This window comes from Perognathus longimembris, chromosome 7 (genome assembly GCF_023159225.1).
Source record: "Perognathus longimembris pacificus isolate PPM17 chromosome 7, ASM2315922v1, whole genome shotgun sequence".
NCBI classification, from domain to species: domain Eukaryota; kingdom Metazoa; phylum Chordata; class Mammalia; order Rodentia; family Heteromyidae; genus Perognathus; species Perognathus longimembris.
This window is the reverse complement of record NC_063167.1, coordinates 61787074-61931252: the sequence shown is the minus strand read 5'-3', so window position 1 is coordinate 61931252 and position 144179 is coordinate 61787074. Positions and strand designations below refer to the sequence as shown.

The 144179-nt window shown below is 40.6% G+C and overlaps 1 protein-coding gene across 3 annotated transcripts; it reads left to right on the top strand.

Moving 5' to 3' along the window:
* The first annotated feature begins 72954 nt into the window (after positions 1–72954).
* On the top strand, positions 72955–134412 carry LOC125355347 (SSX family member 2 interacting protein). Of its 3 annotated transcripts, none has more exons than XM_048351673.1 (13): positions 72955–73086; positions 105344–105475; positions 106284–106453; positions 107022–107234; positions 111753–111863; positions 113022–113157; positions 115229–115482; positions 120622–120772; positions 122518–122654; positions 123502–123672; positions 126862–126976; positions 128263–128431; positions 131955–134412. In XM_048351673.1, the coding sequence occupies exons 2-13, from the start codon at positions 105433–105435 to the stop codon at positions 132127–132129; spliced, it is 1845 nt and encodes a 614-aa protein (XP_048207630.1). In that variant the 5' UTR covers positions 72955–73086; positions 105344–105432; the 3' UTR covers positions 132130–134412. The 3 variants fall into 3 exon arrangements, with proteins under 3 accessions (XP_048207630.1, XP_048207629.1, XP_048207631.1); XM_048351672.1 differs by having other exon boundaries at positions 123499–123672; XM_048351674.1 differs by lacking the exon at positions 72955–73086 and having other exon boundaries at positions 105348–105511; positions 123499–123672.
* Positions 134413–144179: the final 9767 nt, after the last annotated feature.

The following is a 144179-nucleotide window of genomic DNA, read 5'->3' as shown; positions in this document are numbered from 1 at the left end:
TTCCTTCCTTCCTTCCTTCCTTTCTTTTTCATTCCTTCTTTTTTGGTAGTTATGGGGCTTGAACTCAGGCCAGGATGCTGTCCTTGAGCCTCTTTGTGCTCAAGGATAATGTTCTACCACTTGAGCCACAGTGCCACTTCCATCCATGAGACTCTTATCTCTAATTACTCACCAAAAATCCAGATGTGGAGCTGTGGCTCAAGTAGTAGAGCACCAACTTTCAGAGGAAAAACTAAGGCACAGACCCTGAGTTCAAGCCCCAGTACCAACACACACACACACACACACACACACACACACACACACACACACACACAAATAAAGCCTGAACTAGAATGGTGGTTTAAGTGGTAGAGAACCAACCATGAGCAGAAAAGAAAGAGAGGGAAAAAAACTCAACAAACAAATACATAGATAAATAAACCTTAGGTAAAAATAGGCTGAACACACACAATCATTATGCATAGAAGACAGACCTCAGACATCAGGTCCTTCAGAACAAGGGATAGTGCTTAAGCTAATTGACCAGGAGCTTTGTAGTATACTGTGAGTAATTTGCATCGAACCTCTCTTGAATCAACATCCATTCCCAAATTGAGCAATCTCTCCTTCAAATGCGAGCATAACTGCAATCACTCAGAAATCAGATTATCTATATAGTAGGAGCCTCAATAGGAATTGGTTATTGGAAACAATATTTTTATGCCCTGGTAGTATAATAAAAACATTATCACTTTTCTTTGCAGTAAGCAATTTTCTTGAAACTCCTCTGTGCAAGTCCTCTCTTTCTTCTTGAAAGAAAGGCACTTTATATAAAAGCCTTACAGCATATTTAGACATTGTGTCAAAGCAATAGGAAGGTTGCTCATGCTGGGCTGAGAGAACACTGAATTGGATTCTTAGTCTGAATAGAAACCTCCCTGAGTAGACTATAAATCATCATTGCTTAGTGTTTTAAGGTTAGAAGTACCAAAGTCCCATAAAAGTCTGATTCTGCTTTTCATTTTCAGTGTCATACAGAACAAGAGGCTACCAGGCTTGATGCTAGGCATAAAAATACTCTGTGGTCTCTGTGATTAATTCACTTATCTGTCCCATCCATACTTACATCTATCCCATACATACACACGCCTCTAACACAGGGGTTCCATACTCCAAGCTCAGATCTCACTGACTTTTGCTATGAGGGTTCTTGTTCTAGAACCTGAAATAAGGATATAAACTTCTCAGTAAACACATCTGACTGTATGAGACTTCATCTCATTTCCCAACATGGGCATAAAATATCTAGTGATATAAAAAATGGGAAGGAACTAGGCACTTGTGGCTTACACCTGTAATCCTAGATATTCAAGAGACTTAAATCTGAGGACCTCAGTTCAAAGCCAGCCTAGGTAGACAAACCTGAGAGACTCTTATCTACACAGAGAGAGAGAGAGAGAGAGAGAGAGAGAGAGAGAGAGAGAGAGAGAGAGAGAAAGAGAGGTTCAAGTGGTAGAACACTAGCTGTGAGCACAAAAGCTCAGGTACAGCACCGAGGCCCTAGTTCAAGCCACAGGACTGGCACAAAAAAAAATTAAGTGAAAAAGTAAAGAGCAAGTAATATCAGATCTTTACTTTCCCCAGATATTAATCATAGTAATTACATGTTAGCACTTCTGAGATGATACCTTTATGTTAGGCTCTTGACGTACTATTTCAGTTAATCTTTACAATAACCCCCAAGATGAAGACAAGTATTTATTAGGATGTTTTAAGTTGTAAGAAATAAAAATCAGAAAGCTCAGTCATTTAATCTGCTCATTTAATAAAGAGCTGAAATCTTTCAGAGCAGTTTAGCAGCTAGGATATGGGCCAACATCTAGTACAATTTTGATGAGCTCTTCAAAGCCCATGGTGAAATAAAATTATTATTACCAAAGTGTTAATAGGGATCTTTAAGATGTGATTAGATCAACAGGACTCTGTTCTCACAAATGGATTAATTCCGTTCTGGCAGCAGTGGGTTCATTCTTGAGGTGTGGCTTGTCTGGCTCTGTTTTTCATGAATGCTCTTTGGCCATGTGAAATTTCCTGCCATTTATGATATGGAAGGAACACTTTGACCAGATATGACTCTGTGACTTTGAATTCCCTAGCGTCCACAAGTACAAATCTAATAAATCTTTCTTCTTGAGAGATAATTTAGCTTGTGACATTTTGTCATAACAGCAGAGAACAGACTGGGACAGCTACTCTACATTCTTGGCCTCATCTTCAGGGTGATATGGTTTGATCAGCTGGCCAAAACCACTTCCTCCCATGTCTGTATCCAAAACAAAAAGAGAATAAGTAGAAAAGAGGAGTCCCCTCTGTACCTATTATAAAGAAATCCATTCCCCCAGGTTCCCTGACAGATGTCCACATCTAGATTTCCAGCTCCATAGGCTGGAGCTGCATTGCATGGCCATGTCTAGATGTCACAGGAGAACAGGAGAGTAGGTGTCTGCTGTGTTTAAGGAAGATAGAACACAGCTATCGGCTGGCAACTGCTTGGTTCTGCTGCAGAACCATTGTTTTCACTCTTTTATAGACATAGCAGCAACTGGCAAAATGTTCAACTCCAGGGAAGTTTAATTGAGTCTCATCTTGAGTCCAGACTCCATCACTACCAGATCATTTTCTCATCTACTTTACAAGAGTATATCAATTTTAGCAAAGTACCTACTCGTCCATCACGCTTACAACAATGGGACCAACATTGTAAGCCTTTTGCTTAAGTCAGTCTCTTCAGTGCAGTGAGGAAACAGAAACTCGAATGGAAATAAGAACACTCCCAGGAAAGGAGCAATATCACAGAGCAGTAATCAAGGCAGGAGTATGAGGCAGGTGAAGCCACAAAATGGTAAGTTGCACACAGTAGCTGAGTGGATGCTGGTCTGTGCTTTTTTGCTCACAGCTAACACTTTGCCACTTGAACCATAGCTCCACTTTTGGCTTTTTATTGGTTAATTGGATATAAAAGTCTTCAGGCATTTTATCCTCCCCAGCCTCCTCAGTGGCTAGGATTACAGATGACTAGCTTTAAAATGAGCAAGACTCCAATTTCCAAAGAACTACTAAAAGCCAGAAGTGAAGCTGTGTATTAATTACTAGTGTTATCTTTGAGTGAAAAAGCTAACAGACACAAGAGCCTTAGACCCTGAATTCAAGCTCCAGTACTGGCATGTATGCACACGCATGTACATGCATGCATGTGTGCATGTGCACACACACAGAGACTCATTTTCGATTTTTGAGCCCCCCAAATAGTAGAGAATAAATGTGTGGTTTTTTTTGTTTTTTTGTTTTTGTTTTGCCAGTCCTGGGGCTTGGACTCGGGCCTGAGCACTGTCCCTGGCTTCTTTTTGCTCAAGGCTAGCACTCTGCCACTTGAGCCACAGCGCCACTTCTTGCCATTTTCTATATATGTGGTGCTGCGGAATTGAACCCAGGGCTGCATGTATATGAGGCAAGCACTCTTTGCCACTAGGCCATATCCCCAGCCCCTAAATGTGTGTTTTTTAATCCACTCAATGTGTGGTTCATTACAACAACAGTAAGGAAGGAATCCAGAGGGCTAGGGAAGAAAGAAGCAGGTGCACAGGTGAGGGCCCACAGAGGCAGGTGAGAGGTTGGGGTGGGGAGGCAGATGGAGCAGCCAGAATGAAAACACAGCCCAGCCTCCATGCACTCTCCTTACTTCCCATGAACTCTCCTCAGCTGACCATTGGACTTCCCTAGACACATAGGAGCCTCCTGCCTGGAGGACACACAGGGCTCAGGGCTTGATCTCAGGGGCCCAACCTATTCCCAGTGCCTCAGGGCCCTGCTCCTTTCTTCCTCACTGGAGTTTAAATGACCCAGCTCATGGGCCTGCTCTCTCCTGCTTCCCAGGGAAGCTTGCTTCATTACATCCATTATCACTTCTCCCATTTCTCCCCAGCAGGAGATTTTCAAAAAGCATTAGTTCAAATAGCTGCCTCCTCCCCTCCAGCAGAGCCTGGGCTGCACCCCTTTTGGTTCTGTTCCCAGTTGGCCCCTACATGCTTCTGGTTAGAGAAGGCTGTGTGCCCTTGGGCTTTACAAGAATTACATTCCTTTGCAGTGGCTGGTCCCTGATTGGAAAGATAATCACTTTCAGAGCCTATGGTTTTAAAAATATTTTAATACCCAGAATAAGTAAAACCTGATTTCATCCTCAACTCTGGAGGCTTCTGTGTTTTGTGTCACTTGTTTTTGATCACAGGGCACTGCAGAGTCCCCTGTTTTACATTAGAAAGCTCATTGGGAATTGTCTGTGAGATGGGGAAGCTGCCTTGAGCTTCAGACATATAGTTCTCTGCTGTGGGCACCAAGTCAAATAAGGAAGGGAAGAGGTGTATTTGGTCGTTTGCAAGAGCATTTGGCTCTCCAAAAAGCTGGGTGACAGCCAGACTGTGTGTCATTGTTAAGCATGCAGAACAACATTATTAAATTGAATGTAGAAGATGGCATTGGGCAGGATTAGCTAGGCTATAGGTGGGAGTTAAAGCTTGGAACATTGAAAATTAAGATTCTAAGTAACAATAGTTCAATATTCGTGGAAGATATTTAATATCACTTGGTTTGTGTTACTGACTGTTGTTTTGTATTCATACTGGGGTTTGAACTCAGGGCTTCATACTCTCACTTGGCTCAATACTGTGCTCTGCCTCTTGAGCCACACCTCCAGTTTCAGCTTCTTTGCTTTTTCTTTTCTTTTCTTTTTTTTTTTTTTTTGCTGGTTAATTGCAGGTAAGAGTCCCTCTGATTTGTTCACCTATGCTGGCTTTGAACCACAGTCCTCAGATCTCAGCTTCCTGAGTAGCTAGGGTTACAGGCCTGAGTGATCTCCACCTCCTGAGTTGTTAGTAACAGCCATGAACCACCAGCATCCCACTACATAGCTGGATTTTAAAAGCTCTTTTTATTTCTTCAACTAGATGGGCAAACAACGTTTTTCTAGCAATAGCTGGAAAGAAAATGGCTTGTTACAACCAAGAGCAGATTATAGCTACAAAAAATTATAAACAACCAGGATTTATTAAAGGCAACAAAACATACATGCCTTTGGGAAGTACATAGTGAATAAATACCAAAAAAATTGACATACATCGGGAGAAAGGGTTAAGGGAGATGGATAGAGGGGGTGAGATTGATCAGAATACATCCTGTACATGCATGAAAATGTCAAAATGAAATCCCCCCATTGTGTAGCTTATGTGTGATAACGAAAAATATATATAACGCTGGTTAAGAAAAGACATACATGCTGTAGTACCCACAATGGACATCATTAATCAATCACAATCCTTTCCTGCAAAACCAGATTGTCGCATAAAATTCCTTCTCTGCAGAGTGCTCCAGCTAGCTTCTATCTATGAAAAGGCTTTGTAAAAGATAAAATCCTGGCCTGCAAATGAGAGTCATCCATTAGCAAATTCACTTCCTATTCTGAAGATTCAGTGTCCTGGGGTACCTACTGTATCTGGAACTGTGTGCCAGGCACTGGGAGTAAAGGAAAATGATGGATGTTTCCTTGAGTTCAGTGAAACAGATTTATAAGACAAAGGAAATCTCAGAAAAAAAATATAATGAAGTTGGTCCTTAAAGAAGAGGAAATCAAGACCATTAGCAAAAGAGCATGAATGAGCCAAGGGGACAGAAGTGCTCTTCTGGCATATTCAAGGATATATAAGAATGGTCCTAGAAAAAATCAGGCCAAAATCATCTGTGAAAGGCCATACACTATGCTTCTTTATGAAAGAGAAAGTTATTCCTTTGTCTTTCCCTCTAACACTAGAGTGCCTTACCCTCAAACACTGGAGTACCTTACCCTCAGTTCATTTCTGGATTGGTAATCTTTTGATTGTTCTAGGTATCTAGGAGTTATGAAAAACTCCTTCTTGCCCCATTCTTCCCCAAAGTCTGAGGCCTTGAGTCCTCCAATGATCTACCTGGCTTAGCCTTGACTTACTAGATCACAAAGTCCTTAAGAGTAGGGACCAGGTCTCTGTCATCTCACTATCAACCCATGCCTGACACACAGGAAGTGGTCCACAGATGGATGTTGAACTAAATGAACCTACCTACTGTGTGCTCTGCATCAGCTGGGCTGACCTCAATAGGTCCCATGTAAGGAATTGTCCTGAGACTCCTTTCTCTGATTCCAATACAGAAAGGCTCCTGTCCTCCATCCAACTAAACCCTTCTCAGAATCTATCCTGAGTGACATCACAGACCCTCTGAACATAGATTCTGTGAACCCCTGGGGTTGAGGCCCATTGTGCACTCATTAACATGCCCCTGACTTAGAGAAAAGATCTGCCTTCTCTTTTGACCCAATGGCTCACGCATGAAATGTTCTGGCTAGAAGCAACTATAAATTTCTCAGTCTGTCATGTCTTTGTGGGGGGAAACTGAAACCCTTCATTACTTAGCTTGTGAGGGACAGGGTTAAGATTAATACTCTGTCTCCTGAATCTGAGTTGCCTTCACTGCCTACAAAATCTCCTGGCTGCCTCACCATTTAGTGACTGCATGGCATGTAAGCGTTCACCAAATAGCTGATTTAATAGAGGTGAGAACTCTATATAGATTACTGATTTTGAAAGTAACTTTTTCCAAATAAAATCCATCTTACAAGCCAAGCACTAGTGACTCATGCCTTTAATCCTAGCTACTCTGGAGACTGAGATCTGAGGATTGCAGTTTGAAGCCAGCCTGGGAAGGAAAGTCCATGAGACTTTTATCTTCAATTAAGCAGCAATAAGCCAGAAGGGTAGGTGTGGCTCCAGAGGCAGAGCACTCGCCCTGAGCAAAAAAAGCTCAAGCCCTGAGTTCAAGCCCCAGGACTGGCACACACACACGCACACACACACACACACACACACACACACGTTACCACAGTGGCAATGAACTTGAATATTAGGAATAGAGATATCTCAAAGGCATTTAACAATCTCATGGTGTATATATAAATCCTAGTTGGCATCTCCATATTGCCAAATGGAAACATTCAGGTTACAATTGCTCATCAATGTTAATAGATAGAACTACCCAAACACCAGAATATATAGCACTACAGAACACCTACCACACAGCATCCTGTACTTAAGCCTCATCTTGGTTGTCCTTGCTATTGTAATTTCCAGAGACTGCAGATAAGGCATGAAATATTCCTATTTGCCCCAGGAAGAAAAGCTGTGGGGAAGGACAACCATCATTCATTAAGTCACAGCTTAGAGAAGGACAATATCTCAAAGTTCCATACCACATTTATTCATCTCAAACCCAATAAACCTGGCATTACCTTCACGTAGACTTTGCTACATCTCTAGCACCTTACAGCCCAAATGACATTTAGACACTACTTGGGAAAAATTGTTGTGTATTCTGTCAGAGAGAATGGAATACCTGAGATAACTGAATTTACAGACAAAGGAATTTTAGAGGTCTCGATGTCTGGGCCTGTGGAAAGGCTAAAGATCATCATAGGGATGCATGGCAAATCAAAACTACTCACACAGGGAGCAAGAAGCAAAGAGTAAGTGGGCAGCAGCAAATCCCCTCTGGGGCCTTCCATCACATAATCCCAACAGCCCCAATCTGGGACTGCCACTTTAACACATGGGCCTTTGGGGAACATAATATGCAAACTCTAGCACTATCATATTTTGTGTTCATTTATTTATCTTTGCATTATGCATACTGTTTAGAAACATAAATCATTTGCATTAATGAGTTTCTTCCTACAAAATATGGTTGTTAATAGTTCCTAGTTAATCATGTGGCCAAAGCGACTACATGAGCTGATGCATGTAAAATACCCAGAATAATGCCTGCTGCGTTCACCCACTCTAGTTTCTTTCTAAACTACAAGTGCTATCCCAATGATGATTTATACTATGTTGGCTTATGTTTCCTCCTACCGGCATACTCTTTAGCCCCAAGACTCTTAAGACAAATGTTATATGTTTTACTTCTTCCTTTTTAAAATGAAGCTGATTTTTTTCTAATATTAAAATCAGAACACACAGACACATGCACAGCAAATAGAGACCAGCAGTAAATAATATTAAACACTGTTCATTTCTTGAATAGATTATTTTACTTTATACTTTGTTAAAATAATAGTCTTTTTATTTTAGGTCAGTTTTCAGTTGGCAGCAACATTGAGAGCAGAATGTGCAAAGTTCCTACACATCCTCCCATGCCTGTCCCCCCCAACTTCTCTATGAGTAACAATCCCTGCAGAGGGGTGCTCGTGTGACGATCAGTGAACTTGCTTTGCTTTGAGACAGCATCATCACCCCAAGTCCATGTTCTATATTAGGGCTCATTCAAGATGGTATCAATTGTATGGATAGATTGAGATTGTCTTTTGCATGCACACACACACACACACACACACAAATGTGTTCCCCAAATACATAAACTCCATCAGAGAATGTACCTAACCCAAGTAGCAGTCATTCCTTAACTACTCATTCGATCTCTTATCCAGCAGGAAAGACTGGGGACTTCCCAGCAGGGTTTTGCTGGTGTCCCCTCCCCCCGCCCCCGCCCCGCCCCAGGGTTCCAGGGTTTTTCACAGCTTGAAGTGAGTGACTTTCAGAAGCCTGTGGGATGGCTGTAAGAAAGCAGCTCAACTCTGCTGCTGGAGTGTTCGAACAGGCCTGCGCACCCCTTCACTTGCAAGCCTTTTCCTCAAAGACTGAAGATATTCTGACTCTGCTCCTGCTCTCCCTGCTCATCCTCCTAAACCTTACCTCACCTTTCCTCACCATTCCTTCCATGCCAGTACCCACAAGTGGCCAAAGAGCAGAGGGGTGCCATCAACTCCCATCAACTTTGCAAGAAGCCGTCTAGGTTTGGGGAAAACAAATTCTTGATTTTTAGAGTTAAACATGACTCTTTCAGCTCGTTCACTCATTCAATAGGAAAAAAGCAACAGGAGTATTATTTGCTGTGGGTAATTCATTAGACTTCATCTGTCTGGTGGCCAAGATCAGCCCTCATACCCAGCCTTGTTCAGGGAACAATCAGGGTCACACTAAGCCACCACAAGGACTGCCAGCAAGCTCTGCTCAGGCTGCTGGGAAGGAGTAGTGGGTGTGAATTATTTATGTTCCCCTTTCCAAACAAACCCATCAAAAGAACAAAGCCTCCCTTCCGCTGGCTGCGGTGGTGTTTGGGCATATGTGGGTCCCGGTTGTGAGCAGGGCCTGCCTGCAGCCATCTGCTGAGTGGCAGGATTTTTCACTCACAGCTGAGCTCTAATTATGGAATCGGCCAGGGAGGAAGGGAGGGGAGAGTGATCTGAGACAGGACATGTGATTTTGTGGGGGAGGAAGTGTGCATCCTGTCATTTGTGACACAAATGTGGTTCAAGTCCATTCTCTGGGAGAAACACAAGGGTGTGTGTGTGTGTGTGTGTGTGTGTGTGTGTAAAATAAAAGTGAGGACTGAAACGTGAATAGCCATGAAGCTACTTGTAGATTGCGGAGCACAATTATCTCTAATGGTATTTTGACAGTTCTAGCCTCTCTCACAGATACTTATGAAAACAGTCACTATGAAAGCATCCACAAGGAGTGAAAACTGTGTTTTCAGGAGTGATTTGGGTTACAACAAGGATGTTGAGAATAATGTGAGAGGAGCATTCTCCTCTTACTCAAACCTCCTGAAATGAAAGCTTTGGAGCATCTATGCAGGGATGTTAGTTTGTTCCTTTTCTGAGGCCAGCTTTACTTGGTGTCCTAGTAATTGCACATACTACAGAGTAGGAGACATGAGTAGACACAGAACTGAGCTAGAGAGAGAGAGAGAGAGAGAGATTCTTTCAGCAATTAAAATATATACAATGAGCCAGTTTCCAATGGCTCACCCTATAATCCTCACTAAGGAATCTCAGATCTGAGGATCAAGGCAGACAAATATAAGAGACTCTTATCTCTAGTTAACCAGGAAAAAAAAAAAAGTTGGAAGTGTAACTTTGGCTCAAGTGATAAAACACTAACTTTGAGTGAAAAAGCTAAGTACAGTGGCCAAGCCCTGGGTTCAAGCCCCAGTACCATCTAGCGTATGTGTGCATGGGCACATGCATGCGCACATACACACACACACACAACTTACAATGTGTGATGTTTAATGTCACATTGGGCAGGTTGTTGTCCCCTGAGTGTATAGCCCATATGTAAACAACAGTGGTGCCAGGAAATATGCAAACATAAATGATGTGCGTTTTAAAAATACTCTGGGAAAACACATTCTCATTTTTATATGTTTCTTTACTGAGTTTTGTTGTCCTCTCATTCAGTGTCTGTTATCTAAATTCTGGCATGTGAATGGTTGGGATTATACTCATGTTCAGGGCCACATTGTTGTATGTACTGATATACAGCCTGTGAGTGTGAATTATTATTGCAAACTGTATTTTACAAACTTTTCAGGCCTGATTATATTAATTTTCTATTGGGTATTCCAATATAATGAATCTTCTTTTTTCTCTTCTTTTCAAATATTTGTGCTTTAGACACCATTACTGGTGAAGACTTTCCTTTATATTCTCAGTCGTCTTGTAATAAAGACCCGAAGGGGTCACAAAACAAAACCAAATCTTGAAACATGCATTTGTCCTTGGAGATCATGGAATACTCTAAAGACTGTTGTTCTCTTGGCTCAAACTCCAAGCCATCAACTAAGACTAGGCCGTGGCTTCTCCTTTCTTTGTTTCTCCTTCTTCCAATGACTCAGAGACCACAGTCACCCTGCTGAAACTGCCCCTCCACTCCTGCTAGGCACAAAACCAGTGGTGTTTTTCTAGCTCGCAGCTTACCTGGAGACCAGAGGCTCTCAAAATTCTGCTAATTCCTCAGCAAAGGCAGAGCAAATGGAGATATTTCCCTAAGCTTAGATTTCTCCCTAGACTGAAGAAAAGTAGGGAAGAAGTTAGAGAAATATGAGCCCCTTTCTTGTCCTATAGGCATTTCTGTTTTAGGGTAAAAAAATGAGCTGATGCTCCCTGGCCCTTACATCTGTGATCAAGAGAAGGCAGCCACTGCCTCCACCACCTTACAAGCAGTATGTCTCCAAAAGCATCACCAAGCAGTACCTCCTCCAAGAACCATCTACTCTGGCCACTCTTGAAACCATTGTAATATGGACTCATTTTGTGTATGTGTGCTGGTGCTAAAGCTTGAACTCAGAGTCAGGTGCTCTCCCTTCACTTTTTTCACTCAAGGATGATACTCTACCATTGGGCCACGCCTCCAGTTCCACTTTGGCTGGCTAAATAGGACATCAGAGTCTCAGACTTTTCCGCTCAGGTTTGTCTTCAAACATTGTGCTGCAGATCTCAGTCTTCTGAGAAGCTAGGCTTAGAGGTAATAAGACACTATTGCCTAGTGGACTCATTTTGATTAAAGCCTTGAAGGAAAATGGTGTACCTGTTAGATCCTAGAACCTCAGAGTTGGAAAACACTGGTTTCATACTGTGGGGGTTGGCAGATTTCTTCTGCAAAGTTACATTTTGGAGGTTGAGGCAAAATAGAGCAACTGTTGTCACTGAAAGCCTTTTAAAAATATTGAAATTTACATTTTAAAGGGAAAGATCATTTTTACCTCTTGAGCTAGCTCTCCCTGGGCTGGCTTTGACCCACAAGCTGTCATTTGAAGTCCCTGTCATTCACATAGGTGGCCAGCCACACTTTGCTTAACTACCTCTCTGTCACAGGGAGCAGCATCACCTTCAGAATCGCCAAACTCACAGAAGGGCAGCTGCACCTGCAAGAAGCACTTCTTCATATTGGCCTGGAAGCTGCCTATTTCATCTTACTCTCAAAGAATTACTTAAGAGCTGATTAAATTTCTGGAAGTAGGCCAGGCACTGGTGGCTCACACTTGTAATGCTAGCTACTCAGGAGGCTAAGATCTGAAGATCATGGTTCAAAGCCAGCCCAGGCAGGAAAGTCCGTGAGACTTTTTTTTTTATTTTAAGTTTCTATTATCAAACTGAATTACAGAGAGTTTACAGTTTCATACATTAGGCATTGGATACATTTCTTGTACTGTTCCGTGAGACTCTTATCTCCAATTAACCACCTGAAAATCAGAAGTGGAGCTGTGGCTCAAAATGGTAGAACAAAAAAGCTCAGGGACAATGCCCAAGGCCTTGAGGTCAAGTTCCACAGCAAACAAACAAAAATAAAAATCTAAACTGATTTTTTTTTATAGAAATGGTTCTCTTATTAACTATTCTGTGGTCTAGTAGTAATGTTATATACATTTCATAGTGTGATAGAGTTATTATGAAAAAAATTATTGCATTGTGTTTGCAATTCAGGGAAACCCTCAGGAGCTAGCAGAGTTGAGGTTTTTTTGTGGGTTTTTTTTATGTGTTATTTTGTTTTCCAGTCCCAGGGCTTGAACTCAGGACCTGGACTCTGTCCCTGAGCCTCTCTGTGCTCAAGCTAGCACTCTACCACTTGAGCCACAAGGCCACTTCTGGCTTTTTCTGTTTATGTGGTAGTGAGGCATCGAACCCAGGGCTTCATGCTAGGCAAACACTCTACTGCTAAGCCCCATTCCCAGACCCAGCAGAGTTTTTGGAGCTTTTTGCCTCATTCTAAATGTCCAGCACTGCAATACTACATGAATTCTTGCTCTTTCCGCCCCACCCCCCCCCAGAATTTCTGCCTGATCCCTTATTACAAAGATGTCACCCATGGCCTTTCTCACTACCAATAGAACTGTTTCACCTTTCTTTTCTAATTAAATGCTTACAATTTTTCTTGGACTTTAAACCAGCTCTCCAGGAATGTACAGGGGCCAAAGACTTTGGTATTTGTGTTAAGTACTTGTGTTAGTAAATTATTTGAACCATATGATAACTCTCTACCTTTTTGTTTTCTCCTCGTGGCTAGGTTCTTGAATAAATGTGAAAATTTCCCAGACTCTTTCTTGCCATTTCTGAGCTTTACTGGTTTTGATTCCTTAAGGCTTGTGATTTTGTATGGAGTAGGGGCAGTACCAGAGTTTGAACTCAGGGCCTTGTGCTTGTTCACTCAGCTGGTGCTCAACCACTTGAACTGTGCTTCTAGTCCAGTTTTTTGCTGGTTATCTTGGAGATAGTGTCTCTTGGATTTTTTCTTCTTGGGTTGGTTTTGAACCTTAGATCCGAGTCCAGTGTTTCACATACTGTGGGAATTCAATAAATATTTCTGGAAAACAGAGAAAGACATGTTTGAAGGCAGTACTGGGTTGATTTGCTTCACATATCTTCATTTTTAGTGGAAGTATTTTTTATGTGTGTTTCTTTAATTAACACTAAGATTAGGACTATTAAATAATATGGTTTCGAAATGAAAAGCAATCAGCCCTGAGGGATATAAGTTGAGACAAAGATAGGCAATTTCCAGCCTGCTCATGCTATATATTCTAAACAACCTTGATGAGAACATCACCCTTGGGTCTGTGAGACCTATGTCGATGCACAGAAGCTACGTGGACCTGCTGCTTGACTCTGTTCGGAGTTCACAGTTGCGGTGGAGAAGTGGTCTCTGTTTGCAGTCCTGGATGCTGGGAGGGAATTGTGAGCTTTAACTAATTATACCTTGCATCACCCCCAGGAGGTAGGTAATGATTATAGTCATACTTGGCTGAAGTAACTCAGAATGTCTTAATAATCACTTAATAGAATCTTATCATGAGAAGCAAATTGCATTAAATGGGCAAATGAAGTTGACTGTGAGAAGTGGAGCTAGGAAATAAAATGCTATGGGGGGTTTTATATGGGGAAAATCCAATTAACATCCTTTTAAAAGAATTGGCCCCATGGCTTTTTCATATCCCTCACTGTGCCTATCACAGGGTTATGCCGGAAATAAATGCTTTCTCCACCAATAGAAAAAAAAATGGTAAGTAAAAGTGAAAGATGTCAAAAGACTAAGCTAGAAGCCAGTGAGCATTACAATTCCACTTAGAAGCAAATAGCAATGTGGTTTCATTGTGAAGCCACACTCCTTTCTCACTTTGCTCTCAAGCAATATGGGTGTAATAAATGCACAATGCCAACCTGATAAATTGTGCATCCATGACAGATGTATCCTCCTTTTCTGTAACTCCAGGAAACTAGTGTTAAAAAGAGCTAAGCCTGAGTGTGAGAGCAGAGAGACAAGAAACTTGGCGAAAAGAAACCTCGGGTGAGTGTTGGGTCCAAGGAGATGCACTAGAAAGACTGGGCTGAGGCTCAGTGGTAGAGTACAAGCAAGTGCAAGCCCCAGAGGTTTCTTATTGTTGTGGTTAGAGATGTGTGTGTGTGTGTGTGTGTGTGCGCGCACAGGTGTGCATCCACACAAGTATGGAGGCTGGAATTCAGGGCTTGCGTGCTTGCTGTCCCTTAGCTTTTTTCTTAGTCAAGGCTGGTGTTCTATCACTTGAACCACACCTGTATTGTCAACTTCTTGCTGATTAATCAGTGGTAAGAGTCTTTTTCCTGCTGGACTGTCTTTGAACTTTTTTCCTCCTTCCTCAGTATCTAGGATAAGGTACCCGCATTATTAACCCCAAGACCCAGAGTATGATCCCTGGCATAAGATAGGGAGAGAAAAATGGAAGGAGGGAGAGAGGGCAAGAGGAAGGATGGGAAAGGGAGAAAGACAGAGAGAAAGAGAGTGAGGGATGCACTGGAGACAAGGGAAACTGTATATCCTATCTAAAGCTACAGAAGCCAGCAGCTGCCACTGAGGACCTGTGACCCTGATTGGGGGCCCGGTAAATGGAGGGGTGGTACTACCTTTGGTAATATGACTCTGGGGAGCACATGTTAGAGCTGTGACTTAAGGAAAAGCAGAGGCAGCAGAAAAGCATAGACAAACACAGACTGTGTACCAGTACTGCATAGATCCGACATGCATTCAAGGAGCAAGGCTTGCTATCCAGGGAGAACCGTAGCCTGTGATGGTGGGGGGTGGAGGGGGAGGGGCTGGCATAGATTTCAGGACAAGCCAAAGCAGAATAGAGCAAGAAGCAGTGTGCCTACAACCAAAATCAATGTAATGACACAACTGCACTCTGTGGAGCTAGCACGAAGAGAAAATTGCATCATAAAGTGAAATTATACACCTTTCCCCATGGAAAGGTAAATAGAAGCTGAGAGAACTTTCATGCCTTTCACATCAGTTCTGTGCATGAGGTTTTTCTCTTACAAGGGCTGTGCATTCAGACAGATAACAATGTGTTTGTTATTTAAAACAAACAAAACAATAGAGCTGGGCACCAGGGGCTCATGCCTTTAATCTTAGTTTCTCAAGAGGCTGAGATCTTGAGGATCAATGTTAGAAGAACAGCCCAGGCAGAAAAAAAATAACTGTAAGACTCTTATCTCCAGTTAACCAGCAAAAAGCCAAAAATGGAGGTGTGGCTCCAACATTAGAGCACCAGTCTTGAGTGGAAAAAACCAAAGTGATAACTCCAGGCCCTGAATCCAAGCCCCCAGTACTGGCACAAAGATAAATTACAGACAGACAGACAGACAGACAGACAGACAGACAGACACACACACACACACACACACACGGTAGATTAAAAATAAAATAGGGGAGTTGGGTACAAAATGTGTACTATTAAGAAAATAGGCACAGAGCTATTCAGGAAGGAATAGCTACCCTTTTTATTTGAAGGACAAAGCAGCCTCTTTCATTGTTTAATAATGTTGAAGGAAGTGCTGAGATTGATTTTTCTCACAATGTAAAGAAACATTTCTCTCTTCCTCTTGGGTCGGCACTCCAGCCTTTCTGTAACCATCGTTTGCTGCATTTCCTTTACTTCATACTAATATTTGTTTCCATTTGTCTGCCCAAGCTGTGCTGTCCTGCCCCTGGCAACATCCCTAAATCATCTTAATTTTTCCCAGTCCTGAGACACAGGCAGGGCCCTGCCCTTTATGGCATAATAGTGTGTTCTGCACATAGCGGTGATGGACGGTGCTCAGGGGCATAATGCCACATCACTCACATGAGCACAGAGGGTTCTGTTTTCCTTTGGTCTTGTTTTCTTGTCATGAGGGATGACTAATGAGAGAAAAGAAGTGTGTGCAATGGGCCATCAGGCTCGCTTTTCTCCCACTAAGGACTAGCAAACTGGGCCAGAGACTGGGCTCATAGAAACACAGGAAATGGGAAGATGGGCAGGTTTTTCCAGCATTGCTTCCTGGATCTGCTAGGTACATCTTGCAGGTCCAAGCTAACTCTGTACAATGTTTAATACATTTCCAAACCTTGTCGGGGGCACCAGATGTGAATATGTTCTGTCTCGCAGCAGCTCAGATTCCTACTAGTTACCTAGAGGACTGTTAATAGCACATCATTTAACAAATCAAAAGGTGAAGCAAATTAAATACAGTAAATCAAATCAAAGCTAGAAAAAGGAGAAGCAAGCAGGCCTTTTCAAAACATGCTGATTTGAACATATAAGATTTCCAAATGGGTACCAAATAAAAAGAGGCAAGTTACCATAGCAACTCTAAAGTGTGTCTAGCAAGCCATCACATGCTTCCAAATGTCCTGTTCTGTAGGAGGGGTGTTGGAGGGAAAAACAAGAAAAATTTAAATTGAGGAAAAAAAATAAACAAGCAAGTTTAGTGCTTCTTTATTCAGGATCTACCACTGAAAGCCAAGAAGAGTTCTATAATGCTTGAGAATTTTTGGCAAGGAGCACATGCTTTGGATAATGACAACTGACCACAAGATGTCACTGTTGTTCCGCTGTTGTTCTGCCATGGTCTGGCTTCCAGTGAAAGACAGACTACTCTCCCAGCTGCCCTCACATTCATTTATTCAGGAAAATATTTGTATTGTTTACTGTGTGCCCCAGGCCATGTATGTCTCTGAGGTAGACTGATGAACAGTCAGTCTGTGTAGCTCGTAGTCCAGAAGGAGAGGTAAGCAGGCAAATGAAATAATTACACGTTGCTATTGGATGTAGGAAGGGAAAGGTCAGCCTCATGTTGAAGGAGGATGGTGGACGACTGTCTTTTTACAAGAAGCTCAGGAAAACCTCTGTGATGAAGTATTAGACTGAGGCCTGAAGGATAAGGAGTGATCTCCACCTACCCATGCAAGGAATGGAGAAATGTGTGCCAGAAACAAAATGGGACTGCAGAAAAGTGAGAGAAAGGCCTGGTCAGGGATGATACGGTAGGGACAAGATCATGCAGAAAACGTTTGATTGTGGTCAGATGTCACTCTAGAATGTATTCTGAGGCACAGGAAGCATGTGGAGAGATTAAACACTAGAGTGAGAGTATGCAACTTATAAATAGTTTATTCTTTATACTGTATTGCAGTTCCCATTCTATGGTAGAATTTGATTGCTTTCAATTTATGCAAACACTTTGAAAAGCACATTCAGTACTATAACAATTTGATATTTTCATATGGCTATCATCATAATACAAGCATAGGATATATTAAGCTTAATGTATCTTTGCTAGTGGGGCAGAATGTAGTAAGTTTAAGAGAAACAGACAAAACATGTAGTGAAGCATGATAGATAATGATGTAAGGGGAAGACGAGGGAGCTGCGCCTCCTCACAAGACTTCTCATGGTAACATGACTTTTAACCCTACTTGTGGCTAAGATTCAGAAGTAGGGACAATCTTACCCATCTTAGTAACCACAAAGAATAAAATAGAAATAAACTACACTCTGTTAAGTATTAAAGGGAAGGATAAAAAATAGGATGAAGGGAGGACTGGATGGATAGATGGATGATGGTTGAATGGATGGTTGCTGAATGGATGGATGGATGATGGCTAGATGGGTGGAAGATAGATGGATGGAGGATGGATGAATGGATGGATGGATGGGTGGAGGATGGATGAATGGATGAGCAGGCAGAGGGGTAAGTGAATGTTCTACAGACATTTAGTGACATTCAAAGATAAATAACTTTCAACTTTCAGGGATAAGATAAAAGATTTCTCTGACTTCCTTGTATACATGTTAAACACTGATGAAGTACTTACTATATGCAAGGCATTACATAGACACAGGAAGGCAAAAATGAGTAAGACCAAGTGAAGGAGGAAGAGTGAGCAAATGCAATCAAGCTATTCAGTACATACTATGTGGAAAATGAATTATGTAACTTGTGTGCAGCGACAGGAGGAGGAAACAGGAGGAAAGCAAAGAAAGGGTGACATAGTCCAAAAAAGGAATGTACTCATCACTTAACTTAAGAGATGGTAACCCCTCTGTATAACACCTTAATGATAACAGTCAAATTATATTTTTAAAAACAAGACCCATGACAGACCTCGTGCTACTTGGAGTTAGTGAAAGAACTAAGCTCAAGACATAATTAATCTTTAATGTTATGTCTTAATGTTATGTACGTCAAGTGAAATGTGGACAAAGTTCTGAAGGAGTTAAAGGAAGACTTTCAACTGTAAGGGTCAAGCAAAATTTTATGTAGGTGATGCTGTGTATTACCTCAGATAGGGAAGTTCCCTCCAGGAATGAGAGAATTCTATGAGCCTCCATTCAGAGCCAATTGTGGTAACATATTACTGTGTACACTGTGTTTCCAAAGGGGAAAGAAGGTACAGCTCTCTTCTATCCCTACTCCCCGCCTTGTGAGAATTTCCCCACTGTACATATTCACTTAGCCCTGCTTACTAGAACCAGATCCCTAGGCTTCCACTGGAGAATATGTGCTGGGTATGAAACTGACCATACCATTCCCAGACCTTCCAAGAAGTCTTGTGGCTTCCTGTTAGTCTTTAGTTTGGAGTGGTCCTAGGGCTTGAACTCAGAGTCTGGGCAATGTCTTAGAGCTTTTTTTTTTTTCTTCTCAAAGCTAGTGCTTTGAGCCACAGCTCTACTTCCAGCTTTTTTTGGTGGTTAATTGGAGATAAGAATCTTACAGATTTTCCTACCTGAGCTAACTTCAAACTGGGATCCCCAAATCTCAGCCTCCTGGTTGCTAGGATTACAGTCACGAGTCACCTGCACTTAGCTCCAGTCTTTATTTCTCTAGTGCAGTATTTTTCCAAATACAGATCATAGTCCATTAGTGAGCCAGATAATCAATATGGTGGATGTGACCAGCATTAAAAAAAAAAACAGAGTAGAATAGAATGGAAAGTAGTTAAAGTATATTGCATAGTAAGGGAAAGATTTCTACAGGTGAAGCATAATGAGGGAATAGAGGCAGCCCCACTATGCAATCCTTCCCCAACTCTCTAGGGGTCACACTTTCTTGCCAGAATATTGCCACCCACTTCCATGGAAGTTCAATTGAGAAGTTTCCAGTTTAAACTTAGATCTCCTCTCAATCGCTGGAACATGTAAATGTATGCCATAATTTGGTGGAATAAAGACTTGTTCTAAGTATAAACATATTCTTTTTGCAAACAGATGTCTTTTTTGGAATGGATGAAAATATTCCAAATTCTCTAATATATGTGTGTCCAACTCCTCCCATGGGCAACCAAAGAAGCTTTATGGCAATGCTGTGAGGTAAGTGCTTTACATGGTAGGAAAATACAAGTCAAAGCACCAGGAAATATTCGTGCCAGAAAATCAACCTCACAAAGCTATGGAGTCTTTTAAAAGAAGCTCCAGCTCATTTTGTTAGAATTGTTTGTAAACCCATGGCTAACGAATTTTAGTCAGATTCAATAAACTATTGTTTTCAGTTCATTAATGTCTTGTAGAAGACTGCATTGTTGGCAGAATTTAGGGGATACCTCAAATTTTCCCCTTCAAAAGCAGGCTGTAAAAGCATGAGAGCATTATTACATCTGACTAGAAACCTGTAAGCTTGTCAAGCCTGGATACTTTTGTTCAATTCATATTTCCAAGGCTCCACTGAGCTCAAACATGATGCATGCTGGGGATTCACTGTAGGATTTTCAAAGAACAGTTTGGGTTCAGATCTTTGGATGTATCTTTGTGCTAGTAGTTTATGCCTGGAATCCTAGTGACTCAAGAGGCTGAGATCTGAGGATTGAGGTTCAAAACCAGCTCAGGCAAACAAGTCTGAAACTCTTATCTCCAATTCACTACAAAACTGAAATGGAAAGGGGGAGGAGGAGGGAGGGGGTATGAGGGACAAGGTAACAAACAGTACAAGAAATGTATCCAATGCCTAACGTATGAAACTGTAACCTCTCTGTACATCAGTTTGATAATAAAAATTTGAAAAAAATAAAATAAAATAAGAAATGATAAAAACAAAAACTGAAATGGAAGTTTGACTTAAGTGGCAGAGTACCAGTCTTTTTTTTATTTTATTTTATTTTTTTTATTTTTTTATTTTTTGGCCAGTCCTGGGCCTTGGACTCAGGGCCTGAGCACTGTCCCTGGCTTCCTCCAGCTCAAGGCTAGCACTCTGCCACCTGAGCCACAGCACCCCTTCTGGCCGTTTTCCATATATGTGGTGCTGGGGAATCGAACCGAGAGATTCATGTGTAGGAGGCAAGCACTCTTGCCACTAGGCCATATTCCCAGCCCCTAGAGTACCAGTCTTAAGCAAAAGAAGCTAAGCAAGAGCTCAAGTCCCTGAGTTCAAGCCCCAATATTGGTGTACACACACACACACACACACACACACACACACACACACACACACACACACACACACACACACACACACACCAGGCTGGTTCTTAGCAAACTAACTGCACTGAGGATTGAGTTTTGGAAGATCCCTCTCATGCTTCTGTCACCTCCTCAGAAGTCCCAGGAGTTGAGTTGTCCTGGAGATGACCCACTTTTGAGTCACTGCCTTAAGTCTCCATCTAGACCAGTGCAGATGCCTGTCTATCTGTAGGTGTGTCCTAAGTCAGCTGGTCTCACAAGGCCACTTGATTCACTTGTTCTATACCATCTTGCATCCTCCAACAAACTGGCAAAGGGAGTGTGGGGAGTGAGGAAATCTGTGCTTCTGTCTTACACAAAGAAATGTTCACTTCTTATTTAACAAGTAGGATTGCCAGTAGAAATATTCTAAGAATAAACTTAGGATGATTAAGCAGAACTGACCTGCCTAACAAGTAGCTTTGATTATATCTGGGACCAACTTAAAAATTCCATTTTTGTCCTTTTTTTTTTTTTTTTACTAGTAGTGGGGCTTGGACTCAGTGCTTACACACATACTTGGCCTTTTCTGTTTAAAGCTAGTACTCTACCACTTGAGCTACAGTTCTACTTCAAGTTTTTTGCTGGTTAATTGGAGATCAGAGTGTCTTGCATTTGTTTGCCTGGGTTGGCTTCAACTCTGGGTCCTCAGACCTCAGTCTCCTGGATTGTTTAAGATTACAGGCCTGACACACAGGTACTTGACTTTCACTATTCTTAACATCAAAACAATTTTTTACACCATTTAACAAGGTGAATAGAAGTTGGATGGCTCAAAAATAATCAGATATGTGTGACATGTGAGATGAGTCGGGTGCAGATTTACATCCTATCTCTTCCTTGGAATCCAGCCTTTAAAATGTGCTATTGTGCCAGCTACTGATGGCTCATGCCTGCATCCCTAGCTACTCAGGAGCTGAGATCTGAGGATCGTGATCTGAAACCAGCTTGGCAGAGAAATCGTGAGACTCATCTCCAAACTACCAAAAATAAGGCTAGAAGTGGAGCTGTGGCTCAAATGGTAGAGCACCAGCCTTGAGCACAAAAGTTCAGTGATGCCAGGCCTCGAGTTAAAGCCCCAGTACTGGCACAAAAACAAACAAATTAAAAGATGTTCTTGTGAAGAACTGTAAGCTTTGTCTGGAGCCTGAGCCAGAGGTCCCTTCCCAGTATTCTACTGCTTAGGGTAGTGTTCATTGTGGGGTTGGGGGAAGCACATCAAGGTGGCAATTCTGGCCAAATCAGCTGCCTGTGGGGGCTCCAGATGGGGTGAGGGCCAGTGCTCACACTGATTTACATAAGACCCATTAGTACTTCAGGTTAAGTGAGTGGATGTCCAGGTTTCCATCTAGTAGGAAGCTGGAATTTTCTACTGAGAGTCTGGGGTGAGGGGAGTGGTTCTAGTCTAGACAGGTGAGCACCGACTGGCTATATGCTTAATTGTCAACCTATATGGTTCTTATTTAGATAGACAAATTCAAACTCATTGCCGGGTGATAACCATAACCTCAGTTGCATATCTGAATCATTTGGAGAACTTAAAAAAAAATACCTACCCCAGATCAATTCATAGGAGATCTTAGAGTAAGGCACAATTTAGTAGCTCTTCAGATGAGTCTAATTTGAAGCCAGCTTTGAGTCCCAGGCAAGTCCTTAAACCAAACAAGGCAGTTCTCTGGGGAATAAGGCTAGCCAACACTTGGCAGTCCCTGGCCCAGTTTCTCTCAGAGCCTGAGGCAGGTGGGGAACAGGGTTCCACTCAGTGGGATGGGCCTAAAAGCTTCCTGACAAAACCTTTGGATCCACTCTGGAAATCTCTTCTTTGTGCCTCGAGTCTGGATGGGGCCTTCTCTCATGTGGAGGAAACAGAGTGAACAAGGCACTCGTGAAAAGCCACTTTCCTGGAAGTCTAAACTCAGCGTTTTGGTTTTTTAGGTTCAGGACCCAGACCCAACTCAAACTCCGCACCTGCTGCTTTCGCTCATTGGCTGGTGCTCTGCCACCTGAGCCACACCTCCCACCCCTAAACTCAGCTTTAATGATGACAGCTGGTCACAGAATTCATTAATCAATTTCTTCTTTCGTCTTCTTTATCTGGAGGAAAGTGTAGAAACCGATTTTCTTAATGTAAGGAAGAGAAAAATAAATTTATATCCAAAGAAAGTAAGTGTAAGTGGTCAATATAAATGTCAGTTTCAAAGACTGTCCTTCAGAATCATTACCTCTGATAGTTAAAGCCCTGATATTCTAATATTAAGAATTCAAAGACTGCCTTGACGGGCTTTTAAGAAGTGAGTGCTTCTGTAACATGCTCCTTTCACTGTCTCCATTGTTATTAACCAACAAATATTTTCTGATCCTTAACTTTATAGCAGTTATTAACTTAGGATGCTAGTACAAAAGGAACCAGAAAAGATCTTAGTCCTAAGGAGAATGGAGAATATAGATGATTATTTAAAATATATGCAAAGCAAAATGATAACAGGCACTATCATCAATAAAGACTAGGTGCTATTCAAGTGGAAGGAATATTACTATCAGAATCAAAATTTTTTATCTGGGTTTTGAAGGGTGAATAGAAGTTCTCCAAGTGCCTCTTATAGGTGCTTCAGGAAGAGAAAGTGGTATATGCAAGAAGTGTGGATAAGTAGGTTGGAAGGTTAGGTTCATTCCTTTTTTTTTTTTTCAATTGATGCTATTGAAAATTGCCATTAACTTAGTGCTGTTAAAGAATACAAATTTAGGGCTGGGAATATGGCCTAGTGGCAAGAGTGCTTGCCTCCTACACATGAACCTCCCGGTTCGATTCCCCAGCACCACATAGATGGAAAACGGCCAAAAGGGGCGCTGTGGCTCAGGTGGCAGAGTGCTAGCCTTGAGCAAGAAGAAGCCAGGGAAGGTGCTCAGGCCCTGAGTCCAAGGCCCAGGACTGGCCAAAAAAAATAAAATAAAATAAAAAAGAATACAAATTTATCTTATAGCTCTGGAGGCTGGAAGTTTATCATGAGCTAAAATTAAGGGCTACATTTCTTTCTGGAGGCTCTAAAAGAGAATCTTTCCTGTGTTTGTTTTAAATTTTAGAAGGCTCCCCATTTGTTTGGCTCCCAGCCCCTTCAGCATATAGGTAACAAGGCTTGGGCAGGATGGGGACATAGAGCTCAGAGGTAGGGTACTTGCTATCCTGCTTGTGGTTCTGGGTTTGATCCCTAGAACTGCACACAAAACAAGCAAGAAACAAAACCTCAATCAGAATAGATCAAATCCTTATGCTATATCCCTGACTCTTCTTCTATTGTGATTTCTTCCTCTGACCACCACTGGGAAATGTGGCTGCTTTTGATGATTCATATGATTAAATTGGGCCCACCAAACCAATTTTTCCAAGGCTAATCCTTGTTCTCAAGGCTCACACGTGCTAGGTCTCTTCTGCCACACAAAGTCCTGTACTCACAACTCAGAAACAGACATCCGAGGAGCCGTTATCCTGTGTCTCACACTGCTTTGGTTTCAGCATGATTACTATGTGCCAGCTTATATGAGGGATAACTGATAACAAAAACCTTTATGTAGTCGGGCATCAGTGGCTCACGCCTATAATCCTAGTTATTCAGGATGCTGAGATCTGAAGATCCCAGTTCAAAGCTGGCCCAGGCAGGAAAGTCTGTAAGACTCTTATCTCCAATTAAGCACCAGAAAGCTGGAAGTGGTGCTATGGCTCCAAGTGGTAGAGCACTAGCCTTGAGTAAAAGAAGCTCAGAGTGGTCATCAAGCCTTGATTTCATGCCACAAGACCAAAAATCAATTTAGTAGTCTAGGCTGCGTGCATATAAACTTGATTATTAGTTAGGTCACCAATGCAGAGCAGCAAGCTGTCAGGCACTGGTAGCTCACACCTACAATCCTAGCTACTCAAGATGTTGAGATCTGAGGATCACAGTTTGAAGCCAACTAGAGCAGAAAAGTCAGTGAGACTCTAATTTCCAATAAACCAGCAAAAAATAAAAAAAGAGAAGGTATGGTTCAAGTGGCAGAGTACTAGCCTTGAGAAAAAATGCTAAGGTGTAATTCCCTGGCCCTGAGTTCAAGTCTCAGAACCAGCACAAAATAAAATAAAACAGGATAGCCAGAGAGGATCACAATAGCTCAACAGCTACGTACTAATCATATAAGATGAGGCTAAGCAAAATGAACTCCAAGATATGGAAACAAGAGTATTTTATTGTTGCTATTTTAATGTACTATATGAATTTCCTAAGGCTCATGCCCTGTTATTCCTATATATGATTTTGGTACACTGGGTATTGTACATATGTTTATCTGAATTAGGGAAGGGAACGGGAGCATCGGAATGGTGAGACAAAGAATAAAAGGGCGAACCAATGCAATAGCGATACTCATAAGACAATATGTTGGAAAGGAACTATACAACTAGCAGGCTGGGAGGGAGGGAAGGTGAGGGGCAAACGAGGGAGGGTGTAACAAGTATAACAAGAAATGTACTCACTACCTTATTATGTAACTGTAACCCCTCTATACATCATCTTAACAATAAAATTAAGTTTAAAAAAAAAAACAGTATAGCCAGGCTAATGGTAGAAAGACTAATGAGGACACTATTCAATCAATCTAGTCAAGAATGAGTGAAAGCATGGGGTAAGGCAGCAAACAGCCCTATGGATTGGGATAGGCAGATTTAGTGACACTTAACAAAAAAGCTTAGCAAAACTACTAGTGATTTATTAACAGGTATAAAGTGCATATGTTTTAGAACCAAACAAATCTGGATTCAAATCCTGTAGATGTGAGTTCTATTTCTGGTTCTGACTGCCAACCACTGCCAGGTAAACTGTGAGCGATGTCTCCAATCCTCAGGCCCTTTGATTGTTAAACAAGTGTAGTAATATAAGAATTTGCAGGTTTTTCTATAACATATGTTATGCAATGACAACAATAATAGCCAATGCCTACAATATAGTAGGCATTTAAAAAATGGTCGTCATTATTAATTATTATCTTGGTGGTGGTGGTGGGTGTTGTATGAACATAAAGGGAGGTGGTAGGAGATAGGACAGAAGAGAAAAAATGACGACAAATTTGGGGACTTGCATAACTGAATGGGGGAAGGCCATTCATCCAGATGCAGATATAAGAGGAAGAAGAGCAAACTGAGAAGGAAAGGGGCTTAGATTAGATTCTAAACAAATGTTTTGTTTCATTTTGTTTGTTTTTGTACCAGCACTAGGACTTGCACTCAGGCTCTGGGCATTGTTCTCTAGCTTTTTCACTCAAGGCTGGTACTCTACCACTTAAGCCACACCTCTATTTCTGGCTTTTTGCTCATTAGTTGGAGATAAGAGTCTCTCAGGTTCATCTTCCAGAGCAGGCTTTGAACCTTGATCCTCAGATTTCAGACTCCCGAATAGCCAGGATTACAGGCATGAGCCATCAGCACCCAGTCTGAATGAGTTCCAGATGAAGGTCTGCTCTCTGTGTGAAGTGCCCACTGAGCAGATTCAGAGTCAGGAAAAAAAAAAAGTAAAACATCTGGGCAAAACTTTAACAGCTTTTCCGTGAGTCTGAAGATTTTCAAAAGATGTCTTTGAGCCTAAGTTGAAAAACTGTAGGAATCCAGATAACTGTTAATTCATCAAACTTTTTCACTGCTTAACTCATTGTAATAATGCACAAGTAATTATAACATTCCTGTTTCAGTAATAACACCCTGACAACTGAAAGGCATGTTGAAAATTACAAGGACCTAAAGAGTACTCCTCGCTCTCTCTAAGCTCACTGGGTTATGAGTTTACCAGTTTCCTGGAAGCAGGGTCATGAAGAGGTTGATAGTCTGGCTATATTTCCTCTAAGTCTGTTGGCATAGCTCCAGTCCTGCCCCCTGCTCTGCCATGTCACACATTTTCAGGCTTGTTAACCAAAGCCTGTACCCTTTCTGGAGAAAGCTTTCCTGCTTTTATGTGCTGTCCTTGGGTTCTATTAATGGGATTTGCCTCATGCTAGTTACCTAAAACGTCTAGTCCTTTCCATCTGAAATTAGGTGTCATGCTCCTCCTCCTCCTCCTCCTCCTCCTCCTCCTCCTCCTCCTCCTCCTCCTCCTCCTCCTCCTCCTCCTCCTCCTCCTCCTCCTCCTCCCCCTCCTCCTCCTCCTCCCCCTCCTCCCCCTCCTCCCCCTCCTCCTTCTCCTCCTCCCCCTCCTCCTCCTCCTCCTCCCCCTCCTCCTCCTCCTCCCCCTCCCCCTCCTCCTCCTCCTCCCCCTCCCCCTCCTCTCCCTCCCCCTCCTCCCTACCCCTCCCCCCCTTCCTAGTATTAGAGTCTCATGAAGCTGGTGTCTGGAGCTGGTACTCAGGGCCTCATGCTCTTGTTTGGCTCTCTGCTCAAGGCTGGAGCTCTACTTCTTGAGCCACACTGCTACTTCTGGCTTTTTGGTAGTAACTACAGATGAGTCTGGCAGACTTTCCAGCTTGGTCTTCAAACCTCAAATCTCAAGCCTCCTGAGTGGCTAGGATGACAAGCATGAGCCATCAGCATCCTGTTTACTGTGCCCTCCTTGGGCTCTGCTAATGGGATCTTTCTCATGTGGGAGCCCAAAGTGCCCTGTCCCTTTCATCTGATGATTACTGAATTGAGAGGAGAGTCGGGATCCGGTTTCTAACCTATACCATATAACCTTGGGATGAGGCCATGATGCTTTTGGGTACCAAGATTTCTTTCAGAAATGTTGAGCAGTATAATTTGTCCTTCATATATAGTCCTTTCCTTTCATAGTCAAAGCTCATATAGTTCATGACTTAGTACCGACATCACCTCACAGCTAACTGATCCCTTTCCCAATCCCTCTGACTCTGTACCACAAAAGCCCAGATCTGGCCACTGGGATTCCTAGGGAATTAGTCCTCTCCTTTGCTTCATCCTAACTGGGATCCTGGAAGCTGACACTTAACCTCTTTGTACAGCAAGGTGGGTTCTTCTATCATTCTCATTTTATGTTAGATCTTTTGTTCAAAGAAATTCTGAACTGAAAACAGAATACAGCGCAAATGGCAAGGCAAGGTGTTCTGAGCTGTAGGAAGTTTGTCCTAGGATGCACATACTTGCCCCGGCTCAGCCAAGACCCCGAGGCAGCTCTGGGCATCCATAAAGAGAAAACTGTGAGCTATATCGCTGAGCACTCATGGTTTCTACTTCTTCTTATCAAATTGCTTTCAGTGGTTTTCTGTGGCCCACCAATAGGGTCTAAATTCATGGATCTCTCGGTTAAGGCTTCCCACAGTCTGAATCAAACTGACCTTCCTGGCTTGAAATTCTATTATATGACCACAGGAACACACAGGCCTAATGATGGTCCCTAAATCATATGGAGATTTTCCTGTCTTTGCACTCAGCTCTTCTTTCTGATTTATGCCCACTATTAGTTTTCTGCTGCTGTAACAAAGTCCTATGTGGGTCTCAAAGGGACAAAATATTGATGTTGATTGGCCTGCTTTCCCCTCTAGAGGCATCGTGGTTGAGACCATTTCCTTACCTTTTCTATCTTGGACAGTTAGTACTGTTCCACCCTTACCACATCTTCAAAGCCAGAACTGTTGCCTGTGCCTCCTTCTATGGTCCCACCTCCCCTCTCTGACTCTCAATTTCTATCTTCTTCTTTGGCTATAAGGATTCATGTGATTACATTGCCCTTATCCAGACAGTTGAGGGAAATCACTTCACCTCAAAATCCTTAGCAAGACACTGGTGGCTCACACCTGTAATCCTCATTACTCAAGAGGCTGCGATCTGAGGATATGGCCCAAAGCCAGTCTGGGAAAGAAATGTCTGGGAGACTCCCATCTCCAATTAATCAACAAAAAAATCTGGAAGTGGAGTTGTGACTCAAGTAGTAGAGTGCTATCCTTGAGAAAAAAAAAAAGCTCAGGGACAAAGCCCAGGCTCTGAATTCAAGCCCCAGGACAAGCACCCAAAACAAAACAAAAAGCTAAGGGACAGCATCCAGGCTTTGAGTTCAAGTCCCAGTACTGGCACAACAAGAACTTTTTTTTAACATTGCTCTATGGTGATTGCATATTAATCCCCCTAAACAATTAGAATTTAGAGTCTGGAGATTGCATTTTATTCAATAGCATATCACCTCATCTGGCATGCTATCTGCACACAGGTCCTTGGAAGGTATTCATAGACATAGAAAATAGAAAGCTTATAAAAGTCTATCATTTACAAATACAAATGTATACATTGTCCCCACACAAATTTTTTATTTCTCTAACTCACCAAGGAAGTTATCATCTCTTTAGATTCTGGTATATTCCAAGGTGGACTGGGTTTCCTGCTAACCTGTGAGAATTGGTGTTGCAGCCCCTCCTCAGGGGATAATGAAATGACATATTGGTGCCATGGAAGACGTGTGGTAAAGCCCCAAATAAGTACTAACATTTATGCAGAACAAGCTTTCAAACTGTGAGGCAACAGGAGTGACAGAAAGATGATTAATCTTCACCCTGTTGCTGAGTTAGAGGCACTGCTCTCTCTCTCTAGTGAATCACTTATCCAGAAGAGCCACAAAAGGTAGCAGTCTGCAACCCTCAAAGAAGCCCAAAGGAGACAACTGCATGTTAATTCTCAGTCTTGAAATTAATTACTGTTGGGGTTCTGGACACCCCCTTTCTCCCCCCCACGGGGAGAATGGTAACCACAAACTCTATGAAAGAGCACCCAGCCTGGCCCTCCGCCAGCGGAAGGCCAAAGGCGTGCTCACATGGGCAAGCGCTAAGTTGAGGACGGGTTGCTGAAGCTTCCCCTCCCCCCAGTTCCCCCCACATGTTACCGAGGGCGGAGGCGAAAAGGAAGGCATCAGGGACACGCTGCGGTGGTGGAATGCGTCTCAAAGACTTTAATATGGAAGGGCACTTATATAGAAGTAATGGCGGGAAAGAAAGGGGGCTGGCCAAAGGGTCAGTCATAGGCTAGGGGTCACGTTCATCAAGTGACATCACGAAACTTCCCTTTGTGGGCGGGACAACCCCATCATGGTGGCACGCACGTGTTCACCTCCCAAGGGGTGGAGGTCAAAAGGTGGGAGGGGCTTCTATTGTCCCAAGGCTGGTGGAAGGGCAGTCTTTCCCAGGCCATAATAATCCCCAACATCTCCCCCTTTTTGTTTTTTTTCAATAAGCAGGGGATGCTGTAAACACATGGCATGTGTGGGCATAAGGCAAATGCTGACATAAGATCTGTGGGGCCCCTTCCACAAAACTGGTGTGAGGGGTAGGTAAGGGTCCATCCATCTGGCTATGTCCAGAAGTCAGAATCCTCAGCTGGTTTCTGCCAAGTGCAGGAAGGTGCAGACAGCAGCCCTCTTTTGTTGGTGAGGTAGAAGCTGAAACTCTGGCATTCCCGGCAGTTCACAGTAGCTGATAACTCAAACATAAGTGATTAGTAAAACATTTTTTTATATAAACATTGAAGCCAAGGTGTTAAACCTTTGCATTTACCCTTTTAAACATTTCTATCATAAAACATTGGGGTTGAGTGTCAATACCCTCAGCTCCTATTTTCTTTCCAACGGGACTCCCCAAGTCTAGCAGCAGGGGGAGAGGAAAGGAAGAAGCATGGTGCAAAATTCCTTTGGTTTCTTTGTGTGACGCTGTAGGCAGTATTGCCACAGCAAAACATTGAGCCATGAGATGCTCAAGAAGGAATCTAGAAAGCAAACAAGGAAAGGAAGCTTGGTTGCTTCCTACCGTAGGCAGTCCTACTTTCCATATTTTCATGGGAGAGCAGAAGTCCAACATGGTCCTCCTTTTCCTGAAGAGAACAAGAAAACATTTCTCCAGAGTGGGTGCTCTGGGTTTAATTTTCCAATCTGGAAAAACACATATACTGTACTCCATCCCACACTGATTCGGGATGATTTAAAATTTAAATTTCTGGATAATTAACATAAGCATAACTAATCCTTAATTAATCCTAGGGAATCCTTAATTAATCCTGGGGAATACCTCCCCCTTTTGTTTTTTAAAATTATGACACCGGCGGCCACCAGGCAGGGAGTATGGATGGAGGTCTCGTCTTCTGTAGCTACTTCCTGCTGTCAAGGGGGCGACGTAAATCAAGGGCCCCTGGTCAGCCTGGCAGTCCGGTGTAGCTGGCAAAAAGTCCCCATCATTACCATGAGTATGGTCACTAGGGCCAGAGAGCGCTATGGTTTTCTCCAGCCCCCCCTGAGTCTTTGGGCATACCCAGAAGTTTCCAAGGCTGGTGCCTCCAGGGTTCAGGCCTGTGTTAGGGTGACGACTGTGAACGGCAAATTCCCCATTGGTGATCTCAGCAAGAGATGTTATTCTGTCAAAAGACACTTTTGAAAAGGTCAGGCAAAGTATCGACAAGTTCTCAGAGCTGGTTGGCATGAATGGCATAGAACACACCCTGGGCATAAGCCAGGAACAGTTCCCTTTTGGAGCATAAACCCAATTGTAAAGTGAACGAGTAAGGAGAAATGACTGAAAGAAGTGGTTAATGATAGAAAACTGGTTTGGCATAGCCAGTCAGAGGCAAAATAAATAAATATATATATACACCTATATACGACTGGCAAAAAAGAAGAAAATGGACAGGAATTATCTCTCTCGATTTCCCGGCTCTGATCCATTTTGAAAGGGTGAAACAAGGCAGCTCCCTTTAGGATAATATGGCACCATTCTCCTCTCACTCCACTCCACCTTTTCGTCTCCTGGACTGGCTAAGTCCCAGGAATTTTAACGTTTGTGGCTGGAATTGCATTTTCCCATCCGCGTTTGAACTCGGGGCCTGAGCACTGTCCATGAGCACTTTCGCTCAAGGCTAGTGCTCTACCACTTGAGTCACGGTGTTGCTTTAGCCTTTTGCTCGCTCTCTGTGGTTGAGCTCTCAATCTGGCTCTTTGCTGTTTAACTGGGAGGTGGGATTTTGGAGAAATTTTTTCCTTTTGCCCGGGCTGGCTTTGAACTATCCAGGGAGTCATAGTCCTACAAGCCCTTTTTATTCCCAATTGAGCAACAAGGAAAAAACACAACAGAGATAATCCATTTGTAACCCGTTGAGAACTGACCAAAAACTGCTTGTGAAGGTTTGGCTATAACACTTAGAGAACATGAGATTTACATGCCATCAACTTGAATCACGCCATTGAATCCCACTGGCAAGTGAGAGAGAACACAGATAAATGACAACCAAGGGCAAAGGGTTAAAGCATTGTGGAATCCTCAGTCTCGGAAGTGGCTGCGTCCCTCATCCCCATTTGGCAAGTTCCATGCCATGCGATGGGGAACTCGAGGCAAGGCTGTAGTGGCTTCTCTTGCTCACATCTTGCTCTGGGTTGCCTGCAAAATTTCTATATAGATTGGTTAGGGTGTTCAAAATTTTTCAGCACTTCTGGCTCTGGTATATCGATGCCCTTCTGGTTTAAGCAGGGTGAAAAGACTTTCTTAATCACAAAATTCAAAGACTTTCTTAATCCCAAAATTTTACCTGGCTAGCTGTGACCACTAACATAACTATGGTGATTTAACCTGGAGTAACTGTTAAGATGGAACTATTCACATCCTACTCAAGGCTCATAAATCATTCGAGCAGCTTCCAATGGGAGAGAGAGCAAAGAATCATTAGTAGTGAAACAAGGCAGTTTGGGAACAGAATGTGGTGGCAGCTTCCCGTGTCCAGGAGCTGCTGCCCATCCATGCGGCTAGAACATCTGTCCACCTGTATCCTATAAAGCAGTATATTAATCCTGGGTCAGGAAAGTTGAGGTTAATAGTCACATTTGTATGAAGCAATCTCAATTTCTTGATCTTGAGAGTTTATGAGAACACAGGAGAGAAAATGGGAAGGTAAAATCTTAATTTATGCCAAAGAGTTGTTAAGGCTACATGCACACTTAACTTTTAACACACTGAGTATAAAATAACATGCTGATTTTATACCATTGTGCTTTTACTACATGCTGCATATTTGAACCTTATGGAAACACACTGAATATAAAATAACATACTGGTGTACTTTTACCACATGTTGCATATTTGAACCTTATGGAAATTTTTATAGGCACCTTTATCTGCATCGACATTGGGATGGAAACCTATTGTTATGCTTTTAAATCTTACCAACATCCACACGCGTGCGCGCGCACACACACACACACACAAAAATACCTGAGCGCTCTTTAAAATTGCTTTGATTGGCCATTTAAATTTTCTGGAATTCCAGCGGCAAATGATATTAATTTGCCCATAATAGAACCACGTGGTTGAATAAAAAACAAAAGGGAAACCTGTTAATTACACACTCCCAACATGACAATTTTTAAATCACAGTGGACAAGCAAACCCTTTTATCCATCTAGAAAAACTCCAGTTGATTTTATATCTTTGAACTGGTAAACATGGAAGTTCAATCAAATTACCTATTGCTGTATCAAAACTCTTTGTTTTCCTTTCAATATTCCATTTTAGTTTATAACTTCAGACTTTCCTGGCTCCAACCCCGTCTGCAGCTGTGAGTCTGATACAGAGAAAATGTGTAGGCAAGCACAGCGGGGTGCTTGCCTCTCTCAGCTGCAGCGCAATCGGCCAGCCCAGGCGAGCCTGGCACGCCCCTCACCTGGGGGGAATGGGTGGGGCCCCACCTCCAATATGGCGTGCCCCATTGTGCTCCATGTGTGTGTTAAGTCAGAGAAATCAGGATTCAACCAACTCACCCGAATTTCTGAGCTTAACGACCATCGGCGGGCATAAAGCAGTTTGCCGGGCTGCAGCAGGTCCAGCCACTCCGGGGCTGCTGCCGCCGCCGCTGCCGCCCACGCACCCCAACTGGGACACCGTCCCATGGTCTAAACTGCACGCCACGCCTTTTTTTTTTTTTTTTAACTCTATCCGCAGCTCTGCCGCCGCCATGCCACAGCTTCCCACATGGTGGAACCGCGCTTCCGCCACGCCGTGCTCAGCCCGCCACACTCGGCTGCCCCAAATGCTACCGCAAAAGACGCCTGGTGCCGCCCGGGGCCACACGAGCCCCAGCCCACGCACCTCGCAAACCCGGGGTGGCGCGGAGCACAGTGTACTCACGCTCAGCCCGCACAAGCCAAACCGCTCCGGCGCTCGGCCACCCACTGCTTCTCAAGCGCCACTGCGGGTGCCGGGACCGCCGTCTGGCCCGGGGCGCGCAGAGCAGAACTAACCGACCCCAGCCCGGGGTCGCATTCCTCTTGCTCCGGCCCCACTGCTCCACTGACATGTTTCCGCAGGAAGCGCGCCCCGCTCCCTCCGCCGCCCGGCGCCAAATCGCCACGGCGGGGCAACTCTCTGGCGCCGCGTCCCGCGAGCCTGTCTTGTCTCCATGCTTCTGCCCCATCTGGATGGGCAGGACCCTCCTCTAAAATCCTACTTAGCAATCTGTGGGGATACTGTACCCCGAACTTCTCGGCCGTACAATTCGGCCCCACGTTGGGCGCCATTTATGTTGGGGTTCTGGACACCCCCTTTCTCCCCCCCACGGGGAGAATGGTAACCACAAACTCTATGAAAGAGCACTCAGCCTGGCCCTCCGCCAGCGGAAGGCCAAAGGCGTGCTCACATGGGCAAGCGCTAAGTTGAGGACGGGTTGCTGAAGCTTCCCCTCCCCCCAGTTCCCCCCACATGTTACCGAGGGCGGAGGCGAAAAGGAAGGCATCAGGGACACGCTGCGGTGGTGGAATGCGTCTCAAAGACTTTAATATGGAAGGGCACTTATATAGAAGTAATGGCGGGAAAGAAAGGGGGCTGGCCAAAGGGTCAGTCATAGGCTAGGGGTCACGTTCATCAAGTGACATCACGAAACTTCCCTTTGTGGGCGGGACAACCCCATCATGGTGGCACGCACGTGTTCACCTCCCAAGGGGTGGAGGTCAAAAGGTGGGAGGGGCTTCTATTGTCCCAAGGCTGGTGGAAGGGCAGTCTTTCCCAGGCCATAATAATCCCCAACAAATTACTATTAATTGCTATTACTATTAATTATTAGGTTTCATATTTTATTTAATATACAATTTTAAACACATGTGATCACTTCTCTTTGAGCCTATCAGTAAGGGCTTTGTGTGGACACTTGATAAAGTTCTGTACCTCCTATTGGAAGCTGTACAGTGGTGAGGAGAGCTCTGCTGCCTGTCCTTCCTCCCTTCCTCCCTCCCTCCCTCCCTCTTTGTTCTTTCTTTCATGCTGGTCTTAGGGCTTGAACTCACAGCCTTGTACCCTTACTTTTTTGCTCAAGACTAATACTCTGTCACTTGAGCCACAACTCTAATTCTGGCTTTTTGCTTGTTAATTGGAGATAGTAATCTCTTAGATTTGTCTTTTGGGACTGGCTTTGAATCTTGATCCTCAAAATGCAGACTTTTTAATAGCTAAGATTACAGGCATGAGCCACTGGTTCTAAGCTAAAGAGCTTTTACTTGTGTGAGAGTGCACCTAACTTATTCATGCTGAATGGCAAAGCATGGGTAAGTCTGTCTGTATTAGGGAAGAGGCCTTTGGGAGGTAGTTGTCAGCCTCTTCCAGACTTATTGTCCTAGAGTCTTAAATTCTCATAATCCTCCTCTGTCTAGGCCCTCAAAAGTTGCAACCGTAGCTGGGAATATGGCCTAGTGACAAGAGTGCTTGCCTCCTATACATGAAGCCCTGGGTTCAATTCCTTAGCACCACATATATAGAAAAGGCCAGAAGTGGCGCTGTGGCTCAAGTGGTAGAGTGCTAGCCTTGAGCAAAAAAAACAAAAACAAAAACAAAAAACACAACATCAAGGGACAGTGCTCAGGCCCTGAGTCCAAGCCCCAGGACTGTCAAAAAAAAAAAAAAAAAAAAGTTCCAACAGCAGGAGACCTGTCTGCCTCCATCTGCCCCAAGTCCTGGTGTGCTCAAGATAAACACTGTAGCAGGAGAACTCTGGTGGCCTCGTTCCTGGCCATAGCCTCTGGCTCTCAAGTGCTCCGCAGTAAAACAGCATCTGAAATTTTCCCTGGCCCCAGACTCTGTTGGGGTTCTGGACACCCCCTTTCTCCCCCCACGGGGAGAATGGTAACCACAAACTCTATGAAAGAGCACTCAGCCTGGCCCTCCGCCAGCGGAAGGCCAAAGGCGTGCTCACATGGGCAAACGCTAAGTTGAGGACGGGTTGCTGAAGCTTCCCCTCCCCCCAGTCCCCCCCACACGTTACCGAGGGCGGAGGCGAAAAGGAAGGCATCAGGGACACGCTGCGGTGGTGAAAAGCGTCTCAAAGACTTTAATATGGAAGGGCACTTATATAGAGGTAATGGCGGGAAAAAAAGGGGGCTGGCCAAAGGGTCAGTCATAGGCTAGGGGTCACGTTCATCAAGTGACATCACGAAACTTCCCTTTGTGGGCGGGACAACCCCATCATGGTGGCACGCACGTGTTCACCTCCCAAGGGGTGGAGGCCAGAAGGTGGGAGGGACTTCTATTGTCCCAAGGCTGGTGGAAGGGCAGTCTTTCCCAGGCCATAATGATCCCCAACAAGACTCCATCAATGATTTTAACCTCTACCTCTTCTCCATAGTGCTACAACTGCATTCTCTAGAATGTCCCAGTGCCCAACTACATCTGAGTTTATAAATCAAGTCTATCCACTGAGACAGTACTACTTCCTTAGAGGAAACATGGTGAGCCCCTGTGGCAAGTACGCATGGCTGTGAGCTTCATGTGTGTCATCATGTGAAGAGTGAGGATCCACTTTTGTTCCTGCTTAGTGTTGCATATGATGAATATACCACAGCTAATCTGTTCTTCAGATGATAGTAGATTTAGGTTGTTTAAATTTTAAGACTATTAGAAATAATGTTCTGAGAGATTTTGTACATGTCCCTTGACTTATAGTCAGCTGTCTGTGGTAAGTCTTCAATGGGAGTTGCCAGCTTGCTCACAATTAATTGTGTGTGCATGTGTGTGTATGTGTGTGTGTGTGTGTGTGTGTGTAGCTATTAAGCTTCGGAAGGTACACATATCATCAGAGGGTTTCTAAAGTGATTTCCTCACTGTTACACAGTCTCAAAATCTGAGAGCATCTGCACTCTCAACCAACAGTCAGAACTGACACACTTCCATGTTTTCCAGTCTGATATATGTGAGGTTTTTCACTATGATTTTAATTATTTACTTCTTAATGATCCAAATCCTTTTTATAGGTTGATTGGTCATTGGAATTTCCTCTTGTGTAAAGTAATATGGATCCATTTTTTTTTCATTTTGATAGAGAAGAAAAACAATAAATTTCTCCAAAATACTTTTAAGTCCCAGAGGAGAGAAGAATCTTCTGGCTTGAGAACAATCTCAAGGAAACACTGAGAGTGGCATTCAAGCTGTGTTTAGATGAACACTGGACTGTGCTTGGTGGAGAGTAGAAATCTCTAACTGGACACCCGTGGCTTGTGCCTATAATCCTAGCTACTCAGGAGGCTGAGTATCAAGGCTGAGTATCTGAGGATCATGGATCAAAGCCAGTATGCGCAGGACAGTCCATGAGACTCTTAACTCCAATTAACCACCAGAAAACCAGAAGTGGCACTATGGCCCTAAGTGGTAGAGTGCTAGCTCCTGAGTTCAAGCCCAACAACTGACAAAAAAAAATCTATAAAAATAAGTAAAAACTGTGTGTAAAATAAATTTTATTTTTCCCTCACAGAAGCAAATTCTATAAGTAGAGAATATAAGGTCAGTGCAAAGGATCCATGGGGACACCAAGAAAAAGCCTTGTGCCCAACAACACTCACTCTCATACCTATGCTCACAACCATCCCTGGTGAACGAAGGCAGCTACAGCCTTCAGAAGAAAAGTATGTCAGAGGAAGAATAAAGTAAAGCAAAAACTGTCTAAACTACACCCTTTAAAGAACTTTCCAGAGGGCTGGGGATATGGCCTAGTGGCAAGAGTGCTTGCCTCATATACATGAGGCCCTGGGTTCAATTCCCCAGAACCACATATACAGAAAATGGCCAGAAGCGGCGCTGTGGCTCAAGTGGAAGAGTGCTAGCCTGGAGCAAAAAGAAGCCAGGGACAGTGCTCAGGCCCTGAGTCCAAGCCCCAGGACTGGCAAAAAAAAAAAAAAAAGCTTTCCAGAGCCAGGCATAGGTGATTTACAACCTGTAGTCTTAACTAGCGAGAGACTGAGATCTGAGGCTTGTTGTTCAAAGACAACCTGGACAGATAAATTGAAGAGACTCTATTAATCAGCAAAAATACAGAAGTGGTGGTGTGACCCAGTGGTCGAGTGCCAGCCTTGAGGGAAAAACTCAGGCAAGAGCCTAAGCCCCTGTGTGCAAGCCCCAGTACTGACACACAAAAAAGAGCTTTCCAGAAACCCTGCTTTAGCAATACCACAGGAAGGAAAGGAGGAAGGGAGGAAGGAAGGAAGGAAGGAAGGAAGGAAGGAAGGAAGGAAGGAAGGAAGGAAGGAAGGAAGGAAGGAAGGAAGGAAGGAAGGAAGGAAGGAAGGAAGGAAGGAAAGAAAAGAGGAAGTAGCCAAAGCAAGGCAAAAACCCAGAAGGGCAAATGTTAAACCTGAAGTTTGAAGTTTGAAGTCTGGCATCTGGGGCATGTGATGGTGTGATGTGGCTTCCAATCGTGATCCTCAGATCTCAGCCTCCCGAGTAGCTAGGATTTACACGAGTGATTCATGCACACCCAGTTTGCTTCACTTTTTGGTACTATCAGTACCATTACCTAAGAATTATATACACTCTTGGACTTGAAAATTAAGCTATGGTACTTAGTGACAGAGTGGTCTCATGCGTGCAACTGAGTCACATTTCTCAATTACTTACAATACTGTATCAAGATTGTTACCAGTGTTTGGGGTGCTACTGATGTTCCTTGTTTTTTGGTACATGGTTGAAGATTAGAACACTGGTCCTGGTGCAGCAAAAGAACCATGAAGTATAGGAATATGGTAAATAATGTGGAATTACACCTCTAAGGTGAGGCAGGCAATTCAGGTAAAGATTGTCCACTCAGAAACTGTTGGGGCTTGAGGCTTTATCCAATAGGGTAGGGTTACTAAATGGTAGGGAGTTATGGCCCTCTCTCTACAGCCTTGCCCAAATGCTTGGACACAGCCCTTGAAGCTTCCCTGCTGTAGAAAGGTTGATGGCAATTGCCAATGCATTTGATCTTCTTTGCCCTTTACAGTTTACTCTTTTTTGTTGGTGGTGGTGGTAGTGGGACTTTAACTTGGGGCCTGGGCACTGTCTCTGAGCCTCTTTGTGCTCAAGGCTAGTGCTTTACCACTTGAACCACAGCACCACTTCTGGATTTTGAATGGCTAATTGAAGATAAGAGTCTCAGGGAGATGTTCCTGCCCTGGTTGGCTTTGAACTGCAGTTTTCAGATCTCAGCCTCCTAAGTAGCTAGGATTATAGGCATGAGCTCCTGGCCAGTTTACTTTTGATATGGGGAATGAGCTCCAGAGGATTTAAGGATTATTGTCATAATCATTGGCTTTTATGTCTATCATTGATCCAGCTGTGGTACATCTGGGTGTTTTAGAAAGGAGACTCACATCCAGGAATATTTCCTGGTTCTTACAAATGCCTACTTAGCTGCCTATATAACAAGATAAAGAACTACTTAGATGGAGAAAAGGGAAAAGGATAAAGAATAATTTTGAAATGTATTACGACTATATGTGAAAACAGCAAAAAGAACCTCAATGAAAGTTGTTGATCAAGAGCCGGAGTTTGGGGGGTGGGGGGCATGGGGAGGCGAGGTGTTGGAAAGAAAGAGAAGCAAGCTCTGCTAAGATGGTTAATACTAGGCCAGAAGGGATTGGGCCAAGAAAGAGGGTGAATGAGAATGAATATGGTTGAAGTAGGTTGTTTGCATATATGAGAATAGAACAATATGACCTGCTGATGTAGTTTTAGGAAGGCAGGAAGGAGGAAGAAGGATAGAGGATTTAAGATTGATAGAAAATTAAGATTGAGTAGGCCTGTCACAATAACTAAAAACTGCTCCTAAACACAAGCAAAAATCAAATGCTGGGGCAGAGAATGTGGCCTAGTGGCAAGAGTGTTTGCCTTGTATACATGAAACCCTAGGTTCAATTCCTCAGCACCACATATGTAGAAAAGGCCAGAAGTAGCGTTGTGGCTCAAGTTGGCAGAGTGCTAGCCTTGAGGGAAAAAAAAAAAATCAAATGCTAAAAATATAAAAAAATAAGGTTAGAAACAGGCAATTATTTTTCTTGAAAACTATTTTTCTGCATTCACATTCTTTCTTATGTAGGGCTGTATAGATATACCTTTTTCACAAAAGTATTGTTGGAGAAGTGTATTCAGTCTATTATTAGATCAGAGTAGCCTTTATACTATTAAGGCAGGTTAGCCATAGGGGAAAAAAAAAGCTGAAAGCAACTCCTTTCCCTACTCAGGCCTAAGGAGACACCCATGAATGAGTCCTGTCTCCTCCCTGCTATTTTCCACAGCCACTCCTCCTTGGGAGTAATTAGTGCTGGTTTTCACAGTTTCTATGGGACTTCTCCCTAGGGGAAGAAAAACTAAAGGCCTGTTTTAACCAAACTGAGGCACTTTTGCAGTGGATAGGTATGCATCATTATCTGACCTTTGCACAACAAACTTCTACTTCAGGCTTCATGAAAATGCTTTGTATCTCAGACGTATACTGAAAACCATAGCAACTTTGTACTTGCACAGATCTCATGTGAAATCTGTCAAGTAATGACCCCCTATTTCCCTAGATCAGGCCACTATGACTACTGTGAACTCCTGTATACTAAAACTCAACATTTTGGGCTGGGGATATAGCCTAGTGGCAAGAGTGCCTGCCTCGGATACACGAGGCCCTAGGTTCGATTCCCCAGCACCACATATACAGAAAACGGCCAGAAGCGGCGCTGTGGCTCAAGTGGCAGAGTGCTAGCCTTGAGCGGGAAGAAGCCAGGGACAGTGCTCAGGCCCTGAGTCCAAGGCCCAGGACTGGCCAAAAAAAAAAAAAAAACCAACATTTTGACCACATGTTGGTTCTTGAGTCACCTAGCTCAGCCTACACTTTCTCTTAATAGTTTACTTTTTCCTCACCATCAAACTCTTTGCTTGGACACTTTATGTATGTATATATGTATGTACATATGTATGTATGTATGTATGTATGTATGCACATCACCGGGCCTGAACTCAGCGCATGGACACTGTCTGAGCTTTTTCACTCTACCACTTTGAGCCACAACTCTACTTCCGATTTTTAGGTGAATTGAAGATTACAGTCTCACAGACTTTCCTGCCTGGGCTGGCTTCAAACCGCAATCCTTTATAGGCATGAGCCACCAGCGCCCGGCTCAACACTTTATTTTTGTGAGTGTTTTCATTTAATTCTTTGTTTGAGATGCCAAGAATCTGGGAGCTTCATCTCTTTGACCGCCCACTGCGGCAGCAATTAAACTGCTGAAAAAGTGTAGTTTTTCTTCTTTTAGTGTTTTGTCCTCAGTCTCCAGAAGTCATTTGAATACTTCCTTTGTTTCAATTTGGTATGGTAATAGCTTTGACCCCCTTAACTAGTCTATAGATAATAATAAAATTATGCCATTGAGGTAGGGGAGGAGGGACAAGTCCACCAACTTCTATAAGGAAATCTTTCTTTTTAGTCAATGACCTGATTCAACTGGCTATCAGCTCTATAATCATCACTAATTAAAATAAATGTCACAGAGTTTCAACTATATATATTGGTGGGAAAAATATGACATATAAGGGAAATTGTATCATTAATTAGTTTCATTGCTTCCAGTGAACTAGAAAATTCTGGAAATGTGTGAGACTGAAATAAGGTATACACACATGGACTGTTAGCTTACAATTCATACATTTTCTCTTGATCTTTAATGTGGGTTAAAAACAACATGTTCAAAAAGATGTTTGTTTTGAGTTTCTATTGGGTCCAAAGTACAAGATTGTCTGAGTGTGTGCTGGTGGTAGCCACATTTTCAGCAGTAGCAGCAGAATTTCTTTGTCTTTGTTGTCCACCGGATTTGTGTTAGAATGATACTTTTAAAATTCATTAGACCAGTAATAACACAGCAGCATTTAACCTGATACGCATGCACATACACAATGCTTTCTTCGTACTGGTTACCATATTCAGTGTGCATAGTCACCCACTAATAAAAGGCCTTTTCATTCTTTTCTCTGCTTATTCAACCAAAAGCCACTATTCATGGTTTTCTTTTATCACACATCTCCCAACTACACATTTTACTCATGCTTCCAGCCAGAGCATTTTGCAAACTCATACTAATAGATTGATGAAGCTTGATTGGGAAATGAAGGCCAGTGCATACTTAACAAGAATCACCCAGGGTGCTCACACCTGTAATTCTAGCTACTGAGGAGGCTGAGATCTGAGACTGTCACTTGGAAGCTGGCCCAGGGAAGAAAAGTCCATGAGATTTCTATCTCCAATGAACCACCAAAAGTGGGAAGTGGAGCTGTAGCTCAAATGGTAGAGTGCTATCTTTGAGGGGAAAAGCTCAGGGGACAGTGCTCAGGCCCTGAGTTCAAGCCCCAATAATGGCAAAAAGAAGGAGAAGGAGGAGGGAGAGAGAGTGGGAGGGGGAGAAAGAGGAAGGGGGAAGAGGAGGAAGGCGGTGGAGGAAGGAAGAGGAGGAGGAAGGAGTAGGAGGAAGGAAGAGGAGGAGGAGGAGAAGAAATCATAGGGCCCATGGCTAGTTATGTCGGTTCTCAGCACAAGCACCAGTCATTAAATCTTCACTGCATGTGTGAATGGGCTGATACTGGCTAAAGGCAAGTTCATTTTCTCCATCCATTAAAGAATATAAAGGAAGGAAAGTGTTTAAGGAAAACAGAATAAGTTAATTTGAACACAAAAGGAAAGCTGTGAAAGAAAGTAGTGGAAACTCTCCATCAAAGAAGAGGCCTAAAGTGTCTAATGGATTGTTCTTGGAGGAAAATTTTTTTATAGTATGGAGTTCCCCTCATATCTCCTTCTTGGGATTTGTGCTGATTGCATGATGGGCTGTACATACTGGCCTTTTTCATTATTTGAGCTGGTACCCAGGGAATTATGGAAAGAAAAATCATTTGAACAGGAAACCAAGGCACTATAGGAACAAGAAAGACACATTACCAACCCACGTGTTATGTCTGCCACTTTTATCTCTATCCCTGCTTATTTTATCCCTTTTTCTTCTTCAGCATGATTTGTAAAGGTACAGCACTAAAAGTGCAAAAAAAAATCACTGACTTCTACTTTATCTTGTAAAACTAAAAAAGTGAAAACAGGCAGTGCTTGAATTCCTCTCAAATTCCTCCTCTAATTAGCCTTTCTACCACATTCTCCCACCCCCAACATCTTTTATTCTATTGTTATCACCCTCCAACCTGCTAGGGTTGAGAAGCTGATTTTCAAGTTGATTTTGGTTTTTTTTTTTTTATTTTTTGTACTGTTTTGTTTCTGTGTGGGTCTTGGAGCTTGAACACAGGGCCTGGGTGATGTCCCTGAGCTTTTTGCTCAAGGCTAGTGCTTGACCACTTGAGTAACAGCTCCACTTCCAGCATTTTGGTAGTTAATTAGAGAAAAGAGTCTCATGAACTTTCCTGCCCAGCTGGCTTCCAACCTTGATCTTCAGATCTCAACCTCCTGAGTAGCTGGGTTCTGGGCATGAGCCACCATTGCCCAGTTGATTTTTGAGTTTAATCTTCTACTTTTCCAATTCTTGACCAAGAATAAAATCTGCAAATATTCTTCACTACTTAATTGGTATTTGGTGTTATTTTTGTTGTTGTTTAAGTATACATTAGTTATAGGGGGTGGTTCACTGAATGTTTATAATGTATTTCAATCAATCTCACCCTTCCCATTATACTTCCTTCCCAATTTCCTAAAATAATTTCAACAGGTTTCATTGTTCTATTTTCATATACACATGCTGATCTTCTTATTGATTCCATTACTTCTAGCAGGAAAAATGACTTCATTTGGGAGTGAAAACTGGTAACATATTGAGATCTCCTCTATTCTTTCCGGGCAGACTCAGGAACTGACAGACGTGACCCTCATTGTGAATGTTCTGAAACATAGGCAGCTACCTTAACTAAGGGATGGGAATTTGAGGAAAACTAAGTAACTTTGCTGTATGCTTTTTTTTTTTTTAAAAGTAAACATTGTTAGGATGAAAAGAAAAGTAATAATAATGTTCACAGACATATCCCCTGCCACCATCATTTTCTTTCATTTAGACAGCTCACTTTCTCTAAGCATTGCTTCAAAAAACCAATGGAGCAATTAATGGAAGAAAGCAAAGGCCACCTTGGTATTTGAATTTCAGAAGGGCACAAAATATGTGATGGTAAAAGATGAGTAAAAACGAGAGTTTCTTGAGTTGTAAGAGAAGACAGTGTTGAGGAGAAATCATGGAAATGTAGAAGTCGTTTCTGGTGTTCTTTTATTTGAAATCAGGGTCTGGGTGCTATCCTTGAGCTTCTTTGGTTCAAGGCTAGCATTCTACCACTTGAGCCACAGCCCCACTTGCAGTGTTTTGGTAGTTTAGTAGAGATAAGAGTCTCACAGAACTTTCCTGCCCTGGCAGACTTCAAACCGAAATTCTCAGATCTCAGGCTTCTGAGTAGTTAGGGTTACAGGTATGAGCCTAGCTTCTTGTAGGTTTTGAAGGAGGTCCTTCTACAGTTCTTTGGCCTTAGCTGGGACTGGGAAGCAATGAAGGTGATGGGGGTGCTAAACTTCACCCAAATTTCCAGGTTCAGTGGAAGCAAACACCAGTGTCTTGTCTTACATGTGGAAGCTCCAAGAGTGAAAAAAATCTCAAGACAAGCAAAGATCATGGGGAGAATCATAGATTTGCCATGGTAGTAGATGAAATCTATGACTCCCAAGGGCCTGAGATTATATTAGAGCCCCACCCAACCCAAAGACAGCAAAAGAGACTGTCATGTAATATGATGGATGTCTCTTCAGATGGAATGTGCAACAGAAGGCTTCTAATACACCCAACCCTGTCATACCTCTAATTCCAGCACTTAAGTTGAAGTATTACTGGTGTATGTAGTGTCCTAGATATTTCTTGGTTCATTCATATAATATTAAATGAAGATGTGTAGTCAGTGCAGCAAAAGAACCATGAAGAGTAGGAAGACAGTAAAAAGTAAGTGACTAGGAAAACAATTATACCTATAGGGGTGATGGAGGCAGTTCCATTAAGGAGCAGATACCTAAATAAGAACAGTAAACCTCACAGGGTGAAGCAAGTTGTAGCATGAGTCAACCATGTGGAAGTTGTTGAGACTTAAGGTTATAAGAAATCATTGTCCATAGGGAATATTTAGTACATGTTTAGGCTAGTCATAGCAGAAGATCACAATAGGCCAATAGCTATGACTTTATGAACACATAACATGATGCTAAGTGAAATGAACTCCATGTTATGGAAACAAGTGCTATATCATTGTTGTAATTATTTTCAACAAGCCATGTGAAACCATAGCTTTCTTTGGGTTCTTCTTATATCCTCTTCCTGTGGTTGTACCCACACTATCACTGTATCTCATCCGAGTACCCTGGATACTATATGTACATGTCTTAGAACTGGGGAAGGGAAAGGGAATATCAAAATCAAGAGACAAAGGATAAAAAGACAAATGACTCCCAAAGTAATACTTACAAAACCATTTAGTGTAAACCAACTGAACAACTCATGGGGGGAAAAGAGGAGGAGGGAGGAGGGAAATGAGAGAGGAGGTAACAAGTTGAACAAGAAATGTACTCACTGCCTTGCATACGAAACTGTTATTCCTCTGTACTTCACTTTGACAATAAAGGGGAAAAATTATGAAAAAAAAGAAAGAAATTATTGTCCTTTCTCAGTGGCTCTTCCTAAATGATAAGGCATCCCTGGGTGTGGGGGAGTTTATGCATTTTGGTTTCATCCTTTTTGCCATTCCCATTTAGTCCTATTTGCCTTTCCTGGTTGAACCTTGATAGGGGTAATAGGCCCTAGAGGTTTGGGGGCTGTTATCTTAATCACTGGCCCAGGGTGTAGCCCTCTTAGGTTTTACAATAGAATCCGGTAACTTCGGACATTTTCTCCTTGCTACTCACCCTTACCTAGCAGCCTAGGCTAACAGAAGTTTCTGCAATTTAGTTACTAAAGCTTTACAAGATCCCAGAACTGACAGATGTTTGTTCTTTTTTCCCTGCCTCATGAAAAGAATGGGATTGAAAAAATATTACATTCAGTTGTAGAAAAATAAAGCTTTGCAGGGGAGGGAACATGGCCCATGTACCCTGGCACTTGCCTAACAAGCACAAGGTCCTGAGTTCAAACCCCAGTATGGCCCAAATCAAAATAATGAATAAAGAAATATAGGTAGACTAGCAAAAGAACTACAGAGTTGTGACTCTTATTTTGTAGGCTAAGACTCATCTCCATTAACTCAAGAGAAATAACAACAGCTAACATTTTGGTTTTATATGGTTCTGGGACTAGAACGCAGGGTCTTGTAACATGCCGGGCAAGCATTCTACCACTGAGGTACACTCAGGCTCTGGTTAACTTTTCTTTCTTTCTTTCTTCCTTCCTTCCTTCCTTCCTTCCTTCCTTCCTTCCTTCCTTCCTTCCTTCCTTCCTTCCTTCCTTCCTTTCTTCCTTCCTTCCTTTCTTTCTTTCCTTTCTTTCTTTCTTCCTTCTTTCCTCCCTCCCTTCCTTCCTTTTCTGTGTCTCTCTTTCCCTTCTTTCTTTCCTGTCTTCTTTCCCTTTTTCCTTCCTTTGCCAGTACCATGGAACCACACCTTCAGTTTATTTACTTATTAATTAATTTATTTATTCTAGTACTAGATGTTAGAGTTGCTTGGCCACCAGTTCTAGCACCCACTTAGAAAATTCCACCACCCTCAGTGTTCTCCCTTCAGTCAGTACCTCAGTCTCATCAGCTTGGACAAGAGATATGTCCCTAACAATCTCCCCTTAGCAAACTTTATAATCATCATCAGCTTCTACTACCTGGCCTGGCTGAGAGATACATCCTTAACACTCCCTAGCAATCTGTCTCATACAAAAACTGCAAGATGTTTTTCCCATCTCAACAGTCATGTCAGTATTTTTCTACTGACCAGCCATAAAGCCCCCTCCTCGATCCCCCAACACACAGTCCCTCAGTCTGTATGTGGCAGTGAGATCTTCTGCTGGGGACCCTCTCTGAAGGTTTTCTCTCTTGAGTAAGACTTGTGCTGACACTGAGCCAGTTCATCATCTATCTCCCCAAGCCTTTTTCAGGGTTGCTTGCCTGACTTGCAAGTGTTGTACCAGATGAGCCATGCCTCCGAAGCCCTGGTTAACATTCCTTGGGTACAGTCAGACAGTGTGCCCAACATTGTTTTAAAGGCCTTATGTGCATTACCTCATTTAGGAAGGAGCTTCTTACTTGGAAGCTTCGACTTGACTTTTATAGTATCCTTTATAAAAATATTTTAATGTGCGATCATGTATTTCTAACAAAGTTCTTGTTTAATCATTCAAAATCTTGTAGGTAATAAAAACTTTAATTTGTGTAATTTTAAACATTTACCAAATTATATAAGGAATTCCTATAAACCTATCTCTCAGTGTTGATAATTATCAACCACTGACAATAATGTTTCATATTCTGAGCCAAATCCTAGATACTATATTATCTTATTTGTAAATATTCAGTATATATCTCAAAAATGTCTTAATTTTATCAACTAGGGATTAAATTTCCCTGATTGTCTCTTTGATTTTCTCCAAGCTTTATTGAGGTATAAGTGACAAATAAAATGGTATGTATTTAAGTTGTACAATGTAAGGGGTTGATATGTATGTGTTATGAAATGATTAATCAAGAATATCCAGCAACCTCACAAAACTAACTTTTTTGAAGAATTTCAGGAACTGGGACATAATTCAAGTGGTACAGTGCCAGCTTTGAAAGAAAAAGACAAATGAAAGCCCTAAATTCAAACCCCAGTATTGGTGCATGTGTCCACGTATTTGTGTGTGCAAACACACACACACACAGTATTTATCCAAAATTGATGGCTCATGGTTATAATGCTGGCTATTCATGGTTATAATGAGGCTGAGATCTGATGATCAAAATTTGAAGCCAGTCCAGTAAGCAAATCCAAGAGACTTATCTTCCAAGATTTGAAGTGGTAATAGAACCCTTGCCTTGAATGAAAAAGTTAAGTGAGAGACCATGAGGCTATTTTATTCTAAAGGCTTACCTTTCCTCTCTTATTTTTTTCCTGCATTTTATTTATTCAAAAACTCACATCATCTGTCCCATAGATTTTGTACATTCCTGTTATTACTGATCTTTACCACATTATTTAGAACGTTCCTCAGGCCCTTACTGATTCCTATAGTTACTGTTCACATTTAGCCCCCCCTTTTTTTTTTTTGTTTTGAGACAGGGTTTTGTTGTGTGGTTCAGTCTGGCTTGCATTCTCAATCTTCAGCCTCAGTCTCTTTTGTGATGGGTTTATAAGCATATACCATCAGGATTGACTAAGCTTCATTAAAAAAAATCTTTCTCCATCCTTTCAGCCATCCATACACTTACAATAAAATAGAATACTGCCTACAAATAAAACCAATATATAACAAAGTTTGGGTGGTAGGATGGAGCCATCTTTATTTTTAATGGCTCTCAAGGGTTTGACCTGTGAAATCTAAATCACACATGTTCTACTGAATGAGCATTCCCTCAATCCTTCCCACACTAGACTCTACCCAGGCACAGACATCTGGTTACAGATAACTTACCACTTGTCTCAAAAATATTTATTTAAACAAAGAAAAATATTAATGCCCATATGCATTAATTTGTCTTAGCTTTTGTGTCCAACTCCTGTGTTTCTAATTTCTATTTTATCAGAAAATAGGTGGTGTGCCCGGGGATCCATCATATGATAATCTGTTCCTATTCACTGTGGAATTCAGGGTATTCCTCTGAGAGTGACTCTCATCTGATGAGACATATCATATGGCTGGTTTATTTCCATTCAGGCCTTAGTAGAGAAGACAGACTAGCGGGCCATCCCCTGGAAGAAGGTAGACCTAACACTAGGCAGCATTTAATATACTCACAGCTGAGAACTCTATGAAAACAGAGTTGGGGAAGGAGGGTGTCACCTTGTCTTCAGCCCAGTACTTGCAGTGTAGTAGTCAGATAAGTCATCCCTAAACCTGGAAATAGCATTGTGTGTGTGTAAACACTGAATAGTACTATTTTATCTTTTTCCTTTGGGATAATAGTGAGATTGGCCTATATTCACTTATTTAAACTCAAAACCTATTTCTTTATTATTATTAATTTACTTTTATTCGCTTATGTTAGTTACACAGAAGGAGATTTCATTATTTAATTTTTTTTATTTTTTATTTTTATTTATTTATTTATTTATTTTTTTGCCAGTCCTGGGCTTGGACTCAGGGCCTGAGCACTGTCTCTGGCTTCTTTTTGCTCAAGGCTAGCTCTCTGCCACTTGAGCCACAGCGCCACTTCTGGCCATTTTCTATATATGTGGTGCTGGGGAATCAAACCCAGGGCTTCATGTATATGAGGCAAGCACTCTTGCCACTAGGCCATATTCCCAGCCCCCTTTTCCTTTCCTTTAAAAAAAAAAATTCATTTTTTGGGTTTTGTTTTTTTTTGGCACCAGTACTAAAGCAGGAACTCAGGGCCTTATGTTTGTTTTTCATTTGAGGCTGGTACTTTACCACTAGAGCCACAGCAGCAGTTCCAACTGTTTGCAGGTTAATTAGAGACAAGAGTATCAGAATCTTTTCTGCTTGGGATGATTTCAAATTATGATCCTCAGATCTTAACCTCTTGAGTAGCTAGAATTACAGACATAAACTATTGGCACCCAGATTAATTCTGTCATTTCTTTTTCTTTTTCTTTGCATCAGTCCTGGGGCTTGAACTCAGAGCCTGGGCACTGTCCCTGACCTTTTTTGCTCAAGACTAGTGCTTTACCATTTGAACCACAGCTCCATTTCTGTTCTTTTTGATGTCTAATTGGAGATCACAATTTTAATTGGAGATTACAAAGCCTGCCCAGGGTGGTTTTGAACAGCAATCCTCAGATCTCAGCCTCCTGAGTAACTAGGATTACAGGCATGAGACACTGGTGCCTGGAAACTTTGTCATTTCTAATTCTAATTTATTTCTACTTCTCTTTATAAGCTCTCCAATCTATATTAAGATATATATCTATATTTATATACATAGACACATACACATGTATCTGTGTATATATAAAGATACAGATATAGAGACGGATATGGATATAAATATAGATGGAGATGGAGATGGAGCTAGATATAAGTATAGATACACATATAGCTATAGATATGATATTTAGCTAAATATATCCTTCAATTGACTGTTAAAATATTTCTCAGTTACAGATTACATGTTGCTTCAAATTGATTCTATCTTTCTAATACAGAGTTATTTTTACTGCTTGATCCAGTATGTAATGAATGAATTTACAAGCAGAAAAACACTTGGAGAAATGAAAACTGAAATTCATATCACCAGAGGAAAAACATTTTGTGTTTGAATGTTTGAAGGGATATATTGGTGGACTCAGAAGTAGAATTTTCGAATCAACATTTCTAGATCCACTACCCAGACAGGTCATCAGAAGACTCTTGTTCAGACAGAACCCCTTTGGAAAGCATGGCATTTGCTGTACAGTTGAAAACAAGTCCTTCCTTGGGCCTTAAAGATTTGAGAGCAAGCTGGGTGCCAGTGGCTCACACCTCTAATCATAACTAGTCAGGAGGCTGAGATCTGAGGATAGACATTCAAAACTAGCATGGGTTGGAAATTCCTATTGCCAATTAACCACCAGCAAACCAGAAGTGGTGCTGTGGGTCAAAGTAGTAGAGGGCTAGCCCTGAGCAAACTCAGCTCAGAGACAGAGCCTAGGCCCTGAGTTCAAACCCCATGGCTGACAAAAATAAATAAATAAATAGATTTGAGAAGAATGAAAAAAGGCAACTTAAAAGATGAGTATAAATAATATGTAACTTGGCAGTTTACAAAATGCTGTACATGTCTCATGTTAACCTCATGACAACCTGTGGAATGTGATACTATGACCATTTTTAAGTGAAATAAATGAGATAATAGGAGATTATAAGACTTGCCCCAAATTGTATAGCCAGTAAGTACTGTAATAGGATTTGAAGCTAGGTCTTAGGGTGCCATCTGCTTGTCCTCCTCACCAGGCCCAACCTCAAGGACTACACATGCTGCAGGGCCAGCCTCCCCTCTCCTTTCCCATTGCACTCTGAACTGCCTCTTCTGGTTATTTAAAGGCAGAAAGTGCCTCTTTCTCCTTACAACTCTTGAACGAATTTCCTGATAACTACTGGTATCCTTGGGCAAGTTGGTTCTCCTTACTTGTCTTCATTTTCTAAAATATTTCACTATTACTCATCCTCCATCATTCACATTCACATTCTTAAGGGTTTTTTCCCTCTTACTTCTTTTCATTTCTCCTTTTTACTGGGATATGAACTCAGGGCCCAACACTACCTGCATGGCTTCCTTGCTCAGATACTACTCTTCCACACCTCCAGTCCATAGCTAGTCTTTCATGGGCACTATTTGGAATAAAGTGCCGCAACAATGACTCCTTTGTGTGCATTTTTGCTAGCTCAATGGAACCCTGTAATGCTAGCCTTATTTTATGGTAAGACTTGTAAACCACAGAGAAGCTAAGCAGCATTTCCCGAGTCTACCCTATCCCTATCCCCTCCCCCTCCTGAACCATAGCCATGACCTTCTCATTGATCTCCTTGCTCCCACTTTGGCATCTTGTTCTCCATTATCCATACAGCATTCAAAGTAACCTTATTAAAAATTTATATCACATCAAGTTGCTACCCTGATGGCTTCCCATCCCACTTAGCTGACTAATGCTTCAACTCCTCCCCCAGCCCCACCTCCAGCTTATCTCCTTCACACTCTGGCAGTCAGACATTAATTATCAACCCTGCCAAAAGCATCTGTGCTCTATTATCTGGTTACATTTTGTGGCAAAAGAGACTGTTTCTAGACTTGATTAAGTCTAGGGACTTATGGTGGGAATATTGTCCTGAATTATCTGGGTGGGCCCAGTTTGTCACAAGGTCCTTATTAGAACAATAAGGAAGATCACACACATTTGAAGATGGAGAATGGGGCCAAAGCAGGTAGCCTCTAGAAAGTAGAGAGGGAAAGGGAACAGATCCCTCCTATAGCTTCTGAAGGGAGTATGGCCTAGCTGATAACCTTGAGTTCAGCCCCAGTGAAATCCATTTTGGACTTGTGATCTACAGAATTGTGAGATAACTATGTGGTGTGTTAATATATGTAAATACATGCAAGGCCAAATACATATATACACAAAGCAACTAATTAAAATATGGTATATGCAGGGGTGGGATTCCATGCTGTAAACCCTTAGAATAACTAACAGTTTAAGAAAATGAGTATTAGGAAGCTGAAACATGTCATGTCATGTGGGAAGACAAATGTAGAGAGGTATGGCAGGTGAATGTGGTCATGGTCATAATACTCAATGTACATACATGAAAATGGAGCTAGGAAATGTGGAGAAGGATGGGGCTAGGGTAAACGGGGAAGGTGATGATGGAAGTAGTCACACTGACCAAGATGCATTTATACATAAATAGATATGTTAAACTGAAACTTCTGCACATCTATTTGAAAATAGTTGAAAACATCTCTGTGTTATGTTAAGCTATGAAGTTTGTCACTGCTGACCATTTATTACAGCATGGATAGGAAATAACACTCAGTACTCCTTCTGCCATGGCTCTTTAGCACTTTATTTGCTTCAAAAGAATGCAGACTTTCAGGCCCCTGCAGATATTTTATGCTCATTCACTTAATGTTGTTTGCATCCTTACTCATGAAGCAGCAACACACGATGGAACTCAGGAATTCTAGTCTCTAAGAAATTTTGAGGTGTTGCTGTATTTCACTGATGATGACCACAAAAGCAAGTATAACCCAAAATATAAAGGAAATATGAACAATCATTTGATTTTTGCCCATGTTAAGTTTACTATTTGTAATGTTATAAATACAAATGTTTAAATATCAAAGAATGCAATTTCCTATCAAATTTTTCCTTGAATTCTTTAGGCCACTATCACCTCATTTTTGTAAATGTAATGTCTTACTAAGTTGACCACACCCTTCCCGGCCCCACCATATGGGAGATAGGATAATTTACCTGAGGAGAAGCTAAGGGTCATTCTGTTTGCACAAGGAATAGATATTTCTAGTCTAGAATGGCTTAAAAATGACTTACAAAACATGTTACTGTGTTTTCAGATACCTGAGAGGACACTAATTAGAAGGGTCCAATGGCTTTGCAGAACAAGTATTTGAAAAGCCCTCTGTAAGAGGAAAAGGGTGGGGCTGGACTCTGTTGACTTACACCTGTGATTCCAGCATCTTGGGAAGCTGAGATCTGAGAATCACCATTCAAAGCCAGTCCAGGCAGAAAAGTCTGTGAGACTCTTCTCTCCAATTACCCAGTAAAAATCTGGAAATGGAGCTGTTGTTCAGGTGGTAGTGCACTAGCCTTGAGCAGAAAAAGCTCAGGGACACACTAGGTCCTGAGTTCAAGCTTCAGGACCCATACAAAAAAAAAAAAAAAGAGGAAAGGCCTTGGTACTTTCAGATGACTGCCTGACTCATGTAAAGTGCTTTCACCATTGTCTATTTTTATTATCTAAAAACATGGCAGAGATTCCACCCACACTCAGAGGAAGTGTACTATTCAGCTGTGATTCATTAGGGATTACTCTAGAGTTTGTGTCTACCAAATACTTCAAAATTTAAAGGTCAAAACAAGAATGCTGAGCAAGGGGAATCTGAGTAGAGTGGCCAATAAGGAAAAAAAGGAAACAAGATTGCTGGAATATTAGGAAATCAAGTGGAGAACTTATGTCAACTGTGGTATATGTTGTCCAGAAGTTGAATAAGATGAAAAATGTATCTGATTGACCATTTGGATTTAGAGTGTGATCTTAATCAAAGAAATTTCTTAGTGGAATGTAAACCTCAGAGTCTCAGTGTGAAATGAGTCTATATAATTATTTTAAGGAGATTTTCTGTAAAGAGAAGTGGGAAAATGAGGTGGCCCTTGAACAAAATAATAGAGTTAAGAAAGATATTTTTTAAATGATGAGATTGATTCAACAGTTGAGAGAAAATGTTGAGCATGCAAATTCTTTGACCTGGGGAATAAGGGAGTGTAAACTGAAACTGGGGATTATAGGTTTGGAACTACAATAACCAAGAGTGCAGTTATTATAAATGATAATGCCTGAGAATAACCACCAAGGACAGTTGCAGGAATAGAGATGCTGATGAATGTGGAGACCATAGTAGATCAGAGGAGCCATCTTCATTAAATACTATTATTCCTGATATTAAAGTCACTAAGATTAATGACATGAGAATAGAGAAAAGACAATAACTACAACATTGAAATCTCCAAGAAAGTGTGGAAGTGACAAGAAGAAAAAGACTATGGAAGCATAGATGTATGGAGGGAAGTTGATCTGGTTTGGATCTTACGTTTCTTCAAATATTTATTAGTAAAGGCTTGCTCTTCCCAGCATATGACATTGGGAGGTTGTGGGACCTTTAATCCTAGCGAGAGGTTTTTAAGTAATTTTAAGCAAGTCCTTAAGAAGATAGTAGGACCTCAGTCCCCTCTCCTTCACTTTCTAGCCATAATGTAAATGACTCTGCTTCACCACGTGGTTTTGAAATAAGCAAAAGACAACAGGGCCAACTGATCATAGAATGAAACGTCCAAAAATATAAGTTCAAATAAACATTTTCTTTCTGTAAGTTGATAGCTTCAGATATTTGTCATAATAACAGGAAGATGACTAACCTAGGGTACAGGATGATGACATGAGCCCCAAAGAAACAATGGAGGGAAATAAGGAAAGGACAATGATTTGGAAGGGTCAGTGAGATGCATGAATACCATTAACATCACCTGCTGCCCAGTGAATGTGAACACTAGAGAAAACTGGCCATTACTTATGAGGAGCAATATTTCAGTGGCCTCTGCAAAAATCAGATTTCTATTAGTGATAGAAACTGAGGGACCCATGGCAAGGAAGTGTGGTTATAGGAATTTTTTCTGATAATAGAGGGAGGTAAGAATGTGAGTTATGAACTGGGATACTTGGTCATCTTGTGGTCACTGAGATAAATAATTAAGACAGAGTGATCTGGTGGTTGCTTAAAGGGTCTGTGTATGTGGGAGGGGGAGGGATAATTCATTCGACTATTCTTGGAACTTGAGTCAGGCAATTCGAGGTAAGGAGAAAATGGGGATTAAATATATTGGGATCCAATCAAGTCTGTAATGCTTTTCATCCTTCTTCCTAATGACTTGAGTTGCCTGCCTTCAATCCATGCTTATTCTGTCTTGATTTAGTTCCACATCAGTTCTTCCCTGGATGGTTTCAATTGCCTCCCAACTGATCTCTCTCACTAATCTCCTCTCTGTCAAATCCATCCTCCACATTTCTGTAGAAGAATTCTTTGTAAAACAATAATCAAGCATCTCTAAAGTGTTGATAACTGCTCTGAATCTGAGTGATTTCCCAGTGTTTGAAGCTAAGATTGAATGTTCAATATGAGGCCGATAGTTGATAATACTGCATTGTATTCAGGACTTTTGCTAAATGAGTAGATTGCTGCTGCTCTTGCAAGAGAGAGAAAGAAAAAAGAAAAAGAGAACATTGAATGTTTGAGATGCTGGATATATTCATTTATTTAACTTTGGTGATCATTTACTATATATATATACATATATATACATATACATATATAGTTATATATCTTTTTTTCTTTTTCAGTAGTACTGAGGTTTAAGCTAAGGGACCTGTGCTTATTAAGAAAATATTCTGATGTTTTATCTATGTCCTTAGTCCTTCATACTTTAGTTATTTTTTAGATAGGGTCTCATACTTTTCCCTAGGCAGGCTTTGGAGTATGATCTTCTTACCTTAACTGCCCAGGTAGTTGGGATTACAAGAATCTCCCCCTACACCTGACTTGCTTTCTGACATAGGCTCCTACTAACATTTCTTTACTTGGATGTTGGCCTCACCAGCAATCCTCATCTCTGTTTTTCAAGTTACTGGAATTCCAATCATGCCTACCATGCACAGCCATGCATATATATCTTAAACACCATGTGATTTATCTTAAATGTACAAAATAAAATTTATTTTCAAAATATATATATTGAAAAACTAGTCACACAAACTGTTTTTTTAAAGAAAAACAAGCAATTTTATACAGTAAGTTAAACCACAGCCAAAGTAAGGATTTAAATCATGCTGAGAAATTCCTATTCAACTTTTGATATAGTTTTTCCCATCCCAATTAACAAGTTAACAAGAAAAGTAATCTTAGTTGCTTAGTACACTTGACCAAAACATGACTAGAATAACCTAACGACAAATGTGCTTGAGTAAAGACAAGCTTAGTTCTGAGGTTTGCTAATGTCCAGGACATTTGGAGCAGCAGCCAATGGCATTTCATGTTACGTAGGTGCTATGCTTTTCTATGTAAGATGTTGAGGTGCCAGACTTTGAAGTCAGGCCCCACCACGTGAACCCCATTTTAGAATTAAACCCTGAGCCAATCAGATTTGTACCTGTGTCCTAATCTTGCTTGCACACCTGATTGTTGTAACCTTGTTCTTTGCCTTTATAAGCCCTGTGTAATCACAGCTCGGGGCTTCCTCCTAACCTCCACTGTGTAGGTGGGTAGGACAAGGCCCGAGTTGGCAGCTCGTTAAATAAAACCTTGCCTTGCTTTTGCATTTCGGAGTGTCTGAATCTCGGTGGTCTTCTTGGGGGTGGTCTTGCGACTTGGCACAACATTTGGGGGCTCGTCCGGGATAGCCCTAGAGACCCCGAGATCCCAGACTCCGAAGGTAAGAAAACAGCACTGTTCATTTGTCTTGTCCTGTAATTTGTCTGTTTGTCTGTTTTGCTTTTGCTTATACTTGTAGGGGGCGAGTCAGTTTGGTTTTGGGCCGGAACTGACCAGGAGGGCCTCCTAAGCGAGAGTCAACCCGCCCACCTTGTACTTGGGTCTGCTCCTTCTGCTTATCTGGCAGGAGGTTGTGGACCAACTCGGGTCCACTCCTTCTTGCAGGAGGTTGTGGGCCAACTTGGGTCCATTCCTTCTGCACCCTTGTAGGAGGTTGTGGGCCAGCTTGGGAGATCTCCAACTCGTAGCTTTTCTTGTTCTCAGGCCTGTGTGTTTTCCTCCTTTTGTATTAATTGTTTTGTTTTTTGTAGCCTTTTGGACTGAACATCTGATCAGAGCTATGGATAACGTTCTATCTTGAGGACCTCCATCTAGCCCCCTAGACTTGATCCTAGCTCACTGGAGGGAGGTTAAGGAGATAGCTCATTTTTGTGTGTTTCTTTCTTGCACTGTGCCTGACTGACAAACAGATGATGGGGAACGTTCCTTCCACTCCCCTGGACTTGACTTTAGCTCACTGGAAAGATGTACAGGTGACAGCCCACAATCAGTCAATCAGTGAGAATGTCCGCAAAAAAGAACTCTGGGGGGACCCCCACCCAGCCTTCTTAAGCAGAAAATTGTTTGGTGAGCTAAAATGTTTTAAAAGTTTTTGTCTTAAAATGTATGGCCGATGCTTATTCAGCGCGCTTTAAGATCTTTTGAAAATGTATGTGTGTGTGCATGTGTGAGTGTGAACATGTTCAAGACTGCAGTATGATGCAAAACTAAGTTTAAATTCAAAGGTCTTCATGCCATGCAGTAACTGGGACTGAAGAAAAAAAAAAAGAGGCTCTTTTGAAACAAGCAGCCCGTAAGCAAAGGGCAGCACCTGGTTTCAGATTGCCTGTGAGCTTCAGTTTTTCCGATGCAGATAAAAGCTAAAGTGTTGTGTTAGTGTTAAAAAAGGCTTTGGAAATCAAGAATACATTTCTAGATAAGAAATTTGGAAGTAAAATTGTCCTAAATAATTATTGCAAAGTGAGAAAAGGAGAATTATGGCTACCAAAATGTTTAATTGCCATTCCAGCTTCTTTGTAGGTTTTTTGTAACAGTTTCCAGCAGGCCCACAGAGAAGCACAGGTGATTCCTACAAGTTTGTCAAGATCTAATACTGACCCTTAATAAGTTCCAGGTAAGAGCATGCTTAAAAACTACTTCTGTTTGGACCACCTTGTTGCTTATAATTGGAGTAAAGTGGCCCCTTATAAGACTCATTGATCTGAATCTGCGGTTCGAAGCCAGCCCGGGCAAAGAAAGGTCCCTGTGAGAGACTTGTCTCTAATCAGCCAGCAGAGTGCTGGGAACGGAGTGGTGTGGAGCTCAAAAGTGGTACGGTGCTAGTCTTGAGCTGGAGAGCTGAGGGACAGCACTCAGGCCCTGAGTCCAAGTCGAAAGTCACTCCTCCTGGGACAAAAGTGATGGAGCATCCAGAGGCAGTAAGCCACTGCTTGGATGGCAGAGATGGTGTCAGATCCTAGAGTCACTACTGTTGGCCTTTCAATAGTTAAAGCCGGGAAGTCCTAGAAGAATAGTTCATAAGCATGCCTTTCCAATGCCCATGTCTGTCTACTGGGCAGGAACTTGCCAGTCATCTATGATAGTGGTTAGTAAGGGGAAGTTTGTCAAATGAGAGGATAGATTAAAATCTCACCCCCCCCCCCCCGCATTTACTCAAAGCTCTGACTGGCAGTAAGAATTTTAAGCTCATACAGCTGTTTAGTAAAGAAAGCTTGTACACCTGAGATTGTGTCGTTATTGAGATCTGTTAAAGGCCTGCAAAGGTATATTGTTAAAAATTGCAAGACCTGTCAGCTTGCCAATGCCCCCAATCAACAGATTACTAAAGGAGCTCACCTCTGTGGGAATAGGCCAGGCGTGTATTGGGAAGTAGATTTCACAGAAATTACAAATATTTGCTAGTTTTTGTAGACACCTTTTCAGGATGGGTTGAAGCCTATCCAACAAAGCATGAGACTGCGAATGTAGTGGCTAAAAAGATCCTGGAAGAAATCCTACCCAGGTATGGCTTCCCATCCACCATTGGGTCAGACAATGGACAGGCTTTCGTCTCAAAAGTAAGTCAGGGAATAGCTGCAGCACTGGGGACGGATTGGAAATTGCATTGTGCTTATAAACCCCAGAGTGCAGGACAGGTAGAGAAAATGAATTTGACTCTAAAAGATATGATTCTGCTTCTGTCCCTACCCCCCATTTATTCAGACCAGGGGACTGAAATCCTAAGAACCACAGTGGAAGGAACCCTAGACGGCATCGCCACTTGGGTTCATTGCTTCCACGCCAGGCCAGCTGACCCCTTTGCCCTGAATGACAACTACCGTGGGGGAACATGGGAGGTCTCCAAGCACCCAACTCAGCCGCTCCGCCTTCGCCTCAAGAAAAGAAAGTTAGACTGAATATTGTTATAATTTTCTTTTTGTCTTCTTTCCTTACTACCCTGGCTAGTGTTAATCTTATTTTGGCAGCTCACTCCAAAGTGAGGTGAATCCTGCAGTCACTTGGTAAAGTAGACTAAGGTTATAGGTTCCTGGCTAGGTAAGGTCAACGCCCCTGAGTCAGCCTGAAGAAATTACAGAGGATGGATGATCTTCACCCATCAGCCCCCCTTTAAAACCGAGGGAACAGAGTTATTTTCGGATACTACTTTTGGCCCTACTGGCCCATGCCTTACCTCTATATCATCCCCTAGACATGCAAGCCATTGAAATGGACAGAATGGAGCCATGATTGGCTCCCAAGGTTCCAAAAAGAAAAAGGGGGAAATGAGGTGCCAGACTTTGAAGTCAGGCTCCACCACGTGAACCCCATTTTAGAATTAAACCCTGAGCCAATCAGATTTGTACCTGTGTCCTAATCTTGCTTGCACACCTGATTGTTGTAACCTTGTTCTTTGCCTTTATAAGCCCTGTGTAATCACAGCTCGGGGCTTCCTCCTAACCTCCGCTGTGTCGGTGGGTAGGACGAGGCCCGAGTTGGCAGCTCGTTAAATAAAACCTTGCCTTGCTTTTGCATTTCGGAGTGTCTGAATCTCGGTGGTCTTCTTGGGGGTGGTCTTGCGACTCGGCACAACAATGTTTATATTAATGGTGACCTTGATCAGATTTTAAGCAGCCTAGGTGCAGCTTCTGTAATCTTCAAACATTTTTTTTGCCAACTTATTCTCCTGAATAAACTTGGAAAGCCTTCTATCCTTTCCTTATTTTTTACATTGCCACTTGGAATTTCTCATCACAAGCTTGCAAAAGGGGTGATTTCTAGCATATTGCAAAAGCAGCCCATCTTTTAAATTACTCCCTAAGCATCTAAATCCCACAGTGATTGTAATTCAACATTTTGTTTTAAATATACAGGAACCTACTTTTTTTAATAATCAGAAATTTTACATTGTTCCCTTTTCCTCTGGAAATCATGTTTTCAGTTTATATCATACATGGAATGTTATTGTGTTACTTATTTTTATGCTTTGAAAGTTATTGATCACAAAATGGTAAAAAAAAAAAAAAGGTATCATTCCTTACAGTACCTATTTTAGCTACAAATTCATGTGATTGTATTTATCTGTGACCCTAAGGTTCTCTAGGTAGTGTTATGATCTGTGAGTCATGTGAGCTTTGTGGGATCTAGACCTAAGATAATGATGATAATGGAGGAGGAAGGAATGTTAAGAAAGAGTGTTATATAGCTGGAGGCTAGTGCCTCACACCTATAATCCTAACTACTCAGGAGACTGAGATCTGAGGATCACGATTCAATGGCAGCCTGGACAGAAAAAACTATGAGACCTTTATGTCCAATTAACTCAAAATAGGTGGGAAATAGAGATGTGACTCAAGTCATGTAGCCCCAGCTTTGAGTTAAAAAGTCAAACAAGAGGCCCTGAGTTCAAGTCCCAGTTAAGTAACAGCATCAAGTAAATAAATAAATGAGTGAATGAATGCATGAATGAATGAAGACAGGGAGACTTTGATCACACTACTTTCCATGCATGCATGTAAATATCTGTAGGAGGTTTTTAGACTCCCGGGCTCTCCTGTCCTGCAGAAGAGATGGGAAAACACACCCCACCCCGACGGGCCAAGAAGAGGAAAGGGCCGATCAACTGCCACCCCAGCCCCCCTTTTGTCGGAGGACACACAGACAGTCCCGGAGCCAGTCAACGGTGGCTCGTTCAAAGGCAGCAACGGAAGGGGAGGGGTAGATGCACTTACATAGGGGCTGGGATTTGATGCCTGAGCTGTCCATCAGGGTGGAGCTCCGAGGGAGCTCCCTAAGGGGCAGCCTACATCTATATAATGGCCCACAGGACCGCCTCTGGGTTCACCACCAGCGGCCATCTTGGCTCACACCCGGTCCAAGGTGGGAGGCGTGGCTGGCTAGAGCAGCCTTTCTGGTTCTGGACCCTTTCCGGTTCAGGATTGGAGAAGGCAGGCGGGGCTAACAGCCACGTGGCCCCAGGACTGGAGAAGAGGCAGGCCGGCTAGTACCACCTCTTAAAGCTGCAGGCTGGTGCTCCACAAATATCCTAATGTAATATCTTTGCAGAAGTAACTTGTGCTAGTACAAAATTTAAGAAATAAAAAAGGTTATTCATGCTCTAACCAGGTGACAATTTTGCTTCCTAGTTACCACAGCCCTTCTCTTTCTCAATGCTACTATATACCTTTAAACTTCTGGATTTGTAAGATTGGCTTTCTTTGAGGTGGGAAAATGGCAATTGTGAGAGGGGGTGGAAAAGAGACCATTCACAGTTCTCAGGCAGACCAGTTGTAGGAAGATAGGCAGAAAAGAAAGTCAAGAATGTGGAATTAATTCCCTTAACACTATCCATTCTGGGTACCACTCCAAGAACATTTCTGCTAATTAATCAACAGTGTTTAGAATAAAAATGACTAGAGAACAATAGAGATTAAAGCAGATTGGTAATGATGGGATAGTGAAGAGGAAAGGCCTGCAAATTACCATTTAGATAAATTATTAAACTTTTTGTGCTTAATTTGTTATCTGGAAATACAGGAAAGAGTGACACTTGCCTCACAAGGTTATTTTAAGGATGAAATGAATTGACATGTGAAATAGCCCAATGCTTGACATGTAGTGATCACTTAATAAATCATTCATGTTAATGCTAGAAAATGATTTAATATGATGTCCACATTAATGTGGCAGCCAAAATAAGTTAAAGTTTGATGCACATCTTTGTATACTAGGTAAACACAAGGAAAGCACATATGTCTGTAGCAAATACGTGGCACAGCCATGACTTCTGCCCAGAGTTGTTACTTTTAGGGCCCATACTATAATGCTGCAAATAAAACTAAATAGTGAGTTCTAAGACTATCTTTCCTTTATCAAAGAGTAACACATTAGGCAAAATTTATAATATGCTTATATCCAGGGTGGTGAGAACTATCCATGTATTCTTCCCCACTTTATTTTATAGTCACAGATATTTTAATGATTTCCATTTATGATGCTTCCTCTAATGCCCACCCCCCACATTTATTGCTAAATATATCATCCAGCTTTTAGCACTTAGAGGTTAAAGGGCTGGCCTTGCTTCTGTTACTAGGGTTGCAGATAGATCATGTTCAATAGTTCTACGTTTGTCAAATGAAAACTATAAGATTTTCCCCCAGATATTATTTTATTTTCCTAGTATTTCTAATTGTCCCCACCTCCATACACCACTCTAAATTTGTTTTTTTTTTTAAATTTGGTAGCATGTACAAGTTGAAAATCAAAATAAAGAGCTTGAAAATCTTCATCCGAATAATGCCGACTTCAGGAACAGCTGCTAAGATAAAATAAATCCAAGCGAGCCCAGCAACCAGATCAGGATTGCTTTTCTTCTTAAAGGGACAGGCAGATTTACACATGATATTCAGTTTAAAGCAGTTATTTAAAATCAGTGCTACATATTAGTTAATGTTAGAGTTTATTTTATTTTATTATGATGATGATGTAGTTGTACAAGGAAGTTTTAATTCCGTAAGTCGAGTTATGAGCACAATGAATTTTGATCAGTGTCACTCCTTTCATCATTCTCCCCCATTTACCCCTTCCCATCCTTACTCTTAAGTTATATAGTTCAGTTTTCACAGAATATACATTGACTATAACGACTGCATTTGCTCACCCTTCCTCCCTTCATTTGTGCTCCTCCCCTTCCCTCATTCTCTCCCAACATGGTTCTGCTTCCTGGTATTGATTTGTTGTCAAAATTTTTCAAACCAAATATTTTATGTGTATCTTTAACACAGTAGATATAGGATTATAGTTTATTCTAATTTGAGCAATTATTTTATTCCATAAAGGTTTACAAAGAAGGAAATAAAATATCTCAGAAGAAAGTGCTCAGGTTTCTTCTTCACTGACAATGTACAAAAAGATAACTTGCCTAATAAAATACAAATGATAAAACCAAAAATGAGATTTATAAATAACATCTAATTGAATTGCCAATTGCAGAATAAAAACGCAAACTGTTTGGCTGATCACAACAACTTAGCCTTCTGGTGTGTGATTCACACTACAAAAATTCTTTATTAAAATCATCTCATAAAAATATGAGTTTTAGCTGATGAAAGAAAAAACTCTTTGAAGTAAATCCAGTATATTAAAATAGGATCTTATAGAATGTACAATTTATTTTATAAAGATTCCATTCATCACACAAAAAGAATAGTTTTCTTTTTCTTTTCTTTCTTTTTTTTTCTTTTTTGCCAGTCCTGGGTCGTGAACTCAGGGCCTGGGCACTGTCCCTGAGCTGCTTTTGCTCAAGGTTAGCACCCTACCACTTGAGCCACAGTGCCACTTCTGGCTTTTTCTGTTTACTGAGAAATTGAATCCAGAGCTTCATGCATGCTAGATAAGCATTCTACCACTAAGCCACATTCCCAGCCCTATAGTTCTCTTTAAAAAATTTTTCAGTAATACTTTAAAAAACAGAATTTCATTTATAAATATATATCTAAATATTATTTTTTTCTGGAAAATACCTACTATATAAAACAAGAAAACATAATCATGAGACTGGAAATTTTCAGAAAAGCAATAAACCATTCTGTGAAAATTTGTATTTATCAATATGCTTTACTTTTCTGACCTAACAGTAGGAGAAGAAAATATTATGCAGAAGAGTTTCATATTTTATATTTATGTATATGAATATATATACTAATTTCTAATACAAATTATGAAGAGTCATGTTTTTAATTTGCTTTCATTATTATTACAAAGGTCATGGGTTATAGGTATAAGGTACATTTCTTCTTTAAAAAAATTATTGCTATTATAATAGTGATATACAGAGAGGTTACAGTTACATAAGTCAGATAAAGAATACATTTCTTTTTGGAAAATGTTACCCCTTCCATCACTGTCTTTCAGTTTTTCCCTCTAGTCCCCACCAACAAGTTGTATAGTTTATGTTCAACATAGTGTCTAGTGAGTACCACTTCTGCATTTGTTCACTCTTTGTCCTTCCATTTCTGTGTCCCACTCCTACCCTCCCAAAGACAGATAAACCAACAAGACAAAAATAAAAGAAAACAAAGACAGCAACAAAGAAAGAACCACTTGTTTCCATTTCCTGGAGTTTTTTTTTCATAACTATTAGTTTATATGATCAGATGCACATGGACATTGCCCCTTTATGTTTCTCTTCTCAGATAGCCTCCTTTGGTCTGAAAGAGTACTGTTCTGATGTGGACCCAGAGGCTTGTGTGTTGAAAGCATGGCTGCCAGATGGTAGTGCTAAGTGAAGCAGTGGAACCTTTGAGCTGTCTGGCCTACTTGGAGGAAGTTAAAATATTGGGGGGGGGGGGGTCCCTGTAGGGATTACTGTGACTCTGGCTCCTCCCTCCCTCTGCCTCTTGGCCACAAGGAGGTCGAGTGCTGATGTGTCACAGGCCCCGAAACAATGGGGCTAACTCACCACAGCTTGAAGTCTTCGAAACCATGAGTAGCATGATTTTTAAGTTGTCTTGGATGTTTTATCAGTGCAACAGAAAACACAAGCCCTATGTTTTTCTTCCTTATTCCATTCTATATTTCCTATATGTCCTATACTGCAGACCACATTGACTTTTTTGTTTGCATCATGGTTTTTACTTGTGACACTTGATCAAATTTTTATCAATAAGATGAATGTCACCTTAAGAGTTTCCTTATTAGAGTTTTTTATTTAGTGAACTGCCATGGTGCTTTTGGTTGTAAATAACAACAATCTAACTAATAGTGGCTAACAAAGCTTCATTAGTTTTCAAAACCAAATGCCAGAGATGGTAGTCTCAAGAAGTCCCAGGTTGGCTTGAGAGCTCACTAATATCAACACAGACCCAGGCGATCCAAGATTGTAGCCCAGGCAGTGTGACTCAAATCCCTATGGAATGCTTTCCTTCTTTGTAGTGCTTACATAGTCTTTATTCTGTCTCCCTCAGAGACTCAGGTTCTGTTGTTGACCTCTTCTTAGCTTGTATTTCTCGATGCTTCACATATAGTAATCATTTGATAAGTAGTCATTAAACCATTGAGGTCAATTTTAAATAGGAGGATGGAGACTAGGACAGAAAAAGAAAAGGTTGTTTAGTTGAAGAATTAAATGTTTGAATTACCCAAGTTAATGTTGGGTTATACTTTGTAGTTTTAAAACAGCTTCCAAAGTAACTGAAAAAAAACAACACTTTCATTTATTCAGTCTTCTACTTCCTAGAATGTATGTTGTTGGCTGAACAAAACTGTCATTTTATTTTTTTACAAAACTGTAATTTAAAATTTCCAAGTTTAAAGAAGTAGACTGAGGTAAATTTCTCTGTATGAGAAAAGTTTTGAGGCCTATGGAGTTGAGTGATAAGAAGAATGACATCGGCCAAAATGCATTGTTCTCATAACTGACTTATGGAACTGTAATCTCTTTATACAATGACTTAGAAGACCAAAGTAGAAAGCATTAGTAATGAAAATACTAGAAGAAAGGAATACTCAGGTATTTTCTGCTGGAATGTTTGTATGTGTTGCAGGGTAAGTGAGTGAGTAGGAAAAAGGGCAGTTTGCTTTTGCTTCTCTGGGATTTTTCACTTGGGTAGGCTGGAGAGAAGCATATTTGCCTTTGTAAAGCAACACACATTATTATTTTAACCACTACTAGTACTGTCTGAATTCAAACGGATTTAGCTTGAAAATGTGCCTTGATGCAGGGATTCATGCAGGTTGTCAGGGGACTGGGTCCCCCATTTAGTTCATAGTAGAGTTTGTGTTCTGGTCTGGAGGTGGGTAGGATCTGGTATAGCTTTTTTTTTTTCTTCAATTCTTAGAACTATTGTCTAGTTTGAGAGTAAAGATTAGATTTTCCCAAGGCTCTACTTCAGGTTTTCTTTCTATGGAGAACTCCTTTATCATTGAGGAAGACTAAAGTCTTTTGTGCTGTGTGAACTCTGTTCTGTATTTTTCTGCTGTGAATATATAAAGTGTTAAGTTGACTTTGCAAATAAAATGAGGTCATGGCTGTAAAAGTTCCCATCTCAGTAACTACCAAAGTTTTGTTTAGGATTGGAAGCATGGCTCAAGAATTAGTGTGCCTAGCAAGCAGGAAGCCCTGAGTTCAAACCCCAGTACCACCAAGAGAAAGAAATAATAAAAGATGGAAGGAAGGGGAAAAAAAGAAAATACAGTGAATCTACCCTACTATCCCTAGGTAAGACACAGAAATAATGAAAGCAGGACTACTGAAAGGTGACTCAGCATATATTCTCATCTGTTATAGCACACAGGCCCTAACAAGAAACTTCAGTAAATTCAGAAATCCTTGTTCCTTTTGAAATAATAAATACCAATGATAGGCACTAGGGAAGAAGGCCTTGGTGAGCTGGCCCATTATTATCCAGGCCTGATTATGCATGCTAGTAGAAACGGAATGGCTCAACTTGGTGCTTTTCAGGGTCTTTGAAACACTTGATTCTTTTTTTTTTTTAAACACTTGATTCTGAGAAAGACATATGAATAGAATTCTGTGTGGGTCAGAAGCTAATACAAGAGAAATAAAATATTTTAAAATCATACTCATATCAACCTATAAACATTTATATGTAGCGAAAATTTCTAAGGTATGAAGCAAAAAATTCCTTCCCTTCAAACTATGTCTCTAATTTCACAATAAGCAGTTTGCTAGCATCCTCCAGTGTAGGTTTTAAGAGTTGGGGGCCACAGAACTGAGCACAACCATTCGTTCCTGAGAGGACAGAGACCAACAAGGAAACAAATCAAACCAAGCCTTCACATGATGCAAGTATGACTTGAATGATGAAAAGGAATAGATTTTGAAACCGTAGGGAGAGCCTTCCAGAAATACTGCTATAGTTTGGATCTGGGCTTGGTCCCCAGTTCATGGTGCTATTGGGATGGGATGGAGCTGTTAGGGAGTAGGACTTAGGGGGAGGAAGTTAGGTCACTGTGGGTGTTTCTCAAAAGGAGATATTAGAAACTAGCCCCTTCCTGACTCTCTCTTTGCCTCCAAGCAACCACAAGGAACTTTGCTGTGTCTTGGTTTCCCATGATGACATTCTGCATTGCCACAGGTCCAAAAGCAATAGGCCAAACAACCATGGACTGAAACTTCTGAAATTGGAGTTAAAGCCAAGACAGAGACTAAAGGGCAAAAAACAAGGAAACAGAAAGGTAGTCTATGGCTGGTACTTTCTGTGTTGAATAATAGATCCCTCAGGGGATGGAGAATGGAGAGAGGAGGTTGAGATCACACCAAACATATCCTAAGTATATCATATCCTAAATATAATGAAAGGTCAACAAAAATTCTTAAAGTGTTTCTTTTTTCCTTTAACTACCCTCCTACACAGTGGGGTACTGAAGACTGAGCTGGAAGCTTCACATTTGCTAGCCATGTATTCTTTTTTTTGCCAGTCCTGGGGCGTGGACTCAGGGCCTGAGCACTGTCCCTGGCTTCTTTTTGCTCAAGGCTAGTACTCTGCCGCTTGAGCCGTTTTCTATATATGTGGTGCTGGGGAATCGAACCCAGGGCTTCATGTATACGAGGCAAACACTCTTGCCACTAGGCCATATTCAGCCCCTAGCCATGTACTCTTGCACTTCAGCCATGCCTTCAGCTCAAGGAAGATTCTTAGTTGGAGTGCAAGGGAACTAGCTTCCTTACCTACCTGTCTCCCTCCCTCCCTCCCTCCCTCCCTCCCTCCCTCCCTCCCTCCCTCCCTCCCTCCCTCCCTCCCTCCCTCCCTCTCTTCCTTCCTTCTTTCTTTCTCTCCTTCTTTTTCCCTCCCTCCCTCACTCCCTTGCTTGCTTGCTTTCCTTCTTTCACTAGTGAATTCCAGGACTGGATGCTGTCTGTGAGCTTTTTTACTCACGGCTGGTACTCTACCACTTAAGCCACAGCTTGCACTTCCAGATTTTTGGTGGTTAAAGATAAGAGTCTCATGGGCTGGCTTCCAACCGTGATTCTTGATCTCATCCTTCTGAGTAGCTAGGATTATAGGCATAAGCCACTGTTGTCTGGCTAGATTTCTTTAAAAAAATTAATTGTTATTATAAAGGTGGCCTATAGAGGGGTTACAGTCTAGACTTCATTTCTTAAATATGACTGATGTAGCAAGGCAAAAGTGGAATACTATATAAAGTTTGGAATAAATGTATTTCCAAACAAAATATGATGACATATACTACACACACACATAGTATATAGGCTACATATATATGCATTTTTAGAATTCCTCTTAGGTATTCACTGCCTTATTATGTAACTGTACCCCCTTTGCACAACACCTTGTCAAAAAAATTTAATTAAAAAAAAGAACTCCTCTTAGAAACTATGTCAATTTTCTGTCTTTCTTAAACAAGCAAACACATTTTTTTTTATTTACCTTTCCCTGTCCTCCCAATGCAATAGCTTAGTAGGGAAAACACAGGTTTGGTATTTTAACATTTGGCTCCAGGATGTAGTTATGAAACTTGGATCTGAATGACTTTTGGATTGCTTCAAATGTCAGACTTATTCTTAAAGAAAGCATTCATTTCTCCAATGCAATGCCTACAGATATGACACCATTTGAACAGCACATCGCCTGCGAATGTGCTTACCTTAAAATAAGAAACATTCAACACTTCAGTTACAAATTTATTTATTCACCAAATGATTATTGCTGGTCATAGGGCTTGAATATCAGAGCCCATACAGTCACTTTTATTGTTCACTCCTAGCTGGCACTCTACCACTTGAGCCACACCTTCATTTCCACCGAATGATTATTAAGGTCATTACAAAATTCCAGACACTTGTTTCAAGTACTGAGGTATATTAATGAACAAAGCAGACATAATCTTTTCCTGAAGAGCTCATATTCCAATGGAGGGAGACAAATAAGAAATCAAAATAATTAAATTATAAACTATGGTTGAAGATTATGTAGAACAAAGTAAGTGATATTTTGAGAACTGGTAGGGCTTTAATTTTTAAATTTTTTTTTATTGTAAAGGTTATATACACAGGGGTTACCATTACATAGATAGTAATGAGTATTTTCTTTTTGAACAGTGTCACCTTGTCCTTCATTTTCTCCCAGTTTTTTTTTCCTCCCACCCCTCTCTTACAAGTTGTACAGCTCATTTTCAACAATGTCTAGTGAGTATCACTACTGAATTAAGTCACCCTTTTCCCCACCATTTCTGTGCTTCGCGGTAGGAGGTTTTAATATTAAATAATGCTGTCTGGTTTGACATCACAAAGATGGTGACATGTGAGCAGACTAGAAAAGGGCAAGGTTAGTAATACAAATTATAAGAGGAAGAACATCTATTTATTTATTTGATTTATATTTATTTATTTATTTATTTATTTATTTATTTATTTATTGGCCAGTCCTGGGCCTTGAGCACTGTCCCTGGCTTCTTTTTGCTCAAGGCTAGCACTCTACCACTTGAGCCACAGCACCATTTCTGGCCTTTTCTATAATTGTGGTTCTGAGGAATCAAACCCAGGGCTTCCTGTATACGAGGCAAGCACTCTTGCCACTAGCCTATATCCCAGCCCCAGGAAGAACATTTAAACAGAAGGAATAGCTAGCAGATCCTGGGAAGGAAAGTACCCATTAACACTGAAGAACAATTAAGCATCTAGTACTTAGTTGAGTAGTTGATAGAGCTGTAGGACACAAAGTCAGAGAGGTAAGTAGGTGGAGAGTAGGTCATAAACTTTGTAACTATGGTAAGAATTTTGGCTTTAATCCTGAGCAAGAGCTAATGCAAAGGTGTGACATGAACAGACTTAGATTTTATAAGAATTTCCATTGTTCCTTTAGATGATAGAGAAACAGTTCTGATATTTGAAAAACTAGTGCAACGTTTTCTAGTCATACCTCCTTAATTTTACTGAAGGAAAAGCAACCAGAGCTAAAAACAAACAACAAAAACAAAGACACTTGGTCCTGCGTTTCTTTGTTCCTTTTCCTTACTTGTCAAAGCAAATCACTTTCTCAAGCCCAGCTCCTTTCAGTCCTGGGCTAAAAGTGTCCCTAAGACTTTTAGGCAGCCATCAAACTATTTATCTGGTCCTGTGCATCAACCAGGATCTTCTTAGCCACAGTAACTGAATACCTGACCTCCAAAAGGCTTAAGCAATAGGCCATCGTGGGTTTCACATGATGAGCAGTCCGGAGATAAGCAGAGCCAGTAAAGGTTAATTTAGCCACTCAGTGACATTTGGGTTCTGGGGTATCTTTTCTGTTTTTATTTTCCCTGCTTTTCTCTCCTGGCTTAGGGAAATATAACACAATGACTCCAAACATGTCTTGCTTACTGGAGGAGGGCCAAGGTAGGAAGTAAGGGAAAGTCTTCTCCCTATGGGAAGGCCAGATACAACCCTTCTTCCCTTGAAGCTCTCCCCTTACTACTCCCTATTATGCACTGACCAGAATTAGGTTACATATTCAGTCCAGCCCCTCAACTAGTCAGGGCAGAGAGGGACTGGGTGCCCAAGGTAGGTTTAGATAAGTGGTTCTCAAACTATGGTCTATGGAACTCTTGGGGAGGGGGTCTTCAAGATCCATTCAAAGGGAATCTACAAGCTCAAAACTACTGTTATTATAATACTAGGATGTTATTTGACTTGCTCACCCATTCTGAGTGAACAATGGGGTTTTCCAGAAATATCACCACAGAACAAATATATAAGTATGGAAATCTGAATGTCTTTTATTAAGCCAGACCCTTAAGGATGAATGAAAAAAAATAAGTAGTATCATTCTTTTTCCTTCTTTTTAATGCCATTCTTTTTATTAATGTTTTGGCAATCTTTTTATCATTAAATTTTACTTTTTAATCACTAATTTTTAAGTTGCATGAAGGTTTTTCAGTTTAACATGTGAGTTTATGAGTACATGGTATCTGGATCAGTATCACACCGCCCATCATTGTAATTTTTTATTATTAGTTTTAAAAGCCATATTTTAATGTTTTTAATTTCTAGTATAGTAAATAGCAACAAAACTGTTCTTTGGGGCCCTCAGTAATTGTTTGTGTGTGGAAAGTGGTCAAACAAGTCAGATTCATCCCCAGACTGCTGGGGACCAGGCCAAGCTTTCCAATGCTTGCCCAAACCAGAGCCAGATCTTATAATACGACCGACCGAGGCAAGGCTGCAAAAGGGTGTGTCAGACTTTGCTTATTAAACTGATTCATCTGCTACCTAATTACAGAATGAGTTCTCCCTTTTGTCAGTGAGAAGGTGAAATGGTCAAAATGTGGTCTTAAGCACTACCTATTTTTTTGACATGGGAAGAGGTGTGATATTGGGGGGGGGTAGGCATTAAAATTTCCAAACCCCTCTTGGAAGTAGGGGACATCATTACTTCACCTCTCCCAACAACAGTCTTATTTAGGGCATAAGGAAGTCACTGACTCTAATTGGTTTTTTGTTTTCTAGCTTCAGCCCTGTGCCCAAAGTGTCTTTACAAGGAAGGTAAAGACCCTAATTGGGTTGCTGGCTATCATTCATTCACCAGGGCTCACATCTCCTTCCTCTCTGCTTAGACTGAAGGCAAAGAGGATTTCTTTAGAATGAAGTTATCAACATGGCCTGCTCTCCTTGGCGGAAACAAACGATTACCTTGGGAGGGGCTGGGGAGTATTCCTTGTTCTTTCACAGTGTGTTTGCAAAATGCCCTCCTTAATGATGCCAAGCCTATTTTCTCCTTAGTCTACCCTTCTCCACCCTACAAAGCACATCTTTGTGTTTACCCAATTCATACGCTTGTGATTTCTCCAGTACGTTCCTTCTTGGGGGAATTTTAGGGTGACGAGACCTGTCCACATGCATCAAGTCCTTCTCTGCATGTTTTGCGGAATGGGGGTGTAGGTTGCCCTTGCTTCCACTTCTAGTTCACAAGTGCATTTCCCTATCTCTCTTTTGTCGGTCTTCTCCCAAGGTCTGTTTCTTTGCCCTCATTTTAGTTGGTAACTTTCTATCAGTTGGCTTGTTTTGCTCGCACGATTCCCAAGGCTTTAACCTCCTTTCCCTAGGGCCTGACCTAATTCTGGGTACCGGCTGTTGTTTGGCTCATTTCTCCACTTTAGAAAACGCACGTGGCTCTCTTCTGGAAGCTTCACTTCTGCTACTAGGCTGGATGTTGGGGTTCAGTGCAAATTCTGAAACCATGTTCTAAATCAGCCGGGAAGACCCCCCTCCCCCCACGGCGCGGGACCTGGAACGCGCATAGCGTGAGGAGGGAAGGAAGGGAAGGGCAGGGCCGGGGCGGGTGAATCCCGGGGCGTAACAGGTGCCAGGGGCGCAGCTGCGCCGCCCGGGCTCCAGGGATAAGGTTTTCTTTTTCTCCGGGTTTTTCGGAGGTAAGGAGGAGGATCCCGGTCCCCCACCTGACCAATACAGGCCGTGGTTGTTCGTCGCTTAGCAACGGGCGCAGCCAATTGGCTGTAACCGAGTCCGCGGCGCCGGCGCGCGGGGGCGGGGTGGGAACCTCGGAGCCGGCGGCGAGGGGCGGAGCGTAGCCCGGCCGGGGGCGGGGAGGGCGGGAGCCCGCCGCGGAGGAGGGGCGGCCGGGCGCGAGCCGCTGCGTACCGCCGCGCCGGTGCGGGGCCCGCGGGGCTAGAACGCCGCAAGCGGTGAGTCCCCGCCGCTCCCGCTCCCGGGGAACCGTAACGGTGAGTAGGTCGCCCGCTCCCTGGCGGGGATTGTGACGCGCTGGGGGCCCCCGCAGAGCCCCGAGCCGGCGGGACCGGGATAGGTCGCGGGCGGGCCAGGGTGGGAGCCGCGGGGGGGAGGGGGGCGGGCGGGCGTGGAGGTACGCTGCGGCACCTGGCTGTGCGCCCCGGTTCCGGACCAGAGGCTCGGCGTGGCGGCCGTTGGGGCCGTTGGAGAGGCGCTGGCGAGCGTTGGCTTCTGTCGCGCCTGGAAGGTAGGTGTCCGCCCGGGGACCCGCGCCTGCTGCGGGGCGCTGCCTCTGCGCTCCTCGGTTGCGTTCCAGCCCCGACTCTCTCCGGGGATGGAGGCGCGGTGGCGCCGGGCTGGGGCGGAGGAGCGACGCGGAGCCTTGCGGGAGCAGGGGAAGGCCAATTTGGGGCTGCAGAGGCTCCCGACGGGCGGCCGGGCCATGCGGGGTCGGCGATTTGTTAGTCCCCGCCGCAAAAATGAGTTACTGAGCACACAGGTCGGGCTCTGGTGAAAAGTCTGGGGGTAGCACTTACATCATCTTAGCAGACAGGTTTGGCCGAGGAATGTTTTGGCCTGGAAAATTTTTCAGTTAAGTGCAATAAAACGAATTGTGAGCGCCCTGCACCCCTGCCAACCCTGTACTATTCGCCCAGTTATGCATGTCATCTTTAGAATCGCCCAAATAATTTGCTCTCAGCACAGATACAGAAATCTTTATAGTAATAACCCAGTTTAGGTTCCGTAGCTGTGAATACTAAACTCTCACCAGCAATGCTGATCCAGTTGGTGACAGAACTGAAGAGATTTTCCTCTCTAGGCCCCTGGGATGTGTGGGTGGTTAGAAGACACTCCTAAAAAGGGTAGTGCCAGAAGCAAAAGGGTGAGAGCTTCTTGGACGTGGAAATTGATTTAGAGTCTGGGTTCAGTTTTGGCTGAAAATGTCGAGTATCATGAGCCCCCCCCCCCGGGGGGGGCGGTTCAGGAGAGACTGGACATGGAAGGATAATTTGACCCTAAAATAGAACGATGTGTATGACTCGCCTCATTTACATACCTAAGTAAAATTTGAAAAGAGAGAAAAAATGCCTTTAAAGTTTATATCAAAGCTGTCATGAAATGTAGCACTTAGACATAGATTAATGAACTCTGACCCAGCCCAGGAAACTTAAGTCATTGTATCTCTTATTCTTGAGCAATCAACCCGTAGGTCTAAAAAACTAAACAAGAAAAGCTAATATCTAATTCCATGCTTTGTTATGTTTACTGTCTGTGGAAGTTGCCCAAACAAAATGGTTGAGACAAGGATTAGGAACTGATGCAGTTAAAACCAGGGCTTTTTTGGTAACTAGCTGGGCCTCTTCAGCCAAGTCATTTTATACCCTTCCTTCCCCTCTCATTCCCCATCTGTACAATGAAGATAATAACGCCCTAGGATTAAGTGACATGGGTAAAGCAGCTTGAAGATAACTGCAAAGACTGGGCTATTCTAGGATGAAATGTGAAGATCTCGCATAACACATTGTGCCTTGTGACAAGACTTGTTAAGCTATTATGTTCTAAACAGTCTGAGGCCAATATGTGTAGAAATGTTAACTGTTCAGATTATCAAAAGCATAAATCCAGCACAAAGTCAGATTATATAGCTAGAGCGCTCCTAAAACCTGGCATATGCTTTCTTTGGCTAAAATGGCTCTGACAGGGGTCTCAGAAAAAGTAGACATTTGAGCTGGGCACCTGGTAGCTCAAGAGGCTGAGGATCCCAGTTTGGAGACTAGGCAGGAGAGTCTGCCAGACTCATTTCCAAGTGAAACTGTGTGGCTAGAGCAGTAGATTGCCAGCCTTGAGCAAGAGAGCTAAGGAGCAGTGCTCAGACTGAGTTCAACCCCAATACTGGAGCAGAAAAAAAAAGTACACATTTGAGTCCCCAACCCACCCACCCTGCAGTATGCAGGGAAAAGTTACTCAAATTTTGTGTGGTAAGAATTTATTTTACATACTTAAATTGGAGTGATAAACTGGGTATGCTAGCTCACATCTGTAATCCCAGCTACTCAGAAAGCTGGAGCAGGCAGGATACCTTGTGCTTAGAAGAGCAGCCTGGGCAACAGACTTTACCTACTCCTAAGTTGGAGAAGTTCCAGAGCTTTTAAATGATATTTTCTGTTTTATGATAGCTGTGAACATGCTTTATTGGTTTGGCCATTTGCTTATGACACAAAAGAGATTTTGAGCATGGGTCTGTTCGGTTTCTTTGGTAATGGAAGTACAAATTACCTTGAATTCATGAGTTGATGGGGTGGAATCCAATAGGTATACCATTCATTGCTAGTAATAGAAAACAACCTGCATTCGTACTGTTTGATGGTTAGGCCAATAGTTTGTATAGCAGTTTTACTGAACTATTTTTTTAAAATATTTTTCCTTTATTAAAGACTAAACTGTTCTTTGCCAGACTTAGAGATAAAAAGATGAGCGTTGCCTTGAATTTCTCTTTAGGAAATGTATTGTTCAATAACAGAAGTTTCAGCTGCTTTTTGACAGGATTTCACTGAGCAGCTGATACCTTCTGCAGCAGCCTGTGGTTAAAGAAATGCAGGTGGTGGTATGGTGTGGTGTGGTGGAGTTGAGCTTGGTGAGAGTTGTGTTAATAAGGTTCACGGACAACGCTGTGAACTTTAGCAGTTAGACTTGAATATATATAGTGCTGGTCCTCAGGCTTGAACTCAGGGCCTGGGTGCTGTCCTTGAGCTTCTTTTTGCTCAAGGCTAGCACTGTCACTTGAGCCACCAAGCCACTTCCGGCTTTTTCTGAGTAGTTTATTGGAGATAAGAGTCTCAGGGACTTTGTTGCCTGGCTGATCCTCAGATCTCAGCCTTCTTAGTAGCTACAGGTGTGAGCCCCCAGTATCCAGCAGACTAGAAAAATATTTTATTGAAGCTTTCACAAACTTTAGAAAAGGCAAAATAATCAGATCAGGGAATTGGGTATTCAGTAAGATACAGTTCCATTCAGTTACAATGCAGTGAAGAATCTCAATGTTATGAAAAGGCAGAAAAAAGTCAAGCACCAGCAGTATAGGATGGGGGTGGGGAGGGTTGGGGGTGTGCACGTACGTGTGTATGCCAGTACTTGGGTATGAGCTCTGGCTCTTGCTTGGCTTTTTCATTCTGGATGGTGCTGTAGCACTTGAACTACACTTCCACATTGTGGCGCTTTATTGCTTAGTTGGAAATGGAACTCTTGTGGACTTTACTGCCCAGGCTGGCTTTGGACTTTGATCCTCAGATCCAAGTCTTCTGAGCAGCTAGGATTATAGGCATGAGCTTCCTGCACCAAGCCAAAATTTTTTGCTTCCTTTTGTAACTCATCACCATGTTCTGTCAATCCAAATGAAATATTTTTCTTTCCTTCACTATCCTCATTGTCACTGGTTAATTTGCCAGTCCTTGTCCATTATTTTCCTCCTTTCCCTCCTTTGCTTCCCTCTCCCTTTCTCTTTCCCCATCTCTCCTCCTCTTTCTCTTCCTCCCTCCTCTCTTCCCCTCTCCCTGTTTTTGGGATTGAACTCAGGGCCCCAGCCTCCCTCTATAAAAGTGTTGGGTTTTTTTTGGTATTATAAAAGTAATTGCACTTTTTGTGAAAATCACGGAATGAAAAGCAAGTGTTTTCTCTTTTTATTTTGTGTGTGGGTACTGGAGTTTGAACTCAAGGCCCTTTACTCTTGGCTATTCCACTCAAGGCTGGCACTCTCACTTGTCACACTCCCACTTCTGGCTTTGTGCTGGGCAATTGGAGGTTAAAGCCTCTCAGATTTGTCTTCCCAGGCTAGCTTTCAACTAGGATCCTCAGATTTCGATCTCCAATGAAGCCAAGATACAGGCATGAACCACCAATGCTTGGCACAAAACAGTATTTTCAAAAGTTACCCTAAAGTTCCTAGCATACAGTGAGCCCTGGAATTTTTGTTGTTGTTGTGCTTGCTAAAATTGGGATTTATTTTGGAAACATTAAGTCTGTAGGTGATTGGCAGAATATTGTTCTAAAAGAATTCTAAGACTCAAGTGATAAAAGAGTGCCTGTCTAGCAATCATGAGACCCTGAGTTCAAACTTAAGAACCTAAAACAAAATTATAGGGCTGAATATGTTTTTTTTTTTTTTTTTTTTTTTGGCTAGTCCTGGGCCTTGGACTCAGGGCCTGAGCACTGTCCCTGGCTTCTTCCCGCTCAAGGCTAGCACTCTGCCTCTTGAGCCACAGCGCCGCTTCTGGCCGTTTTCTATATATGTGGTGCTGGGGAATCGAACCTAGGGCCTCATGTATCCGAGGCAGGCACTCTTGCCACTAGGCCATATCCCCAGCCCTGTTTTATTATTTTTATCAGATTAAATTAGTCTTACAGAGGGAGACTCCATTGTTATATTTCCACACGTTTATAATATAATCTGATCAATCTTAGACCCTCTATCACTTTCCCTTCCTCCTTTCCTCTTACTAAAACAATTCTTTTTTAAAAGTTTTGTTATTGTTACTATAAAGGTGATGTACAGAAGGGTTACAGTCATATAAGTCAGGTAATGAGTACATTTCATTTTGGACAGTGTCATTTTTCCCTTCTATACCTACTCACAGGTTGTACAGTTCATTTTCCACATAGTGTCTAGTGAGTACCACTGTTAAATTTGTTCACCCTTCGTCCTTCCATTTCTGTGCCCCTTACTCTTCCAAAGACAGATAAGCAAGACAGAAAAGAAAAACAGCAACAAAGAAAGAACCTCTTGTTTCCATTTCCTGGAGTTCTTTTTGATGAATATTATTTTGTATGGTCAGATGCACATAGTCATTGTGCCTTTGCTCAACACAACTCTTATTAATGAGTTTTCTTGTTGAGCTTTCATATTGCATGCAATTTATTTTGACTATATCCTATTTCAAAATGAAATTTTAAATTATTCACTTATTTTTCCCTCCTTACTCCCCTACCATCTCCTAACTGGTTCTTAGATTTATGTTTTGTGTTTATTGATATATGTAGTTATATAAATAAAATGTAAATAGTGTGTGTGTATGTCCGTGAATATTTGTCTTTTAGATCTAACCTCTACATATGAATGAAAACATGGACTATTTTGTATTTTGAGCTTATCTTGTCTCAGTATGGTATCATCCAATCTCATCCAGTTTTCTGAAAATGACACTTTATGTTTTTATGTTTGTTGAATATTCCATATTGTGTGTATACATTTTCCTTATCCATTCATCTGTTGTAGAGCACCTCAGTGAATTCTATCATTTGGCTATTGCAAACATTACTGCAATAAACATATAGTCAGATATCTTTCTTGCAAAGTGATTTCCATTCCTGATATACATCCACCAGAGGTATGGAAGGATCATTGGAGAAGTCTACTTTTAGTTTTTTGAGGAATTTTCAAACTGCTGTTCAGAATGTTTGCATTAGCTTACACTACCACCAACAGTGTTATGAGGCATCTTCAGAAGAGAATGTTAAAAGGCAAGTAATGGGATTCAGAGGTTTGTTTTTTTTTATGCTCAAGGCTAGTTGCTCTACAACTTGAGCCACATCTCCACTTCCATACCATGTTATTTTGTAATTAGGAGGTGGGCCCAGAGAATGCCTATCATTCACTCATGATATTTGTTAAGTGTTTAGGAAGCCAGTGTTTGTGAGCTTTTAGAATGCTCAACTTTTTAGGTTAATTAGCTGAGTTTTTATTTCTCCTGTTTCTCCTACATTGGTAGGTAGGTACCCAGGCTTTTCCCATAGTAAAATAGGGCTATCTTTACTTCCTAGAGCCATTGTAAGAATTAAATAACATATGGAGGTAGCCAAACCTGGCATGCAGTACATGCTCAGAATTAATTATTTTCTTGCCTACTAGGGCCGCATACTAAGTTAATGCATGGGTTCTGAACTCCCTTGGTGTCCCTGGGTATATGGCTTCAAGGAAACTACTATTGAAGAAGGATTAATGGAGTTCAATACTCTACTTAACATAATACTTACTTAAATTTACCTATACCATATGTAGCATAGATCTGAGCACCCATAACTCAAAACCTTGTGGAGTAATTGCATTATAGTGCCACAAAATTGCTATTGTACCCATAGATACTGCTCACTCCAAACTGCTCTTTGTCTTGAATACTTCAGATGCTTGGTTTATTTTTCTCATAACACTATCCAACTTCTCCAAAAACATGCTGCCTTTCAACAAATGTAAAATGTTCACTTTGTTGCATAAACTAAGCACATTAACTTTCACCTTGATTTTGAGCATCATTTGCTTTTGGGGAGGCAGAGTTTCAAAAACGAAGGCCATGTAAACAACATAATGACTTAAAAACAGACAATATTGTGGGACTGATAAACTGCATCAACTGTAATGCACTCATGGGAATTTATAATTTTTGTCTTGAAATTTTTCTGATTAAATTTCTTTCATACTCAAAACTTTATAATAAATTTGTGACTCATGGTTATATACATGAATCCTTTGCAAATCTATGGGAAGCCTTATAGGTCCACTAAATCTCTTAACCCCAAATACCTGTTTTTGTGTGTGTGTGTGTGTGTGTGTGTGTGTGTGTGTGTGTGTTATTCTAGTGTTTGAGCTCAGGGCTTCTCACTTGCTAGACAGATAGTATATCACTTGAGCCACTCAGCCTGTTTTGCCCTTGTTTATTTATATTTTAAATACATAGGCTTTATACCTGTGGCCAATCTTGTGCCAGGATCTTCTTACCTCTGCCTCCCACAAAACTGGCTCTGCCCTGTTTGTTTATGTTGTTGTTTTATCAAGTTATAATGAGGATTTATTTTAGTATGGCAAGGTCAGAGTAGATTCATACAGGAAAAGAAAAACATGTTTTGCTCCCTTGCAGGAAAAGGATGTTAAAGATTCAAAATGGGGTTCTTATCTGTAGTTTTTATACTTTTTGATGTGCACAAATGAATGTGGCTATGTCAGTCTAGTGACTCCTACTCCTTAGACAGTGGTTTTGGTTGGGTAAAAGGGCAGGGCCCACCCAAAACAGATGGAACCTTTAGGACTTTGGTTTTTTTTTTCCTTTTGGAAAATACTTTTTTTTTTTTTTTTGTATTTTTTCTGTCATTATTAAGTAGTTGTACAAGTGGGTTACAATTCTCTAAGTCAGGTCTTGAATACAATGCTTGGTCAATGTCAACTCTTTCAGGAGTTTTCCAGGTTTCCTTTCATTCTTTGCCTGATTATTTTTAAGATAGGGTCTCCCCTAACTCTTTTGCCTGGCCTAGTGGTCTGGAACCACAGTCCATCTCACCTCCTGTGATTATACGCCTGTGCCACACACTGGCTTTTTGGTACTTCTAAGGGGAAAGGCTTCATTGTCTTTGGATTCTGTGATCCCAGTTCACTGACCCAAGTTGTCAGTAAGGCCTAGGACTTTACTTCCTCAGCACCAAATAATGAAATGAATTGTTTGAAATATTTGAGGAACTATATATATTTTTAAAAAAGAACAACTAAAGGGTTGGCACAAAGAATTAGGCTAGTATATTCCTTGGCTCATGACATAGTCTTATAACTGGTCAATCAATATATCTTAATTTTTCTAATATAAGCATAGTATAATATAATAATATAGTCTTTTCCTAATAAAATAAGTCATTTCTACCTTCATTATTCCTTTGATGCCTTTTAAATAGTTTTATTGGACTTGTAAGTTTTCCAGACATATATAATTAAATATACATAATTAAATGACCAGCCTTCCTGAAGCTACTTTTGTCACTTGATAGCGATGAAATTTATCTATATTGTGTGTCACTTGTTTTCTGATGGCTGCATCGTAGTCCAATTTATGAATGGGCCACAGCTTATCCATTCTGCCATAGGCAAGTGTTGGGCTTGTGCTCCTTTGCTGTTGTGAGGGCTGCTGTGTAGGTACACACTCCTGGCATGGGAAAGCAAGTCCCTCCTGGGTTAGACTAGGATTGTACTTGTTTGATTGTCAGTTATGTAAATAGGATGTGTGACTGATTGACACACTATAGTTTTTCAAACATTTCCCACCTACCAAGGCTTAGTTAAACATTTCCCAAGACTTTTATTTTTTAAATTTTGGTGGTACGGGGGTTTAAGCAGGGCTTCACACTTGCTGGGCAGTATTCTATACTTGAACCACACCTACAGCTTGAGGCTGTTATTTTCAATCATCATTTAGCACTTTAGAACATTTTGACTTTATTCTTGGAATCTGTTTTGTAAGATTGTTAGGTAATGTTCTATAATTTAAAGTGCATAAATAGAATTGTAATTTATGGTGAACCATAATCTCCAGAAGGCAGTAGTGATTATAAAACTATGCATTCGAATGAAATGGAGGTTCTGTGAAAGCAGTTTAGATCCTTACCTGAGGCTTGGAATCTGTATAGCTGAGATAGAATTGGAGAATGTGCATTTTTAACAAATCTCCAGGTAATGTTGATGGTGCTGATCTTGGGACCACATATTGAGAACTATCACCAATGATGAAGTAGGGATTAAATATTGAAAAATAGCAGATTCATGAATTGTAGTTGGTTTATTTTCTTTAATTTTTTAAAAGTTAATTTTTAAAAATTGTTATAAAGGTAATGTTACAGAGGGGGTATAGATACATGAGTCAGGTAATGAATGGCTAGTTTTCTTTTTGGACAACGTCACTCCTTCCCTTTCTTCCATTTTTTCCCTCTTGTCCCCACCCACAAATTGTATAGTTCATTTACAACATAATGAGTTACCACTGCTGCATTTGTTCACCTTCTTTCTTAGAAAAAAAATTGTATTGCCTTCCATAAATTGTTTTTAACTTGTAATTACTTCAGCAAGAATTACTTTACTAATAAAATACCAATACATTGTAATTTAAAATTTTTTATTTGAACTTGTATGTGCATGCCAGTTTGGGGACTTGAACTCAAGGCCTATGCGCTGTCCCTGAACATTTTTGCTCAAGGCTAGCATTCTACCACTTCAGCCTTAGCTCTATTTCCAGCTGTTTCTCCCCCTTCGTTCCCCCGCCCCCACCCCCCAATATTTTGGTGATTAATTGGAGTTAGGAGTGTCTCATGGACTTTCCTGCCTAGGCTGGCTTTGAGCCACAATCTTCACATCTCAGCCTCTTGAGTAGCTAGGATTATAGGCTTGGGCAACCAGTACCCGCCTTATTTGAACTTTTTATTGAACTTTTAATGTAAGATATGTGTTAAAGTATTTTTTAAATAATTGTCTTATAAAATTAAAATTGCTACCGTTTGAGTGCACTGGAAGAACATAGAATTGTTATATTATCTTGAAATTAACCTACTCTTGAATCTGCCTCTGAATCACCTTGCTGCTTCTCTAGTCAGTATTAGATTGAGACCTGTTCTAAGTTGAAGCATAAAACAGCAGCTAAAACAGTAGGACTAGTCTTCTAAAATATCACAGCTGTGTCCCTTATACTAATGTATCCTTGAGGTTGGGCCTTTATTCAGCAGACCTGATTGGGTTCCTCTCACACGTCAGTGATGAGACTTCACACCAAGTAGGGAACAAGTGCATGGTGACAGTCCTGCTAGACAGGAACTCAGCTAGTGAGAAACATTCCCTTAAAATGATGTCTGCTCTATGATAGAGTCCATACAAAGTGTTCTGGAAGCACAAAGAGAAGGGGTGGCAGTTCTGAAACAGAGCTCAGTAATTTTTTAAAAATTACTAAATTTAATGTTTTGCCTACATTTATGCAGTTTCCATTTCCATTTAATTGGAAATATTTCTATCTGATTGTAACATTTCTGTCAGTGAGATGGATGGGAGGGAGTTGCCTGTCTGTCTGTTCCCTGGAACACAGCTGCACAGGGCAGCACTGAGAAAATGTAGCAGGGTGTCATGGTTAAGAGTGGTGAACGATCATGGGTTTGAATTTTGGCTTTGTCCTGTTCTAGTTATATAACTTTGGACAAAACCGTTTGAGCTTCAAATTTCCTTGTCTGTAATGAAGCAAAGTGTTTATTTGGATTACTGTGAGATAATTGAATAAGTAAATACATGCAAAATGAATAGAATTATTTCAAGTGATACATAATTAATCATTTTTATTATTGAAATTAGAATAGTATTTACCAAACATTGGATTGTGAAGACTATATATATTCTGTTATAAAAATGTATATTGGGGGCTGGGGATATGGCCTAGGGGCAAGAGTGCTTGCCTCATACACAGGAAGCCCTGGGTTCGATTCCCCAGCACCACATATATAGAAAATGGTCTGAAGTGGCGCTGTGGCTCAAGTGGCGGAGTGCTAGTAGCCTTGAGCAAAATGAAGCCAGGGACAGTGCTCAGGCCCTGAGTCCAAGCCCCAGGACTGACAAAAAAAAAACTGTATATTGATAGGTGAGCACTGGTGGCTTATACTTGTCCTAGCTATTCAGGGGACTGAAGTCTGAAGGTCTTGGTTTGAAGCCAGCCTGGACAGGAAAGTCTGTGAGATACTTTATTCCAATGAATTACCAAGGAGCTGGAAATGGAGCTGTGGCTCAACTTACAACAGTAGCTTTGAATGAAAAAGCTACGGGCCAGCACCCAGGCCTGGAATTCGAATCCCAGTACAGGCACAGAATTTTTTTTAAAGTTAGAAATAAATAGCCAGGCTCACTTTCATATTAGGTTCTATGAGAACTGTAAAAACTACAGATACATAGAACATGGGTAGCTCACATCTGCAATGCTAGGTACTCAGGAGGCTAAAGTCTGAGGATGGCAGTTTGAAGCCAACTCTGGGCAGGAAAGTCTGTGAGATCTTTATCTCCAATTAGCCACCAAAAAACTGGAAGGGGAGGCATGGCTCAAGTGATAGTGTACTACTTGCCTTGAGTAAAAGAAGCTCAGGAATAGTCCCTAGGACCTGACTTCAAGCCTTAGGACTAGCAGGCATGGGCATATGTGCACACACACTCACAAAATCATAGCTAGTAGAATGAAAATTCTACTGATTTTACAGACATGAAAACTAAATCCCAAGGAAACAGAGCCGAAATGTTGCGCAGTAAGTGATGGAAGCATTGCTGAGAACCATAGCTCCTGACACAGAATCTGGTCCTCTCCAATATATGTTAGCTTCCCACAAGTGACTGTTTTGGAAAAAACTAGACAGAACTGAAACCTACAGTAAACACATTTCCAATATGAAGTCATTGTATAATAAAATATCAGAAGATATACATAGATTATTCTGCCTACCTGACATAATTTAATGAGCTCTATCCTTGAAGCAGAAATTAACCTTAGTAACTAGTCTTACAGGTTTGATACTTATTTATGGGTTTTATTTTTTTGCAGAATGGTTATAAATAAAAACCCTATCAAGGTTGGGTTATTAATTGGCTCAGGGAAGAGTCCACCTTCACTGTGTCTGCCAGAACTCTGTGATTTTATTCTTCACAATAGTTGAGGAAAGTCTGGCTTCTGTATTTCTTATTCCTCTTGTCATGAAGGGCAAGGTGCTCACAGATAGTCCCATTTGTATGTTTTGACACAACAAGGCATTCATGTACACTGCATTATCTTGCTCATCGTAATTCATGTATTACTTATTCGTAAATATGGGGAATAGATGTAAGAAGTGAATGTGATTGGTGGAAAGCCTGCCATTTGTTTATTAAAGATTTTCATTGAGGAGCAGGAGGGCTACTCTGTGATTGAGCTATAACTAATTAGTCTTTCATACATATTTTGCCTAGCTCTGTGTGAGTTCCCTGCCTCTAAAGTAGTTATAGAACGCTATCTGTACCTAAAACATTTATACTTATATAAAGTGAAGGTCTTGCCTTCCATCCCTCCCTACACGCATCCATCCCCCAAAATGGTGATCATATTTTTCTCATTAATCCATAACTTTAGAAAAAAAATCTCTATGCTCTCTACCATTTTAGCCACATTTCCACTTCCAGTTTTTGGTGATTAATTAGATATATAGTCTTTTATGGACTTTCGCTGGTTTTGAGCTGTGATTTGGCTTCGAACCAAGGACCTCAGATCTCAGCTTCCTGAGTAGGATTATAGACATGAACCAGTGGTACCTAACATGTAGCTTCTTGCTCCCTTGATTATTCTAAGAAAAGAGTAATTTTCTGATGACAAATTTTGGCCAGAAGCTTCACTGAGGTTGTTTCCTGTAATCCAGTGGTATATACACATGAAATATTTCACCACATTTGGTCTTCACACCATTTATGTCCAGTCAGAAGATGTGATTGAAGTCTGTTCTTAAAAGGTGGTAGTGGGTGATGGCTTCCTGGGCCTCTCACTGTAGGAGAGATGGTTGAGTGGACTCCAATCTGAGGTGGGGCTGGGACTCCTGCCTCTGCTCTTTGTTAGCTCTGTGACCTTGGGCACATGACCTAACCTTGCTGCCTCAGTTTTTTTTTTTTTAATCTGTGCAAGAATTAGTAATGTGGTAACACAGTTGATGGTTTGACTACATACATATTTAGAAACATTGTAAAGAGGCACTACTAACTAACAATGTCTGGCACATGTTTCCACCAAATTAGTCTCAAGTGCACTATGCTTAATTTTTATTTATTATCTTATTAAATACCTACATCAGTTTTACAAGTAGGCATTTTCATCCCTATTCTATAGGTAAGGAAGCAATCTTAAAGCCATGGTGTTGAGAAGTGAGCTAGTCACATGCCACCTCCAGGACTCTTGAGACATTTATTGTTTGTATTTGGGCTCTTCAACTGTCTTTCTAATTGTCTGAAAATCAACAAGAAAGCAAATTAATAGGCTAATACCAAATAATTTAGATGTTAAAGTTGTAAAAATATTTTCTAAGAGTTTGAATTTAGTCTTTCTAAAGAGAATGGAGAACACAAACCACACAAGTTTTAAGTGGCACAAGCATTTATAATGGAATTAAAAGATAGTCTCCTTTGGAACAAAATTTTTAGAAGATAATATTAATTATATTTAGGTTTTTTTGTTGTTGTTTTGGCCACTCCTGGGGCTTGAACCCAGGGCCTGGGCACTGTCCCTGAGATTCTTTTGCTCAATGCTAGCATTCTATCACTTGAGCCACACAAGCACTCTACCACTAAGCCACATACCCGGCCCTATATTTAGTTTTTGAGGATTTATAGTGTGCTGATAACATTTCTTTTCTGGTAGCACTGGGGATTGTACTTGGAACTTTGTGCTGATAAATGAATTTGTGTATGTACATATTACGTACATACTTACGTGTGTATGTGTGCACGTGCGCACGTTGGTACTTTAATCTAGGGCCTTGCTGGTATTCTTGCTTAGTTTTTTTTTTTTTGCCCACAGCTGGTCTCTACCCACCAATTGAGCCATCCCTACCATTCCAGCTTTTTGCTGCTTAATTGTAGATAAAGAGTTTCACAAATAGATCAGCCTAGCTTTGTCTGCTGGAGCTGGCTTTGAACTGTGATTCTTAAATATCAGCCTCTTTGTAGCTAGAACTGTAGATGTGAACCACCAGCAATTGACTTTGATGAATGAATTCTTTCTATGACTGAATTTATAATATAGGACTAATGTTTAAAGACTTGGTTTTCATAATTTAATTTTGCCTTTTTTACAGTATTGGATTTAAACAATAATTGTATTTTCTTATCCCAACTATCTGGTAGCTTTAACTTTTCTGTGACTTGTGTTAAAAACTTTGAGTTTTAAATTAAATTCCGAGGAGAAAGATGGCGCCGAGACAATAGGGAGGCACCCCGACTCGCACCAACTGAATAGCGAGCTGGGAACTCCAACACCCAACACTCCACCAAGAACCCAGCAAAACCAGCATCCAGAAGCAGTGGAGAAACGCAGGAAAACAAAAAGGAGCAAAAAAGAAGAACCGAAAACCTACACGGAGCCGGAGATTAATCGGGGCACCCTCCCCCCACCAGCCGGCCCTGGCCCAAACAGGGTCAGGCTGGGAAAGGGAAACCCGGCGATCGGCAGACAGGTTGCCAGGAGCGCAGAATCCATATAGCGGGAGACCCCACGGACACAAAGCAGGGTGCGGACCAAGACACACCCAGCAGCGACGAGAAGTTCGGGTCCACACCGGATTCGGACAAGGGAACCCAGCGCGGCAGAAAGAGGGAACGGGGGAGCCACCACGACACTTCGCCAACCCCTGAAGGGCCAACGGCGGTGCGGGACACGCACACAAAGCAGCAAAAGTGAGTCCCCCATAATCCCTTCCCCCAACGGGAGACCCAAGCCCGACAAAAACGATATATCTCCCTCCCTCCCCCTCCCCACTCCCGTGGGAACAAAGATTCCCCAAATCAGGCGGGAAGCTCCCAGCAGGCACTGGGAAGCCAGTCTAGCAGGGGAAGGGCGGAACAGCCCCAAGCCCCCAAAGGTTCCTGAACTGGCAGAACCGGCCCCGTCCCCTTCCCAACAGGGGCCAGGGACGGCCGGCAGGGCAAGCCCCACCCGAGGCGCCTAGACCTTGCGGACTCTTACAACTAAAATCACAGGCGCTGGTGGGCAATACCAGCCCAGCAGGGTCACCTGAGCCTGATCTCGTTCCCCCTCCTCGAAGCGGAGGCGAGGTCTGAGGGTGCCAAGCCACACCCGGACAGTCGATCCCACTGGGCCCCACACATACTGCTTCCCCCCCCCAACGGACTCGCGGGAGGGCGCAAGCACAACCCAACAACCCAGGGCTCGCTCTGGGAGGCAGACCCCACTTAAGTGCCTGTTGTAGGGGACTCACAGTGCACAGGAGGGCGGGGCCCCGGCGAAAGCGCCCGCTCTGATAGGCGTGCCCTGCACTGGTGGGCGGGGCCACAGCGACAGCACCTGCTGACGCAGACACGCCTACACAGAAGGGAGGGAAGAACTACACAGACTTCCAGATGCGCAAATCACAAAGAAACATAACTCAGTTCATCAAAGGACAAGCCAACTCGCCAGCTCCAAAAAGCAGCACGACTGGAGAGGAGATGGAGAATAAAAAAGCAAATGAGGACATGTTAACAGGAATGATCGAAACCGTCAGAAATGAAATCAGAAAACAATTCCAGGAGTTTAGAGCGGAAATCTGGAAGGACACCCAGGAAGCCAAGAAAGAAATGGAAGCAAAACTGGATACAATGCAAGCCTCGTTTAAAGAAATGGAAGCAAAAATGGATACAATGCAAGCCGCCTTTAAAGAAAATCTCCACACCCTGAGAATTGAAATGCATGAAAAAATAGATTTAAAATACAACTCTTTAAAGGAAGAAATTTCCACGATCAGAGCTGATATGACAACCATGAATAGCTCTCTGACATCCATAAACTCCGCAATTGAAACCATAACACAAAGAGTGGACCATATGGAATCCAGAATCTCTCGCCTGGACGATGAAGCAGCTGACAACAACCAGAAAATGACCACACTCCAAGAAAAGGTGAAGCTTCAGGGAAGATTACTCCAGGAACTAATGGACAAAGACAAGAGATATAATCTGCGTATAATTGGAATAGAAGAAGGAGCCGAATATCAGAGCAGAGGGCTTAATCATGTTCTCAATAAAGTTATTGCAGAAAACTTCCCCAATCTCACAGGGGACCCCATCCAGGTAACCGAAGCCTATAGGACACCTGGCAGGCCAGACCCCAGGAAAACCACCCCAAGGCACATAATATTCAAGACTACAGACCTCAAGATTAAAGAGCAAATTCTGAATTCAGCCAAAGCGAAGAAGGAAACTTTTTTCAATGGGAAGAGGATTCGAATAACATCCGACTTATCCACACAAACTTACCAAGCTCGAAGTGAGTGGAAGAACACCATCCAAGTACTTCAGAATAACAATTTACAACCTCGGATCAAATATCCAGCGAAACTGGAGTTCACATTCGAAGGGAGAACCAGATCTTTCCACACCAAAGAGGAGCTAAAGGAGTATGTGAATAAAAAACCAGCCCTACAGCGAATATTAAGAGGGGAAGCCCACCCAACAGAGATCGTAAAAGACACACAGACAGATTCAGAAAGAAACTTCAATAGCCAAAGTCCAGCAGAAACACAAGCTCACTAAAGACAAGAAGAAAAAAAAAAAACAACAGGAAAAAACAGCCCAACAAGAAAATGGAAGGAGAAAAAACACCCTTATCCTTGATCTCTTTAAATATAAATGGCTTAAACTCCCCGATCAAGAGGAGCAGACTGGCAGAATGGATCCGCAAGCAAAAAGTTGACATCTGTTGTCTACAAGAGACCCACCTTACAGCAAGGGACAAAAACAGGCTTCGAATGAAAGGATGGAGCAAGATCTACCAAGCAAATGCACCCACCAAAACGGCAGGTGTAGCCATCCTGATCTCAGACAAGCTGGATTTCTCTTTAAAGTCCACTCAAAAAGACAAAGAAGGACACTACATATTGATACAAGGAAAAATCCAGAATCAAGACATCACGGTGATAAATGTATACTCACCGAACAAAAGAGGCCCGACATATGTCAAGCAAATTCTCACAGAATTACAGAGCAAGATAGATGCAAACACAATCATAGTGGGTGACTTTAATACTCCTCTCTCTCCAAGAGACAGATCCAACACCCAGAGGATTAGTAAGGGAGCTGAGGACCTAAATAACACCATTGCCCAAATGGATCTAACAGACCTATATAGAACCTTCCACCCTACAGAGACCCAATACACCTTCTTTTCAGCAGCCCATGGATCATATTCCAAAATAGACCACGTCATAGCCCACACAAAGAACCTCAGCAAATACAAAAGAATTGACATCATCCCATGTATTATATCTGATCACAGTGGATTAAAGGTAACCCTCAACAACAAAGGATACCACAGAGCCTATACACACTCTTGGAGGCTAAACCCCACGCTGCTATCCAACACTTGGGCCACAGATCAAATTAAAGATGAAATCAACGAATTCATAAGCCACAATGACAAAGAAAACACATCACAAAGAAACCTATGGGACACAGCTAAGGCAGTACTGAGGGGCAAGATCATTGCACTCAGTACCCACATTAAAAGAATGGAAGCAGAGCAGGTGAATACCCTCACGATGAAACTAAAACAACTGGAGAAACAAGAAATGACAGAATCTAAAACGACTAGGAGGGGAGAGATTACAAAGATTAAAGAAGAGATAAATCTGATTGAAAATAGAAAGACCATTCAACAAATAAATAAGACTAAAAGCTGGTTCTTTGAGAAAATAAACAAAATTGACAGACCCCTTGCAAGACTCACAAAAAAAAGAAGAGAAGAGACTCATATACGTAAAATCAGGGACTCCACAGGAAAAATTACAACAAATACACACGATATTCAAACAATCATAAGGAGCTATTTCCAAAACCTCTACTCAACAAAAAACAATAATTTTACAGAAATGGATCAATTCTTAGAGAAGTACAAACTGCCCAAACTGAACCAAGAAGAAATAAATCAACTAAATAAACCAATAACTTACGGTGAGATACAGGAGGTAATCAAGAACCTCCCTACTAAGAAAAGCCCAGGCCCAGATGGATTCACCAATGAATTCTACAAAACCTTTAGTGAGGAGCTAATTCCAATACTCCTCAAACTCTTCCGCGAAATAGAAACGGAGGGAAAAATCCCGAACTCATTCTACGAAGCTAATATCATACTCATCCCCAAACCAGGCAAAGATCCAACAAAAAAAGAGAACTACAGACCAATATCACTAATGAACACAGATGCAAAGCTCCTCAATAAAATATTAGCTAACAGGATCCAGAAAGTGATCAAGAATATCATACATCATGACCAAGTAGGCTTCATCCCTCAGTCACAAGGATGGTTCAACATCCGTAAATCAATCAATGTAATTCACCACATAAACAGAACTAAAATCAAGAATCACATTGTTATCTCAGTCGATGCCCAAAAAGCCTTTGACAAAATACAACATCCATACCTATTAAAAGCTTTGGAGAGAACAGGAATAGATGGAACATTCCTCAAAACAATAAAAGCCATATACAACAGACCAACTGCTAATATCATATTAAATGGAGAGAAACTTAAATCATTCCCCCTAAACACAGGAACAAGACAAGGATGCCCACTCTCCCCACTTCTGTTCAACATAGTACTGGAATCCCTAGCCATAGCAATAAGGCAAGAGGAGGACATCAAAGGGATCCACATCGGCAAGGAAGAAATCAAGTTATCCCTATTCGCAGACGACATGATCTTATATCTCAAGGACCCAAAAAACTCAGTACCCAAACTCCTACATCTAATAAACCAATTTGGCAAAGTAGCAGGATACAAAATCAATCCACAAAAGTCAGCAGCTTTTCTGTACACCAGCAATAGACAAACAGAAAAGGAAATTATGGAAACGATTCCATTTACAGTAGCCAAAAAAAGAATAAAGTACCTAGGGATCAACTTAACCAAGGACGTGACGGACCTATTCAATGAAAACTACAAAAATCTAATAAGGGAAATCAAAGAAGACACAAGGAGATGGAAAGACCTCCCATGCTCATGGGTAGGCAGAATCAATATAGTGAAAATGGCCATACTGCCCAAATTGTTATACAAATTCAATGCAATACCTATCAAAATCCCAGCCACATTCTTCACTGAAATAGAGAAACCAATCCATAAGTTCATATGGAACAGCAAAAAACCTAGAATAGCCAAAGCAATTCTAGGCAAAAAACATAGTGCAGGAGGTATCACCATACCAGACTTCAAGCTCTACTACAAGGCCATCATAACAAAAACAGCATGGTATTGGTATAAAAACAGATCGGAAGACCAGTGGATTAGAATTGAAGACCCAGAAATAAAACCGCACTCTTACAGCCAACTGATATTCGACAAAGGAGCTAAAGACATACAATGGAATAAACATAGCCTCTTCAACTACTGGTGCTGGGAGAACTGGGCAGCCATATGCAGAAAACTCAAAGTAGACCCAAGCCTATCACCATGCACCAAGATCAACTCAAAATGGATCAAGGACCTCAACATCAGACCTGAATCCTTGAAACTACTGAAGGACAGAGTAGGAAAGACACTAGAACTTATAGGCACAGGAAGGAACTTCCTGAATAGAGTCCCAGGCGCACAACAAATAGGGGAAAGACTCAACAAATGGGACTACTACAAATTAAAAAGTTTCTGCACAGCTAAGGTCATAGCCACCAAAATAGAAAGACAGCCAACGATATGGGAAAGGATATTTACCAGCACAGCAACAGACAAAGGCCTGATATCTGTCATCTACAGAGAACTCAAAAAACTAAGCCCCTCCAAGCCCAATAAACCTATTAGGAAATGGGCAAAAGAGCTAAAGAGAGACTTCACAAGAGAAGATATAAAAATGGCAAAGAAACACATGAGGAAATGCTCAACATCCCTGCTAGTAAAGGAAATGCAAATAAAAACAACCCTGAGATACCACCTCACCCCAGTTAGAATGGCCTATACTCTGAACTCAGGAAACAACAAATGCTGGAGGGGCTGTGGGGAAAGAGGAACCCTTCTCCATTGTTGGTGGGAGTGCAAATTAGTACAGCCACTTTGGAGAACAGTATGGAGGTTTCTCAAAAAGCTCAATATAGACCTACCCTATGACCCAGCCATACCACTCCTAGGCATCTATCCTAAACAGCAAAACCCAAGATATCAAAAGGACATTTGTACTTCCATGTTTATCGCAGCACAATTCACAATAGCCAAAATTTGGAAACAACCCAGATGCCCCTCCACAGATGAATGGATCCAAAAAATATGGTACTTATACACAATGGAATACTACATAGCGATTAGGAATGGTGAAATATTGTTATTTGCAGGGAAATGGTCAGAACTCGAACAAATAATGTTGAGTGAGACAAGCCTAGAACACAGAAAACAAAGGGGCATGATCTCCCTGATATATGACTGTTAACAAAGGGAGATGGAGAGACAGTAGAGACCAAGTCTGTGAACACTGTATATGTGCTTGATACATTGTATACTGCATATGGGTCTACCTGACCTAGACAAGGGATGGGAAAACAGGTTGTAAGATATCACAAGAAATGTACACAATGCCCTACTATGTAACTGCACCCTCTTTGCACAGCACCTTGTAAAAAAAAAAAAAATTTATGTTCAATTGATAATAAAAAAAAAAAAATAAATTAAAAAAAAAAAAAATTAAATTCCTCCAAAACAAATCCTCAAAGAACCAACTGCCCCCCAACAAATGGGCTAAAGACCTAAAAAGAGACTTCTCCGAAGAGGAAACAAGAATGGCCAAGAGACACATGAAGAAGTGTTCAACATCACTGGCCATAAAAGAAATGCAAAACAACACTGAGATTCCAGTGTTCCCAGTAAGAATGTCCATTATCAAGAAAAGTAATAACAACAGATGCTGGAGGGCATGTGGCCAAAAGGACACCCTACTACACGGTTGGTAGGAATGTAAACTGACTCAGCCACTCTGGAAAGCGGCATGGAGTTTCCTCAAAAGGCTAAACATAGACCTCCCCTATGACCCAGCAGTGCCACTTTTGGGCATTTACCTCAAAGATTACAAGCAAGAGCACATTAAAGCCACCAACACAACAATGTTCATCACAGCACAATTTGTGATTGCTAAAATATGGAACCAGCCCAGATGCCCCTCAGTAGATGAGTAGATCAAGAAAATGTGGTACATGTACACAATGGAATTCTATGCCTTTATCAGAAAGAATGACATTGCCCCATTTGTAAGGAAATGGAAGGACTTGGAAAAAAAAATCATACTAAGTGAAGTGAGCCAGACCCAAAGAAACAAAGACTCTATGGTTTCCCTCACTGAGAATAATTAGTACATGTCTAGGATAGTCCTAACAGAGGATTACAAAAGCTCAATAGCTGTGTCCATGCTAAACAAAATGAACTCCAAGATATGGAAACAAATGGTTTATCATTGTTATTTTCAATATACCATGTGAAATTATGCCCTTTTTCTTTTGTCTTTCCTTCCCGTGGTTTTACCCCTGATATCACTGTAACTGACTTTTTGTACTCTGGATATTATATATGTGTACTGGAACTAGAAAAGGGAAAGGGAATACCAAAATGGAGAGGCAAGGGATAAAAAGAGAAACCAATACAACAGCAATACTTACAAAACTGTATGTGTAAACCAACTGTACAACTCGTGGGAGGGGAGGGAAATGGGAAGGCGGGGGGAAATGAGGGAGGAGGTAACAAGTTGGATAAGAAATGTACTCACTGCCTTATGTATGAAACTGTAACCCCTCTGTACATCATTTTAACAATAAAGAAATGAAAAAACCAAAAAAAAAAAAAAAAAAAACTTTGAGTTTTAGGTAAAAACTTTTAGTTGTTTTAGTTTTTACTTACTTATAAAAAAAAATCTCAGGCAATATTTATATGCCCAGATGGCATACTGTTACAATGTTCCTGTATAATGAAAAGCTATTATTTTCTGACACCTTATTAAATTTTGTTCTACAATTCCAATCAGATAAGCATTGTTCCTTCTCAAGTTTGAATTCCAAGTGAACTTGAAAAGAACAATTAAAATAGTGTACTGTGGGCAGGGCTCTGGTAATGAAGATACTGTTTGTGCTGGGCTCCTGTTTGGTTTGCAGATATTAGGAGAAATTGGTGGATGACAGGAAAGGAGATATGGGAAGCAGTAATTTTTTTTTTTTTTTGTCAGTTATAGGAGTTGAACTCAGGGCTTCGGCACTGTTCCTGAGACTCTTTGTGCTCATGGCTAGCACTCTGCCACTTGAACCACAGCACCACTTCCAGGTTTTGAGTGGTTAATTGGAGATGAGTTTCACCTGGACTTTTCTGCCTGGGCTGGCTTTGAGCCACACTCCTCAGATCTTAGCCTTCTGAGTAGCTAGTATTACAGGCAGGAGCTACCAGCGCCCACCCAGAGTAATCTTTTTTTCCCAAAGGATTGGCTCACTTTGCCTATTGCTGTGTTCTTATACATATGTTTGCTTGCCAATGGGAACATTTTAATTTGTGATGAGTGAGTCTCTTGAGAGTCTGCTTATTCTGTTTGTCAAGGGTTGTGAGAAGGGAGTACAGCAAAGTAAATGTAGGGTACATATGTATGTAGCCAGAAAAGGTGAAGCAAACTAGTATGAATGTGGAAAGTTAAAAATTCATGGGCAGGAGTAGGTGGAGGAACACTTGGTAGAGGGATTGAGGGTGGGTGAGCTGTACTCTGAAAAGACATTTTGGGGAGACGAGAAAGCACAGCTGGAGACTCAGAGCTGAAGGGAGGGGCATTATGTGGACTCAATTTATTGTGTAGAGATTTGTTGAGGTCCTGCTGTGTTTTGGGAACTTGGCTACAAAGAAAAGTACTGTACAGTACCAGGAGCAAGAATAATGGAAGGCGAGGGATGTCATCTTAGAGGCCACCTACCTGAACCCCAACACACTACAACTTATTGATGTGTGTTAAGAATCTGGATCTTGTGCTGTGTTTGGTGGCTTATATCTGTAATCCTAGGATCATGGTTTGAGACCAGCCTGGGCAAAAAACTTAATGAAATTCTGTCTCAGGTAATAAGCCAGACATGATCAAGTGTGTCTATGAGCCTAGCTATTCCGGAGGCCATAGGTAGGTAGGATGATTGTAATTTGAGGCTAGACCAGGACAAAAAGGTAAGGCCTTACCTGAAAGAGAGAGAGAGAGAGAAAGAGAGAGAGAGAAAGAGATAGAGAGAGAGAATTCTTGGGGTACATAGCTCAAATGGTAGAATGCCTGCCAAGCAAGAGACCCTAAGTTCAGACCCAGTAGTGTACCCCTCCATAAACAATCAAAAACAACAAAGTACTTGAGTCATTAGAGTAGACAGAAGAACATGAGTTAGCTAAGGAACCTTTCTGATAGAAAAAAAATGGGTGTCATTAACTAGAACTGTCAGTGTTTTTCTGACAGTCTGGAAGCTTAGTTTCAATATTGGCATTAATATTTGCTCTAGGATAAAGTGTTTCTAAACAAAGAACCTGTTGTTTCTGGTAACGCAGAGGCAAATTTTCAAATGTGTCTCAATTTAAGTAATAGATAAGTTTCTTGTAAGAATCATGCTCTGAATGAATTTATTTAAAATGGGTTACAAGAATCAACTCTCTTAAAGAAACTGGATGGAGAATCTCTGATTTCTATTTTTAGTCGCTGTAGTTCAATGTGTGCATAATGTTGGCAGATTGCATGGTGGTAGAAGGAAAGGAGCATAGAATTTGGAAAACTGAGATGTGTCTTGCCTTCATAATGAGAAGTCTGACCTTGGGCAATTCTGTGTAATCCCACTGAGTTCAAGTTTTCTGGCTTTGCTAAAGAAGAATTTACATGAAATAAGATAGTTGACCTAAAGAATGATTGGATTATGAGACTTAGTAAGAAGACGTATTTTCTTTCAGAAAAGCAGTGAGCTCATATGTCAATAGCTTGATCAGTGTTCTATCCATATTCTAACTAGAAAATGCTACTGGATAATTCTTAAGTTTGTATCATCATTTTTCCCCCGAAAAGACTAGATTACTACCCTTGCTTCTTTTATATCTAAAATATGTGGCATTGGTACTTTGGAATACCTAGCAACATATAGGGAAGATAAAGTGGTTTGAAAGTACTACCTCAAAAGTGTTAAGTTTTTATTGGTTATTATAACAGTGCAGTTGGAAGGTTTTTTTTTTTTTTTTAAATCATGAAGACTTTATTAGAGAGAAGGAAGAAAACGGGAAGTGGTGCTGTGGTTCAAAGTGGTAGAGGACTAGACTTGAGCAAAACTGCTCAGGGACAGGGCCCAGGCCCTAAGTTCAAGTCTCACAACTGAAAAAAAAAAAAGAAGAAAGGAAAAAAATATATATATATGTATATTTTTTTTGGCCAGTCCTGGGCCTTGGATTCAGGGCCTAAGCACTGTCCCTGGCCTCTTCTTGCTCAAGGCTAGCACTCTGCCACTTGAGCCACAGCGCCCCCTTTGGCCGTTTTCCATATATGTGGTGCTGAGGAATCAAACTGAGAGCTTCATGTGTAGGAGGCAAGCACTCTTGCCGACTAGGCCATACTCCCAGCCCGAAAAAAATATTTTTAAACAGTGCTGGAGATTGAACTCCTAGCAGGCAAGCATTCTATAGCTTAGGTACATTGCCAGCCCCTGAGCATTTTTATTAATTTATGGGTTACACTCTAGGTTTATTTCTTTAATGTACTTAAAAAATTTCCCCCCAGGCTGGAAGAAGCCAGGGACAGTGCTCAGGCCCTGAGTCCAAGGCCCAGGACTGGCAAAAAAAAAAAAAAAAAATTCCCCCCCAAATCTTAGGTTAATGAAATGATTTTTTTTTTTTTTTTTTTGCCAGTCCTGTGGCTTGGACTCAGGGCCTGAGCACCGTCCCTGCCTTCTTTTTGCTTAAGGCTAGCACTCTACCACTTGAGCCACAGCGCCACTTCTGGCCATTTTCTATATATGTGGTGCTGGGGAATTGAACCCAGGTCTTCATGTATACAAGGCAAGCACTCTTGCCACTAGGCCATATTCCCAGCCCATGAAATGATTTTTGTAGAGGTGTATACATTTTCTTGTGTGTCAGTACAGGAGCTTCAACTACTGGCTTCATGTTCTCCCTTAAACTTTTTACTCGAGACAGGCACTCTCTGCCACTTGAGCCATGTCTGCTTTTGACTTTTTGCTGGTTAATTGGAGAGAAGAATCAGACTTTTATATTTATGGTGGCTTTGAACCACGATCTTCATATCTTAGCTTCTGAGTAGCTAGGATAACAGTCGTGAACCTCTGTGGCCAGCTTGACTTCTTTATTCTTTATGTTTTGATTATAAAATTCACCTGTGAGTCACAGAATCTACTCTGTGCATGTAGAGCATTTACAGAGCTTTAGTTTCGATGCCACTTGACCCCAAAATATGATTTATTGTATTGTTTTTCCTACTGAAATAGCAGTAACACCACCAGTATAACACTAATATAACTAAGTTTGTTTTAACGACTTGTCATGGATAATGCACTGTATAATAGTTTTCTCTGACTTGACTACTGTAATAGAAATCTGTGTGTTCTAGTGGCAGGTTTGTAGTTGCTCTTAAAGCCTTCAAGTTGCCCTGGGCTTGTGATGATACTAGGTTTGTGCAAAGCAGAACTGCTTCTTTTCTTTTTCTTTGAAATTACCTGAATGCATTAAAAAAATCTTTATATAAAATAGTTTCATCAATCAACTTTCAGCTGTAACTGAGGTATACTACAACACCTTACTTGAATTCCTCTTGGTTTTCAGTTATATATTAAGAGTCTCAAGTCTCTCAAGTTTTCTTGGGGGGAAAAATAATCTACAGGGTCACTTTTAACACAAGTCTCATGGTATAACTGGTGTATCATTGAACAGAAGTGGATTGATGGACACGTTTAGATTATGTGAAATCCTATTCTGTTAGTAAGTTCTTTGTTTCATAGGACTTCAAAATGGAGTTTTGGTTTTCATTGTGAATGTTTAACTAGACCTGGACAGGGAACAATTCAAGATCTGCACTTGTAGAGATAAGCTAAATTCACAGAGAAAGATTACCAGGATAAAATTTGAAGAATGATTATGTGTTTAATTATTCTGTGTAGGGTGAAAGGACAGGGTTCTATTCTATCTTTCCTATACCTTACTTAACAGGAGAACAAAAACATCTTGGAAAGATGCCAGTAATTTGTTTTCCTCTGATCATTTTCCTCCACAAACCTATTATTTTGTTTGGATTTTCCCTCCCTCCCTGGACTTGGAGCTTGAACTCATAGCTTGGGGCTGTCCCTGGGCATTTTTGCTCCAGGCTAGTGTTGTACCACAGCTCCACTTCTGGCTTTTTTTTTTTTTTTGCTTGGGTGGGTGCTTAATTGGAGATGAGTCGCTTAGACTTTCCTTCCCAAGCTGGCTTCAAGCCATATTCTCAGATCTCAGCCTCCTGAGTAGCCACAATTACAGGTGTGATTCACTGACCCCTAGTGATGACTAGATCTTCTAAGGATCTAAATTCAACATAAGCTAGGAGCAACTGAGCAATTTGTTATAGGTTGTATTATGTATGCTTGTGTGTATGTTTGTACATACGTATATACATATTGTTTATACTAGGGCTTGAACTCAGGGTCTCACACTGTTGCTTAGCTTTCGCACTAAACATTGGTGCTCTGCCACTTGAGCCACAGCTCTACTTCTGGCTTTTTGCTAGTTAATTGGAGATAAGAGCCTTTCAGATTTGTCTGCCTGGGCTGGCTGGCTTCCAACCTCAGTCCTCAGATCTCAGCCTCCTAAACAGGTTTAGAGACATGAGGCATTGGTGCCCAGCTGTTACAAGTTTTAGAATCTTTATACCAAACAGTCCTTTAGGGGTAGAGGACATTGGGCCTACAGAATCATTTTGACACATGATGGAGCAGATGTATGCTTCATGTATGTTTCTTATTGGCTATCCCTGGTTGTTTCCTAGTATTGATCATTTTTTACAGTGTATGAATGATATTATAAATATCCAAATGGTTTTTGGCAGCAAAAGATTCCATACCTGTGGCTCTGGATGATGATATGTAAGGTGATTATTCTTGACTATCAGCTTAACTGGACTGCGAAACTCCTATGAAATTCGTGTTTCCAGAAAGGCTTAACTAAATGAGGAGGAAGACCCACCCTGAATATCAGCAGCAACAGCTCTTAGGTTGGGGAGACCTGATAGAATAAAAGTGGGAGGAAGTGCAGGTATACTGTCTTCCTGCCCACAGTGATGTGAACCATGCTGTTCCACCATGCTCCTCCCCACTGTGATGGTCTGAAACCTCCGAAACTGTGAGCAGAATCTTTAGTTGTTTCTCTCAGGAATTTGGTCCAGGCCATAAGAAAGCTAACCAACACAGTGATGATGATATGCTAATTATGTGACCTTTGTGCCAGGGAGTGTGCTTAATACTTTATGTATTATTTCTCTTAATCCTTAGGAAACATGAAAGTGTTGTCTTTATTAAGTTCAACTGCTTAAATTGAAACTGGATTTTAGAGAGGTTGAGTAATTTATTCAAGTCAGAGCTGCCATAGGATAGATAGTTTAGTTATCCATTTTACTTTTAGCTATGTTTCTTAGAAACAGACTCAGCCTTTATCCTGCTCATGGTGCTGCTGGGCAGTGGAAAAATGTAAAATAAAATAGTCCAGCGAGCCTTCCTTCCCAAAGTGTAGGAGTAGAAAAAAGAGATCAGTGCCACACTAGATAATCATGTGTGTTTGTACATACAAAATGACAAATGGCATCATTTGTATTAATGTATATTGTATGCTGCTCTGTGATGAGAAGTCATCCTGGATTTTTCTTTTGCTCCATTTCAATCCAAGTCCTGGCAGTTCTTTCTCCATAGCTTGCCCCTGCATTCACCTGTTTCTGCCTTTGTGGTTGTGAAGTGTAATATTGGAAGCCTTTATTGTTGCCTGCTTATTACAGTGTACCCATAGTGTAGTATGAGTGATCTTTTTTCCTCTAAAACCCTTCCAACAAATTTGCATTGCACTTTGGAGAAACCCAACTTCCTACCTTCTTGCCTTGCTTTCTATGCTTCAAACACATTGGTCTTCATGTTTTTCTTAAGTTTATTTCTCTGGTCTACTACTGGCATTGCTGTGGTCATTGATTGCCTTGTGACTTACTCTCCATGTTGTCTAGATCCTAGTTCACCTTACCATTTGTTTTAATCAGTTTTTAAATCATCGTGACAAATGCCTGAGTGAAACAATTTCAAAGGAAGAAAGGTATTTATTGGGTTTTTGTTTGTTTTGCTCAAGGTGTCAGAGGTTTTGGTCCATGGTCAGCTGGTTTCCTTACTGTGGGCCTGAAGTAGAGGTAGCCTTCCCTCACTAACCTAGATGGTACAGCCCAACATTCTTCCCTCCTGTGATTGTTTTCTTTGTAGTTCTTATTACTGTTACTATTGCTTGCTCCTTTAGTGTCTTTCATTTACTCTTTCCAGAAGGAACTTCTGGAGAGCAAAGCCACCCTTGTGCCTGGTACCAAAAGTACAGGAGCTCAGTAAATACTCACTGGATGACTAGAAGTCCTCATCTGGTAGTTTTCAATATTCAGAACATATCCTTGATTTATGTTCACATCTGGTCTGAAGACACGTTTTGTTTGGCTTGTTCCATAATGTTGAGTTCTAACTTATTAGAGTCAAGAGGGTAGACCTTACGGGTACAACTTGATAAATTGCTGTATGTTATTACCATATATCCACCTCTTAGATCAAGATGTAGAACATTTCCAGAACCCCAGAAGCCTCTACTGTCCCCTTCCCACAGGGTAACTTGATAGAATTAAGAGTTGTAATAATTAGCTTTGTGTGCATGTGTATATGTGTTTTGGAAATGGAACTTGAACTCAGAGCCTCACACATTTTTTGCTCAAGGATGGAACTCTACTACTTGAGCCACAACTCCACTTTCAGCTTTTTGCTGTTTATTTCTGCCCAGAGCTGGCTTTTGAACTATGATCCTTAGATTGCAAGAGAAGCATTTGCCCCAAGTGTTGTCATGTGTCACTAGTTTGCCTGCAGTCTTCACCACTCCTTCTCTCCCAAACCTTGCAATCAATTACCAGTTGTCATTAATAATGTCATTTGACTTCTTTTTCTTATGATGGGGAAACATTTCCACTTTTAAGACTTTTGCTACATATTGCCTAATTGCTGGTGGTATTACAAATTGCTGTTCTTTGAGCAGAGTGCATTACAAGTGTTCTTTCCCTACATCTGTGCCAGCATTGTGATTTACAATTCAAAATTTTGCTAATATATTTAGGACAAACAAAAGACAGGAATTCTGGCCAAGAAGCTTTTCATCTTGCCATCTACATAAATAAAAATTATACTTTTAAAGGCTATATTATAGAAATAATATGTAGTACAATGCTGTATTTTAGAATTACATTGTAAGTTGTCAGGTTCCAATATCATATGTGTGAATTAAAGGAGACTATGGGAAGCCTTTGATCTTTCTTTTCCCCATTCGTGTAATTTAGTTGTACAAGGTTTACAAATTACAAGTGTAATTTAGTTGTGCATGGTTTTACCATGAAGTTTACACATATACATGTAAAGTACTTATATCATTCACCACTCTTGTTATTCTTTTATAGGAATCCACCCCTCCCCCTTACTCCCCCTTAATGTTTTCTAATGGATTTCATTATGTTTTTTTTTTTTACATATGTAATGTACTTTACTCATATTCACTTCCTTCATTCTCTCCTACATCTCCTTCCTCCCACAAGCCCCCTCTTCCCCCCAAATAATCTCCCTTTTACAATCATGTCTTTTTTAAAAATAATTACTTATTTATTGTCAAAGTGATGTACAGAAGGGTTACAGTTTCATATGTAAGGCAGTGGGTAGATTTCTTGTACAATTAGTTATCTCCTCCCTCGTTTCTCCCCTCCCCCATGTCTTTTTTTTTTTAAGGCCTAGAATCATACATATGAGTGAAAAGAGTAATATTTGTCTTTTAAAGTTTGGCTTATATACACATATAAAATATAACAATTGTGTGGTTGAACTTGGGTCTAATTCTCAGGATATATGACTACATACATATAAATATTACAAAACACTACAGGTCCCAAAGACTGTGGATAATGGATGCTCAACTTGTATTGTTTAGACATCATATTTTCATTTGAAACTTATTCCTTGCTACACTATTTTCCAAAGTAGGTTAGATATTCTGGATTATTAGCTATTTTCAATATGTATATACATGCACATGCATTTGGTAATTTATATTAACATTTTTCTATTTAAATAAAACGTAAGTTGAAACATTAAAAAAGTTTGGCTTATCTTGCCCAACATGATACCTCTAGTTACTGTCCATTTTATTACAAATAACTTTATTATTTATTGATGAAAATACTCTGTTTTATACATACCATGTTTTCTTAATCCACTTAATCCATCTAGGCTGATTCCATAGCTTGGCTATTGTGAATAGTGCTGCAATAAATGGGTGCGAGGGATCTCTTACATACTTAGATTCCTTCAGATATATTTCCAAGAGTGATATCTCAGGGTCATATATGATAGTTTTATTTTTAGTTTTCAGAGGACTCTTACTACTGATTTATTTAGTGGTTCCACTAATTTACATTCTCCAACTAACCCCCCCACCCCCGCCCATTGTTTTCCTGATGATAGTTCTGATTGGAATGAGATGGAATTTCACTGTCGATCTGATTTGTCTTTCCTTTATGACCAAGAATGTTGAACATTTTACAATATCTTTTTTGGCCATTTATACTTCTTTTGAGAACTGTTAATTTGCTCATGTATTAATTGGATTGTTCTTTTAGGCATTTAGCTTTTAGTAGGGCTCTTTTTCTGGATATTAATCCTTTATTTGATGAGTGGCTAGCTAAGTTTTTTTTTTTTTTCTGTTCTCTATGTCTGTGTCTTTATTTGGGGAGCTGTTTTCTTTATTTTGGGTAATTGATTACTAATTTGTCAATTGTTCTTATCTCCTGAGCAGTTGGAATACTATTCAGAATTCCTGTATCTTCAAGTGTTTTCCTTTTTTTAAAAAAACTAGTTACAAGTCTTATATTACAATCTTTTAAAAAATTGATTTATTTATTGTCAAAGTGATGTACAGAGGGACAGTTTCATACATAAAGCAGTGAGTACATTTCTTATATGTGGCTTATTGGTAAAGTGCTTGCCTAGCATGCATGAAGTCCTAGGTTTGATATTCCTCAGCACCATATAAATAGAAAAGGCTACTACAATCTTTTGATCCCTTTTGAATTGATTTTTGTACATAGATTAATCTAGCTCCTCTGCTCTCTATCAGTTTTCCCAACATCATTTGTTGATGAGTCTGTCTTTTTCGCTATAAATCATGTGGTTATAGCTGTGTGTATTATTTCTGGATGTTTTCCGTAGGGCTACATAACTGATTTTGTTGTGATGGTTTTATAGGATAATTTGAAATCAGATATTAGGATACCACCAAAATTGTTCTTTCTGCTCACCGTTTTAAATATTTGAGGTCTTTTGTGCTTCCATATGAATTTTTTTATTGACTTTTCCATTTCTGTGAAGAATGTCATTAAGATTTTGGTGGGATTGCATTGAATCTGTGGATTGTTTAGGAAGAATAACCACTTCCACAGTATTCTGCCAGTATGAATATACAAGGTCTTTATCCTTTAGTCTTATTTCAGTTCCTTTCTTCAATGTTATATAGTTTCATTTTCATTTTGAGGTCTTTCACCTTCTTGGTCAAAGTTATTTATTTATTTTCTGGGCAGTACTGGGATTTGAACTTGGCCTTGTGCTTTTTAGGGGGCTTTGAGATTTTTAGGGGACTTTGGCTTGAGTTTCCCTTCTTTCTTTCCTTCCTTTTTTCTTTTGCGGCTTTTGGAAATGAGATTGATTAATTTATTTTTAGTGTGATCGTTATTGGTTTATAGAAAATGTAGTGAGTTTTGTAAGTTGGTTTTGTATCCTAATGCTTAAGGTATTAATCTAAGAACTTTTTGGTTGAGTCTTTAAAATCATATTATCCACTATAGAGACAATTAGATTTCTTTATTATTTGTACTTTTATATTTCTTTTGCCCTATTTGGCTAGGGATTAAAGCCCTATATTGATTAAGAGTAGACATCCTGTCTCATTCCTAACTTGAGAAGATGTTATTTGTCATGTGTAAGTTGAAGTAAGTTCTTGCTATAGTTTCTACAGTTTTTATCATGAAAGAACATTGAATTTTGTCAGATTCTGTATCTGAGAAGATCGTGTTTTTCTGCTTTATTTTGTTTATGTATTTTTATTTAAGATTCTGTACTTATTGATCTGTATATATTCAAAAATCTTTGCATGCCAAGGATGAAACCATCTTGATCAGTGGTATATGATCTTTTTTAAGGTGTTACTGAATTTGTTTTGAAAGTATTTTATTGAGACATTTTGCATGTTTAACTTAATCTTGATCCTTATAATATTTTATACATATGTATGTAATACATATTTTATGTAATTTTAAAGCTCTACTGTGCTCTGTCTACATAAAAATAAATGTTGCAAAAGCCTTTTGTTTTAAACACATATACATTGGTTGTATATTGCTGTTTATATTTTAGATGAGATGTAATTATTATATCATTTGCCTTTTAAGGAGATGCCTACTTAGAAGAGTGACAGCAGCTGTGCTACATGTTTCAGTGCTGAACTAGTTCCTCAGGTATCCTGGCTCTGGAAATTGCTATGGGAGATTGGATAGCTGTTACAGATCCAGGTCTGCCTGCAGGTAAACTGAGTCTAAAATAACTGGAAACCAGTAAAGGTGAATTTCTTTAAGTAAAATGAAATAGTTACTACAAATACTGAAAACGTTACTAGTAAGAAAGATAGATGCCCATAAAAGTCCTATCTTCATCCTCAATAAAGTTATCATAGAGAGAGCTAGGAATATGTCTTATTTATAGAGGTCCAATGCTTTTAGATGGGTAACAGACTTTTTTAGGAAAATTTTTATGTACTTGAAATATGTTCAATGGCTACTTCAATGTTTCTTTTTCCTCAACAAGGCAAAATTTACTTTTAATGTGTTTAACTCTTTGGATCACAAAACCTTTGAATGGCATAGAAAATATGTTTTTTATTGTTTTTTTGTTTTTGTTTTGTTGTGTTTTGTTTTTGCCAGTACTGGGCCTTGGACTCAGGACCTGAGCGCTGTCCCTAGCTTCTTTTTGCTCAAGGCTAGCATTCTGCCACTTGAGCCATAGAGCCACTTCTGGCCATTTTCTATATATGTGGTGCTGAGGAATCAAACCCAGGACTTCATGTATATGAGACAAGCACTCTTGACACTAGGCCATATTCCCAGTCCAGTTTTTTTTTATTGTTTTTATAATCCTAAACTAATGGAAATGAAGGTATATTGTCACCAAGAACATATTGACAATTGCCTACTAGGTACAGTCTTTGTTTTAATTTGAAAATACTTTGCAAATGTATATATAATCAATGGTTATAATTTAAAATATTGGGTAGTGAAGATTATGAGCTTTATGTGCATTTTAATAAGTTACTTACATGAATTCTTTTTGTTTCAGAAAGCAAAAATAACTCTCAATATACCTCAGAAACAAAGATGTCTCCATCAAGTTTATACTCACAGCAAGTGCTCTGTTCTTCAATACCTTTATCAAAAAATGTGCACAGTTTTTTCAGTGCCTTCTGCACAGAAGAAAATATTGAGCAAAGTATTTCCTATCTTGATCAGGTAACATGTTTTGGTAAAAGAAGCATATATCATGTTATATAATAGAAACTGTTAGGGGTGTAAGAAAAAAAATGTCAAGTACAGAGATACATTGTTGATTATCCAGTCTAGTACAAGATAACCATTCTGTTTTGAGCAGCTAGGCCCCCTTATTATCTCAGGCTCTTTATGCCAACTCACAAATGATTGGAAAACAGAAAAATCATAGTTCTTTAACTTTTTGTTCTTTAGAATATTTAGTATTTGCTTAATGAGATGGGAATAGTTTTCTATTTCAGAAAAGATTCAATAAGTTGTCTAGTGACCAGCCTTTAAAAATTTAACTTGGCTTTAATGGAAAAGTAAACAGTGTGTTATAGCTTTATTGAGATAATTAATATGCATGTTTCAGGCTTAGTTTTGTAGTAAGAATCCTTCATATCTAGCCTCAGCAATTTCCAATAATAAAGTACATGCTACTAGTGAGAGTCACCATGTTGTAGAAAGCACATATGTTCTTCTTATTTAACTGAAATTTTATATCCTTTGGCAAGCATCTATCTAATAAGAAAACATTTTCTCCTTCTAGGAATTGACCACTTTTGGTTTTCCTTCATTATATGAAGAACCCAAAAGTAAAGAGACAAAGAGAGAATTAAATATAGTTGCTGTTTTAAATTGTATGAATGAGCTACTTGTACTTCAGCGGAAGAACCTTTTAGCTCAGGAAAATGTGGAAACACAGAATTTGAAACTGGGAAGTGATATGGACCATCTGCAGAACTGCTATACAAAACTTAAGGTAGAAATTGCATATAATCTGTTTCTTTTTTTTTTTTTTTTGTCCTGGGGCTGGGCCTGGACATTGTTCACTGTCCCTGAGCTCTTTTATTCAAAGCTAGTTCTCTACCACTTTGAGCCACAGCTCTACTTCCAGTTTCCTGGTAGTTAATTGGAAATAAGAGTCTCACAGACTTTCCTGTCTGGGCTGGCTTCAAACTGTGATTCTCATATCTCAGCCTCCTAAGTAGCTGAGGTTACAGGTGTGAGCCACTGGCACCCACTTCTAATCTGCATTTTATTGTAGAATTCAGAGCTAGAAATCTCATTGACTATCAAACAAATATTAAGGTTGTTTTTTTAAAGCTTCAGGTTGGCTGGGAATGTAGCCTAGTGGTAGAGTTCTTGCCTAGCTTGCATAAAGACCTGGGTTCCATTCCTTACCACCACATAAACAGAAAAAGCCAGAAGTGGTGCTGTGGCTCAACTGGTAGAGTGCTAGCCTTAAGCAAAAAAGAAGCACAGGCCCTGAGTTCAAGTCCCAGGACTGGCAAATAAATAAATAAGTAATATAAAATAAAAAGCTCAAGGACTGTGCGTAGTCACTGAATTCAAGCTCAGTGACTGGCAATCAATCAATAAATACTATATAATAAATACAAAAAACTTGAGGTTTTCTTTAAACTGATCAAAATAAGCGTAAAACAATTTGTGCATATCAGTTGTATTGTTTCCTAATACCTTTATTGAAAACATTGATTTTATGAACTGTTTAGTGACCTGCTGAATCTACAGAATATTAGATTAGGAAATATTTATGTTCTGAGAGAAGTAAAATATGAATTCTCATTCTGCATCTAGTCTTCCATTCTTAATAAAAATGTGTTTTTTGAGTGTATGTACATAAGTAAATCAGAGAACATCTAACCAATAGAAGTTCTTGGAGATCTAAATACCATAGAAAAATTACTTAGTTGGCTTTTCTTTGAAAAGAGGAAAGTTTTCACAGAGCCACTGCAGTATTTGAAAATTAGAATATGCTGTAAAGTGGCATGTTGTAGAGTTGCTCTTTATGTGAATACGATTTGGAGAAGAGACCATGGGTGGCACCTGCCCCTTCTAGCTTCTCACTGCCTAGTGCTATCTTACGCTATTTTTCTTAGCTCAGACATGGTGCTAACAGTATATGTCACTTTAATACTTTAGATTTTTGTATGTCCTGTTTGTTGCATAGTGTATCCAACTGTGTCTTGAATGATGGAATAACCCTGGTGGGGCCGAACAGGGTAGTTAGTACCCAGTAGGCTTATATAAATGCCTGTGAGTTGTAAATAAATATTAATCTAGATCACTGACACTGGTGGAAGGTTTTATTATAGACTAGGGTTAAATATGTTCCATGTATGTAAGCCCCAGAAGATAATATGGCCACGTGTCTTATAGGTTACTATGTAATAGTCATATAGTGATGCTTGTAACCCGGAATTATTAAAGCTTTTCTTTAAGGAGTGGTCATGTATTAGGGCTACCCAGCATGTTTTACCAAAATACTTTTTATTTTTGGCCAGTCCTAGGGTTTGAATTCTGGGCCTGAGTGCTGTCCTGGGCACTGTCTCTGAGCTGCTTTTGTTCAAGGATAGCTAATGTTCTACCACTTAAGCCACAGCGCCACTTCCAGCTTTTTCTGAGTTGTTTATTGGAGATGAGAGTCTCACAAACTTACCTGCTAAGCTGGCTTCAGATCCTCAGATCTCAGCCTCCTGAGTAGCTAGGATTACAGGCATGAACCACCAAGACCCGCCCCCAAGATAGATACCTTCTCATTTGGAATTTCTTTGACGTGGGCCAGAATATAATTTTAGTTCAACTATTGTCTAAAATATGTATTCAATGGAGAATGTTGTTGATTTATCCTAAAACTTTTTTTCTATTTATTTTCTTTCTCTGATCTTTCTTCTCCTTCCCTCCCTTCCTCCTTCCCCCCTCTGTATCTCTCTCTTGCTCTATCTCCCTCCCTCCCTCCTTCCCTCCCTCCTTCCCTCCCTCCTCCCTCCCTCCCTCCCTCCCTCCCTCCCTCCCTCCTCCCTCCCTCCCTCCCTCCCTCCCTCCCTCCCTCCTCCCTCCCTCCTCCCTCCCTCCCTCCCTCCCTCCCTCCTCCCTCCCTCCCTCCCTCCCTCCCTCCCTCCCTCCTTCCTTCCTTCCATGTTAAGGGTTGAACTTCATGTATGCTCTTCCACCTGAGCTAAGCTTCCAGCACTTGTTTTCATTGTTTTTGAGACAAGGTGTCAAGTCAACCTTCACCCTGACTGGTTTCAAGGTCTTGATATCCTTTTTCCTGTCCCCCCACTAAAAATCTCCCAGAGTAGCTAGGATTATAAGCAAGCATCACCATATATAGCCCTATGTTTGATATTTCTAAACCTAGCATGTGATGCATTTACCTGGTATTCAAAATGCTAAGTACTGAGTTTAAAAGATGAGTAAAAACCCCAGCCCCTGTTCATGATGAATTTTGTAGTCTTTAGTACAGTGAGACTTGTAGGACTATACTAATTTGCTTCATTATTTATTCTTGGTATAGGAGGTGAGGACTAGTTTCATAGATCAATCTTGAGCTGAGGTTTAAATAAGTAGAGATTTACTAGCATCTGGAAAATATATTCCATACGTAGCATATAACTTGTAAAACATTGTGAAGGTTTGAACTACAAATAGTAAAGAAAGAAAGGCCTGGAGTACGTTAAGAATGAAGAGTGGTAAGAGATTAGTAGGCTGGACTACGGGCTTCAGCCAGTCTAAAAGATGTGGTACAGAAAACAGGCAGTAGTCTGTGATCTAGATGAATATTTATTTACAACTCACAGGCATTTATATAAACTACTGGGTACTGACTATCCTATTCAGCCAACAAGGGTTATCCCATCATCTAAGATGCACAGTTGGATAAGCCATGCGATAGACAAACAGGACATATAAAAATCTAAAATATTAAAGTGACATATATTGTTAGCACCATGGGTGAGCCACAAAAATAGAATAAGATAGCACTAGAACAGAACAGAAAACATAAATATCACTTCGATATCAGGGTGGAGAAATTGTTGGGAAAGTGCAGATTCCTGCTGGGGATGGAGAAGAGGCTCAGAAAGCCTGCTGATCAGGACACATGTTCTCAGGCCATCACAGAAGCTTTGGGACATGAACTAAGAGTGCATAAGGGGAATGTTTCCACCTTGCTTCCATATGTAGCTCCATGCTTAGCTCTTTCCCAAAGTCAGACCCTTTCAGCGGATGGTGACATTGCTGTAGCCAAGAAGATCTTCAAAAGTGGGTTGTCAGAAGTAGAGACTGTTGTAAAGAGAAAAAATTTTAATGTCCATAGCAACGTCAGAGAATAAGATGACTCTTTCATAGGAATCATTTTGAAGCTGTTTTCTGTATACATACAGAATTTTTTTTTTTTTTTTTTTTGGCCAGTCCTGGGCCTTGGACTCAGGGCCTGAGCACTGTCCCTGGCTTCTTCCCGCTCAAGGCTAGCACTCTGCCACTTGAGCCACAGCGCCGCTTCTGGCCGTTTTTCGGTATATGTGGTGCTGGGGAATCGAACCTAGGGCCTCGTGTATCCGAGGCAGGCACTCTTGCCACTAGGCTATATCCCCAGCCCCTACATACAGAATTTTGTATTTAAAAGAAATTAATTTTGGTAGGTTAAAGTTCATAAGTTTGAGCATTATAAAATATTTGCTCTAGGGCTAGGAATGTGGCCTAGTGGCAAGAGTGCTTGCCTCGTATACAAGAAGCCCTGGGTTCGATTTCTCAGCACCATATATATAGAAAAAGCCGGAAGTAGCGCTGTGGCTCAAGTGGTAGAGTGCTAGCCTTGAGCAAAAAGAAGCCAGGGACATTCTCAGGCCCTGAGTTCAAGCCCCAGGACTGGCAAAAAACAAAACAAAATATTTGCTCTAAAAAAATTTGGTGAGCTGGGGCTGTGAATATGGCCTAGTGGTAGGATGCTCGTCTCCCATACATGAAGCCCTGGGTTCAATTCCCCAGCACCACATATATAGAAAATGGCCAGAAGTGGCACTGTGGCTCAAGTGGCAGAGTGCTAGCCTTGAGCAAAAAGAAGCCAGGGACAGTGCTCAGGCCCTGAATCCAAGCCCCAGGACTGGCCAAAAAAAAAAAAAAAAAATTTGGTGAGCTACTAAACTTCAACTCTAACAAACTAGTGTGTATAATAACTTACATTAAGGATCTTTAAGAATTCCAGTGTTGGGGGCTGGGAATATGGCCTAGTGGTAAGAGTGCTTACCTTGTATACATGAAGCCCTGGGTTCAATTCCTCAGCACCACATATATTTATATATTTTAAAAAGCCAGAAATGGCCCTCTGGCTCAAGTGGTAGAGTGCTAGCCTTGAGCAAAAAGAAGCAGGGACAGTGCTCTGGCCCTGAGTTCAAGCCCCAGGACTAGCAAAAAAAAAAAAAGAATTCAAGTGTTCCAAGTCAGATATGATGAAAATGGCATATGGGTTTTTTAGGAACAACTGGAAACTTCCAGGAGGGAGATGATTGGCCTTCAGGAGAGAGACAGACAGTTACAGTGCAAGAACAAGAATTTGCATCAGCTACTGAAAAATGAGAAAGATGAGGTGAGTTGTCAGTTTCTGTACATGAAGCTTATGTGAATTTTGGATTTTGTTTTTATAACCAATAATAGTCACTTACTTTAAACAAAATAATCTAAAAAGAAATAGAATCATTTGTTCTTCCTATGTTAAATTGGTACCTCCAACATACCAACATGCACAACATTGTATCATATTTAGCTGAGCAGTCAAAGGCTCTCTCTTCATACAGTAGCCTCTCTGTGTTTCCCTGCCCAGGGGACTAAGGTTGTTTATTACATTAAGATATACCTGGAATAACAGTGTCCTGTTCTGTCCACCCTGCCCTCTCATTTTACTCTTTCTCAGGCAGAGAGGTACTTTAAATGCAGATCTTTCATCTCTGTTCTACTGTTACTGGTATCTGACATGTCCCTTTTTCACTATCTTAAATATTGACATTGTTTATCTCATCAGCTAGTTAGGTTACTTGGTTAAATAGACAACAGATGCAATTCAGATACAAAAGAAATCCAACAGACTCATTTCCAAGACAAGATTAATTGCAATTTTTGTGTTTGGTGGTTACTTAAAAAAATTATAGTTTCTGATTTAGTCCTGGCTAAGAATCATGACTCCTTTTGACATGATTCTAATTTCTTCTTTAGTGGTTACTTGAACCAAATTAAATGTACTTGAAAATATTCTTCTGTAGTATAACTGAGAGGAAACTATTGTTTTGAAACTCTTCCTATAATCCCTGTCTACAGAAGCACTGAAAATACATTATTTTTTTGTGGTGTATATATATTAACTATAAAAACTTAGATCATATATTATTTAGATAAATAAGTTTTAGCATACTTGATTACTTAGTAGTGTGTGTAGTAAACAATCAGATGAATCCTGTTTACTTCAGATGATGCTCTAATCAGTGTTTCTGGTTTCTGAATTACCATAGAGAAAGGAAACACGTGTAGAAGATAACTTATAAAGTTAGCACTTCTGTGAATTTCAGAATTAAAAAGGAAGATTCTTATGATTCATTTAATGATATTTAAAAAACTGGTTTTAGAGGTTATAAGAAAAAAGAATTAGCCTAGAATTTAAACACTATTAGATGGGAAGAGAATTTTTTTTATCTTTTGAATTTGTGAATTTTAATTGGGTTTATTATCATTTGATAGAAAATTTCTTTTTCAGGTACAAAAATTACAAAATATCATTGCAAGTCGAGCTACTCAGTATAATCATGACATGAAGAGAAAAGAACGTGAATATAATAAACTAAAGGAACGCCTGCATCAGCTTGTTATGAACAAGAAAGATAAAAAAATAGGTAAGCAGCAGCTAAGATACAGATCAGTAAGCTACTATGGTCAATAGTAAGTGTGAAACGTTTGAGCACAACTGCTCTATGCAGTTATTTTAGGTGTCATATGCCATATAAATGGGAAGTTAGATAACTGATTAGGCCCAAACTATGTCATTTGTGTCACTTTGAATTTATTATATGTGTATTATATATGTATTACATAGTCTAGACAGGCCTTGAAACTTAGAATCCTTTTGCTTATTTAGCCTTCCAACTGCTGAGGTTACAGGCATATACCACCATACCTAGCCTTGAATTCCTTTAAATAAATGTATATGTCATTTCAAAGCAACTGAGCAGAAAAATGTGTCATAAAAATTATACTTTTTGTAGGTTCCCACCCCACTTCTGGGAATTAGACTGTCAGGGCCTGTGTTTGTTTTAGTTGAGCCATGCCACCTAGTCCTTTTGCTTTTTGTTTGTTGTTTGGAAAGGGTCTTGTGCTTTGCAAGAGCTGACGTCGAACCTACTACTTTCCACCTTTTGAGTAGCTGCAACCACAGGTATGCTCAACCATATCTGGCTTGTTTTTTAGATCAGTCTCACTAAATTTTCACATGTACTTCTGAGAAGCTGAGGTTATAGATATGTATCACCATGCGCAGCTGCAATATTCTTTTGAAAACTTTATATACTGTTCAAATATAAAGTAAAGCTGTACAATGTAGTTTGGCTGGCCTGATGTAATTTTAGGAATAAGATGTTCATTTACTTAAGAGTACTTGTGAAGTGGATTATAGGCAGTTTTTTAACCTCCTCTTTACAGTGATATTCCTAACCCTTCTTTCCTAAACTGAACTGGATGAGTATGCATGTCACATGGTTGCCTTGCCTGCTATTTGTAAACAGCTTAGTGCTGACTGCATCATTGATATTTTGTGCAGCAGCCTATTGAAGTTATCTAAACATTTTTTAAAATTATTGAACAGTAGATTTGACCAATTTTGTCATATGCCTATATCTTAGCTACTTTGGAAACAGCAACGAGGAGGTAGATGACTAGGGTGGTTCAAGGCCAGTCTGGGACAGAAGTTAGTGAGACTCCATCTCAAACAACAAGCTGGACACAGTGGCCACATTGGTAATCTCAGTTATATAGGAGGCTGTAAATAGAAGAATTATAGTCCAAAGCTTGCCCTAGTCAAAATAATAGTCTTTACCTGAAATATAAAACAGAAAGGGCTGCGGGTGTAGCTCAAGTGGCAGAGTGCCTGGCTAGCAAACATGAAGCCCTGAGTTCAACTCCAGTACTGCCAAAAAACAAAAATTAAACAAAAACATGTGTAGACAAATATGTATATATAGAGAGAGAAAAAATGAAAATGTAATAATAGTTATTAAAAGACCTTAGTTATTTAAGTTAGTAAATCTTTTTGGGTGGAGGGGTGCTCTACTGGGGCTTGAACTCAAGGCTTAGATTCTTTCTTTTAGTTTTTTTTTGTTGTTGTTTGTTGTTTGTTTTTTGTTTTTGCTTAAGGCTGGTGCTCTGAAATTTGAGCCACAGCATCTGGCTTTTTGCTGGTTAATTGCCAATAACAATCTCATAGACATTCCTGCTGGAGCTGACTTTGAATCTTGGTCCTCAAAGCTCAGCCTACTGAGTAGGATTAGAGGCATGAGCCAACAATATCCAGCCTAAGTTAGTACATCTTATTCAAGGTATAATTATTAATTTTTAAGGTAGCTTACAGGCCATACTTGTATATTCTTCATAGTGATACTAATAATGGTAAGGTAACATAACATTAATTTAGTACTCACTTCATTTCCAGATACTACATTCATCTTTGTGATCTTAAGTGCATTACTGTATTATTTTTGTCTTAACAATTTTGTACATGTATTGCTATTCTTCCCATCATGTCAATGAATAAACAGGCTTAGCAGTTAAATAACCCGATTGGACTTGACATTAGGCTATTGTCCAAACTCTATAATCTGTACACCAGGTTGATTGAGGCCCCTAAGGTGGATTGAGAACCATAGAGTTTAAATACATAAGAGTTGGTTTTGTTTTGTGTTTTCACATTTGTAGCCATGGATGTTTTAAATTATGTGGGGAGAGCTGATGGAAAAAGAGGCTCCTGGAGGACTGATAAAACCGAAGCCAAGAATGAAGATGAAATGTATAAAATTCTCCTCAATGATTATGAGTATCGTCAGAAGCAAATCCTAATGGAAAATGCTGACCTTAAAAAAGTTCTTCAGCAAATGAAAAAGGAAATGATCTCACTTCTTTCTCCCCAAAAAAAGAAACCTAGAGAAAGAGCAGAGGATAGCACAGGAACTGTAAGTGGCCTTTTCTTTCTAATACTGCCTTCAGATTGCTAATGAGAACAGAACACACACTGGAAAGGTGCTCCCAGTCACTGTAACACCACGAAATGTCCCTGTGTATTTCCAGACATGCCTTGGGAAGCAGTGGAGATAATCTGCCAAGGAATTAGTCTACGCTATGTGCCTTGATGAGCACATCATTGTCTCATTTCCTAGTGTTTCTCATAGTGTGTGAGGCATTGTCTCATTTCCTAGTGTTTCTCATAGTGTGTGAGGAATATTCCAAGAATGGCAATGCACCAAGTGTTTCTCATAGTGTGTGAGGAATATTCCAAGAATGGCAATGCACCAAGTGTTAACACAATTTGATGATTTAGATACTGAGGAAACTGAGACATGATAGTCACTAGCCCAACACAAAATGATAGAAATAGAATTTGAATCCTGCCACTACGTCAAATAGCCTTTAGGTGGTTTTAAATGGTAGAAATACTTCTCAGAGATGAAATGTTTAACCTTGGGAGCCAAATTCAGTTCACAGATTGATTGATGATCATTATGATTTAGTGCCTGGAAAGAAAATACTACAAAGATTCTAATGTTTTACCCCAGGAAGCTCGTTGTGGAAGAGCAGACATGCAGAATGATGATTGTTCTGTGTTAAAATCTGTGATAGGATTGTTTACAGATAAAACAGGTATTATGGCAGTTAAGGAAGACATCACAGAGAGCTGGATCCTCATAAAATCTGGATGATTTTGATGTCATAAAGGAAAGTCTATAGTCCTAGATATTCAGAAGGCTTAAGATCCGAGGATCCTTGTTTTAAACCAGCCCCTGAGCATTCTGTGAGACTCTTGTTTATCTCTTTAATATAAAATCCTGAAGTGGAGCTGTGGGTTAAATAGTAGAGCATGAGCCTTGAGTGAAAAAGCTGAGAGACAGGGGCTGGGGATATAGCCTAGCGGCAAGAGTGCCTGCCTCGGATACACGAGGCCCTAGGTTCGATTCCCCAGCACCACATATACAGAAAACGGCCAGAAGTGGCGCTGTGGCTCAAGTGGCAGAGTGCTAGCCTTGAGCGGGAAGAAGCCAGGGACAGTGCTCAGGCCCTGAGTCCAAGGCCCAGGACTGGCAAAAAAAAAAAAAAAAAAAAAAGCTGAGAGACAGCACTTAGACTGAGTTCAGGAACCAGTACCAGCAAAAAATAAATAAATAAATAAATAAATAAAAATACATAGAAAAGCATTTGAAGCAGGAGCATAACATATTGAGAGGATCTGGAAAATGCCACATCATTGCTTAAATATGAGTTTAAATTCTAGGTTCTAACTAGTTTACATTAGTGATTAAAATCTGAAAAAGAATACTGTTGATGAAAAAGCAACATGTGTAAACCTGTGAAATCACATAAAGCCCATTACTTCTTACATTTTTTCTTTCAACATTGTTTTCTATTATTACTGGGATATAGTAAACCCCCTTTATTTACAGAGGTGATCCAAGACCCACCTCCATTTCATGCCCGAAATTTATGGATAGTGCTGGGCCTTACACATACCTTGTTTTTCCTTTCAAACTTCATGCTTTTTTTATATGTCATACACATAGGATATATATAGGTTATAGGTTAAACTTATAGGTTAAACTTAAGAATAGATTAACTATAAAAAATTAAACACTTGTAACACTATTACAGTTAAATATTCTGTGAATATGGGCTCTCTCCTCAAACTAGCTTGGTGAACTGCATTGTGCTTTGGGGGATACAATAGTCCTCTAGTCTCCAGCATGAAGCCAGCCTGGCCCTTCTGGTCAGTTCTGATCAGCTACTGATCCTCCCTCACTAATTCCTCTTCACAATTGGCAATCTGCATTACTTGTGAAGGCTTTTTTTTTTAGATATTTTATGGATCATTCATTACTAGTGTCAGTTGGCAAAAGTGAGTATTAAAACCAACAAGATCTCAGTTAGTTCATCCCTTCAGCCTTCCTCAGTTACTAAGCCAGTTGTAGTATTCAGTGTAATTCTTTATAATTCTAATGTTTAACTTGGGGGAAATAATTTCAAGTATATATCTTATTTTTAGAAGATCCATTTTTCTAGCTCTCGACTCGAAGTAATTCACTGTTTCTCTTAAAGAAGAAGAATAGGTGTATTTTTTGAATGAATAAGTAGTATCCTGGTATTTGGGGGGCTTGTTTACTTAGCTATAGGTAAAAAAAATGTACCCAGAGCTAAATGGATTTTGAAATTTTCATTTTGTGGTTATAGATTTTTATTCAGTCTGGGGACTGTGTAGCAATTTTCTTTTTATAATCAGATTTGTAATCCAGGTTGAGCATACCTAGTTTGATTTTTTTTTTTAATGCTCTAAAACCTGAAACTTTTTGAGGACCAACATGATGTTACACTAACCTCATGTGACATATCACAGTCAAGACACAAATGCAGCAAAAGCATATAAAATTACCTTCAGGCCATATGTATAAAGTATACATGAAGCAGTGAATTTTGTTTAGACTTCCATCCCATTTATGTTCAAATATTGCAAACTCCACCCCCCCCCAAAAAAAACCTGAAAACCCAAACAATTCTGATCATTTTGGATAGTGAATGTGTAGTTTGCATTTAGAGTGGCTTTCAAACATGCCAAGGGAAGGTGTGACTCCTTGAAAGAGCTACTGCAGGAAGCTCTTAAAGACTGACCAGAACCCAGCCACCTGCTCAGCATAGGGACCTTGACCTATATTAGCCTGCTGTTGGTTGGCCTCAGACAATGTGTGATACAGTTTTTTAGAATCAGTCACCCTGCATCTCTGGATGTTTAATAATAGGTTAAGATTATTTTATGTAAATGCAAATTGCTACTACTGGGAATTTCAGCTGTGGTTATTCTGAAGTAGAAATAGAGGACAAAAACCAGAAGTGTAAAAATACATCCTGAGAGGACTGTGGTAGCCTTTTAAATGTAATCTAATTGATTTTTACAAAATACCACCACTGATAACTGTCCAAAGAAGTACATAAAAGGATTATTTTAAAACTTGCCCCTAGCTGGGCGCTGGTGGCTCATGCCTGTAATACTACCTACTCAGGAGGGTGAGATCTGAGGATTGAGGTTCGAAACCAGCCCAGGCAAAAAAAAGTCCCCATGAGACTCTTATGCTCCAATTGATATACCTCAGTCCTTCTTTGAGATACAGTCAGCTTTCTGGATTTGCTCTTATCTGCCTTGTTTCTATTTGCAGCATTCTTTTCTTTTTATGACAACACCTATTTATGTACAAGATTCTTTATACCCAAAAATGCTTTAATTTTTTAAAATCATTTATTTACTGGCTTTCTTTTACCTTGTCACCCCCTCACACACAGCTGCAAATATTAAATAGACTCTGTTGCTTTTGGATTTTTTTTAAAGGGAATTTGGTTTTGTTTGGGTTTAAGGATTAGACTGTTACATTCTAACTAGGGCTGACTAAGGTAACAAAACTTCCAAAAGACCTTGAACAGGAAGACTTGGTAAAAATAAGATTTAGAAGAGGGAGACCTTGAAGAGCCCCGAATATTTACAGTTTAACCCTGTAGTTGATATTTAGAATGCAAAAGGCAAAACAATAGGTAATAATCTGGTCTTTATACATAGAGGAGGAGGAGTAAACCTCCACTGTGTTGTAAGTTTCGTTCTAGTCCAGTAAGAAAGAGTGAAAGTACAAGGGTGATCCTCCAATACCAGAGGAAAAGCAGTCGCCTTCTCAAGTCTTCAAGCTTGGCTCACTCAAATGTCATGGATTGAGGTAATCAGATCTGAGGGTCAGAAAGTTCTGGTTTATCCAGAGAAAGAATTTTAAGGACATAGAGAGGAGACCTAAGTAGGAGCTGATCTCTGATGTATTAATGCAGAGTAGAATGAAACCAGATCAAAAGTGTACACTGCAGCAGCACAGTGGGCAGACTCAAGAGGAGCACTGCATTAGAGGCTCCAGAACTCCAGCTTGTAGGATCTGTAGACTTGGAGAGTGGGGGTCAGTCTGGGAAAGCTGGGTAATAGGTCATTAATATTCATACTAGGCTCTGTGTTATCAGCTGTTCCCATGTGGTGGGTGGTGGAAGTTTTTGGCCTTGGATGGCCAGCTGAGCTGTTATCCTTTTCATGGGCTCCAGGGGCTATGGATCAGCAAGACTGCTCTGTGTCACATTATGCCACTAATGTGAACACTGCAGGAAGTGATTTTCTTGCTATCATTCAAGCCATAGTTCTCATCAGGTTTCCCAACTCCCTGCCTAATCTCTTTGGCATTGTGATAGATGCTTTTCAGTATTGTGTTCTTTTGTTCTTTATCTTATTTTGATCCTCTGTAATATCATTTATCAATAAAATTTACTTGTTAGGATTTCATAGGTTAGTATAATATAAGGAAAATGATTTCATCTAGTGTACAAATATGAGGAAAGCCTAGGATTTAGAGACTTGTTATTCTGATTTCAAGTCTCAGTTCTATCTCTTAGCTGTATGACAATCTACCTTAAGCCCATTTTCCCACATTGTAACAGGACTTGGTAAAGCATGTAGCACCCCATTAGGTAGGTAATGAGGGCCATTTACTCATATGGCTCTATGACTTGTCTGTCACTAACTAGATTAAAATTGAACTTAAAAAGATTGAACTTGAAAAGACAAGTTTCTCAGGATGTTTATATTAAACATCACACATATCATATGTATATATATGTATGTATTCATGTATATATATGTGTGTATATGTATATATATATATATGTAATATGAATTAGCACCAGTGTGTGGTGTCCACAGCTCATGCCTATGATATTAGCTACTTAGGATGCTGAGATCTGAGGATCATGGTTCAAAGCCAGCCTGGGCAGAAAAGTCCATAAAATTCTTTACCTCCAATTAACCATCAAAAAACTGTAAATGAAGCAGTCTCTCTCATGGTAGAATGCCAGCCTTACGTAACAGTGCACTCAGGCCCTGAGTTCGATCAAGCCTACTACTAGCACACACACACCTTCTCCCTTCTCTCTCATCTCAGAACAGAAACCATTTTTTAAGTAGTCTGCCTCTGATAATCATTCTGATGACCCTGCCTGAGTACTGCCACTTTAAGACTCATGTTTTCCTTTTGTAGGCTATCTCTGATATTGAAGAAGATGCCGGGGAACTCAGCCGAGAGAGTGTATGGGATCTTTCCTGTGAAACTGTGAGAGAACAGCTTACCAACAGCATCAGAAAACAGTGGAGAATTTTGAAAAGTCATGTAGAAAAACTTGATAACCAAGGTAATAGGGCTTTGATAGTTAGCTGTTGACCTCTAGTCACTCACAAAAACCATTTTATTAGCCCAGACCTGATACTGTAGCTCATTTTGATGGACTTGAATATAAGACACTTTACCTTCTTGTTGCTGTAAAACTTGAACTAACTTTGCTCCCAAAGTGAGTTTCTCTTTTTTTTGAAAAGAAGATTATAATATAATCTATCTGCTCTAAATACTGCATAAAGTTGAAATAAAGACTGCCGAATCTCCTGAATTTCAGTAAAAAAAAAGTTTTATGATAGTTTTGGGTTTGAACTCAGGACCTGTATTTGTTTTTCCAGTGCTCTACCACTTTTGCTTTTGCTATTTTTTTGGATAGTTGTACTTTTACCCAGGATCATAATCTCCTTCTTATCCTTTCCACATAGCTGGGAATGCAAGCCACCATGTTTGGCTTATATGTTGAGAATGGCAAATCCCTTTTTTCTTGGCCTGAACTTATCCCAAGTCACTGTTCTCCTGATCACTGCCCTCTGAGTAGCTGTAATTACTAGCATGAGCCACCTGCTTCTGACTTTTTTTAGTAAATCTTGAAAATCAAGAGAGGCCCATTAGGGGCTGGGGATAATGGCCTAGTGGCAAGAGTGCTTGCCTTGCATACATGAAGCCCTGGGTTCGATTCCCCAGCACCACATATATAGAAAATGGCCAGAAGGGGGCTGGGGATATGGCCTAGTGGCAAGAGTGCCTGCCTCATATACATGAGGCCCTGGGTTCGATTCCCCAGCACCACATATACAGAAAATGGCCAGAAGTGGTGCTGAGGCTCAAGTGGCAGAGTGTTAGCCTTGAGCAAAAAGAAGCCAGGGACAGTGCTCAGCCCCTGAGTCCGAGCCCCAGGACTGGCAAAAAAAAAAAAAAAAAAGAAAGAAAATGGCCAGAAGGGGCGCTGTGGCTCAAGTGGCAGAGTGCTAGCCTTGAGCAAAAAGAAGCCAGGGACAGTGCTCAGGCCCTGAGTCCAAGCCCCAGGACTGGCAAAAAAAAAAAAAAAAAAGAGAGAGAGGCCCATTAGTAGAAAGATGTAACATTTTTGTTCAGTAAAGTTTTCGTGCTTTTAAATCTGGAAAATTAAGATTTATGCTTGATAAATGAAGTCTAAGAAAATTTGTTAAATTATCAAAATAATGAACTTAATGTCATGGCTTAAATAGAAAAGAGCAATCAGCAAAGTTATTACAGTTGCAGTATGACTTTACATGACACTTTACTGAGTAGTGACTATTAGTAAACAGCAAATATGCTTGGGCTTGGAATTTATTCAACTTAACTGTGAGAGCAAGATCAGTGGTACTGTTGATCTTTGAAGCATTATCAACAAGAACTTAGGTTATGAATTTGTTATATTTGTCAAGATTCTTCTATAGGTATAGTCAAATCTATTTAATCAGGACATAGTATTGAATAAATATAGATTACAAATTAAATTCTGACACTCTGAATAAAAAGAACTCTAAGGCTATATAATATTGTCCTAAAGTTTTATAAATTTATAGTTGTCATGCAATTTTTTTTACTCCTTAAAATTTTTCAGTTTTAAAATAATGTAAATTTAGTTCTATTGTAGCTTATGAAAATGTAACAGGCCATAGGAAATAACCTGTGGAATTATAGAAAAAGTTCTGAGAGCCTTGACTTTTAAGTATGTTTTCAAAGCACTCATAAACTAATGGTGTCTGTAAGCCTGTCAGCTTACTGGGTTTGTGTTAGTTTCAAAGGTACACGTGGAAGGCTTTAATGATGAAGATGTAATCTCACGACAAGACCATGAACAAGAAACTGAGAAACTGGAGTTAGAAATTCAGCAATGTAAAGAGATGATTAAAACACAGCAGCAACTTTTACAGGTAAATGTTGGATTACGTATATTTTGCATATGTGCTGGTTTTCGGGGCTTGAACCCAGATATTTGAACTCTGGGTGCTGTTCCTGAGCTTTTTGGTTCAAGGCTACTACCACTTGAGCCACAGCTCTCCTTCCAGCTTTTTGACGGTTAATTGGAGATAAAGAGTATCAGGGACTTTCCTTGCTGGTGCTGGCTTCAAGCTGTGATTCCCAAGTCTTAGCCTCCTGAATAGCTAAGATTATAGGCATGAGCCACCAACACCTGGCTTGGATTATTATTTTTTTTAATCTTTTATTGTAAAGCTGATGTACAGAAGGGTTATAGTTACATAAGTCTGGTAATGAGTACATTTCTTTCTTTCTTTGCCAGTCCTGGGGCCTGGGTGCTGTTCTTGAGCTTCTTTTACTCAAGGCTAGCACTCTACCACTTGAGCCACAGCACCACTTCTGGCTTTTTCTGTGTATGTGGTGCTGAGGAATCAAACCCAGGGCTTCCTGCATGCTAGGCAAGCACTCTACCACTAGGCCATCTTCCCAGCCCTTGGATTATTTTTTGAAGCTTTTCTGTCCTGTGAAATCCCTAGAACTTTGGTGCATTTTACTGAATTTACTGGATTATGTGTTCCTTTAGTTCTCAAATTCTGTAGAGTTTTTCCAATCTGAGCTAAGTTCTCAACTAACAAGGTCATACCTTTCCTTGTGTGCTTGTGTTTGGCCAGTGGGATTGGTAACATTTGGGGAAAGTGAAAGTCAAACCTTTGACTTCCTGACTTTTGTAACCTGCCATCCTGGCTTCCTTTCAGCTTCTGGGTCTCCTGGCACTTACTATGTTTTCCAATTTAACAGCAGCAGCTCGCAACTGCGTGTGACGATGACACCACTTCTCTGCTGCAAGACTGTTACCTCCTGGAGGAAAAAGAGCGCCTCAAAGAAGAGTGGTCACTTTTTAAAGAGCAAAAGAAGAATTTTGAGAGAGAAAGACGGAGCTTTACAGAAGCTGCTATTCGCCTGGGATTGGAGGTACTTGAAACAACTGCTTTTAAAATTCAAGGTAGAGGCAGAGTTCAGCTGGATATATCTGTTTCTTTGTTGTTCACCTCTCTAAAGCTGTCCATGACATAAATAACCTGAAGCTGAACAGAGAGGCCAAGCACGTGTGCTATTGTAATTGTGAGATAAAAATTTAAAAAAAATCATCTGTCCTATTCAGGTTGATGTCCTACTGTTAAAGTGTTCAGTTTCAGAATCTGTCATGTATCCATTGTCAGTAGATATGGTTTCAGAGTACAGTACACTTAAGAACATGTTTGTTATTTTTTTAAGTAGAGTAAAATCAAAATCCCTGCCTCTATTTCTAGTCCCTCATCCAGTAACATACACATTAACAGTGCAGTTTATTTCACATATAAACTTCTACTGTTGGGTTTTTTTTCTTTTGTGCCAGTCTTAGAGTTTAAACTCAGGCCCTGGACTCTCCTTCAGTGTTTTTTATTTTTGCTCAAGGCTGGTGCTCCACCAGTTTAACCACACAGCTCCACTTGTGGCTTTCTGATGGTTGACTGGAGATAAGAATCTCATGAGCTTTCCTGCCCAGGCTGGCTTCAAACTGCAATCCTCATATCTCGGCAACCCAAGTAGCTAGCATTACAGGCATGAGTCACCAGTGCTCAGCCTGTTTGCATTTTTTTTAGCAATGTGTTTTCCTCATTTTTATCCTGTGCTAAATTAAACCCTATAATGTTGGAATTTGTTTTTTAAGAAACTGAGCCATGCATTAAAAACTACTATTACTAATAAATAGCAAAGTTCCTATTGGTAGTGTTTTGGTCCCCTCCTTCCCTGGGGAGTTCTGTTTGAACACACTGTACAACTTTTTAGCATTTTTCTTGATAACTACTATTTCTATGCTCTGAAAGATAGGAGCATTTAGTATTTATAACATCTCCCACCTGTACTATTGTATTCACATCTTAGGTCATCATAATAGTGTAACTTATTTACAATCAGTTGGGTAGTATGCTTCCATTTCATGCTTGTTCAGCATCAGCAAAAGCTGAGGCACCTTTCCCACTCTTTGCCCTTTTCTTTTGCCATTTGGTTTGTGGATTTTCATTGTCAAGTGTCGTAACATACATACTCCATCCTGTAATGTAATCTAGATGTAAATTGCCTTGACTTAAAAGCTTGAGAGCCAGGAAGCAACACTGGTAACATGATTATGCAAATATTGTTCATTCTAAAAACAAGTGATAGATTTTGACATATATAGGTAAATATTCTGCACTGGTACCCCCAAAAGGAGTTCTATCGCTCAGGTGAATTCTTGGACACACTCTAGTGTCTATGTGGATTCCTGTGTCAGACAGCTGCTGTGTTTATTTAATCTCCAGCTATTCTTTCTTGGGTTCCTCTTGAATCTGTTATGTGGATACCTGCTTCAGTAATTTTTTTTTCATAAATAGTACGTATGGAATAAGCATTCTGAATCTTGGAATATTAAAATGTTTTGCTTGATTTGGCTGAGAGTAGAATTTTGATTTCCAAACTTTTCTCAAAATTTGTAATGAATTGTTTTTTCTAGTGTTACTGAACAGAAGCTAGATTATAATATTACATTGTAAATAAACAACACTGTGTTTTGTGTATGCTCCTTACCTCACCTCACCTCACCCTTAGCCTGTATGATTGCCTTAAAGTTCTGAGATTTTACCAGGCTCTATCTAGATGATTCCTTTCATCTAAAAGATTCTGTGTTTCCTGAGTTTAGGAAACTTAACTCATGGCTGCTCCATGCTTTGGAACTTCTGTCAGCATCTGCGTAGGATAACTATATAGACTGACTTCACATTCAAAATTCTAGATATTCCGTCACTTCTGCCTTGATCCACAGACTCAACTCATTTCAGCCACTGAGGTTTTATTTCAGATCTTATCTTTAAAATTTTTTGGTTTTTTTTTTTTTTTTTTTGCCAGTCCTGGGGTTTGGACTCAGGGCCTGAGCACTGTCCCTAGCTTCTTTTTGCTCAACGCTAGCACTCCCCATTGAGCCACAGTGCTACTTCTGGCCTTTTTTGTGTATGGTAGTGCTAAGGAATCAAACCCAGGGCTTCGTGCATGCGAAGCAAGCACACTACCACTAAGCCACATCCCCAGACCCTCTTTTAAATTTTCTAATGGAGTTAAGTTTTGATTTTCTTTCTTTCTTTCTTTTTTCTTTTCTTTTTTTTTTTTTTTTTGCCAGTCCTGGGCCTTGGACTCAGGGCCTGAGCACTGTCCCTGGCTTCTTTTTGCTCAAGGCTAGCACTCTGGCCTCTTGAGCCACAGCACCACCTCTGGCGGTTTTCTATATATGTGGTGCTGGGGAATCGAACCCAGGGCTTCATGTATACGAGGCAAGCACTCTTGCCACTATGCCATATTCCCAGCCCTTGATTTTCTTTTGTATAGGATTATGTTACTTTACTTACAATTTGTAAAAGTGTCTTCCATCTCTGAATTAATCTCTTTTCTGTGGTCAGTGTATTTATTTTCCTTGGCCTTTTGTCTTTTTTGCTACTAGTTTTCTTAAACAATCTGTGCCACTGTGTTCTCCTGTCCTGAACCCATATCCCACATTGTTCCCAGAGATATGTTCATGTCTCTCCCAGTTGTCTGGCACCCTGCCCTGCCTGAGTCCATCTGCCTGTGCTTTGGGGGGAGAGTGGGGCAGAGGGTGGAAGGATGAGACACCTGAGATGAGAAAGTGTTCAATTCAGGATTCATCAGCTGTGTGCATAGGGGCAGGTTTGACGTGATCTGTCAATAATGCCCTCTTGTGGTCCAGTGGAGGTCAGTATCAGAGAATGCTCTCTGAAGCCAGACGTTCTTTTTTCAAGTGATTAGTATATGATGTCGAGTATTTTTCAATTGTTTACAATATTATGCTTATAATGAGTGCTGTTGATTCAAAGTTTTACTAATACACCATTTGAGTTTTTCATTCAGAATTAATGTGAAAATTGTGATTATTGGTATATTGAGATGGTTGAACTATTACTCTTAAACATACTTTTCTTAAATTAAATGTTTCTTAGGTTCTTCTACGTCAATTTATTTAAGAAATGGATGTGGATACATAGAAAACACAGACAACTTGACAAGTTGCAGTTATGAGCAGCTATGTAGAGGTTGAAGTATTGATCACATTTCTTTGCTTTGTTTTCTTGGTAGAGAAAGGCATTTGAAGAAGAAAGAGCCAGTTGGCTAAAGCAGCAGTTCTTAAATATGACTACCTTTGACCACCAGAACTCAGAAAGTGTGAAACTTTTCAGTGCCTTCTCAGGAAGTGAGTACTTTATATATTCTTTAACATAAATATGCATTTAAATAAAAGTTAATGTAAAACTTCAGATAGCTCTTTAATTGGAACTAAAAATCAACTTTAAAAATTATATGATCTAATTTTGTGATCCTGGGATCTAACCTAGGACCTTGCTCAAGGTCTAATGAGCTATATCCCCAACCTGATTGTAAGCTGTATCCCCAACCCTGAAGTCAACTTTACCTTTTTATTTTTTTACTGGAATCAAAATGAGTCAACAGTAGAACCATAAATACAAAAAGTAAGTAACCTTTTACTTTGGTTTCTTTTTTTTTTTTTTTTTTTTTGGCCAGTCCTGGGCCTTGGACTCAGGGCCTGAGCACTGTCCCTGGCTTCTTCCCGCTCAAGGCTAGCACTCTGCCACGTGAGCCACAGCGCCGCTTCTGGCCGTTTTTTTTTTGTATATGTGGTGCTGGGGAATCGAACCTAGGGCCTCGTGTATCCGAGGCAGGCACTCTTGCCACTAGGCTATATCCCCAGCCCCTTACTTTGGTTTCTTGACAGTACAGAGACTTGAATAATCAAGGCCAAATGTTTGTTAGGAGTAGGTGTTCTAGTACTCAGCCATGCCCTCGTCCCTCGTTTTGAGATAGGGTCTCACTTTTTGCATGAGTGTGACCCTGGACTGCAATCTTACTATGTTAAGTTTTCTGCTGCAGTGGGATGTCACGGATGTGCCACTGTAACGAAGGTATTGAGACACTTATGTCTGGTCTTCTACTACTTGAGCTGTGCCTCCAGCTTAACTTTTTGCTAGTTAATCAGGGATGAAATCTTACTGACTTTTTTGTCTAGGCTGGCTTCAAGCTGCTCTCCTCCAAGAACTTCGACCTTCTGAGTAGCCTACCAGGCTTGTCTTAAACTTCTTTTATTTTCATCTTTACCTATGGACTAGTTAGGTATGATCGCCACTCACAGCTTAAAACGTAACTTTCTTTATAAGTACATAATACGGTCATGTTTTTGAGAACTCATGTAGAAATATCATATTTAAAATGAGATTTTATGTAAGGGCAGGAGGTATAGCTCAGCAGAAGAATACCAGACTGGCAAGCACAAGCCTTGAGTTCAAACCCCAGTACCACCAAAAAAAAAAAAAAAACGGAAAAGAAAAACTGTTACAAGTATCTGTCTCGTATCTTACTCAGAATTTCAAATGAGTCATCCTAGTTAGCTTTCAGACTGTACTTAATATTTCATCATCATGTGTGCTGCCTTCCCCCACCACCCCCCTTTTTTTTTTGTCAAAGCTTCTGATCCAGACAATCTTATAGTGCCCTCAAGGCCACAGCAAAAGAAGCCTCTTGGCATATCTAATGGGTCTCCAGTTTGCACATCTAAGCTGACTCGGTCTCTTCCTGCTTCACCTTGTACTTCAGTCTTCTGTCAGACTGCACGTTCCTGTACATCTGAACATAGGTATTTATTGATTGTGATGATTTTCCATATTTCTAAAAAGAGTTGATATTGTATTTCCATGGAGAAGCTGGCATATCTGCAGTTTTAGCAACAATAAAGGCTCTAGAGAATAATTTAGTACATTTATGTATTCTATAACTACTTACTGGATGTCCAGTATATATGGGTATTGTGCCAGGTGCGCTGGGAATATGACAGTGAGCATGCTAGATCTTTTGCTTATTAATGGAGCTAAACTATAATATGGGCCTTTGTATTTCTTTTTTTTTCATTTCTTTATTGTTAAAGTGATGTACAGAGGGGTTATAGTTTCATATGAAAGGCAGAAAGTACATTTCTTATCCAACTTGTATTTCATACTTTAAACATACAATGAAAAGTCCAGGCAGCTGTCTGGGAGACAAGAAAGAAGATCATCTCTCTACCTAGGACCAAAGTAAAAGCAATCAGGGCTGAGGATGTACTTCAAGTGGCAGAGCCCTTTAGGCCCTGAGTTCAAACCCTTGTACATACACTGCCAGTGTATATGTGCATTTATATATGTTTTTTTAATACAATAATTTTAGCCATACATTAAGATTTAATCTTATTTTCAGGAGTTATACCAAATCCTGAGTACTGTATTTAATAGAAGAAAACTATTTTGACCGTTATTATAGAGGACATATTGCAAGATTTCTTCTGGTATGTGTGTTCCATTGGTAGTGAGACCTATTCAACCTTGTGATCCATGCTCTGGGGGGCACGGTGTGGCAGAAACTCACAATGGTCTCAGATTCATGCAATTTGACATTTTCTAATTGAATGATTTTTAAGGTTAAGAACACTACAGATTCTATCACAGAGGAATCAAAGCATTCCTAGTTGAGAATAGGGAACAAAAAAAAAATCAAAGGGAATAAGTTGGCAAGTGTTCTCCTTCTGCTCCTTTTTCTCTTTCCCTTTACCTACTCCCTTCTCATTCTCCCCCTTCTTCCCCCTGTAGCCCTCCTTTTGCCTTTTTTGGTGTTAGGAATTGAACTCAGGTCTTGGTGAGTGCCTTGCTAGCCAAGTATGTTACTACAGAGCTACAATCCCAGCCCAGTTTTTCCTCCTAGTTAAAGCAGAAGACAGCAACCTGAAGGCCTGATAGTCTGGCAGTCATCTTAGAAAGTCAAAGTCTAGAAATCTAGCTTTTCGGGGCTGGGGATATGGCCTAGTGGCAAGAGTGCCTGCCTCATATACATGAGGCCCTGGGTTCAATTCCCCAGCACCACATATACAGAAAATGGCCAGAAGGGGTGCTGTGGCTCAAGTGGCAGAGTGCTAGCCTTGAGCAGAAAGAAGCCAGGGACAGTGCTCAGGCCCTGAGTCCAAGCCCCAGGACTGGCAAAAAAAAAAAAAAGCTAGCTTTTCAAAGGTGGAGGGACAAGACTCTATAAGTAATTAATATGGCTGGTCTTGTAAAGAGATTTAGGAATTCAGGTAAACACAGAGGGGCCTACAAAGAACTTAAGTAAACAAGTGTGTGGGAGCCTGGGTAGGACCATGTGATATTTGATGGCAGCACATTTAGTGAGCAAGACCTAAAGACCTGAGATGAGAATGGAGAGATGCAGAAGTTCAATTATATATATGGATAGTAAACAAGATGATGAGACCCTATGTGCCTATCACTCATGTTTAGCAATTATTAAGTCCTGATCAGAGTTTTTCAGGTATAACTCTCTCTTGCTTGCTGTCTTCTACCCCAGTCCAACATTTCGGATTTCATTTTAAAATTTTCATTTTAAAATTTTCGTTTTAAAATGAATATTCTATGGCAAAGAGGTTGTACAAGTCAGTCATGTAAGCCAGGAGATCTAGTTAGGATACATTATTGGAATTGAAACGAGAGGTGGTCATTTGGAATTGGGTCATAATGTGAAGCCAGAAATGCTTAGAGTTGGGATACTTTGAAAGTTAGAGCCAGTACTTTTGGCTAAATATGAGAGTGGCAGTTTATTTAATTTTATAATCTAAAAATCATGTAGATATCCTTTATATGAAATATTCCTGATACACAATTTGATTCATTAGGACTATACATAAAGATAAAAATTCTCACTATTCATAACTCATATCTTAGGACATAATTGTATCAGTTAATTTAAAATTTTTACTTTTTGCATTTATGTTTAATAATGAAGTACTTGACATAAGTATTCTTTGAAGGCATTGCTGTGTATTTAGTACAGATATTTTAAAAACAACACTTGCACAGTATTTGGTTCCTTATGAATATTTATTGACAGCAATAATATTTGTAAACAAAAATATTGCTAAATGCTTTCCCATTTCTTGAGTTCTGAGTGTTACTGTAAACCAGTGACATATGGTTTTGGAGCCCAAAGGAACTCTAGTAAGCTTTTCTACCTCTGAAAATGATACAGAATGTACCATGTTTGTAGCCATTTCCACACCTTCAGAAACTTTACATGAACAGCATAGCTCATATCAAGTCACTGACATAACCAGCTTTATCATTTAAGCATTGGTAAAAGTATAAGTAAAAGTTTTAATTAGGATTTATTGTTTCAATTTTTAGAATTGAAATTGTTTCAGTTTTTAGAATTGAAACAAGCTTAAAAGATCGCTAGATATGAAGTAAAGTTATTAGTAAATAGAAGAAAGATATTTAGAAGTTTCTGTCAAAAATACATAAAATAATATGTTGATAAAAATCTCTTATTCATTGGCTCAGTTTCATTGACTGTGAAAGTAATTATTAACCAGATTTATTTGGGATAACCTAAGTTATGTGAGTTCATTCTGGTCCCTTACTTTTTTTTAGTGAAGGATGCAGTTCTGGGGATAAAATTTGGGACCCTGTAAATGATAAGCAAGTGCTCTCCCACTTAAGCCCTGCCCTCAAGCACTTTTGCTTTTATTTGATTAGCTAGTGTCTCCATAACTGCCCAGCAGGCCTCAGACCATGATCATGATCCCTTTGCCTCTGCCTCTTGAGTAGCTGGCATTACAGATGTACCTCACCATCCTCAACCTCTTTAACTACATTTGTGAGCACTCATTAAATATCTGGAGATAGGGTCGAAAGATGGATGTATGAAGGCATAAAAAAATAAGGAAGCAAAGAAACCATAAAGAGATTAGAAAAATAGTGCCAGAAGATGGAAACATGAAACAGAGCTTTAAAAACCTCATATTGTCTTATCTACCTTAAACTTCACAACTTCACTTTTGGACAGCATGATTCCATATAGACTAAAGGAATAAAATAAGTAGATGGGTAAATACGTAAGTAGAGGTAGAGATAAAAGTCATACAATAGGAGTTGGGATGTAACTCCGTGGAAGAGCACTTTCCTGGCAAGTGTAAGGCCCTGAGTTTGGTTCTCAGCTCTACCAAAAAAAAAATCATATATTTGGCAGTTTTGAACCATTTTTCTTTCATGTTCTTCCCTTTTACTCAGCACAAGACATAGTACAGTCTAAAGTATAAAAGAAGGTGAGATAATTAAGATCTTCCTTTCTTTTCCCAACAGTTCAATCAATGTACTGAATATAACTTCTGAGGAAACTAAACCAAATCAGGTCGGGAAAGAATGTACCAACCAGAAATGGAGTGTGGCCTCGAGACCTGGCTCTCAGGAAGGTTGTTACAGTAGCTGCTCCTTGACCTATACAAGTTCTCATGTGGAAAAAGACGACCTACCTTAGATGAGTGCGCTGGAATAGTTTCCATTAAGATGTGCATCCAGTTTCACATCTAAGTTGGAACAGGGTGTGTCATAAAGCCAGTCATCTCTAATACTTTTAAGATGTCTGAGTTGTTTGTTTGGAGTTCCCTGTCTTTCCCCAAAGAGCTGAGATTCAAAATCTATTGAAAAGGATATAAAGCTTTGGCTATGTATTTTTAAAAACAGAAGTGTCTGGTTCTGTGAATAAAAGAATGTATGGATGTTTGGATGGAGACAAAAGCACTAGAATGAGATTTCTAGGGATTTCAAATAGCACTTTTAGGAAACTGATTATTGTAAATGTTTAATTTCTGTCCCAAATACAGTTGGCATTGGAAATTTAGCCTTTACTTGAATGTATACTGTAGATTTTTAACAAAGCAAGTTCTATATTTATTATGTTTAGTGTGATTTTGGAATTACCTCTTTCATATGTTTTAAATAAAGTGAAATTTATGTATGTTTTGTACATAGATATACACAATTATGTTAAGAGGCTTTAAGATGTAAAAAATTCACACAACCAGAAATATAGTATTTCATGCCAATAAAATTTTTAGTGGTATTCTGTTTACAAAATCATCAGGACTAATCCCACATTACCTTTAAGATTCTTTTAATTGTATGGGCAATAAATATTCAAAGCTATGCCATGAAGCTAAGTTCTTTAGATAGTCATTGTTACTAACATTACATTTTTGAAATTTTTACATTAGATTTTTATTTTACATATGTTCGATATAATTTTTAAGAGGACTAGTGATTCTGTAGTTATGGGGGCAAGACAACAAAAATGCCTTTTAATAGCAATGTAAGAACATTGGTTTAAGATGTTTGGATGCTAGAAGATATTTAAGATGTGTGCATGGTAATATTTTCCTTACCAGATGAGTACAGTTATTTCTGTACCAGCTAGGGCTTTATATCATTGCCAGTACTTTTCTAGTGATTTTTCAATGATATATTTATCACTAATAATAAAGAAGTATGACAATGTAAAAGCATTCAGTTTTATAATCCAGATGTGATACTCTGGACAATCATTTTCAGAATAATCTTAGATTCTTGTCTCTGTATTGTTTCTGACTGCATGTTTCTTGATAAAAAGTTGATAGGAGTGCTAATAAATGTAGGCCTAGGCTCTTCTGGATTTTCACCCAAAAGCTTTAAGTGCCTAACAGCTGCGTGTTTCTTTCCTAGAAGCTTACACAGACCAGTCCTTGCTAGGTGTTACATACATTGCTCCTGTTTGTGGCTGTTCCATTTAAATCTGTCATGTTGTCAAGAAAAACAGAGCATACTTGTGTCATCTGTTCACTTAAGCTTGACTCGAGTTGATCAGCTAGGTTGAAAGGATATCACGAAGCGCATCCCATGATGATGTTACTCAGTCCAGTCCTAGCAGGGGCCACATGTATAGTCTTATATCATAGAGCTAACATTTGGACATACTACCTTCAGCTGTTGCATGCTCACTTCTTTACTCTTTAAAATGTTACGAAATTTCAGAGGTCTACCTTATTCCAGAGAGAGAAATCTAGCAATTGTCTATTCCAGAGGGAGAAATCTAGCTATTATTTTGCTGTTCAGCAATAATGTCAAAGAAAGGCAATCAAATATTAAAAGTCATTGATGTATGTGTCACAACCCCCCTCGGGAGGGGAGAGGGGTACTTTCTAGGATGTGCTTTCTAGAAGTAAACATTCTCATTTTTTAAGATCTAAATCCCTATATTTGAGGAGGATAATGTAGCATCTGATTTTATAGCCTTGTGTTTCTATTTTAAAGTAGGTTGGTTTCTCATATTGGAAAGAAAAATGGCTTGAGATTTACTTTGAAATTAAGATGTGAAAAACAGTGTATGAACCCAGATTGATGTCACTTTGGTTATTTGCGTTAGATCAGCTAGAAATTGTCTATTTTACCTAAGCCACCTTTGTTGACCATCCCAATTCCAAAGTGATCTCCAGCACATAAATTTCGCAGGCATTAGGTGGTTTCCATGTTGAAAAACCACCGAATCCACACACAAAATGCCCAAGATTTGTTTCTCTTCCTTTTGTAGGTATTTGCAATGTACAAATTATACAGCTGTGCTACATCTGGCCATAATTAGATAATGGTGCCAGAGTGTACTTCTCCAGAAGCCCTCTTTTGTAATCATATTTTCATGTGTATCAATTTGCAAATTGAAAATGTTTGTTTTTACATGACATCTATTTTGAATTTTCAAAGCATAAAAGAGGCAACTAAATTCTGAGATAAAAATTTTCTGCACTTAACAGTTTGCAAATTTATGGTGATTTGAAACTCAATGGAAAAATCATTTAATACCTGGGTATGTTTAAATGATTAAATTTGCCAGACAGTCCACAGTAAACTATTCACCTTGTGGTATAGTTGAAAACAGTTGTTATTTAGAAAGAATTCTATATTTTTATTTTTAGTTGACCAGGAGTGATCACAGTCCTGTGATCAGCAAACAGATTATGTGATACTTGAGTAAGAGAGCACTCTGAAGTCTAGTCTTTATCTCCACTGGAGAACAGTTTGAACACTCCTGGCATACCGGGGCGGGGGGGGGGGGGGGTGGTTGGGGGGGGGGGTTGTAATATGTGTGCCTGGAGCACTGAGTTAACAGATCCTCCCCCTTTGCTTGCCCTTTGTAAAACTTCAAAATGAAAATGTATATCCTAATGTAAATGATGTTTGTATTCCTAGATTGGTTTAAAGCAAGTATGGATCATGGAACTCTAGTAAACATACCTTTCCTTATGTCTGTGTTTACTCTTTTTCAATCTTTTGATGAACATTTACAGAGTAGTTGCTAGGAGTTGGTCACTTTCCAATTATTGAGGTCAAGAAGACAAGCACACCCTTGGCACTGAGAATGCAGAGTTGATGGGAGGACCAGCCAAGCAAAGCTAGATGCTGGTTGCACACTCGGTTCCCTCATAAAGCATGGGTGGATGGTACTGTTCCAGTCACATAATCAGTTTGTAACGGTAATGGTGCTAGGCTTTTTTCACTTGAGTCTTGCCATTCTTTCTGGCAGAACTTACTGTTTAATAATAGATTATTGTCTTACAGGGTTTGTTTGCTGACATACAAAGCATAAAACATCTGTTAGAAAAAATGCTAGCAAAGATGGTAGGCCACATAGGAAAATGAAATAGTCCTTTATTCTAGAATGTTCTGAGGTTCTTTTTGTTGCTGTTGTTTTCTTTTCCAGGCTGGATGTAAATTAGAGTGAAATGGACTACTGATTAAATTATTTGATATAAAGCCCTTTCTTTGTAGTTTTTCTTAAAACATTTATTTAGAAATTATGGGTTTGGAGGACTCAGGCAGTCTTGTAATGTCAATGAGTATAAAGACCTACCTCAGTATTCATGGGTTTATAATCCAGAAATACTTGTACCAAGTATAACACAACACAGCACACCAAAGGCCTATTTTTGTGAAATACAAAACACTGATGGCAACAGCCCATTTCTTCATTGGGATGAGTGAATTATAAAATTTGTGTTAGTCCTAAAGCTCTTAAGCTAGAAGGAACTGTGTTAAAATTACTTGATTCCTTGCAGAATATTAGAATAGAATGTGTCCTACAGGGACACTTGAGTGGTACAGCTAGTTTAAGAGTTTAAGTTTGTATATTAAATCCAGTGTGGCTTGAGCAGTCAGTCTTCCATCTTCAACTGCTGCACAGAACCCATGGCCCCCAGAACTGCAAATAGGACAAGACAAGGTAGACTGGTAGGTGGTGTGGTGGTGTGGGAGATAGAGATAGATGATGGATGGATGGATGGTTGATAGATGGATAGATAGATACAATTCAAGGTCACAGTTAAAACACCAGTTGTAATTAGGGAAACTACAAACAGCCAGAGTATAGGATGCAGGAGACCAGAGGGAGAGATGGTGGCCAGGCTAAAGGTCTCTTGGATACAAGGGACTGCGTTTACCTGAGGTTTGATGATGCTATTGAATAATTCAAGCACAAATGTGACCCCCCCCAACCTTTGATCCTCTCTGCCATGATATGGTGAGCATTGATTACAAATGCTTTTATGTTCTGTTGTAATCCTAATTTCTTGATGTAAGATGGAGAAATGTTGGGAGGAGGGCAAAATGGAAAAGAGACTAGGCTGTAGTAATGCAAGTGAAGTGAGTAGAAGGAGGGGTAGGTGGGAGCTTACTGGGTGATGGCATTAAGTGAAGCAACCTAGCTTGGTTCCTGGCTCAAGAAGTGATGTATGGTAGGTTTAAGGAAGAGTTGCTTTGAGGATCATGTTGAAAGTGGTTAACCCGAAACAGGGTCAGGCTGGGAAAGGGAAACCCGGCGATCGGCAGACAGGCTGCCAGGAGCGCAGAATCCATATAGCGGGAGACCCCACGACACAAGGCAGGGTGCGGACCAAGACACACCCAGCAGCGACGAGAAGTTCGGGTCCACACCGGATTCGGACAAGGGAACCCAGCGCGGCAGAAAGAGGGAACGGGGGAGCCACCACGACACTTCGCCAACCCCTGAAGGGCCAACGGCGGTGCGGGACACGCACACAAAGCAGCAAAAGTGAGTCCCCCATAATCCCTTCCCCCAACGGGAGACCCAAGCCCGACAAAGACGATATATCTCCCTCCCTCCCCCTCACCACTCCCGTGGGAACAAAGATTCCCCAAATCAGGCGGGAAGCTCCCAGCAGGCACTGGGAAGCCAGTCTAGCAGGGGAAGGGCGGAACAGCCCCAAGCCCCCAAAGGTTCCTGAACTGGCAGAACCGGCCCCGTCCCCTTCCCAACAGGGGCCAGGGACGGCCGGCAGGGCAAGCCCCACCCGAGGCGCCTAGACCTTGCGGACTCTTACAACTAAAATCACAGGCGCTGGTGGGCAATACCAGCCCAGCAGGGTCACCTGAGCCTGATCTCGTTCCCCCTCCTCGAAGCGGAGGCGAGGTCTGAGGGTGCCAAGCCACACCCGGACAGTCGATCCCACTGGGCCCCACACATACTGCTTCCCCCCCCCAACGGACTCGCGGGAGGGCGCAAGCACAACCCAACAACCCAGGGCTCGCTCTGGGAGGCAGACCCCACTTAAGTGCCTGTTGTAGGGGACTCACAGTGCACAGGAGGGCGGGGCCCCGGCGAAAGCGCCCGCTCTGATAGGCGTGCCCTGCACTGGTGGGCGGGGCCACAGCGACAGCACCTGCTGACGCAGACACGCCTACACAGAAGGAAGGGAAGAACTACACAGACTTCCAGATGCGCAAATCACAAAGAAACATAACTCAGTTCATCAAAGGACAAGCCAACTCGCCAGCTCCAAAAAGCAGCACGACTGGAGAGGAGATGGAGAATAAAAAAGCAAATGAGGACATGTTAACAGGAATGATCGAAACCGTCAGAAATGAAATCAGAAAACAATTCCAGGAGTTTAGAGCGGAAATCTGGAAGGACACCCAGGAAGCCAAGAAAGAAATGGAAGCAAAACTGGATACAATGCAAGCCTCGTTTAAAGAAATGGAAGCAAAAATGGATACAATGCAAGCCGCCTTTAAAGAAAATCTCCACACCCTGAGAATTGAAATGCATGAAAAAATAGATTTAAAATACAACTCTTTAAAGGAAGAAATTTCCACGATCAGAGCTGATATGACAACCATGAATAGCTCTCTGACATCCATAAACTCCGCAATTGAAACCATAACACAAAGAGTGGACCATATGGAATCCAGAATCTCTCGCCTGGACGATGAAGCAGCTGACAACAACCAGAAAATGACCACACTCCAAGAAAAGGTGAAGCTTCAGGGAAGATTACTCCAGGAACTAATGGACAAAGACAAGAGATATAATCTGCGTATAATTGGAATAGAAGAAGGAGCCGAATATCAGAGCAGAGGGCTTAATCATGTTCTCAATAAAGTTATTGCAGAAAACTTCCCCAATCTCACAGGGGACCCCATCCAGGTAACCGAAGCCTATAGGACACCTGGCAGGCCAGACCCCAGGAAAACCACCCCAAGGCACATAATATTCAAGACTACAGACCTCAAGATTAAAGAGCAAATTCTGAATTCAGCCAAAGCGAAGAAGGAAACTTTTTTCAATGGGAAGAGGATTCGAATAACATCCGACTTATCCACACAAACTTACCAAGCTCGAAGTGAGTGGAAGAACACCATCCAAGTACTTCAGAATAACAATTTACAACCTCGGATCAAATATCCAGCGAAACTGGAGTTCACATTCGAAGGGAGAACCAGATCTTTCCACACCAAAGAGGAGCTAAAGGAGTATGTGAATAAAAAACCAGCCCTACAGCGAATATTAAGAGGGGAAGCCCACCCAACAGAGATCGTAAAAGACACACAGACAGATTCAGAAAGAAACTTCAATAGCCAAAGTCCAGCAGAAACACAAGCTCACTAAAGACAAGAAGAAAAAAAAAAAACAACAGGAAAAAACAGCCCAACAAGAAAATGGAAGGAGAAAAAACACCCTTATCCTTGATCTCTTTAAATATAAATGGCTTAAACTCCCCGATCAAGAGGAGCAGACTGGCAGAATGGATCCGCAAGCAAAAAGTTGACATCTGTTGTCTACAAGAGACCCACCTTACAGCAAGGGACAAAAACAGGCTTCGAATGAAAGGATGGAGCAAGATCTACCAAGCAAATGCACCCACCAAAACGGCAGGTGTAGCCATCCTGATCTCAGACAAGCTGGATTTCTCTTTAAAGTCCACTCAAAAAGACAAAGAAGGACACTACATATTGATACAAGGAAAAATCCAGAATCAAGACATCACGGTGATAAATGTATACTCACCGAACAAAAGAGGCCCGACATATGTCAAGCAAATTCTCACAGAATTACAGAGCAAGATAGATGCAAACACAATCATAGTGGGTGACTTTAATACTCCTCTCTCTCCAAGAGACAGATCCAACACCCAGAGGATTAGTAAGGGAGCTGAGGACCTAAATAACACCATTGCCCAAATGGATCTAACAGACCTATATAGAACCTTCCACCCTACAGAGACCCAATACACCTTCTTTTCAGCAGCCCATGGATCATATTCCAAAATAGACCACGTCATAGCCCACACAAAGAACCTCAGCAAATACAAAAGAATTGACATCATCCCATGTATTATATCTGATCACAGTGGATTAAAGGTAACCCTCAACAACAAAGGATACCACAGAGCCTATACACACTCTTGGAGGCTAAACCCCACGCTGCTATCCAACACTTGGGCCACAGATCAAATTAAAGATGAAATCAACGAATTCATAAGCCACAATGACAAAGAAAACACATCACAAAGAAACCTATGGGACACAGCTAAGGCAGTACTGAGGGGCAAGATCATTGCACTCAGTACCCACATTAAAAGAATGGAAGCAGAGCAGGTGAATACCCTCACGATGAAACTAAAACAACTGGAGAAACAAGAAATGACAGAATCTAAAACGACTAGGAGGGGAGAGATTACAAAGATTAAAGAAGAGATAAATCTGATTGAAAATAGAAAGACCATTCAACAAATAAATAAGACTAAAAGCTGGTTCTTTGAGAAAATAAACAAAATTGACAGACCCCTTGCAAGACTCACAAAAAAAAGAAGAGAAGAGACTCATATACGTAAAATCAGGGACTCCACAGGAAAAATTACAACAAATACACACGATATTCAAACAATCATAAGGAGCTATTTCCAAAACCTCTACTCAACAAAAAACAATAATTTTACAGAAATGGATCAATTCTTAGAGAAGTACAAACTGCCCAAACTGAACCAAGAAGAAATAAATCAACTAAATAAACCAATAACTTACGGTGAGATACAGGAGGTAATCAAGAACCTCCCTACTAAGAAAAGCCCAGGCCCAGATGGATTCACCAATGAATTCTACAAAACCTTTAGTGAGGAGCTAATTCCAATACTCCTCAAACTCTTCCGCGAAATAGAAACGGAGGGAAAAATCCCGAACTCATTCTACGAAGCTAATATCATACTCATCCCCAAACCAGGCAAAGATCCAACAAAAAAAGAGAACTACAGACCAATATCACTAATGAACACAGATGCAAAGCTCCTCAATAAAATATTAGCTAACAGGATCCAGAAAGTGATCAAGAATATCATACATCATGACCAAGTAGGCTTCATCCCTCAGTCACAAGGATGGTTCAACATCCGTAAATCAATCAATGTAATTCACCACATAAACAGAACTAAAATCAAGAATCACATTGTTATCTCAGTCGATGCCCAAAAAGCCTTTGACAAAATACAACATCCATACCTATTAAAAGCTTTGGAGAGAACAGGAATAGATGGAACATTCCTCAAAACAATAAAAGCCATATACAACAGACCAACTGCTAATATCATATTAAATGGAGAGAAACTTAAATCATTCCCCCTAAACACAGGAACAAGACAAGGATGCCCACTCTCCCCACTTCTGTTCAACATAGTACTGGAATCCCTAGCCATAGCAATAAGGCAAGAGGAGGACATCAAAGGGATCCACATCGGCAAGGAAGAAATCAAGTTATCCCTATTCGCAGACGACATGATCTTATATCTCAAGGACCCAAAAAACTCAGTACCCAAACTCCTACATCTAATAAACCAATTTGGCAAAGTAGCAGGATACAAAATCAATCCACAAAAGTCAGCAGCTTTTCTGTACACCAGCAATAGACAAACAGAAAAGGAAATTATGGAAACGATTCCATTTACAGTAGCCAAAAAAAGAATAAAGTACCTAGGGATCAACTTAACCAAGGACGTGACGGACCTATTCAATGAAAACTACAAAAATCTAATAAGGGAAATCAAAGAAGACACAAGGAGATGGAAAGACCTCCCATGCTCATGGGTAGGCAGAATCAATATAGTGAAAATGGCCATACTGCCCAAATTGTTATACAAATTCAATGCAATACCTATCAAAATCCCAGCCACATTCTTCACTGAAATAGAGAAACCAATCCATAAGTTCATATGGAACAGCAAAAAACCTAGAATAGCCAAAGCAATTCTAGGCAAAAAACATAGTGCAGGAGGTATCACCATACCAGACTTCAAGCTCTACTACAAGGCCATCATAACAAAAACAGCATGGTATTGGTATAAAAACAGATCGGAAGACCAGTGGATTAGAATTGAAGACCCAGAAATAAAACCGCACTCTTACAGCCAACTGATATTCGACAAAGGAGCTAAAGACATACAATGGAATAAACATAGCCTCTTCAACTACTGGTGCTGGGAGAACTGGGCAGCCATATGCAGAAAACTCAAAGTAGACCCAAGCCTATCACCATGCACCAAGATCAACTCAAAATGGATCAAGGACCTCAACATCAGACCTGAATCCTTGAAACTACTGAAGGACAGAGTAGGAAAGACACTAGAACTTATAGGCACAGGAAGGAACTTCCTGAATAGAGTCCCAGGCGCACAACAAATAGGGGAAAGACTCAACAAATGGGACTACTACAAATTAAAAAGTTTCTGCACAGCTAAGGTCATAGCCACCAAAATAGAAAGACAGCCAACGATATGGGAAAGGATATTTACCAGCACAGCAACAGACAAAGGCCTGATATCTGTCATCTACAGAGAACTCAAAAAACTAAGCCCCTCCAAGCCCAATAAACCTATTAGGAAATGGGCAAAAGAGCTAAAGAGAGACTTCACAAGAGAAGATATAAAAATGGCAAAGAAACACATGAGGAAATGCTCAACATCCCTGCTAGTAAAGGAAATGCAAATAAAAACAACCCTGAGATACCACCTCACCCCAGTTAGAATGGCCTATACTCTGAACTCAGGAAACAACAAATGCTGGAGGGGCTGTGGGGAAAGAGGAACCCTTCTCCATTGTTGGTGGGAGTGCAAATTAGTACAGCCACTTTGGAGAACAGTATGGAGGTTTCTCAAAAAGCTCAATATAGACCTACCCTATGACCCAGCCATACCACTCCTAGGCATCTATCCTAAACAGCAAAACCCAAGATATCAAAAGGACATTTGTACTTCCATGTTTATCGCAGCACAATTCACAATAGCCAAAATTTGGAAACAACCCAGATGCCCCTCCACAGATGAATGGATCCAAAAAATATGGTACTTATACACAATGGAATACTACATAGCGATTAGGAATGGTGAAATATTGTTATTTGCAGGGAAATGGTCAGAACTCGAACAAATAATGTTGAGTGAGACAAGCCTAGAACACAGAAAACAAAGGGGCATGATCTCCCTGATATATGACTGTTAACAAAGGGAGATGGAGAGACAGTAGAGACCAAGTCTGTGAACACTGTATATGTGCTTGATACATTGTATACTGCATATGGGTCTACCTGACCTAGACAAGGGATGGGAAAACAGGTTGTAAGATATCACAAGAAATGTACACAATGCCCTACTATGTAACTGCACCCTCTTTGCACAGCACCTTGTAAAAAAAAAAATTTATGTTCAATTGATAATAAAAAAAAAAATTAAAAAAAAAAAAAAAAAAAAAAAAAAAAAAAAAGAAAGTGGTTAACCCAGCAGACCTGGCATGGTTGTACAGTACTCAACAGTCAACAGGTTTTGGCCCTCTTGGCTAGGAATTAGCCTCTGAGCATTGGTATATTCTGTTTAAGAGTGGTTCCATGTGTCTCAAGCATTAGACCATGCTGATTCTATGTAGCTGGGTAAGTTTATCCTAACAGAGTGATTTGCCTGCTTGTGGCCTGTGGCCTGTCAGGCTGAAGTCAGTCACAGGGGCAGGCTCTACATATACCTACTTGACTGTGCCTCACTCCTGGAAACCCCAGACACCAGTGCCAGAGACTTAAGGTAATGCCAGGAGCCTGTCAGGAGCCATCCTTGAGAAGGGAAGCATTTCAAGGAAGTCAGATATTATGAAAAATGCAAGCAATATGTACACAGGAAAAAACTGTGGTTACCAATGAAGGACAACCCTATATTTTCTGAATATTGAGCCTTCCAGAGCTCTTTATTGAAAGGAAATGCCCAGATAACTGACTCCATGTTAAGACATCACGCTATCTCCTAGGAGACAGCAGAGTGGGAGACCTTTCACTGCTCAATGGAAGCAATAAGTGTTGGGTGTCCCAAGATATTTATCTCCTCCTTTGGAGGTACAGAGGACTGAAATGGCTGGTGTTCTACCATTTGAGCCCTGTGGTTTTAAAAAAAAAAACACATTGTTACTATTAATGTGTTGTACCGAGTGGCTACTTTTGTTTGTTTTTGCCAGAACTGGGGCTTGACCTCAGTGCCTGAACACTGTCCCTAGTTTCCTTTTGCTCAAGGCTAGCACTCTACCACTTGAGCCAAAGCGCCACTTCTGGCCTTTTCTCTTTATGTGGTGCTGAGGAATCAAACCCAGGGCTTCATGCATGTTAGGTAAGCACTCTACCACTAAGCCACATTCCCAGCCCGTATTTCCTAAGTCAAGTAATGAATACATTTCTTTTTTTGGACAATGTCACCTCTTCCTTTATTGCTCCCTCCACCCCAGTTTTCCCCTTCCACCCCTGCCCACAAGTTTCAATGTTCATTTTCTACATAACTTAAACTTGAAGAGGATTCTCCTTTTCTGCACCAGCCCTCCCTACCCCCACCCCCAGAAGAAGAAAATCCAAAGCAAAAGCAAACATCACTACCACTAACAACAGGAAAAACAACAACCGCGTTTCCATTTCCTGAAGTTCATTTCAGTATTTTAAATGTTCGGAGAAGTTACACCTTTGTGTTCCTCCCCTGACTGTGTGTGAATGGCAAGAATCCTGTACAGGTTTTCATGTCCAGTTATATTTTAGATTTAGCTCCCAAATATGAGAGAAGTGTGCCTTTTGTCTTTCTGAGTATGGCTTGCCTCATTTTGCATGATTTTTTCTAGTTCCATCCATTTCCCTGCAAATGACATGATCTTATTCTTTCCAATGGATGAGAAAATTTCCATTGTGTCTGTATACCACTT

Coding starts and splice junctions, on each gene's coding strand:
- LOC125355347 (XM_048351672.1), top strand. CDS start 105,433: ATGGGAGATTGGATAGCTGTTACAGATCCAGGTCTGCCTGCAG. Junction 123,673..126,861: donor CTATTCGCCTGGGATTGGAG/GTACTTGAAACA, acceptor TTTTCTTGGTAG/AGAAAGGCATTTGAAGAAGA. Junction 126,977..128,262: donor TTTCAGTGCCTTCTCAGGAA/GTGAGTACTTTA, acceptor TTTTTGTCAAAG/CTTCTGATCCAGACAATCTT.